This window comes from Protopterus annectens, chromosome 2.part1 (assembly GCF_019279795.1).
Source record: "Protopterus annectens isolate FY-2018-M chromosome 2.part1, PAN1.0, whole genome shotgun sequence".
Lineage (NCBI taxonomy): Eukaryota > Metazoa > Chordata > Ceratodontiformes > Protopteridae > Protopterus > Protopterus annectens.
Genome location: NC_056729.1, coordinates 1126994978 through 1127139156, shown reverse-complemented (window position 1 = coordinate 1127139156; position 144179 = coordinate 1126994978).

The following is a 144179-nucleotide window of genomic DNA, read 5'->3' as shown; positions in this document are numbered from 1 at the left end:
AAATACAGCACACAATTAGATTAACTGCAGTTTTCTAATGGCATTACATAAGAAAATCATGTTATAACCGACAGATGCATTTAACCAAAAAATGTCATGTACTATTTATTGAATAAAACCGCAATATGGTTTGCCTAATATTGCATGACTACCACCTTTAATGCCAATGCAACAATATGGATACAAAGTATAAACTTACCTAGTTTACCATGTATATACAGGTATATAGGTATCTGACCTAATATGGGAACAAAGACCTCTGCATTAAGTATGGCTATGGCACACATACAAAACTTTGAGCTACATGTGATCCTGTCTTCCCACTATTATATAGAAGTGACCCCAGTGACATCTAGCTTTTTACCCCCCCCCCTCCTAGCTTTGGGTCCTGTGAGATTTAAATCTAGGAGTCCTGCCTACATTATGCTGAGGTTAGATGCATAAGGGAGACCATACAGAGTGGAGGGGGCAGAGAGCTTTGTGTCTGCAAGGTACGTATACATTTACAAGAACACCACTAATCTGTATTATGAATTACTGAAGACATACAGGCTGCAGACTTGAGTCTTGCTGATATATTCTTCATGTTGTGTCTAAAGACAGAGTTATTGGCTTCTTATCATACCGCTGTACTCTATAAAGGTAATCTACAATATCTTCCATGGGTGCAGTTTTGAGACCCACCACCATGGCTTTCTTGGTATGCTCAGAGGTTTAGTTTTTAATTTATCTACTGCTAAGACCTTTATAGATTATCTATGATTCATCTTATAACCTTAACATTTAAAGAAAGGGGTACTAGGACGGTAGTACTGTTACACCAATATTCAATCCCCATCATTTAAGAACTGGCAAGCTGATAGCTTTATGACAAGTACATGCTGTTTGCAGTGGTTCTCCACAAAAGCTACATATTGAAATGAAACATCATTTTAATAAACAGTCAGTGCACAATGAAAAAAAAGACTGGAATTCAAGCTGTTGATGTCATTAGCAGCAATAAAGCTGCAGCTGCACAAATGATAAATAGCTTTCTTGCAGCATGCATTTTAAAAGACCCAGGTGTAGAAGGTCCTGAATTACATTAAGTTTAGAGTAGAGCAGATGAGATCCTCTGGCATACATCCCACTTCAGAAATTATATCATCCAGAAGGGGAGAAGAGTATGTTAAAGGTAGTCCCTCACAGTACTATGTGAGAAACTGTAAGGGATTCCTACTACTTGGGGGGGCAAATATGAGATATCAGGTGAGGACATTGTGCAGTATGATATTGTAATGAGAATCTGGGATATGCTATGGTAATGAATCTTATTATCCATTCCTTGTGTAGCAAGACCATGACTCAGCATTCATTAGAACTGCTGAGACTGATTTTAGTTATTTGATGTGACAGTTTCACCCATAGGGTAGCACATGTACTGTAGACAAAGAGTTTGTCTGTAGTAACATGAAGCTGTTCTACACAGCAGTACCATTTATATGGTGGACTGGAGAATGTGCACATGACAGGTAGCTAGTATGGCCATTAAGCATGTAGTCCCACAATACACAGTGTGGGATGGGAATTTGGGGCACTATCTCACATATATGGGATCCACAACATTAGCTGACTGTGGAGGCAGTCAACAACTGTTTTGTTGACAACTTTGGTCCACAAAGCAGATGGCTGACAGGTGCATGAAATCATTACAGTACCGGGGTTTGGAGATTTATGCCCTTTCCCCATTATTGTGTAATCTCAGATTTACAATATTTAATTAGCAGTGAGTGAGAAGGGTGCCAGAGGCTTGAATCCCTGCAAAAATATTAGTTTTCTTTTCCATGGTCTGAAGTTATTTCATTTTGGAACTTTAACCATCAATATTTGGCTTGTCAGTCCACCAATGTTTAGACTAAGTAGATTCATATATATATATATATATATATATATATATATATATATATATATTTATGGATCCCTTTATAAACATTGAGTGTTCACTTCAGCAAACGTTATGACTTTGAACTAGAAAAATCAAAAATCTGTAACATTGAAACCTTAACTAGAAACACAGGCAATCTCTCTGCATCCTCATCCTCCCTGCTAATTATATATACAAACTCCAATATTGCACTACAGTGGGAAAAGGAGCAAAATCCCAATCCCCACTGTACCATGATCCCACACAGTGAAGGTCTTTCTTTTTCAAGGTTCCTAGTTTTCGATGTTCCTGGTTTGATGTGTTTGTTCTCATATTCTCAAACTGATTTTATGAACTGTGCACAGACAAATGTATTTTTAACTGAGACCTGCTATATCATTAGGGAACATATCTGTGATGTTGTATAAACCATTTTAACAGTGAAGCATAATGCATTTTATTATTTCTCCCATTTAAGCACTTACTGCAGAAATACACTGAAAATATTGTTGACTGATAGGCCAATAATATGACTCTTGTCTGTTGCTTGACTTATTTTACTTGGTAATTATGCTAAATATTTAATGTGCCTGTACCTGCAGACTGTGAATATGTGCAGTTTTATGTATTATGTATATTAGCAATCCAAATGAAGAAATTAGATCTTATTTTACAAGAACTGAATTATCCAAAATCATAATGTTTTCTTTCTGCCTCTGTTATACATTAGAAGATTGTATATTATTTTTCAGAGCATTACTTTTTGTCAATTCAATGAAAATATATCATTAATTTAGCTTTTTAAATTATGCAGCCATATGCTTTTCTTGCTCAGTCAACACATAAAACAACAAACCTAATCCACCCCAGAAGAGCATCTCCTTTATTTGTAACAGACCACAAAAACAGCAAATTTACTATTGTGAGTGCTCTCTTTGCCTTTTTTTGGCCAACAGGTTTTCCCTTTTAAGCCTGGTTTGTCTTTTCTGTCTCCCATTTTTTCCTTGCTTACTTTTGCTAACTTCCTGGACTTCTGCAGTGTACCACTAGATTTCCTTATGTACCTTATTTTCACACCTGACTCAGGCACATTATCTGTTGTATAGTCTTCGCAAATGCTGTTTTGAGACAGTGTCATTATTTAACTCCACCTAGTTCATCTTTTTCCAAAAGTGCTAGAATCCTGAGTAATTGCCTGAATGCTTATATTTTCATTCCAGTCAACTTCCACATTTTCAGACTTGTATCTGTTGACTTCAAATACTTCTCTTTCTATTGCTTATCCACCAGTGGTTTATCCTTTGTCCTGTTGTTTCACTGGGGATTATTTTGCAATCTGTGGCTCTACCCCCATACCCTTTCTTTATTAGTAGGAAGTCTACCTGAGTTGCATGCTTGTCTTTCTTGTATCTGAACTTGTGACTGTCTGTCTTGCTGAAAAACATGCTGACTACCAACAAGCCATTTGCCAGACAGAATTCTAGAATGGCCTCTTCTTCTTTATTCTTTCTGCTTTACCCATGTGGCCCAGGTAGTCCTCATATCCTATTCTGTCTGTCCTGATGTGAGCATCAATGTCTCCTCCTCAGTTATCACCACCAACTCATGTTGTCCTGCTTTATCTAGTAGGTCCTGCAAATACTGAATGAAAGCACTTTACATCACCATCACAACCCTGCTATTGGGCATAAGCTTAGATTACGAATACTGCTATATCCTTATATTGGAGTCTGATTGCCATGAGTTTATCACTAATTCTAATGACATTCCTCAAAGTCTTCAGAAAACTCACTTTCACAACATTTCCCCCACTATTTGTAATATGGGAATGAACAAGGTGTCAGAGGCACTCTACAAGTTTCTGGAAACTGACTTAGGCAATGGATGCCATTCAAAAAGAACACCAGCAACTACCTGCTCACTAGTCAATAGTCTATCAAAGGCAAATGGAAAAAGTACTTCTATCATCTTCTGGAAGAAGTAAACTCCACAAAAGCTGTACTACTCCATACACAGCCTATGATGAGAGACAATCTTTAAAAAAGTAAGAGCAGCACTAAGGAAAATGAAGTCAGGGAAAGCAGCAGTATCAGATGAGGTCATGGCAGATATTATCAACATGTTAGGTGAATTATGGGAGAAATGTCTCATAAGGGTAGTCATATTATAAGTATGGAGAAAAAGGTGTATCTCAGATGACTGGAGAATAAGCATTCTAATGTCAATGTACAACAAAAAAGGGGACATTTACAAATGTGAGCAGTATAGGGGTATCAAACTCCAGTCACATTGTATGAAAGTGATTGAATGAATAACTGATAAATGAATATGTGGAGTAGTAGAAAGTAAAATGGGAGATGGGCAGTTTGAATTCAGACAAAGATGCTGCACAACTGACTGGGTGTTTGCAGTGAGACAGAATGTGGAAAAGAAGCTAAAGATGTGGAAAGAATCCAAGGGTGGGAGGATGGCATAATGGTTAAGAGATTTACCTTACAGACACAAGGTGCAGGGTTTGATTCTCACATGGGGTAATTGGCTAGGCTTGAAATGGCCCACAAGGGTAGTTAATCTAGTACTAATCTATGAACCCAAGAACTGGGCATTCCTATACTCATGGAAAGCCTAAGACGAGGTCTTAAGAAAGCTGATTTGGGCAGTCCTGCAACAGTTCAATGTCCAAGTAATATTGGTAGAATTAATGCAGGCTATGTACAACAACTCTATGACACAAGTTAGAACAGTGATCAGACTCACAAAAAGGTTCCCAGTGGGACTGTCTGTACTCCAGGGTTCAGCTCTAAGCCCACTACTGTTCTTACTGGTAATGGACTACATTAGCAAACAGTTTGGAAGGGACAGATCAACAAAGTTGCTGTATGCAGACAATGTGGCATTACAAGCAGATGTTAAACAGGAATGTCAGCAAAGAATAGGGTGACGGGATGCAAAACTGAAGACACTGCAGACAATGGCCACACTTGACCATTCTTCCAAATGATTTTAGAACTGATGAAGAGTATTTCGATATAGTCTGTACAAAGCCTATTATAGTATACAAAAAAAGATATGTATTTTAAGTCATGGCTTGAAAATCCCTTGAGGGGAATGGGTTTGGAAGAATGGTCAAGTGTAGCCATTGTCTGCAGTGTCCCTATATCCTTGAATGTTCGGATTTATTTATAGAATGGTTTGGGGTGATTAAACTACACTGCAACTTTTATTGTGATAGTAAAAGGGTGGTATACCTAGTTCAGTGTAGATGCTGCACCATGTTTTATATAGGCAAGACAAAGCTAAGCCTTCGAAAAAGAGTTTACCAACACAGCTACAACATTGCAAAAAAGAATGGTAGGAATGCATTATACAAACATTTGATGCAAAATCTGGAACATAGTTTTAGATTTAGTATTATCGATGAGGCTAACTTGGGTCAGAAAGGTGGTCCAGTGGAAAGTTTTTAGAATATTTAGACCTTAAATGTTAATTGAGAACAAATGCCAATAATTACCCTGGGTTGAATGAGGCAATGTCTTTATCCAGTGTATTAAGGCCTAAAGTGGGTATGTTTATTTGTTATGTTCTATAGGTTTTAAGTAATGTATGCATTTATTTATTTATTCATTCATTTATCATATAAGAAGGGGATTTGTTTTTTTATTATAAATGTTATTGTATAATGGTCTTAGCTGATTGCTATTTGAACTGTGATAACTGGTTAATTGGTGTAAAGGAATTGTATTTAAGGCTGTGGGGAGATGTGATTTTATTCTGAAGAAGTCGTATTTACTGTTGGATGAAAGCACTCAATAAATTTATTTTATTCGGCTCTGCATCTTTGACCTTCTTATTTGTGTTTTCCAAGACCAATAGTATCATAACCATCTGCTCAAGGGATCTCAGTCTCTTTTGCAAAATAAATAGAACATCTTGGAGAGATAGGTTTGTATCACAAAAAAATGCAACTTCTGTGGAACTGTCTTCTACTCCACATGAAGCAAAGTTCTTCATTTACTCTGCTTAAATGTAATTTGGAGGAATGGATGGTTAGCCACAATTTCACCCATGGTTTGGTACGCATGTTCCTTGGATAGTGGATACATGTAAATGCTCCAACATAATGTTTTCTGGCCAGTCTCTGTTTTTTTAAATTGTAAAATATGAGACTAAAACAACCATGGATAGCTGGGTAAGTACAGATCAACAGCATAATAAATACTTACGAAACACTCTGTCTATCTATATATATATATATATATATATTTAAAAAGATATATATAGATAGATAGATAGATAAATAGATAGATTTACAAATATATATATATATAATGTGTGTATGTGTATATGTGTAGGAACACTTTAAATCTCGAAATTCTGAAATACCGAATTTCAGAATCCCGAGATCATAAAGCCAAAAGTTCTAAATTAGAAAAAAAAAAAGGCTTCAGAAAGCAACCAGTAGTTTTAAAGTGCATAAAGTGCTTTTCGTTTAATAAAATCAAATTTCTTCATATGCAAACATTCAAGGTGCAAGTTTCAGTTAAATAAAATACCAGGAAGTGCTTGAGCCTGTCAGCTCACATGCTGTGATGACATCAGCAACAATAGTTAACCCTTCCTGCTCTGCATATTATGAAAAAATACTGTTTAAAACTAAAACAATGCTGACAACTAAACAAGGAAGACTGAAATTTGTACCTTGAATGTTTGCATCTGAAAAAGTTTGATTTTAGTAAACGAAAAGCGCTTTATGCACTTTAAAACTACTGGTTGCTTTCTGAAGCTGTTTTTTTTTTCTATTTTTGTAGTTTATTTTGTGTTTTTTCTGTGAAACTTCTAAATACCGAAAATCCAATTTCAAAATCCCAATGTTCGGAGATGTTGAAGTAGCACTTCTGGTGTTGTGGTGTTTGAATGGAAGTTCAGGTAAGTATGTATGTTTAAAGGTGTTGGTTAGGGGCTTTAGTGTGTGTCAGTGTGTGCTGTGACTATGATGTGTTTGTGCAAGGGGAATGTAGGTGCATGGTGGTGTTTTCATATGTTTGTCTGCGTAGTGCAACCCTGGAGTTAGTATATTTAAGTAGGGGTGTGTGGGGGGTGCAGCCTCCAACATGGGGGGTGCAGGGTAGCTTGCCCCCCTACTTGTATGTAGTGTAGGTTTGTGTGTTTGTGTGTGGGGGGAAGGTGTGTGTTTGTGTATGTGTGTGGTGTATGTCTAGTGCAGGATTCGCGATTTCAAAAGTCATGCTTTTACTGTACAAATCCTTGCCTAGTGTCCACATTTGTTGCCCATACAGTAGGCCTGTATCCCAGTTGTACCATGAAATCATGAGATGATGTCAGGAATGAAGCCGTGAAATAACGGCATACATATGAGTGTCAGACACCAACATCAAAATGTATATTAAAACAAATCCTGTTACTCTAGCAACTGTCCCAAGTTTATAAGAGCAATAATTAAAATATGTCCGTAGCTGGACCTCATGTTGTCAAGCTTTGTCCAGATAATGTGCATTAAGAGGTTGAGAGGTATGATGGGTTGGTAGGATGTCTGTCAAATATGCAGATGCATGCAGTAATCCCAGCAATAAGTGAAACCTGTTCCTTCCAAGAGAAAATAGCAGTAGAAAGCTTTTTTATCAAACAGATTAAATTTAACTGTAGGTGCGCGGGTTTGCCCATTGCTTAGCTATGCATACTGTAGCTTAAATGGCACAAGAAGATAAATAACAAGATGTATGCAAGTGAAGCAGTACTGCAGTAGTGTAGTGGTCAGGGCATTCACCTTGCGAGCAGTAAAACCTGGTTCAATTCTCACTGTAGTAAATTACATATTCCATGTCAAATAACTTTATGAACATTTTCTTTGCCATATAACCTACCATATTTGTGAACAGGAGTACTGCATTAAATGCAGATGTGAGGTGTCATTGAAATAATGTTGTAAATTCCACAGATAAATACAAGTGTCCCGTACAGTATATGTACACATGAATCAGGGATATGAATTGACGGTATAATGTGTAATGAATGATAAATCAATAGAGTGTCCAAATCCACCACTTTCCCAAGAGCCATGTTACATTTCTGTCTAAATTAGTGCGGGGGTAAGTGGGAGTAAGCACTTGTAAGCAGTAGTAAGCAGGTTTAACACCCTTTTGCATGGGGGTAAGCACTGTGCACACATGTTAAGTAATACTGAAGCTAACTCCCTGTAAATATATTTAACCGGAAGTTAGCATTGCTTACTGTCGTGCAAACCCGCTTACAACTGCTTAAAAGTGACTTAATCACTCTGTAGTCAACAGCCACTGTTCTGCCCAGCAACAAAATAACCCGCCCTTGCAGGTCTTGAACCCAGGATCCTGTACACTATAGTCACAATAGTTAATCAGTAAGCCATCACAGCAGTACATAAGAATGAGATATTCCCAAACAGATCCTCACTATAGCAAAAATCCAAATTTAAAGGCAGAATTCAGAGAATAGATACGCAGCAATATCTATATAGCACACTCAACTGTGATGTACACTGTTTTATTTTTAGCAGACACAGCCATGGTTCAAATCCTGGGAGTGGTAGTAGGCTGTATGCAGAATCATACTTCTCAACTGTACAGATCTGTCCAGAATGTCCAGATAATTGGCCCATATCTGCTGGCTGTTAGCCTGTCCCGCTGGCATATCAGAGTGATAATCTCTGACATTTAGGCAGCATTTAATGTCATATAACTGACTTTCAGGGCTGTAAATATTTGGAAATTTTTTATGAAAACAAACTTGACATTGTACAATTCACCAAAGGTTTATGAGGGCAATAGTCACAGTTTCACCTGTATGTTGTCAAGACATGCCCAGAGTGTGTGCAATAAGAGATGTAGAGGTATGTACATAACATCAACCTGGAATCTGGGAATATGTGTAGAAACACTTAACATATGAAACAGGAACACAAACATTGGAATGTTTGATGAAATTCTTTTAATTCTGGTACCTCGGCCTTCGCCTTCTCCTGGAATACATTTTACAAAGTCAAACACCACCCCTTTTATAATGCATCTAATTACACATTGACTACATTTCTAGATGTTGTTATATTTGTTGTTATGACATCTATCATTACAAAATTCAAAATACATACATCAAACACTGAATTCTTTCTAAAAAAAATATAACAACATCTAGAAATGTGGTCATTTATTAATAATAGTTCAGGTGGATAAAAAATGTTTATATAAAAATGTTCATATATATTTGATAGTATATTTAATGAAGTCAGAAATCATGAGAGTGAATGAAGTCAGCATTTTTTAGATTAAATTACATGGTTGGGTCAATTATTAAATCATTAAATAAAAGATGGTGCATCAATTATGTAATTAGATGCATTATAAAAGGGGTGGTGTTTGACTTTGTAAAATGTATTCCAGGAGAAGGCGAAGGCCGAGGTACCAGAATTAAAAGAATTTCATCAAACATTCCAGTGTTTGTGTTCCTGTTTCGTATGTTAAGTGATTTTGGAGTATTGGAGGATTGGAGGTGTTTGTTTTTTAATATGTGTAGAAACAGTCAGGTAGTGTTAACAAACAATACCTCCACAGGTATATCAGGTAAGAGGTGTATACTGCAGGTAAAACGCAGTTCATGTATATAGTTGTCTACATCCATACCACTGTCCAAACTAAGACCATAGGGCAGTGTAATAATATCTGTAAGGTACGGATCACAGCACTGACTAAGAAAGTAATGAGAATTACAGGGATATATAAGTTGTTAATTGACATCTTTCTCTCCCCCCCACCATATCTGCAACAATAAACTAAATACACAACTCAATCGGTATGTGTACAATTAAATCTACTGTTGGGACATATGTCCTATTGTTTCATAAATATTGAAATTTGTTTCTATGCATGTGCCATGTTGAAATACTCCCACATTGGTGGCATGCTGCCATCAATGTACCTACATGCTGTTGTAATGTCCACTGTGGTTCCGTATATGCATGTTTTCTGTTTGCTATGCAACTGTTCCATATCTGGAGTTTTGGGTTAATGGGAATATCTATGCATGCTGTTATACCTAATCCTGAAATGTGTTGATTAATACTAACCCACATATGTTTTAAAATTTAAACTCCATAGCATGTTTCAGAAGGCCGGTACCAGTGGACCCATCACTCCCACATCATCTGGCCATGCCACCGGGCACAAGCATGTCTGGGGCCCACGCTGGGACCTCCTTATTTTCTGGTCCTGCACCACCTCCAGGTGGAACCACCTCAGGGGATTAGGCTCACCCCCCTAGGAGCAGGCGTGAACAGGATACTGCCACTCGTCATCAGGTCCAGGGTCTGGTGTGAAGTGAGCTCTGCAGGGAGTGTGAAGATCTGCTACACCAGCTTGAGGGCCATGTGGTTCATCTAGAGGGTCAGACTGCCCCTCCTACCCAGCCCCAGCACAGCCACCTTTGGGACCATGAAGGTGCAGTGGTGACTGCCCATGGGTGGGGACATCAGTCCCACTGTTTCCACTAGGGGGCTCATGGGCTTCTGACTTCCAAACACCCCTCCCCATCCAAGGTGTTTACACCCCCACATGTTTCATATACTGCCCCTGTATGCTGCCTTGTTGTCTTGTTATCCTACCCAACCTACCTACCAAATATACCTACTATCCCTCCCTAACATCCAACTCTCACCTTAAAAAAAAAAACAAGGGCAATCTGTTCTCCCAAAAAAATGTCGCCCCATACATAGCTGTCCATTTTGCACATGAGTCCACTGGACACGTAATCTAGTCTAATTGGCCTCACAACATATTATTATTGTCCTAACCCCTCTCTCAGGGGTATGAGTGACCAAATCTACCTCCAGCTGTTGCTGTAGAAGAAATGGGCAGCTACAGACCTTCCCTTCACCTGTCCTGCACATCTCTAGCTATTTTCCATACTGTCATTCCCTCTTTGTGCCCCTTTCTCACCACTTTCCTATCAACTCTTTATCTTTTCTTCTAAAGAAATTAGCACGTGGGTAAGCGGGAGTAAGCACTTTTAAGCAGCAGTAAGTGAGTTTAAGCCTGTTTGCATGGGGGTAAGCAATGCCTACACAGGTTAAGCAATTTAGAAGCCGAGTATAAAAAAACTGTAACCAGAAGTTAGCAGTGCTTACCTTTGCACAAACCTGTGCAAACCCGCGCAAACCTGCTTAAAAGTGCCTTAATCACTCTGTATCCTATGGCCCTTGTTCTGTTCAGCAACAAAATAAACAGCCTTGGCAAGGCTCAAACCCAGCACCCTGCACAACATAACCAAAGTGCTTTACCACTAAGCCATGGTGGATATACATACCCCTCATGTTTTCACAAACATAACATCCAGCACAGTCATTCAACAGTACAGGAAATGTATTTATACATGTAGATGTCTTTGTGTGTGTGTGTTTGTGTGTGTGTGTGCATGTGTGTGTATATGTGTGTGTGTGTGTGTGTGTGTGTGTGTGTGTGTGTGTGTGTGTGTGTGTGTGTGTGTGTGTGTAGATGTAGTGTATAGATATATATGTCTACATATATATATATATATATATATATATATATATATCTACATATATATATATATATATATATATATATATATATATCTATATATATATATATATATATATATATATATATATATATATATATATATAATACATATACATATATAGCAATATATATATGTAAACATATATATATATATATATATATATATATATATATATATATATATATATATATATATATATATATATATATAGGTTCATAGGTTCATGCAAGGCTATCTGCCCTAGGGCATTTATAAGCCTAGCCAGAGTGTGTTTGGCTTTTGCCACCCATTTTAAATAAATTTTGCTATGCCGTTTTTCGAGGTTAGTATACTGTGCCTTTGTCTAACAGTGACAGAGAAGTGATACCCGGGGTAAACCTACGATCTCCCATCCACTCATCAAGATTCCACTTGAAGAGGAGTCTGTTGGGGGCATGGCCAAGGATGAACACAGGATATCAGCAGATTTCTTCAGCTCCACCAATTTCATTACACTGACAGGAATTAATTACTTAACAAATTAATTTTTGAAGTAATTTTCTTTCTAAATATGTTTGTTTTATATAGTTCTTGAACTATATCTAAAAAAGAAAGGAAATCTTAACAATATTCCTGTCAGAAATCACTTTGGAAATTTTCCTGTCAGTTTATCAGTCTGAAATGAGTTCCAGTAAGACAAATTCTCAAGACTCCAGCATCAAGAAAGAACTTCAGTCTCTGATAATTATAATCCAGCAACTTACTGCTAAGATGGATAAAATGGATACTAAAATAGACACCTTCATAGAAGAAACTACAAAACAAATAGACTTGTTACATATAGACCTGCAACAACAGAAGATCCAGATGACAGGCATAGAAGAAGCTGTGAATGACATGGAAAATAGAATACAAGAAGAAGAAATCAACATTGAGTTTCTGCTGAAACAAAATACACATTTACAAACAAAGCTGGATGACCTGGAAAATAGATCTAGGTGCAATAACATTAGGATTTTTGGACTGCCAGAAAATATTGAAGGTAACAATATTACTTCTTTTTTAACAACATGGCTCCCTAAAACTTTAAACTTACCAGAAGCATTCTCTTTTGGTATCGAAAGAGCACATAGATCTATAGCTAATACTAACTCTAACAAAAAATATCCTAGATCAGTTATAGTTAGATTTTTATCATCTTTTGATAAAGAGATGGTTCTTAAATCTGCTTGGGCTAAAGCTCCTGTTAAGATTAATGAGACAACTGTGTGTTTTGACAATAACTATTCTTCCATGGTAATAGCTAAAAGAAAAGTTTTTCTGCCACTAATAAGGGAGCTTAAAAAAGCACAGTTTAAAACATACCTTCTGTTTCCTGCCAAGCTTAAAATCTTCCTTCCTGATGGTCCTAAAATTTTCGATGACTTAGACTCTGCTTTACTGTTTATCAAAAAAATAAGATTTTGGATAAAATAGAAGAAATGGAATGGGCTAGTCCTTCATTAAAGAGACTGGCAACTGAAACTTCGTGGAAGACTTCAGAGAAGAAGAAGAGACTAAAAAACAAATGATTTGTTCTAGGTTTTTTTTTCTCTCATCATTTTATTTCATTATTAATCTTTTTAAATATAGTTCCTGCATTTCCAAGAAGCAACAAATATTTTGAAAAAGATTTAATCAAAGTTATTCTCTGTGTGCAAAGAAATGTTTTGTTTCATAACTAGTCAAAATATCTGGAGATTTAATGGCAAGTTGTGATTCAACTTGTTTCTCTTTCTGAAAAGGAGAAGTAAGGTTAGTAATTTGATACATTTTTTTTCTTTATCTTTTTATTTTTTCTTCTCCTTTTCTTCTTTTCTTTGTTTAAACAATGACATTCTATTTAGATTATGTAGTGGGTGAAGGGTGGGGGAAGGCAGGGAGAGAGTAATGAAAATATGATTAATAGAATAATAACATATTTATTCCTTGTAAAAAGTTTATATGTTCTTCAAATTTTATTCCTAATTATACTTTCTTGATTACACTGCTTATGCTTGTTTGTAAATAATCTGTCATGCTTTAACTAATAATAATTAGAACTAAATAATAGTAAATAATATGTTTTATTTTTAACTCTATTAATATAAACAGTAAGTAATATTTCATTGTATATACTTCTTATAGCTTTCTCTTACATTTTTTTATTTCTGCCTTACACCCTTTTACTTTCTACTCTCTTTTTCTTTTCTTTATTAATATATAGAAATGCTTTTGATCATATAGACACAGTAAATAATAAGATTTGCATAAAAATTGAGTTGGGACAAAAATATTGAGTTTTATTACTTATTAATAATTTTGGGCTTAATTTCACTTACATAGAGGCTGTAATAACCTGTAAAATACATTGTGAAAAAATATTTTGATTTACTTGCTTGGTGTGATGGATCTGCAGTGTTCTTATGACACTCAGTCTTGCTGGCTGGATTTTTGCTAAAATTCAAAGTCTAGTTATATTTGCATTCACAGTCTGTTGCATACAGAAACTTGCAGAATATACACTGATGAGAGAATATACTTTGCAGCACTTGTCTTTAAGAGCAGTAACCAATAACTTTTATAATAAATAAAACTGGACAAACGTTGCAGCTTAAAGTACTGTTCCAACTTTACTTCTCATATAGTACAGATGATGTGAGAGATATAACATTTACCTTGGGACTTGTGTCCCTACCAAACCTCTCTAACAACTGGATTTATACAGCTCTTTATATACAGTTTTTGAACATATTTTGGAGAATTGCTTATCCTGTAGAAACAATACTAAGCTTCCTTGTTTAACAATGTCTTGTAAGAGACCATCTTTTCTGACAGTGTGAATATCCTGTAACAGTGTCCTGATGTCCATGTAGAAAAACATATTTTGAGGAAACACATTGTCCTGTATTCTATTTGAATCTGTGTATAGAAACATGTGTTCTTATGTCAATGCTGATAAGCATATCCTGTTTTTTATGAAGAAAAATATATTTTTGAGAAAACACATTGTCAGAGATCAACTTTTCTGACAGTGTGAACATCCTGTATTTTATTTGGATCTTTGTATCTGTTCTTATGTCATATCCTGTTTTTCCATGCAGAAAAACATGTCATTGTTCTTTAAAAGCAGATTTTGCATTTTTTTCTTGCATAACATCCTGTTTTGAGTCTGTAAGGAATAATGTCCATTCAGCAGATTCCTTTTCCAAGCCATGGTCATTTAGTATGACTGCTGATCACATTTTACTTAAACTTTGTTTCTGCATTTAAGCAAGCCTTTTCTTTCAGCATATTTACAACATAATTAATTTCAGATTTATATTCATAAAATCTAACAATTCCCTCTGTTTTTAAACATACTCAAAACATTTTATATAGAAAACACAAGAAACAAACCTTTAGTTTGATACAACAAATCAAAATGCAATTTTACATAGTTAATACAATGATATTAAAGTATTACTACCAAAACTGAATGTATTTAACAACTTTTTCTTTTGCAGACCATTCTGTGAAAATATTTTATCAGTTATGAGCTGTGTCTGCTTTAATGTTACTTGATTAATTTATTATTTTGCAATCACAGAATTTAATTTATGACTTAGAACGGTTTCATTAACTCTTTGCAACTGTTGAATTAACTAAAGAGACAGTAACCATGTGCTACTGCAAGCATTTATACACTGCTGAAAACACACAATTTCAATGTCATTTTAACCATAACATTGTGGTCATGTCTTTGAACTGCCCATTAACATCTTGATAAAGTACTGAACTGGGCTTAGATAATAAATATTTGAAAGCAGTTATTTTACTGTGGTAAAACCAATGATATTACAACTTGACAAATTACTTTTGAACTTATTACGATGTATCCTGTACAGTATGTATTTACACAGACTGTTTGCTATTTATGCATTTCAATCTAGTAGGTACCCTGGACCCATTTTTTTATTAAATATGGTTTTCACACATATTTATTACTAGACATTAATCTCATTTGTACTGAATTCTTCTGCATTTGTACATACAATGACTATAAAGTACATTTAGTCTAATCTTACAAATTTAATAACATTAATATTAAGCAAAATCTTGGAAAATGTTTGTCTCTTTAGAAATATCTAGTGGAATTGATACCAAATTCATATGTCCTGTTATTTTAAACTACATACTCAACAATTATTAAACATTGATGTTTTTTTATACCAACATTGCTTTGCCAAAAACATATTAAAAATAGTGACCATTCTTGCTATTAGAAACATTTATGCATTTTGCATATCTTTATTCTCTCTTGTATAGCTTTAATAAAGCAATTTTAAATCATCTCTTGTTTTTTCTAAACAATAAAATAATAACCATTATGATAGCTATTAACAACTTGTAAAATATCTTATCCTGTCAGGTTTAATCCAGTTTACCAGTATTTCTAATACACTAATACCTGTTTTTCCCTCTACCTAAAAGAGTATTGTCAAGAATGAATGAGATATATATATATTTTTCCTGTAGCTTTATTTTAGACCCTTATTATTTATTTTTATGTAGCTTTATTTCAGACCCTTGTCACAGTCTGTTTATACAGTCAGTGTAAAACTGAAAAAGTGCCCCTCCCTCTTATACAGTCAGTGTAAAACTGAGAAAGTACCCCTCCCCCTGTAGTACTTCAGCACTGTTTACCTGCCCTATGCTGTGAAAATAGAATGTATGTCAGCCTAACACTATGGGTATACATTTATTTTATTAAATTATGGACTTTTGTCTGATTTGATAATTTTTTTCTAAAGCTTTTGCTGTTTACTACCTCTACCTCTAGTAGGTATTTACACCCTCCTGCACAATTGATTTGAACTATATGTATACTATAGCCCATTTGCTGGCTGTACTTGATGCAACTGAGTTTTTTCTTCTCTTTTAACATTTACTTGCAAACAGATTATCAGTGACATCTATGCACAATTGTGGCATTTTATTACAATTACCAAATAGTGTTGCCTGTAAACATTTTAACAATTATGTTTTAATAACAATGATGCTTTAGAAAAACTCAAGCTACTTGCCTGGCAATCAGTCTTGTTGTTTATCTTATCTTTCCAGCATTTCCTGTAACTATTCATTCAGTCTAGGAAGGTCTGAGCTCACATTTCATACTCTGTAAACTATAGTTAATTCTTTTAGCATTTTTCCTTTAATGTGATTGTGTTTTGCATAACTATGCATTTATACAACATAAATAGACATCATTTTACAATTACCTTACATGGATTTCAGTATTTTTTTTTATTTAACTATTTAACTGTCCTGCCATTAATTTTACAAAAACTGTTTGACTAATGCCATCTGTGATTTTATTTATTTTTAAAATTCAGAACTTTAACTGTTTGGTGTTACTATATAATTATAAACAAATTGTAAAAAACAAAATAGATATTAGTTTAACCAACACATTTATATTTATATTATTTATATTTGCTGTTGTCTGCCTTATTGTAACAGATGTACTCTAGATGAAAAGAACACACATGCATGTCTGTCTTGTATCTGTATATCTTTATACAAGCATGTCAGTCTTGTGACTTTAAATTTTACTCATCTATTTTATTTAATTTTATATTATAATACACTAGAACAGTTTTGTTTACCTTTTGACTATGCTAATGAATGGCATTCATATGCTTTACTTTACTGTAGTACTGATAGATGTCTTGCTTTAACTGAATGAAAGTAAAACATTTAAGAATGATTTGTCCCTATCATCCTACCATGTATGTTTAACCATTTTCAAAACATAAGCATATTATAAAATATATTTCTTTTGCACAGATTAGCTGTGTATGCAGGAAGTTCCCAGTCTCTGTCAGTTCAGCTAATTTATTTTCTTTATCCTGGAACTTCTGTTGAATTTCCTGTGATGTTGCATGGTCTTTCTGACATTCTTTAGTAAGTTGTTCTGCTGAATTTGAAACTCCTATGCACTTTTGAAAAGATGTATGTATAACTTCTCTAAGCTTCCTGAACTCATTGTGTCTGTCTTTTAGAAGTTTACTACATTCCTTTGTAACAAAATGTACTAAGGGATCTATCAGTAACTGATTTGACTCACATGTGGTGACAGGACATAACTGTTCAACATCAGAATGTAATGGAAACACTTTACCCTTACTTAATTCTTCAGATCTGTCTTTACAGTCTATTTTTATATTTGCAATATGATGCAATATTTTTTTATGACATAATACACAAAATGCAGTTTTTGTTGAAGCACACAATAAACATTTGTCATATTTCACATGGTTTTCTTTGAGATACCAGCCAAATATTGTAATACATTTGCATAATGCCTTACTATCAACCTGCCCTAATAAGGTTTTACATTTACTAATGTGCTGTGTATACCAACATAGTAATTTACTAAAGTTTGGTTTACTCCTGCCTGGCTCGCCATTGAAAAAATATTTTGATTTACTTGCTTGGTGTGATGGATCTGCAGTGTTCTTATGACACTCAGTCTTGCTGGCTGGATTTTTGCTAAAATTCAAAGTCTAGTTATATTTGCATTCACAGTCTGTTGCATACAGAAACTTGCAGAATATACACTGATGAGAGAATATACTTTGCAGCACTTGTCTTTAAGAGCAGTAACCAATAACTTTTATAATAAATAAAACTGGACAAACGTTGCAGCTTAAAAGTACTGTTCCAACTTTACTTCTCATATAGTACAGATGATGTGAGAGATATAACATTTACCTTGGGACTTGTGTCCCTACCAAACCTCTCTAACAACTGGATTTATACAGCTCTTTATACACAGTTTTTGAACGTATTTTGGAGAATTGCTTATCCTGTAGAAACAATACTAAACTTCCTTGTTTAACAATGTCTTGTAAGAGACCAGCTTTTCTGACAGTGTGAATATCCTGTAACAGTGTCCTGATGTCCATGTAGAAAAACATATTTTGAGGAAACACATTGTCCTGTATTCTATTTGAATCTGTGTATAGAAACATGTGTTCTTATGTCAATGCTGATAAGCATATCCTGTTTTATGAAGAAAACATATTTTGAGAAAACACATTGTCAGAGATCAACTTTTCTGACAGTGTGAACATCCTGTATTTTATTTGGATCTTTGTATCTGTTCTTATGTCATATCCTGTTTTTCCATGCAGAAAAACATGTCATTGTTCTTTAAAAGCAGATTTTGCATTTTTGTTCTTGCATAACATCCTGTTTTGAGTCTGTAAGGGAATAATGTCCATTCAGCAGATTCCTTTTCCAAGCCATGGTCATTTAGTATGACTGCTGATCACATTTTACTTAAACTTTGTTTCTGCATTTAAGCAAGCCTTTTCTTTCAGCATATTTACAACATAATTAATTTCAGATTTATATTCATAAAATCTAACACATTGTGAAGGTTTTGTCATGTTTAGATGCATTTACACTGCTAAATGAATGTTTGTCACTAGTTTTTAATAAGTTTCCTGCCAAAATGTTAAGAGAGACAATCTGGGATGTGGGCTGTCTCATGCACAGTGTCCATGAGCTACTTCAAAAGCTTCAACTCTCAGAATTCTCACAGAGAAGCTGAAAGCAGCTAGTCTCACCTTTGACCTAGATATCACACTGACACATCACAGATTCAGCAATGACACTCTACCAGGAAATAGAAATGATACAAATGCGACTATGTGAAGGAAAATGAACTCTTTAACATCTAAATGTGAGTTATTTTATATAATTACTTAAATATCTATGTTATAATTCATAAAATATGTCAGTTATAATGAGTTTAAATGATACAGTTTCTTGTAGTAAGTAAATGTCTTATTTTAGAAGGCATAGAAAATGAAACATTTATTCAAGTGTTTTTGAAAATCTACTTAACAGCAGCTTAATAATCTGTGTTAAAAACTTATGTTCCAAACATATACATTACTATAACTCATTTAATTCATCTGATTGACAAGCATAAATAATTTTATAACTCTATACTGGAAGAAATTGGCATGTGATATATTTTAAAGCAGTAGTATAGCATGGTTGTAAAATCTGGTTACTAAAATGTGTTTTGCTGTGCATTATTTTGTATAAAGCAGACAGATTTATTGTAGGGACAGCAAGTAAGATAGTGCTCAGTAAGGACATAACTCAGTGAGATCAGATATATATATATATATGTGTGTGTGTGTGTGTGTGTGTGTGTGTGTGTGTGTGTGTGTGTGTGTGTGTGTGTGTGTGTGTGTGTGTGTGTGTGTGTGTGTGTGTGTGTGTGTGTGTATACATATGTATATACATATATGTATATGTGTGTGTATGTGTGTGTATGTATGTATATATATATATATATATATATGTGTGTGTGTGTGTGTGTGTGTATGTGTGTATATATATATATATATATATATATATATATATGTGTGTGTGTGTGTGTGTGTGTGTGTGTGTGTGTGTGTGTGTGTGTGTGTGTGTGTGTATGTATATATATATATATATATATATATATATATATGTGTGTGTGTGTGTGTGTGTGTGTGTGTGTGTGTGTGTGTGTGTGTGTATATATATATATAAGTGTTTCTGAGAATCTGCATAACTATGCAGTATGATTTATAACAATTTCTATGAATATAATACTTTATTCTATTGACAATAATGAGTTTGAGTAAATGCTCATATACAAGCAATTCAAGGTTTTTTTTGGAAGCTGTTAATTGCATTTACATGACAGAAAATAGATGCATCTTAATAAATGTTATGTCTGAATCATATTAGCCAAAGTTTTTGATTTAAATGAATGTTAGAACCTATTTTTCTCTCCTCTTGATTTCTAACATCAAGATTATTTGAATGCTATTTGAATACAAGTGTTTTATATTGCATAGATGTATATAGTAGTATGAACAGTTTAAAAAAAAAAAAAAAAAAGGTTTATTTTAGTTTATATGATGCTGTTTTACCAAATGTGTAGTCTTGTCTTGCTAGATAATTGAACTGAAAACTGTTAACCTCAGTTAAATATAAATAGTATTAAATTGATAAGATGGTAGCTGAGGTACTGCTGCTTAGGGTAGGGGGTTAACTTGAGTGGTAAATACTACTCTAAGTTGGAGTTTATAACTCCAGGCTGGATGCAAGGTTTAATCCTTTCATTATTTTCACTTGTTCATTGTTATTTGTATATAGTTTTGACATCCACAATATATTTTGTACATTCATTGTCACTACAAACAAAATTGAATCCTATACGAAATCCCATAAGAGATTCAATAAATACAACTATATTTAAAGGTACACCTAAAGGAGGAGATGTAACATTACTTATCTTGTTATTTGTTATTTTGATCATAAGATTCTTAAGTTTTAAAAATGCCAAATGACATCTTTAAAAGGAATTTCTCTAAACATTAATGGATTGAATAATCCATGTAAAAGGGCAAGCCTAATAAGATACATTAATTTACATAAGGCCAACTTAGTCTTCCTGCAAGAAACCCATCTCTTGAAAAAAGATATTGATAAACTAGCCACAAACAAATATACAGTATTGGTTAGTTCAGAGCACACTCAGAAAAAAAGAGGAGTGGCTATTTTATGGAATAAAAGTATGCCCATTCCTAAAACCATTAAGTCTTATCAGGATGACAAAGGAATGTTTTGTATGGTTACATTTCAAATTAATGGGAAGACTTACACTTTAATTAATGTATATTGGATACCTGGAATTGGTATTAATACAGTGAAACATCATCTTGATAAGATCATATCATTCTCTATAGGAGATATTATTTTAGCTGGTGACTTTAATTGTATACTACATGAAAGTGATACTACCACTATAGGGAAAAGAAGAATTACATCTAATGCAAAACATTTAAATGATTTTGCTAATTCTTATCATTTGAATGATATTAATAATCAGATAGATTCAAAGTCATTACCATACACCTTTTTTCTAACAGATACAAAACTTATTCAAAAATAGATAGGGTCTTTATTTCTAACCAGATGGTAACAGATTTAATTAATTCCAAAATCATTTCATGTCCTATATCTGATCATAATTCAATTGTTTTTGAATTCATGATAAAAAATACTCATAATGTTTAGATCAAAAGGATACCAGCATACTTAACTCAACTAAAAGACTATAAAGAATATATACTTTCAGAAGTAAAACATTTTTTAGACATAAATAATACTCCTGAAGTCTCCATTGTTTATGTTTGGGATGCCTTAAAATCATATCTATATGGACAAAGTATCAGATGGTATAATAATAAAAGGAAATCTTGGGATAAGGAATTGTTAGATATTCAAAGTAAATTAGACTCTTATAAACATAAAGAAAATATTATGGACAAGAAAGTTATTGAAGAAATAAACAAACTAAATGAGAAATACAAAGAAATTTTAACTCATAAAGTTAAAATAACTTTAGAGAAATACAAATTTTTGTCTTATTCAATAAGCTCCAAATACTTACATAGACTTAAAAATAAAACAAAAAGGTTGAATAAACAAAACCATATCAAAGAAATCTTTTCTCTAAGGAAAAAGAAGAATGTTTCTAGTATACCAGAAATACTAGATGAATTTAGAAATCACTTTCACAAAATTAACCATAATAACATTAACATGGAACCTAAAGATAAAATAAAGGAGTTTATAACCACAAACATGAATAAAAAGCTTAATAAACAACAGATTACACTATTGGACAAGAGTATTTCATATACAGAAGTTATTACACAAATAAATAAGCTTAAATCAAACAAAGCACCGGGTAATGATGGTATTATACCAGAGATATATAAAATCCTTTCTAAAAGTACATATTCATTAATACATAAGGTTTTTATTTTGGCCCAATCTGAGTTAATAACCCCCCCCATCTTGGCAATATACATTTATTTCGCCAATTTTGAAACCTAATAAAGATCCAACTAGATGTTCTTCATATCGGCCCATCTCATTACTTAATGTTGATTATAAAATGTTTATGAGTATCTTTGCTGATAGATTGAAGACAATCATTCCGGCATTATAGATATAGATCAGACAGGCTTCATTGTAAATAGAAATACTTTTGATAATATAAGAAGAACTTTAACATTAATAGATTTTGCAAATAGGAAAAAGAAAGATTTAACACTTATTAGTCTTGATATAAGTTCAGCATTTGATTCAGTAAGTTGGGACTATCTGTTTACCTTAATGAAGTGCACAAACTTCTCAGATGCATTTGTAAATCTAATTGAGCATTTATACAAAGGAATGTTGGCTTATATTAAGGTAGGAACATATGTTTCACAAAAATACCCATTCTTAAAGGTACAAAACAAGGATGTCCACTTTCTCCACTATTATTCACTTTAGTAATGGAGCCTTGGGCTAATTTGATCAGAAACAGTACTGACATAGAGGGTTTTGAAATAGATGAAAATACAACATCCAAAATTCAACATTTTGCAGATTATGTTCTAATTACATCAGCATGATCTAATTATTCTATGCAGTCTCTATTTGATAAAATGATGAATTTTAAAAGTATTTCTGGTTTAATATTCAATGAAGAAAAACTAAAATACTACCTATATATACGAAAAATATTCTTATTAGTGATTTTACTAAATATGTACCCAATTCAGGTCAGATAACTTATTTAGGTATAATACTATCTAAAGATATTAAATCTATTATATATAATAATTATAATACCTGTTTTCTTAATATACAAAATCTTTTTAATACCTGGAATAATATGTGTTTTACTATGGAGGAGAGACTTACAATTATTAAAATGATAATATTCCCCAAGACTTTATACTTAATACAATCAATAATACTTCCACCTACAAAAATAATTATCAAGAAACTGAATACACTAATGTTAAATTTCCTATGGGCACCTAATAGACCTAGGATTGCATTAAAGAAACATACTAATAGCTGGTCTCAAGGGGGTAGTTCTTTTCCAGACTTTAATTTATATACTATCTCTTCTATTGTAAAAGTTATTACTTTATTAATAGATCAGTCATATGTCACAAAATAGAAAGATTATTGGGAGATAATTAGTATGCACTTCATGAAAATCTCCTTAACACATAAAAATATGATTGTAAATAACTCCATGTTATGGTTACTAAAGGAATTTTGTACTTCACCTATTACACCTAAACATATGGTTTGTTACCCATTAAATATTATTATTAGTTATCGTAACTTTATATTCATGCACCCTAAGTATAGGGAATGGAATTTTATTGTATTCCCTATAATGTATACTCAGAGTATGCTTTTGTCATCTACTTCTGAAGGAACTCATTTAACTATAGATAATGATCTAAAGTACTGGTATCAGTTGATATCTGATAATAAAGTTAAAAATCTAGATTTCTTAAAACAAGAATTTGATCTAAGAGAAACTTGCTGGTTAGAGGTTCAGACCTTTAGACAACATCTCATTAATAAAATAGATCTAATGTCTATAACAGTTAAAGAATCTATTCCAACACTGATTGATTACTTGATATTAAATTTACAACATAAAGTTTCTGATAAAGGTAAACTTTCATACATACATAAAATTATCAGGCAAGAAACTTTTTACAGTGTAGATTCATACTGGAATTATTTCACTTCTATTAATGGGGACCCACCAAATCAACAAGATAAACAATATATATTGGAATCTGCTTATAGAACTACGTCTTCCATTGTCTGGAGACTTTATACATGGAATTTTTTACATAGATCTTTTTATACACCTTTGATGATGAATAAAATAAATAATAAAGATAATTTATGTAAGAGATGTAATGTAGAAATTAATGCTGACTGGGCTCATATGTTTTATGACTGTATAAAATTGAAAGAATACTGGAAGTCAATTAATGAAATTGTGCAGGCTCTTTTTACAGATAATTTCATTATTTCTAAATCTCTTATATTATTCAACACACCTGTACCTAAAAGTGTTAAAAAGGTTAAGCTTCCCTTGTTATGGTCTATTCTAGCAGTGGCTAGGAAAATAATAACTAGAAATTGGATTTCAGATACACCTCCTTCGTTCAATGAATTTAAAAATGTTATGAATATAGTGTGCCATATGGAAATAAACACAATTAGGACAAGAACAAATAGAAAAACATCTTATTATATTGTATGGGATAATTTACAAAATTTGTTAAAAAAAAATTTAATTTCAATAGCATGGTATTTTAGTTTAATTAATTGACCTGATTGTAGTGGATGTCTTTGTAAATACTTTAGTTGTTTTGTTGAATATTGTAATAATACCTATTTTTAATTACTTGTATAAAATTGTTATGATATTTCTCTTATATGTTAAAACAATAAACCTGTTTTGAAAAAAAAAAGATTCCTCTTGAAGAGAGTTAATGAGGGACTCTGCCTAACCTGGACTGGGATTTTATTCCAGAGTGAAGGGAGCCTCTGGGTTATGAATCTGTCCCTCCAGCATGTCCTATTTATTTCAGTGCTGAGGTTCAAGTCTCTCGAGCGCATAGCTCGTTGAGATTTGGATTTTCTGAGGTGCAACGTGTCCATTAATTCTGGGTTGGACATGGCTTTATACGTCAGGCACAGATCGCCTCTGAGTAGGCGGTATGCCACTGAGTAGAGCTGGAGTTTCTTTAACCGGGCAGCATATGGCATCTGTTTGAGCCCTTTGATCCTCTTGGTGAGGTACTTTTGGGGTCTTTCCAGTTGCTGCAGGTGTCTGGTAAGGTACATCCCAAAGGGGCATTGTACTTAATTATGGGCCTGATGAGGGATGAGTAAAGAGGCATGATGACCTCCCCTGATCTAGATGTGAATCCCTTCATGATTAGGTGGGCTATATAAAATGTTTTTCTAACCACTTTGGCCACGTGGTTGTCAAATGAGAGATTGCTATCAACTTGGGTCCCCAGGTCCCTAATTACTTCTTCTGTACTTAATGGATTACCACCTATGTGGTAATTTGTGGGCACTTTGTTTTTGCCAAAGGGGATGACTATACACTTTTTGGCGTTTAGCTTGAGGCCATGGCTCTGTCACCCGTTGTCTGTTTCTATGAGGCCCTTTTGGAGGATGCTTGTGTTGGCTGGAGAGTCGATTATGGCACCCAGTTTACAGTCATCTGTGAACGTGGTCAGCCACAGTCCTTCCTTGTTGGCCTGTACCTCCGAGAAATATATACCGAACAAGAGAGGTCCCAGGACTGAGCCTTTTGGGACGCCACTTGTAACTGGTTTGGAGTCTGACATGGCTCCAGCAATTCTAACCATGTGGGTTTTGTCCTTGAGCCAGTTTGCAACCCATCTAGTGACATAGGGGTTTATATTTAAGCTGGTGAGCTTATCTATAATGCCCGAGTGGGGTATTGTATCGAAGGCTTTTGGGAGGTCCAGGTAGGCTGTGTGGACCACCTTCCCCTCGTCAATGGCCTTAGTGACTGTTTCAAAGAAATCAACCAGGTTTAAGAGGCAGGATCTGCCCTTAACAAAGCTAAACTGGGTAGGATCCAGTGTCTGTAGGTCCCCAATATCTTTATTTATGAGGTCCATGATGATCCTTTCCATAGCTTTGCAGACCAAACTAGTCAGGCTTATGGGGCAATAGTTTCCAGGATCCGTTGAAGCACCACCATTGTGGAAAGGGACCACTGTTGCTGTACGCTACTCTTTGGGTACATATCCTGTAGTAAGGCTGAGGATGAACAGTAGTTTTATGTTTGGGTTTAGCTCTTCTTGGAGTTCATGTAGGATGCAGCCCGGGACACCGTCTGGTCCCATTTATGCTGTGTTTTTTTGCTTTGGAGAGGGCAGCTCTTACCTGAGCATCTGAGATGTCAGGGGGGCAGCACTCTGCTGGGATAGATATTTGCCCTTTTGGTGGGGAGGGGGGGGAGAAGTTTGCGCTGAACCTGTCATCTAGGATGTTGGCAATGTCTGTGGGTTCAGTGTATTTTTTGTCATTTTGGACTAATTCTGAGCATATCTGGGAATTCCCACCCAGGTTCCTAACATAACTAAAGAAAGCCTTGTGATTATCCTTAGTGTCCTGTGCAATTTTTCTTTCAAAGCTGGCCTTAGATGATTTTATTAGTGCCCGTAGTTTTTTGTTAATACTGATCAGAGATGCCTTCCCTTTTTTGGATTTTGCTCTATCATGTAGTAGCTTCCTCCTTCTATTGTATAGTTTGTTTATGGCTGGGGTCCACCAGACAGGACGTCTGTCTTTGGAGGATTGGGTCTTGGTTTTATTTGGGATTGCATGATCCATGCATTCCTGAAGGTGTTCATAGAATGCATTTATAAAGGATTCTGCGGTCTGGGCCATATTTTCCACAGGCCTGGGGGCTTTGAAGGATTACACCTCGGTTTTGAGGAGTGTGAAATTTGCTTTAGAGAAGTTTTTCACTGTGGTTTTCAGGGCAGGGGTGGAGTCGGGATGTGAATATCCAGTGAGATTAGTTTATGGTCTGATCTTACCAGTGAGGGATACACTTCTGGTCTGGAGCATAGAGTCCCCATGTTGGTGATGATCAGGTCCAGTATGTTTTTCCCTCTTGTGGGAGTGGTAACAAGTTGTTCCATAGCATTTGAGTTTATAAATTCTAGGAACCTTTGGGCTATGGTGTTGGAGCTAGAGTAATGCTCCCAGTCTATGTTTGGGTAGTTGAAGTCACCCAATATAATGGTGTTTGGAGAGACCTTCATATTTTCCAGTGTTCTCAGGAAGGCTGAGTGGGGTTCCTGGGTTTGGGATGGTGGTCTGTAGTAGGCTATAAACTGGAAGGCAGTTTTAACCACTGCTAGTTGCACATGGATAGTCTCTGAATCTTTGTGCTATGCCACCAACCTGGAGGTGTGGGTATCTCTGACGAATATTGATACTCCCCCTCCTTTTGTGGTTTGGTCCAAGTTTTCGGGCTGAAAAGCATGGTATGAGGTAGTGCTGGGGTGCTCTCGGGAGCCTTGAACCAGGTTTCTGTTACTGCACAGATATCAATGTTCTCCATGTTAAGGAGAGTTTCGAGTGTGTGCATCTTGAGGTTTAGACTTCTGGCGTTGAGTAGCATTACTCTTAGTTTCTTATCCCTTGTGATACCTATGGAGGTGGGTTTGTCTTTTGAGCCTTGCCTAAAAAAGGCAATATGGGGGTAGCAGGATCCTTTGCCAATATCCGAAGCCCAGGGGTGACAGGTGCAAGCTGTCCCTAGCGAAGCATCGTGGCTTGTCCAGCATGTCATCCCAGGCTGACAGGCATTGGATCCCCTTTGAATGACACCAATACTTAAGCCAATTGTTGAAATTGATCATCTTGTCTTCATATTGTGGCATCATTCTTGGTGAGGGTAAGATGCTACTCAAGGTCAGGGTCATACCGGCCTGGGCTACATGCTCAGAGTGCTTCTCTATGTCTCTTTTCATGTAGTCCCGGGAGGTACGTCTCAGGTCATTCACACCAGCATGAACAATGACTGAGTCATATTTGTACCTGCCTTGGAGTGACCTGAGTACTTGTGTTATGTGGCGGGTCCTAGCACCTGATAGGCAGCTCACTGTGACCTTCTCCTTGTTCAGCCTGGTGAGCGGGACGTCAGTGTGCCTGATGATAGAGTCACCTAATACAAGTGTATCAGGTGTGTTGTTTAGCCTTAAGGGCTGTGACTGTTCGGCACACTGGATTTGTGAGCTATGTGTTGCACGTGTTTTGTTTTGGGGTAGCAGTTGCTTGGGTGTCTGCTTTGCAGGTCTCTGTTGCTTAGGCAGATTTTTATTTAGAGCCTCCGAGTATGTTTCTGTGTGTTTATGTGTTTGGTTTGCTTTCATGGTAGGTCTATGTGAGACTGGAATTGTAGTGAGTGTGGTTTCCTTCTCCTCCTGACTGGTTTCGCCAGTAATGAGTTGAGAGAGCTTAGCCTCCAGTATGGCTATATGGTTGCATCCCTCACATGTGTTGGAATTTGTTGCTAGGAGGAGACGGTTGTCTGTGTACATGAGGCAGTTGTAACATTGCCTCAAGATTCCCAGATTCACCAGCTGGACCGGAGCGGAGATTGACAACTGACCTTTGGACATGCTAGAATAGTATTGGGAATTCCTTTATAATTGAAAAAAAAGGGCCAATGGGGGATGAGGTACTCAAGGGGAGTTTGTGAGGGTGTAGTGCTTTTAATATTTTAGTGCTGACTTATATAATTGCTTTAGTGAGCAAGTGCCAGGTAACTTAAATGCAATGTGTTACAGGTAACTTAAATGCAAAAACGACAAACAGTAACTTTCTTTCAAGTGAAACAAGGAAATAAGTACAGTAAGCAATGCAGATATCACTAGGGATCCACAGAAGCACGGAAAAGCCACGTTTTACGTGGAATTAGTGTTTCTGGGAAATAACAAGCAAACAAACAACAAGCATGCAAACAAAGCTAGATTCAGCAGGCCTGGATCTAGTCTATGCTACAGCAAACAAGGTGTACCAATTTCAGTAAGAAACAGTTCAAATATGCAGGCACTATAAGCTTTTAACCAGAGATTCCCAGCTCAGAAGGGCAGAGTCCAGCCTCTCCTCCCACAAGAGTGCAAACCACGAAACTTCTTAATGTAAAATAACTGGCCTGAAGCTCAAGTGCTTAAACCAGAACTAATACACTTTTAGAATAACAGACACTGAGCCCTCAATCAGCAGTTCCCAACTTAGACGGATGTAAGCTACCTGTTCTGCCACTACAGTGCAGACCACAAACCTTCTTAATGTAAAACAACTGGCCTGAAGCCCAAGTGCTTAAACCAGATATATGTATAGCAGTACGTGTGTGTAAAATGGATGGTTATGTCAAGTGTGAACCCCATGTAGGGAACACATTGCCCTTGTTTGTGAAGGTGGGATTGGTAATTTGGGGAAGGATAGCAGGTATATTTGTGAAGGTAGTTTGGGTTGGAAGATAGAGAAGACAGCCTACAGGGGCAGTATATGAAACATGTGGTGGGTAAACACCCTGGATGGGGAGTGTCATCCGCAATGTGGAAGCCCATGAGCCTGCATATGGAAACAATGGGATCAAGGTCCCCAACCATGGGCTGTCACAACATCAGCTTCACGGCCCTGAAGGTGCCTGGGCTGGCAGCTGAGCAGGAGGAGCATGCAGACCCTGTGAGTGTGTACTGAGGGCCTCAAGGTGCTGTAGCACATCTCCCAAGTGTCTGTGGAGCTCCCTATGCACCAGACCCTGGACCTGACATTGGGTGCCAGGATCCTGTCTGTGTGTGCTCCCGGGGGGGGTGAACACCATCCCCTGAGGTGGTTCCACCTGAAGGTAGTGCAGGACCAGTAGATGAAGAGGCCCCAGGGTGGGACCCACATGTGATGGGTCCTGGTAACATGGCCAGATGAGGTGGGAGAGGTGGTTCTGCTGGCATCTGTTCCCCAAACATGCTATTGTGTCACTGTAATAGAACATATCTGGGTAGTAATAGTCCACACATTCCCAGATCATGTCCAACAGCATGCATAGATATTCCCAATAACACAAAACAACAGATGTGCAGTAATCAAATAGCAAACAGAACACATGCATATATGGAACCATAGTGGCCCTTACAATCGCATGCAGGTGACATTGTCCATAACAGGCCACCAGTGATAGTGTCCCTACAGGGAACATGACTACAAACACAAAGAAAGTGTAGTACAGTATGATATATGTCCCGATGGTAGGTATTCTGTAGACATACCTGTTGAGTTGTTTGATCAGATTGTTGCTGCAGATATGGTTGGGGGGGGGCAGAGATGTGTATTAACAACTATGATAAACTTGCAGTATGAGGTCCTCAGACCTGTTTCCATCTTTATGTCTTTCAGGCAATATGTCCAGGGAGAGGTTGCCCATTTATACAGTGGAGGAGAATGATGTTATAATCTCAAGCCTGGTGCAAAACTACCACATGCTGTTCAGCTGAACAGCCCATGATCTGCAGGAGCAGACTGCGCTGTGGAACGAACTTGTCCACAGCATAAATTATGTCAGCCTGCATAACTGCAGTTATGAGCAGGTCTGGCATCGATGCACAGATCTACTTCGCCATGCCAGTCAGCATGCTACTGCAGTCAGGGGGGCCAGCTTACAATGGAGGGGCATGCCATCCAGCCCCGCTGACACATGTTAAGGAGGTCCTTGCCAGCCTCAGGACACCAGCCCGCCCACACACACAACACCTGGTGGAGAGCATAGTGGAGGTGGATGCTACCCACACAATGGTAGAGGAACATGCAGGTAAAGCAACAGGGAACATCAGTAGACCACTGTTGTGTATCTATCCACATCTGTACAGTTATATCATGCATATGTGAGATGAAATATATATATAATCTGTTGCTGCGTAGTAGTAATAAACAGATGTGCATAATCTGTTGTATTGTGGACTTGTACTGTTGATGTACTGTAATGCTGCACCCACCCTGTACCAATTCCACAGCTGTGGCTACTGACATCACATCTCTCACACACTTATGTAGGTCCCTCTGGCATACCTCCAGGGTAGCAACCTGTAGCTGGTGAGTATGGTGTTTGTTCAGGTTTGCCAATACACCGGTCATGTTATGGCCATGGTATATTCCATGCACACATTTAACACACCTACCCATAATGCATGCTGTACATGTTCACGTATTGTTGTTGTTAACTGCACTGCATCACAGTGGTCACCATGATGGTGTATCTGAATGGTATGTCAGACTACTGCAATATAACTAACATCCTGTCATTGCAAAATGTGTGCTCAGAGATGAACATAATGGTGTGACAAATGGCCTACAGTAGGGACATGTGTAAAACATCACTCTTATATAGTGCTACAACTGTGTATATACCAGTATTACAATGGCAACTGTTACAGATCTACACTACAGCATATCACAATACTGCAGTCCACAACCCTTACAACCTGCAATGTGGTCCTAACATGAGCAATGAGTGTGTAATATGGAATTGTAAGTTAGGACAGCAAATAAGGGGAATGCATATCTTCACAAACACTGGAAGCATATGTGTGCACACACTCCAGATAAAATATAGTGGAAGCAGCTGTTGAGGTACTGACAGCATGCATTCTTCATGTAAAATGCACCTTCCAGCAAGTACACGTCCCCAATGTCACACCAAGAAATAATCTGCTGTCCAAGACGTTTGGCCATCAAATGTGCCCACTTACCTGCAACAGAGGCAGCTGTGGCTTGCACACATCTTACATGCCATGGCATGGACCCCATACCCAACAGGTAGCACCAAGGAGTTGGACATGTAGCCATACCTCACCATTGCATATACCATGGCAAACAGTGCAGACAGTCATGTATGTGGCGAGGATGTATGGGACAGGATTAATATAGAAAATAAACAGATGGCCATCCAAGACAGATTATGTCACATGTAGCAAAGTGGTCATGCAGGCTGCCTAGTAACATGCCACAACACTGAGGGAGTTGCAGGAATATCTAGCAAGTACTAGCTCTGCAGTACCCATGTCAGCAATTTCCTGGACTCTGCATACATGTGCCCCATGGGTTAGGGTAATCAGGTGGGACAGTTGTACCACAGGAAACATCAGGCAGGCCTCTCTACAGGTAGAGTATGCATAACAGCAAAGGTCCCTAAAAGGCATACATTGCAATGTGTACTGGTGTACCAATACCACATTGGAAACCTACAGACAGTATCAAGTAAGATACATGTGCTGCACAACCAACACTTCACCCCACCTCAGACCCACCATCCCCATGTGTACCTTGCTGGTGCCAGTGTACACCTGTATGTTTGCCATTCATTAGCTGGGACTAGGCTGGTACACATGGTGTTCAATGTTTGGGACACGGCAAAATGACACATGTGTAGGCCATAGTTGTCAAGCATCTGCAAAAAGGCGAGGGTGGGGAGGGGGTGTCATCATGACACAACAATACATGCAGCAGGGATCCAAAGGATGCTATGAATGGCTATATCTGCACACAGTCGGGGTTAGGAACTGTAGCAGACATAACCCTGACTCCACAGCAGTAATGACGGCAGTGTGTAAACTCCAAGGGATGTGCACATGAGTTGACCTTGCAATTATGCAGAGTTGGGGGACATGTGTAGGGCAGACTGACCAAATTCTGGCAAATGCAGATGGCCCATGCTAGTATACCCCTGCCAGGAATAGTGACTGCTGACAGTAGGTGCGACAAATCATCATGATAAGGGTGTGCACACATATGCACCCACAGAATGTATGCATCTCAATCAGCATCAGCACAACTAACACATTTGTTTGACACTGCATTTGATTGTACAGGTCATTTTTCACATATTCATGTAATGTTAACATATGCAGTAATGTGGTCCCATGGCATATTAAGGAAGAGGGCGTCATATCAATAAGGATGTATACACTCCCCATAGCCACAGTAAAGTTTGAAGGTTGTTAGTGTAATTGTATCCTATTGGTCATACATGCACCGCTAATGATGAGATCTGTAAATCAGACTTCAGGCATTCACAAATGACATCTGTCCACATATCATCCCAGGTATGTGTCGGACAAACACATAGGGGCTGTGAGCAGCAGAGCAGACATAACTGACACAGTAATTACACATTCAGCAATTGTGTGTACACCTGTGAGGTATGGTGCACAGTACATGCCAGGGTGCTGAACAGGTGAACAGCAACACTATAAATGGGTGAGGTGTGTTCCAGGGAAAGGGGCATCACCTACTAACACAGCCCATGCATCACACACATGTATAATGTTGCTAGCATGGATTGACTATAGCTGCACTGCATGCTGTTGAGAACCATATGTCATGCATGTTGACAGATGGGTAATGGCAGGTCTGTGTGTAATATCTTCGTGCAACCTCCAATGTAATTGTGTGTGTGTGTGTGTGTGTGTGTGTGTGTGTGTGTGTGTGTGTGTGTGTGTGTGTGTGTCTGTGTGTGTGTGTGTATGTGTGTGTTTGTGTGTGTGTCCATGTATGCACATGTGTGATTGTGGGGTTGTTCATACCTCTCGACTTCCCTTTAAACTCATGCAGTAAATGGACATGGACAAACACATGAGACATCAGGAATATTTGTCTGACATGAAATCTCAGGGCAACTGATATTATAATAAGGTCTGTAGCATGGAACATGCATTGGGAGGGAAACTAGACACCAGGTATACTGCTATAATTGCAATCAGCAGAAAGGTGAAAGAATACCCACGTATGCAGCACTACAGATGCATTGTGTAATTACTAGACAACACCAGTGAGTGTTTCCAATTATTACTGTAGTCCACATAAGTTAATAGAGCAATAGATCTTGCATCTATTGAGAAATAGTTGCATATGACATTCCAGTGCGTGACATTATTGAGTGACTGTAGAAGCCTCTAACATATGGGAGCCATGCTCACGATGTCTGAACAAACCCAGGGTGAACACTGGATGACAGCAGTGAGTCTTTGTAAAACCAACTCCAATCAGGTCAAAGAGGTAATGGAGTAACAGGTCATGTTTTGTGATCACTTGTTTAGGCAAGGCAGTTAGAAGAATGATATGTTAATGATTGGTATTAATGAGTGTAAGTTTCCAAGTCTGATGCAAGATGGAGAACTTAAGAGAATAAACTTGGAACAGTCTGTAAACTTAGGGACAGGTAAATATCATGGTGGAATGTCAGTGTGTGTGTGTGTGTGTGTGTGTGTGTGTGTGTGTGTGTGTGTGTGTGTGTACTGTTAAGCAATGACGTACAGGTCTGAAAGTGTGTTTCTTGTTTTCCCCTCACAGGTGGCAAGGGGGTCAGAGTCCAATCTGATGTTGGTGTTCATACAAACACTGAAAATGATGATAGGTGTGTTGAGGCACAGACAGGGTTGTCAGAGGCCTTAACTCTGCCATCGTTTGACATCCCCCTGTTATCTACCCCATCCCCCCACACACACACTCACAATGCCTATATATACCCCATCACCAATGGCCATAGCAGAGGGACTGTAGGTGGTTGGTGGCAGTGCACAGGACAGTGTGGTATCTATGGCACATGTGTCTGGACACAGCAGCCATAGCTGGATGTCTAGCAGGGTACCACACAGGCAGATGTACAGGGGTGCTCATTGGAGGGCTGCTGGTCATCGTGCCCTTGGCAGAAGTGCCACATCTGGTACCACTAGACACATGCTTCAGGCTGTCATGGAGGCACAGGCACATAAGGAACGGTACAACAGACAGGGTCTGAGGCTGCAGAGGGCTACTCTTTCAGCTTTAACTAACATCTGTGATCTTGCAGGTGCCCTCTGTTGTTATACAGAGGTCGTGGATAGACAGTGGGGTGAGATGGTGTGACCCATCGACCGTGGATTGTCTGTGGTAGAGCATGTGGAGGGAATGGTGTGACAGCCATGTGAATGTAGGCCAGCAACACCATCAGCTGGAGGTCAACGTGGACATGCAAGGACACCAAGCCGCTCCTGTAGTGGCAGTACCAGCCCCAGCACTGCAGGGGGGTGCTGTCCACACCACACCACAGCTGGCCACATTCACATGGCCCTGGCCAGTCCCAGGAGGGACCTGGTTCCAGCTGACATATGTCATCATCAGGGGAGCGTACCATATTGTGGCTTGTACCTGGACATGCCCGTGGAACAGCTGACAGGCACAGTTCTCGTGTCCAAGGCCAGAGGCGGTGAACTACACACCCTGCCAGTTATGGTCTGCAGCTGTCCAACAAACACCTGTATATGGCAGCCACATGGCAGAACTGTGTGCATGCATACTCACACACAATACAAACACAGCTAGGGCAACCCCATACCTACACACACCACATCACCATGGCCATATCAATAATTAAAACCCCTCACTCACACAATTGATGTCAAACATATGGCTCAGCCTAGGTCTCTGGCAAACCAACAACACAACCTGTGCATATGGTGATACCTGTGCCACACCCCTGTCAGCCATAACATCGATGCAGGGACAGGCTAATATTGTTCTTATGCACATGGTGACTGTACTACAGTGTACCAATGTACTGCTGTGTAACATGTTGTCAGCAGTAAAGTTTAATGCTTACATGTCAGGAAGTATAGCTGTCCAGCCATGATGCATTATAGCTGTTATTAACACTAATTGATTGTGGTCTCCATAATGTTATCCATTTGTGTTGTAGGTAACCAAATGTCAGCAGGAGGATGGTCTGTTGTCATATCTCACAAGGGGTATGGCACTGTGGTGACAACTTGGGTGTGCCATATCCTAGGTACAGGTGAACACATGTCACAGGTCTGTATAACAGTTACTGCCTGTGCCACATGGCTGATGGGTCTGGGGGTGGTGTATATAGGTGAGTGAATGGTGGCTGTTGTTAGCAGCCCTTTTACAGTGGACGATGGTAGTTGTACTGGGTGGTACATGCCACATGTTTGTGTATAACACACACAGAAGCTTTGGTGTTGATGCACTACACAGAGAATACTGTACACATGGATGTATGTACCTGTGCAAAAAACCCATTTTAGCCTATGTAATTCCACCAAGCCAGACTATGCACAACACATTGTGGAATACGCAATCCGCTAGTTTAATGTCATTGATGATGGTACCAGCAGGGTATATGTCCCCTTCCCCAATGTAGTGCAATCCTCAACTCGGTAAACATATGTGTGCTGGTATGGGTGGCACACCCCTACTCTTTGGAGGGTGAGAGGTGCTGTAGAATCACAGATAGTGTGATAGACAACTACCTAACCTGTTAACATGAACTGTAGAGTATTAAGGCCAGCTACATGGGGGAATACACTCAACAGTAACTGCAATGATGTTGGCTGTGTCCACAACAGCCACACCCAGCTATTTATACCAACCCCAGTATCACTGCACACCTATACAGTGGGAAAGAGGCCATTTACACATTTAACACTAGTTGTGATGGAATTTATGTCTACAGGATGATACCTGTGAAATGTTAGCATATGCCAGGCAGTTCTTGGAGAGATGACCCCCCTGGGACATGTATATTCTGCAAACTGAAGAAGATCCCTCCACATACATATGGATGTATATATACATATGTAGATATATGTGTACATGTACATACACATATATATTCATATATATGTATTTATATACATCTGTGTATTGCATCATATATATGGCCATATATAGATCCCTCTCTCTCTCTCTCTCTCTCTCTCTCTCTATATATATATATATATATATATATATATATAGTATGCATATATATGTATGTACATCATAGATATATATATATATATATATATATATATGTATATGTATATATATATATATATATATATATATATATATATATATATATATATATATATATATATATATATATTTATATATATATATATATATATATATATATATATATATATATATATATATCTATGGGTCCTATATATTTTATCGACAGTATGGTTCATCGAACCATACTTTGTCGAAATTACTTTAGCGAAAGTGCATTTTGTTGAACATGCACTTTCACTAAACTAAACAAATAAAAAGGAAAACATGCAGTTTGCATGTTGCCTTAGTTGTACATCAATGAATACTGTTGATGTACAATTAAGGACAGTTTTGTTGAGATCGTAGTATAGTGGGGGTAAGGGAATATTCCCTTTTCCCCACTGTAGTACGATCTCAGAGTGAGAATATTAAAGTAGGGAGGTGTGGAGGTGCAACCCCCCACATGGGGGGTTCAGGGGGGCTTGCCCCCCTGCATAACACTGTTTAGTGTGTTATTTTACTTTTTTAGTTAATTTTTATTTTTTTATTCCACAAAAGTGCATTTTCGATGTAGTGCACTTTCGTGGAAGTGAGTTAGAGGAAGTACAGTGCGATGAACCGTACTTTCAATTTAAAAACATATATATATATATATATATATATATATATATATACATATATGTATGCACATATATATCCATATATGTATGTAGATATATGGATATATATATATATATATATTTAGGTTCATAGGTTGGTACTAGGCTATCAGCCCTAAGGCCTATACAAGCCTAGCTATAACAATTCCCTGGATATTTCTTCCCACAATATTTACTTCCCTGGACCCCTGTCTAGCAGGGCGACTGAATGATCCCCGGGGTGAATTGCCTATCTCCCATCCAATCGTCAAGGTTCCTTTTGAAGAATGCCAAGAAGGCACTCTGCTTGACATGTATGGGCAGTCTATTCCAGAATATGGGGAGTCTCTGGGTCATATACATATATGCTTAACATATGTCCAGGACATGGAGTGGAGTCATACCTCAGCACAATAGTCTCAACCTCTTAGTGCAAGGGGATGTCATGTACATATTGCAGGTATATATGTAGACTGTTGCTACTGTAACGGGGGTTGTCTTAACAGAAAAGTTGTGTGTGGGAGGTCACATCTGCTATTGATATACGCCATCAGTTAAGGTCATCATAGTACAGTACCACTGATATCACAGTAATGGTCCCATGGAATACAGCAGAGATATTATCAACAAATGTGGACAGTCTGACACACTCTGGTCAGTCCAGAGGTATGCACAGAACCCTTTAGTGCAAGACATGTGGACCAAGCCTGACAATGAGGATGTTAACAGCCATGTAAATGGGTATATCTATATCATGTAAGTACTTGAATACATATGCCCACACAGCTTATGCATTCACACACTCCTGTCTGTCCTGACACATAATAACTGGTAGTGCAGAGGTCACATGGCCACGTACTACCCACTAGTTAGTGACATACATCTGTACAGCATCCCACTGCTTTGTCAGAAATACATGATAGTTATTGTGGCCTGGCAGCAGTACATCTGACAAATATCTGGACATAACATCACACTGGGTAAGTACACTAAGCTGCTAGGCATATAACAAAGCACTGTGCAAACCACAGGCAGACTGCCACAACACTGGCCTACATTTCTTATGGGGGAATACACATGTACCGGCAAATATAGCAGGCTCTACAGGCATGTCACAGTACAGAGTAACAGACACCTGTTTGAAAGTGCATATCCACAACCAGTGTGAACACAGCCACAGCCACATATGGTAAGCAAGCTTAATATGACAGTATATGGACTGTCTGATCAACACCATCCTCATATATGCCACTTACTCACTAACCCTACATATACTGGGACACTACACAATGTGATCTGATGCCTGTCTGTGGTATGGGACATGTGTGTGTTTGGCCCTACAAACATGTAAGCCGATAGGGTACCATACACTTGACCAGCATGTAACATCAGATAGAACAGGACCAAGAACAATGACATCTACCGCAGTCTGTACAGAGGCCAAGGTACATATTCGCAATACACACACTGTCGACAATCACCATATGTACACAGACCTCACTACTGTACACACTACCACAGAATGCTCAGGTTATGTCCTCAAATATAACCCCTACTGTACATAACATGTCTAGCAGTCTGATATCTCACTGGCTTGTTATCAGGTATGATGTCAATAACTAATGATGTACTGAACATATGCACCTCTTACTGCATTGCATATGTACAAAGGTTGACAGAGTTGTGGCTGGAGGCACAAACACAGGGCCAATATTGATATGTTGCTGTGATAACCTTATACATTTTCTGTTGTAACGGTTTATTGTGACATTTGTCCTTTGAGGGATATGAAGTCAGTAACTCTCATGGCTGTCACCATGTACTGACTGAAATCCTCAGACTATGCTTCTGCAGTTCTAAGATAGGTAATCTGTGAGTAACACAAGACACGTAAAACTCCAAACACTGGCCAGTCTGCAGATAACCCTACAGGTGGGAGTTTCCTCAAACACATAACACTGCCATGACAGGTATTAAATCATGTAGGCCAGCCATATCCACACAAACCCTGTTAAACTAACAGTACTCCAAATGCAGAAGAGCAAATTTTACATTCTGTAGTCATGTCTGGAACATCCCCTTCCTGTTTGTTGGCCTGTCTCCACAGTGTATGTTGTTAGAGGTATATCCCACTATCATCTGTGATGCTGTTTGCCAAACACTGACATGACTTCCTGCTCACAGTGAATGAAAAGGGCCAACACCCACATGATGTTCCTAGTTATAGGAGTGTGCTTCCATGCAATTGCCTATGGGAATGTTACCACAGCTCTTCCACGTGCAATCAGCTGATCATGAGCATCACTTACAAAATACAAGCTTCTGCCTAAGCAAAGCAGGTGTACTTCTCCATATCCACTAGAGAGAGAGAGAGTGAGAGAGACAGACAGAGACAAAGTAAGACAAGGAGGGGGTAGGAGAGTAAAAGCTAAGCATGTGTGTGTCACACATTTACCAGTGCAGGGTTTCAAACACCTGACTGACTGTGTATTGCTATTACATGTCTATACAGTTATTGCATGCGCCACAGACATTACATGATGGGGACTTATCCAAAGGTTTATTTGACAGTGAATGACATCAGCAACAGTAATAAAGAAGGGATAAGGTAGGTGTTGTACATGTGCCTGTCCACAAGAACAGGTGTCAAGGATGACACAGCCACACTCTCTCAGGGAATCACACACATTATCACAGTTGGTAGGGTCAAGATTAGTCTTGCTAACTAACCAGTTTGCCACACTACAGTAATATGCAGGTATCACATGCATCACAGAGATTATCAGGCTGATATATGGGCAAAGGGTATGTCAAGGTGTATGACATCAGAAGGCATGCTTCAGTAGGCCAATGGGAGGTGTAGTGAGTGTGAATGGTGTCCAAATCATTATACTCAACACACACACACACACACACACACACACACACACACACACACACACACACACACACATTTGCCAGTACTGACATGCATGGGTGCATTGCTTCTCAGGTGTGTAGTGATTGACTGTGCCAGAAGGCTGTACAATGCTAGGTAAATGGCATACCTTGGCATCAGGCCACATGACAATGGTCTGCAGTGTGGCTCAGGGGTGTAGTGTCTGGATTGGCCCATACAGGTCGTTATTGTATTCATCATCCACTCATCTGGGTTACTGTTGTTGGTGGCCAGTGCTGTGTAATGCTTGCCATGTATATGTTCTATATTCCATAACATGGATGGTGTCTGGGATGTGCACACATGCCATATTCATGTTCTGTGACATGTGGAAGTGGACCTGGGGTGTCTGGGGCATGTTGTGTAGACAGATTGTTATCATCAGATGTGCCATTCCTGACCTTATGTGCTGAGAACCTGCAATGGAAACCAGGTTGACCCTGCACCTACATTGACAGCATGATACAGGTATTCACTGGTGTCTGCATCTGTCCATACAGGGCATGTGTATAAGGCATTGTATGTTCTTTGTATGTTACATTTGATGACTCCACAGTTGTTGCAGGTGTCCAGTGAAGAACATAGCGAAGGAGCACTGTATGCAATGATTTTCCTATTGTAGGGAAGGAATAGGGTGCCATGTCCTCTGTAATCCACTGCAGTCACACCATGGCTACTATCTGTGGACAATATGCAAAGAACTACCAACGTAGTGGTTGTTGCCTAGCCAAGTGTATTTGTATATGAGACATGGGTGGAGAGTGTTCTCTGGGTAATACAAGGGTTACCTTTCTTGTTCCCCAAGCCATGATGTCTCATGTAGGGGTATGGATTGTCTACCCCAGCCTCTCTGCTGTTTGAAATCTGTTATCCTTGCAAGGTGAACATTGTGACATATACCAGGCCCACCATATAAGAAATTACAAAACCCGCTCCACAATGAGTCCTGTTATTACACACTCACAGCTACCTCCACACAGAATATTAATAGGTTACGAGGTAGGCTCACTAGTAGGCTATCATAGCCACCCCGCTTACAAGCCCCTTATACTCCATTATTTTGCTGTCCTGTTGTTTGCCAGTATGGTGAGCCAGTGACATGGGGTATATCCCTGAGGTCCATCTGCGGGGTCCCATCCAATCTATATTCAGGCCAGCGTTATCATTGGTCGCCTCCTCTATACCGGGCCAGCCTCATTTATATTCACATTTTTGGTGATGTATGGGTGATGAATCCTGTTCCCCATATTAACCAGCCTCAGCGTGTCGAGGTTTAAGTCTCCGCCCTCTGATGGATCTAGATTTTTGATTTGAAGGTGGATCATCAAATCTGGGTTTGATATTCCTCATATGTTTGTATGAGCATGGTCTTGAGCATGCAAGAAAAACTGAATAGAGCTGGAGTTCCTTTCCAGTCAGCTGGAGTTCTTTCAGTCGGGCAGCAGACCTCCTTTTTTCCCTTGATTTATCCTTTTGGAGAGGAACTTTGCTGCCCAGCTGCTGCAAGTGTCGGGTCGTCAGATACATTGTGGGGGCATTGTGTCAATCATTGTGGTGATGAGTGAGATGACTATAGGGAGATGATGACCTCTTCATGATGAGAATCCCCTTCTGAATGGGTGTAAATGGTCTTGAGTCTTCCTAACTACTTTAGCTACATGGGTGTCGAATGACAGACTCAACTATGAACCTGGGTCCTCCCTCCTTCTTCTATTTTCTGTTGGATTGCCACCTATTTGGTAACCAAAACTAACCTTGTTTTTGTTTTTCCGTAATGGTATGACTTTTTATTTTTTAACTTTAGGCCATGGGCATGGCAGGTCCCCAGTTACTGTGAGACCCTTCTGAAGGATATCTGTCAGATGTGTGTTTTCTATGTGGCGCCCAGTTTGCAGTCATCTGCAAACTTTGTCAACCATAACCCTAAACCTCCTTGTGTTGCTGAACTGAAAAGTAGATGCCAAACAAGAGTGGGCTCCAGACTGAGCCCTGTGTACCACCACTGTGCCAGTTTTTGAGTCTGACATGGCGCAGCAACTCTGACCCCTGTGGGTTCTGTCACTCCAGCCAGTTGCAACCCCATCTTGTGATGTATGGGTTAACATTTAAGCTGATGAGTTTTTCAATGATACCCGAGTGGGGTAAAAAATGACAAACACACACACACTGAGTCTTACAGTTGCCATGTCTGGGATTACACCTCCTACCTACCTAGTACATCACACTACAGCATTACGCAGTTATAGCATGTGCCTCAGAGCTTACTGGCCTACTCCTTCCCCAAAGGTGTATTTCAAAGTGAATGACATCAGCAGGCTTGCCAAAGTAGAGCAATGGAAGTTGTAGTGACTGTGATTGGCCTCAAAAGCATTGATCCCTACACAGATAAACACACAAAGTTTTACAGTTGCCATGTCTGGGAATAGAACCCCTACCTAACTAGTACATCACATTATAGCATCACCACATTTTAGCATTAAGCAGTTACAGGATGTGCCACAGAGCTTACAGGGCTACTCTTTCCCCAAAGGTGTATTTCAAAGTGAATGACATCAGCAGCCCTGCCAAAGTAGAACAATAAAAATTGTAGTGAGTGTGTATGGCCTCAAAAGCATTGATCCCTACACAGACAAACACACACAGAAAGTTCTACAATTGCAATTTCTTGGAATAGAACTCCTACCTAACTAATACATCACACTACAGCATTATAGCACACACCGTAGAGCTTATAGGGCTACTCCTTCCCTAAAGGTGTATTTCAAGGTGAATGACATCAGCAGGCTTGCCAAAGTAGGGCAATGGGGAGTCTAGTGACTGTGAATGGCCACAAAAGCATTGATCCCTACACACACAGTTGCTATGTCTGGGAATAGAACTTCAACCTAATTAATACATCACACTACAGCATTACACATGTTTAGCACACACCACAGAGCTTATAGGGCTACTTCTTCACCAAAGGTGTATTTCAAGGTGAAAGACATCAGCAGGCTTGCCATAGTAGGGCAATGGGGAGTGCAGTGTGTGTGCATGGGCCATAAATCATTCATCTGGAAGCAGGCATACAACACTCAGGCACACACAGGTTTATATTTCAAAGGTACATGTATACAACTGCTAGATGAATACTGACTTGTACAATTATGTTACACAGTTATCACAAACACCACAGACACTATAGTGCTGAGGGATACCAGAGACAAATGTCTACAGTGATTGACATTTGTACATCATGTGGTTTTAGCCAATTTGATGTGTACTGGGTGGGACAGACCTCATGATGGGAGGCTATTTGTCACTGTCTGTCACTCTCTTCCACACATCTATGTATGTGTAATTTTGGCCTATTATAGTGTGTTGCCCTTGGATATATGTGTGTATTCCTCTCCAATGTGTGTGCAAAGTATGACTGGTGTGCAATGGAGTGTGTGCACAAACATCTGTGACTGTCAGATATGTATAGTCCACTGTTATTTCCAGATGGGCTTCATTTTGTGGTAGCATTCCCAGTATGACCTTTCAGTATTTTGTTGTCAGACATGGGCTTCATTTCTCTAAGTGTGGGAGCATGCCCAGTATGACCTTCTGTACTGAATGTGTGAATCCATTCCAGGTAGGTTGTACTCCAGTGCAGGCTTTTGTGTTCTACACCTACAGCTAGCAATCTGTTTCTGCAAGATATCTGTAGATCGGTTGACAATATAGGGTCAAAATGGGCAAAGGACAGTGGGTTACTGTAGGTAATTGTGTCTGTGCTGCTTCTGCTACATGGTTTTGGTGTCAGCAGAGATATTCAGACATATGTACTGTTTTACACTGTGATGTTTTAGGTCATCAACTACTGTCAGGTATACATACTTGCTTGCAGTAATTTATTGGGGAACATAGGGTGAATGCAACTGTTTCCAGTATTGCGGTCTGCAGCCTATATATTCTTGCACAATTATGCCATTCTGGAGGGGAAGCTGCAGACATTTGCTGATGAGTCTGTGTAAATGGTTCAGCACCTTGGTACAGTGGTGGCTGAGGATACCATGCTCGTACATCCATTGCCATGATAGTATGGCCATATGCTGCTGTGGCCATACCTCACAGATGTACAGATTCACACAGGTTGCCCAGAGGCAGGGGTCATATTTCTGGATATTATCCCTTCACATTGTGGTTTACAAGCAGGTTTGTAGCCACCCATTCCTGTGTTTGCAGGCAGGGATAGTATGTGCACAAGGCTGAGTTTCAGACTTCACATACTCCATGGTGTTCATGCTCCTACCCCCCATTATTCTATCCTCTTCCAAACATTATGCAAACATTATCTGATAAGTTCCCTATAGTTATCATTTCATCCCAGCAATAATTTGGTGTTGGTCCACAGTTCATGCAGTAGGGCATAGTGGATATTTTACTGGGATTTGTCGACATGGCCTTGCATTTGGGTTCTGTGGACTGTGTTATGTTGTTATTTGGGAATCCATGATGTAACATACATTGGCAGTATGGGTGAGACACAGGCCTTTGGCAGAGGACTGTAGGTCATTTGGTAGTAATTCAGGCCAGTTGAAGCAGGCCATTGCATTGTGTCACTCCTACTTTCCCAGACTGCAAGCCACTATATTCCCCTGGGATGACAAGGTAGGTGTGCAAGATGTTAATTTCAATAGTTTCTTTCATTATTGATCCAGTGGTGTGGATGCTGGCAGGGTGCTGCTTAGAGCTATGGACACACCTGCATGGGACACCTCTTCAGCATGCTGCATTCTGTGGCTATTTCCATACAGATGTAGGGGTCATATTGTACTCATTCCCAACAGCAGGGATAAGACCTGTGAGGTACCTGTGGGTGATGGTGGGGTGAGCTGGGTGCATGTGTACTATGGACGCTACTTGCAGCTGACTCAAATATATGTGAGGCATTCCACTTATGCTGGCTTGTGCAGGGACATCAGCAGTTTCTCAATACTTCATACCTGTGACCTTTGTGGTCTGCCAGTGTTTGGCCAGATGACATCGGTATTCCATACTACAAACCAAAGTAATGTGCTGCTAACCTGTATGTACAAGTCCAAAGGTGTGTCTATTTGACAGTAACATATTATACACTGTCTGTCTGGGGTACTTCCACCTGTATACTCTTTGTATGTCTGGGCCCACATTCATGCCATGTCCGTCTTTCAGATGGTGACAGATATTACATCCAAACAATTACTATGGCTTACTGCTGGAATGTGTTTTGCTGGGATGCATTGTGTTTGGCACTGCAGTTATGAGAACTTGGCCCTGTCATTGGCAGTACTGGCCACTGGCCACCAGGACAAACCTCACCATGCCTACATGCTGACCACTCTCACACAATATGCAACACACACCAACCTAACACACACACAGTCCTGCATATTGTACACATGCTACAATCTATCCTGCTACTTTGGCTGGCTCAGATAATCTGTGCTCCACTGTTAATATACCTACACATACATGTTACTACATTTCTACTTAGGATTGTGGGGGGGGTCACACCTAACAACTGTACACATTTGCCATGACAGTACTGGTATTTCAGGTACTCCATTTCATGCTGTATTCTGACCTATTATGCAGATTAGAGCCATATCAGTGTACTACAGTTTTTAGGTTTTATTGACCTACATTTCAGTTTCAGACTTCTTACCCTTCAGAACTAATATCCCACTGCCTGACCTGTTGTAGTCTGTCTGTGTAGGTCTGGAGGAGGGCTGTTCTCCATAGCCATCAGTCAGAGGCCTTAGCACAGCCTTTCTTTGTGTTTGTCTACGTCTGTCCTGCTGGCTGAGACTGTTGTTGGGTATGTGAGCCTCCCTGACTGGCATGTGTGTGTCCTATGGACACACATTTGGCCCACCACATTTCCTGCAGTGGGTTTTGTCACATTGTCTAGTACTGGCTACTATGGTGACACCAGTATTTGTTACAGATTTCATACTGCCACTATAGGTGTCTACTATCTGTTGGCATCACATTCAGCCACCAGATTCCCTTGCATACTCACATCCATACCATAAATACAAGTAACAAAACATACTACTCCATTCAGCGATTGATAGGGAGAGTGACTTACCTTGTGGCTGTGCCAGTATTGAGGATAGTGCTGGAGGACTGACTATGTTGGATGCATATAGTACACTCCTTATACATGGTTAAGTACAGGTAGTGTCATGTTTGGCATCTCTTTTACTATATGTGTGAGTCAAAGAGAGGTGTCATTCCCTGGGTTCCTATAATGTCAGTGTATGTGTTATGCATTGTCTCTTTGCCAAGGCCTGGGCATACTGGGCACACCTCCTTCTGCCTACTGGGGCAGGCTCAGGTTGTTCCTCCTCTGAGTCACTCTGTGCCTCTGCAGGCTTTGGCAATGGTGGGGGGCTGTGTGGTCCTGCCCCATGCTGTTCCTGATGCAGGTGTTTCCGCAGGATCATATTGTGTAGCATAGCACATACAATGACAATTTGGGTACATGTTGCTGGTGAGTACTGCAAGGCTCCACTGGGGCGGCGCAGTGGTGCAGCGGTTAATGCTGTTGCCTCACAGCAGATTCTCTCTCTGGTTTTCTCTCGACTGGGGGTGCCTTGGAGTTTTGCATGTTCTCCTCTCCCTTCCGTGGGTTCCTCCCGGCTCATTCTAAAGACATGCTGGAGCATTTCTTCTCGGGCCTCCCTCCCACTGAAAACAGGATCTCCTACCTAGTCGGACTTTCCCAGTCAACAAATGTTAAAATAAAAAAATGTTAAATAAAATATGTCCAGGCACTGGAACCATGACTTGAACATCCCAAACACATGTTTTATTATGATTCTGGTCTGTGTGTGTGCCTCATTATGGAGTTCTTGTTCAACTGTGTGTGCATTTCTGATGGGTGTCATCAGCCATGGCTCTAGTGCGTAACCAGCATCCCCCACTAGGTGGCCAAAAGGGATGTCCCCATTGGCAAATCTCTGGTACAGCTACATCATATGCCAGATGTTGGAGTCATGATAGCTTCCAGGGCAGCCAGCACACACATTCATTATAATGCCCTGGGCATAGCACACTAACTGGCAGTTGATGGAGGGGAAGCCCTTGCGTGTTGATGTAGACCCTACCCCGCTCGCCGGGTGGTGCTTTGATGTATATGTGCATGCAGTCTATAGCACCGACTACCTCAGGGTATTCTGCTATTTTGTGGAAGAGACGCATATTGCTGGCCATATCCTCACGGCTATTGTGGAAATATACGTGCTCACTGGCATGTGCTGACATGACATCCAGGAACTGGTGGAGTACCCTGGATGCTGATGCCCATGAGATCCCCATGATATCCCCAGTTGGCCTTTGGAAGGTACCTGTGGATAGTATTCTTAGGCCTACACATACCTTGGTATCCACTGGGATGGGTTCCCCTCTGTTGGTTCTGTGTGTGAGGCATGGCCAGCACAGCTCAACAATTTGCTGTAGAATGTCCCTGTCCATCCTATAGTGCTCCACTGTCTCCAGCTCATGTAGCCCCTGGTAGGTTACCCTAGGTTTGTTCACTCTTCTCCTTCTCCTCACTGTGGGTTGGTCATCAGCATTCTCATCCTCATCACCCTCAGCCTCTTCCACATGTTAATTTATGAGAGCTAATGCAGCCCCTATCATTTTGTTGCTTTTGTTTGGTAAAATATCCCCACTTTTGTACACCAGTGGTATAGAGTTTGTGGGGAAAAAACAGAGGGAAAGGTGTTTGCATAGTTTATAGTAGTGTGCTGGGCTGGGCTGCTGCCAATGAATTGGCTGATTCTGATACATTTTACCTGACAGCTATGCTAGTTCTCCTTGATTACCTTCCTACTGCTGTTTTCCCTTCCCATTGCCTTCCTGTTTAAGCCCAGGGGCATGCCACACAAGCATAGTGCTCAGATGTGCACGGAGCTGCTATTTCCTGGTTTACTTTTTTTTCCATTTAAAACACGGTGCGCGGTGGGCACACCGACTTAAGCAATGTAAAGAGTGCTTGGCAGCTTCAGACATACCCCCTTGCTTAGCTCTGCTAAGCTAAGTGCAAATCTGAGCCACAGGGCTCCAATAAGCTTACAGTATGTGTGACACACCTCTCTATGTTGTTAGCTAGCTCTTAGGCTTGCACCATGGTCTTCCTGCACCTACACGGTTGGGTGCAGGCTAGCCATGAGGGGAAATCTGGGATTCAGTATCATTCCCCTCATTTGCATAGGATTGCCTGCTAATGCCTAGTTACAAGTCTAACACTGAGCCTTCCCCCTTAGCAACCACTATTCTCTGGCCTTGTTGTCTTCTGCCTGCCATTGACTTTAATGGCAAAATTGTGATTTTGCAGGGGAAGCTTTTTTCAGGGTTTTTCTGTTATTTTCCAGCTGATCCCGTTTGCGTGCCGCTGCCCTACGCTTAAACGTCCAAAATCAGCCAAAAAAATTAAAGTTTTTTTTTATTTTTGCAACTGTTTTCCATGCCAGTGGCTATATATCTGGCCATTGGCATGCTTTACACATTATATACACCCTTTATTTGGAACTGTCATGGCTCTGTTTTGTAGTTTGCAGAAATGTACTCTGCTACTAACCGAGTGCATTGATGCAGATTACACTAGTCCTGCACGGACAGCTGCCAGCTTACTGGATCGCTAATTCACATCATGTGCATGGTTTTCACCTACAAATGGGGTAATTTACATAAAAGAGTTGTGTCTGTGCAGGAATAGTGCAGGAGTGCTCATGCACATCCCGGGAGCTTGTTCCTGGATCTCTCGGCGGCCATATTGCCTCCAGCAGCTCCTGCACTATTCCTACACACCGTGCAGAACTTGCTGAATCCCGGGGAGAGAGTTTAACCTTTCTCTATAGTCAGAGAAAGAAATTAAATAAAAAATCAGGGAAAGAAATTAAATAAAAAATGATGCTTCTTCAGAGGCTCCACAGTCCCAGTATTTTCATGATCATGCATAATTGCATAGTTTCTAATAATTTCACCTAATTATTAAAGGCTACCATTATGGGCTTCTTTTCCTGGATTTGTTTTATTAATTTGTTTATTTATTTTTACTTGAACTGCAAGCACACCTACCATACTTAATAAGTTTTTTTTTTTTTTGTGGGGCAACCTGAAATACTTTCACATGTATGCATATCCCATTGTATTCATAAACATACCCTGGGATTTACTAGCAATCATGTCAGGGTGGGATGCTGACATAATGGTTAAGGTGTTTACCTTACAAACACAAAGTGGAGGGTTTGATTCTCACATGGGGTAACTGGCTAGGCTGAAAATGGCCCACAAGGGCAGTTAGCCTAGTATTAATCTATGTAGGTGCCACTCTAAGTCTAGACATTGTAAGCATGTTAGCATGGTGAATAGCAGTGCTAATTGAATGTGCTTGTTGCTTATTTCATCTATAAGTTTGCAAGCAACATTTTGTGACCAGGAATAGCATTTGAGTCCATGGAAAGGTGCTTGCAAGCATGAGCAGAGAGAATGTAAACAAAACTTTCTGCATATAGGCAAAGTTCAGATACGGACATAAGTTGCAGCCCAGGCATATTAAAGAGAATATAGAAGGAGGGGAACTGCTAATTGTACACAAACAGTAACTATGCTATACTGTATGATTAATTAATGTGTAAGGGGAAATGTGTGCAGTGTAAGCAAATGTGATGAAGTGTCTAAGAAGAATTTCTGACATAAATCCTGCAGTACTGGTGTAATGATAATCAATATCAATGGCAATGCCACAGTTATGCATATAAATAAAAACAAAAGTTAACTAAGGATGTGATAGGGATATAAAACTAGTGTAACAAAGGGGAGTGAAAATGTAATATAAATCTTAATTAAATGCTGAGCTGAGATAACAGTTAGCAAGGACAGAAGATAAATTATGGCATGAACGCATAGACTGCAGCCATTTGCATATGATACGTATGTATGTTGAATTGATGAATGCAAGCCAACACCACTGCTGTTTTCACCACCTCAGCATATATACACAAGGACAAATGTATCTTACAGCTGTAATGTCAGGTACATCAGAAATGAATATGTTTTTGCAAAGAAATGACAGTGACACCCACAGGAAGGGGGTTTATCACCTACAAACATGTAATAGACAAACAAATGTTGTATAGCCATATAAATGCTAAATGGTAATCTAATAACACACAACATACATAAATGACAAGTGACACCACAGATCGGATGACATGTCATGAGTTCAGATTTCCATTGCTTATTAGCAAACATCTCAGACATCTTTATACTGAGCCCAAAGGTAAATTTAGTCCACCACTGGCCAGATGCATTTTCTTTGAATGAGGGTTTCAATGCAGTTTCAATGAGTGTAAGATTTAAGGGCAGAGAACTTTACTGTTTATGCTAAGTCTGTTTTCATTATAAGACTGTATTATGTTGTTTTGCAAATGGCTATCAGTGTTTGTGCTATACAATTTGAAATAAAAGTTTTAAATTAAATCCAAGTATCTATAATCATTGTAGCAGTACAGAAGAAAATAGTATACATACTACCAAGTTTGAACAGTGTTTATGGTAACTAGGAAGGAATGGTCAAGTAATGAGACAATGGAATGGCTGCTGCAGTGCTGGGGAAGTGATCCATTACCCTCCCTAAGACCCCTTTTGACCCCATGTGACCCTGATCCAGTTCTGGCAAGCACCACAGGAGAAGTCTGACTCTTGACAGTAGAGAGCGCATATCTGTCAGGATAACATCGTGTTTAATAGAGGATGTTTCTGTGAAAATTGGGAGAAGAGAGCTGCATGAACAGTTAAAGGGAATACAGCACCAAGTGCTACATACAGTCTTATACACAGATAAGGGAACTGTGTGAACAGTTAAATGTATTCTTCTCAGGAGAAGTGCATACGGCACCAAGTGTTACACACACTTGCTCTCACTCGCGCACCCACACACACACACACACACACACACACACACACGCACACACACGCACACACACGCACACACACACACACACACACACACACACACACACACACACACACATTTTCCATGTTTGGCATTTAACCTCCTACCTGTCAGTCGAGAGAATACTGTATTATTTGCAAATGCCACTAGAAAAAACTGATATTAGCAATGTGAAATAGGACATTTGAACTTTTTTTAAAATCCACTGTTTGGAGCAGATGGTACTGTGTATCATAGGTTGTACAACAAATGCATATGTATGCAAAGGGAAATATAACATCACTATGACTGTCACAACTAATGACATACTTCTGAACTAAAATTTATATAATGTCCTACATGTATTTTATTTATTTTATTTTACATTTGTTTCTCAGGAAAGTCCAACTGGACAAAATGTCATTTTTCAGCAGAGGCCTGGGGAGAATAGCTCCAAGTTTATAAATAACAATATGATACATATACAATGTACAGATTCAAATGTTGATTCAGTCTCAGATACAAGGACAAAATGAAACATACATGTTGTACATTTCACTGATACAATCTTATAATCTAGGTAGGAGTACATAGAATAGCAGTACTGTGATTGAATGTAAAAAACAAGTTGTTTAGTAGGGTATGCTATTCAAATATAAAAATAACTGGTTGTGTTCTTTTAGCTTCCTTAAGACATCTATTTTCTAACCAGGGTTTGTGCAAGAGCAGGTCCAGGTACCTTGAATTACTGTGAGAGACATTAACATGTTTCATTTTATGAGATGACATTGACATTTGTTGTTGTACACCAATGGATTATCAATCACAATTTCCTGCATCTTCACGTCAGGATGATTGCACCTTTGTATTGTCTCATAATTGCACTACATGGTTTGCTAAGACAAACATGGAAGTCATACATAGAACTGTTCACTGCAGAATAACAGTGAGGGATTATGTGAGAATAGGTTAACCCAATTTGTAACACAGTTGCAAATGAAAACACTGTAGAGTAGACATACATAAAATAACTGCATTAATCAAATTAACATCACTCAGAAAACAAGATCACCTGCTGACAAATGTAACAGAAACAATGATGTTGTGCAACCTAAAACAATAATTGTTTTATTTTTTTACACTCTTTGAGCACAACACTGCCAAGCTAAACTGCATGGCTGATGGTAAAGTGTTAGTACATGTGTAATAATAACTTGAAGTTTTGAACTGAGAAAAGGAATTAGCAGCAGTCTGTGTTGCTCTGTGTTAATTTTCACACAATAATTTTTACAAGACAGGCTTCACAATAGATAGCAGGCACATTAATATAGTAGCAGGAAGATGATGGGTTAAGTAAAGGTGTAGCCAACATTTACATCCACAGGAGTCAGACAAAAAATGTATCTGCATTTGAACCTTTAAAGCATTCCAAGAAAAAGATTATACCTGAATATTATCTAAGCACACTATGTAGGAAGTCATACAGTCTGACAGTTAACATTTGACATCACATTTCAGCAAAAGTGAATTTCTGGGCAACCAAGTCTTAAGCTTGTTGAAAAGTACATTAAACTGAAAAAACATAGCTTAGCACAGCTGTGTGAAGCATGATGGCACAATGTGGACAAAGGCAATAAAGTCACAAGATAGTGCCATAAGCTGTGTACTTTTGTTTAGCCTTATTTGAATTTGTTGCCTGACTCCAAACATTGTGCAAATGCAGAGGTAGAAGATAATGATACAGAAGGGAGAAGGTACATTGACAGGGAGAGATGGAGGCAGGGACCAAGTAGATTATGACAGACGAAGGAGAATGGTGGCTTATAACTATATGCAGCTAACTCTTACACATTAAATAGCCTACCAAAAACAGCCAGTAACACTTAGCTAATAGCTGGAATAGAACCCTTGAAATTATTCAGAAGTCCTTCTGTATGTATAACCATTAGATCATAAAGCCACAAAGAAATCCCTACTTTGCGATATTAAAATGACAAAATTGAAACACAGTGACAACTTACTGAAGCAGAAGGTGTGAAGAGACAGAGAAAGAGAGATGCAAAGATGAAAAGCAACAATATGTTTTGTGGGACATGTATGGTGTGTTAGTCTTACTTATTAAATCATCATTAATCTGACACACTTTGTACAATAAATTGTTTGCTTTAGGTGCAAATAAGTAAGAGAGTGCAATAAGCATGAATACATAAGCAGGGCAAGGTTGGTTTAATAAGCCTCCCTGCTAGGGCTGTAATGTTTTTGCAAATTATGTTTTGCTGCACTATTCAAATGGCATGTTAATGAAATGTTTTATATGGAGAGAAATACAGACATTTGCAGTTAAATATAAGATACAAACATGAAATGCCACAATTTAGTCTACAGTTGTAATCAAACCCATGACATGAAGCCTACAAGTAGGGCAATTATCTCAGCAAGCCACATAGGATCTCTTATTGCATTCCATCCAGCAGCATGTGAACTGTCAGTACTGCCTTTAGCCTGCCTTAATTCTGCATTCCCAAAGCAAACATGACCACTATGGAATTTCAGATAACTGCTGAGGCCATACAGTAAAAGTTTTCCATTGGCCATTTGTAGTCATGTTTGTTGTGTGTGAATCTATTTTTTGACCAGAGTAAATGTGTGAAAAGGGGTAGCTAGAACAGTAGTGAAAATTGGGTTGGCAAGCAGAGTTTTGGACACATGGCTCAAGATGCTAATGCTTGATAGAATGAAAATAAAGTTCCAGCTTGTATTTGTCCCTGAGTCATACTTACCCTATACCTTGCTGGGGTGAGTTAATCTCTCCTGGTGTGCCTCATAGTTTGCAGCTATTACCTCTGCAGCTGTATAGTACAAAAAGAAAAAAAAAGAAAATAAATATATATGAAAGCATAATGCGTACCTACATCTGCTGGATAGATCATCAATGCCATATCATAGACAGGTTATGAATCAGTATACTTACATAACCGAGTAGTGTACTCAGTCTTAAATTCAGATTTCCATCAGTTTAGGAGGTCCTTTTTGTGCTTCTTAATGTTGCAGTAGTGGCAATGACATTGTTCTCCAGTGTGCAGAATGCCTGTTGCATTTGAGACACCCTTGTCTAAAGTATTCCAAGCCTCAGCCTTATACTGAGACCCAGTATAATCCCCCTGTAGCAGCTTTCATCTGTAGAGCTTCAAAAGGAGGACCACAAAAATCTTGGGCTCCTCAACACCCAACCCTTGTGCACTAAGTTTAGCACATTGTCTCCCTCACCAGTCATATCTAAATATACATCCAGTCAGATCCTGTGGGTAACTGTTTGTGTTCAAAGACACGCATCCTTCCCAACTGCATTTGCACAACTGAAAGTAGATGAACTCGATGGTAGACACATTGATAGTACTTACATCACATAGCAGTAAAGGTGTAAAACATGGCATTGTGCTTTGCCATGTGGAACATGGTTCCAAAGTTTAACAACGGAATGCTTAATGGCATGACTTTTATTTCTTAACGTTTGTAAGGAGAAAGAAGAGTAACTTTGACATATTGTGATGATGTTGCTTAGACAATGTTAAAATATTGTTGTACCAGCTGGGAATTGAACCCATAGGATAAAGCATGTAAAAATTTGAAAGCTTATTAAATGACATTGCCACAGGAGAACTACTTTTTAAGCAAGGCAGTTATGATTATACTAATTTGGGAATGAGAGACCTATATGTGTGTGTGATGCCAATTGGTCCTGGGAATGCATTTCTTATGTAAAAGTAATTATTTTTGTTTATAAATATATTTCAGATGGATGCAGTTGAATGAGCTGAGTAATAAAGGTTTGGTGTATGTTACATATATACTTCCCAAGACATAACTGTTCTACAAAAACATAGTTTGGATATGTGATGAGTCATGATGAATATAACAAAATTATTGTGTCCATCATATATATATATATATATATATATATATATATATATATACATGCAAGTGAGTTTTATACAAAATGTCAGAATTTAAGAAATTGAACACATATTAGATTAAGGTTTTTATATGAATCATTAATGATATATGCTAAACAGAAAAGTTTACTTATGCAAACATTACTGATACATTGATTGCAAGAAACATATTTAGTACTATAATTTTTCTTTACTTTTACAATCCTAATAAAGATGTTGTAACAAATGGGATACTTACAACCAACTTTTAGCTGGATTCAAACCTCTAATTGTCTGTGTTCTTTATCTAAACTCACTACACTCACACCGAGTGCCACAGAGTTAAGTATGGGACAGATGGAATTTCTTCACTTAGTACTGTTCAGAGTGCTGAGAAAGGACAACATTGCCAGGCATGATTGTGCTACATAAGACAGCATAAACTAAATTTTTTACTTTTTCCTTAGTGAACTCTGTTTGTATGCTGCATAGTGAAGAACAAATGCAAATTAAAATGACTAAAACAAAATTATTACATACTTTAAATAATTACAATGTGATCTTTAAACAGGACTTGATCAATGCTTCATGAGCCTTCTTTCTCTCAATTTAGTTCAGTTACACCTTGTGCCACAGAATTAGACATCTACCAGGTGCATTCTCTGCAATAAGCACTATCTATATTGTGGAGGGTCATACAGCATTGCCAGTCATATTTGCACTACCTAAGGCATCTTAAAGTAAATACTACACTTTTTCCTTAGTTATTTGTGTTTGCAGACTGCCAACTAGAGATCAAATACAAATTAAAATAAAATAAAAAAATAAAATTACATATTTGAAATAATTTCAAAGTGATCTGTAAACAGGATTCAGTTAATGCCTTCTGTGCCTTCTTTCTCTCAGTTCACTTCTTCTATGCCTTGTGCCATGTATATTTGATATCTGTCAGGTGTATTCTCTGCAACAATTACTATCCATTTTGCGATGGGCCGCACAATGACGCCAGGCATACTTGCTCTTCATAAGGTAGCCTAAACTAAAGTTTCCTGTTTTTTTAACTGTTTTTGTGTGCTGCTGAGTGGAAATCAAATGAAAAGGCATAAGAAAGAATATATAATAAAGAATAAAGCTGACAGTAATTAAATGCAATAAATGGGTACGAAGCAATGACCAGAGCAAGAAGTGCATTCAAGTGACTCATTCATCCTTCTCATTTGTCATTGCAACATTATACATGTGAAAGTAGACAAATAAAAGTTCACATTATTTAGCAAAAGTGACAACAGTTGCATTTTAAACAATACAATAGTATCACAAAATGTGATTAAATATTTATTCAGACAATCCACAGTGAAATTATCACTGAAGAGGGGTTTGAACACAGCATCAGCTGTCCTTTTTTCTCTAAGCTCACTGCAGGTAGACCTTGTGCCACAGAAAAGTTTACCTGGCAGTTATATTTTCTTCCCCAAGTACTATCCAGATTGCAGACAGCTGCACAATGCTGCCAGGCTGATTTGTACTACATAAGGTAGCCTAAATTTTTCACATTTTTTTTCCTCAGAAGCATTCGAACAACTTTTTTGTGAATAACAACTTGAAGACACATAAATTGAATCACTGTGTATATGTAAAAATGGGCAAAGCTAGTACTGAATTACACTGATACATTCAGCCTTATAACTTCTCATTGCCACATCAGTAAGATCATGCATGTGTCACAATATCAGCAATTTAACTAATACCTTGTGGATAGAGAAGGGCACAGGGAACAGCAGAAATGTGCTCATTCTTCACATAGCATACACAATTAATACTGACATAATTTCAAATGACTTTGTTCATCAGTTTTAGTCAATGCTGACCATACTTGAGTTTCCCACATCAACACATTCATACACCAAAATTAGTGCCAAGAGTTATTATAAATTCTCTCAGTAAAATGATCTGAGAACAGGTTTCTAACCCTGCATCACCTGTACTGTTCCTCTAAGTTCAGTACCGTTAGACATTATGCCAGAGATAGGATTGTAACAACTTGAATGTCTTCACTCAGTATTGTTCAGACTGCTGAGGAAAGTGTGACAATGCCAGAGTCTTCAAGGTGTTATTGATGGCAGACCAAATAAAATGTGTCAATTTTCACCTTGTGCAGTGAAATGCCATTCAATCCTTTTGACTGCTGCCAGTCACTAGAGCCCAATGCAAAACACTGTGCAAATGATACAAGGGGAAAATGCTGATCAAATACTTTAAATGTATAGTTCACATGTTTAAAACGTCTGGTATCTTGTAACAGGAACCTGTATGGATTTGAACACTCAACCAGTGGTTGTGATTACAATCATTTAAGAATGTTTTCCAAAGTTGCCACAGACAAAGGCATATATTAACAAGGAGAAAAAGTGTTTGGCTGTAATGATAAAGCAACATTGTATCAAATTATGTATGTTGTCCTTTCTCATTTGACAGTAAATATCTGGTTTAATGAGATATTGAAAAACAGTTAGGATACCCATGTACTCACACAATATTAAACATAGACTGATAACACATCAGGTATATTCCTTTCTTTCTGTATGGTGCCTCATTTCCTTATCTATGCTTTCTTTATAGCAATTCTCCCAGTTTTATTGCACATTCTGTCTTTATCAGTGCTTAAAGTACTCACTTCAATATGAAGAACATTTCTTACTAAGGGTCAGTAACTGTGGTCATTAATGCCAGCATTGAGTATTAGGAATGCTGCTCTCCTAAATTACTCAATATACTTTCTGACTTGTTGGTAAGTCTCTTCTCCCTGACATATCCTCAGCAGGTGTACATCAAAGAGGGGAGATTGTGAAAGCTGATTGTTCCTGCAGTCAGAGTAATCATAGCCACCTACAAGCCATTAGTAGGGAACACTTCTCAGTGACTGTCCTTCTATTGCTGGGGTGCTCATGTTCCTGTCCTGTATAATGTCCCCAGCAGCTGCCTTACTCCCTACCCCTTCTCCCTTTCCCTTTTATCCTAACTCAAATATCTACCTCCCCATTTTCCTCTCTGTCTCTGCTTCCCCTGACTCATCTCTCCCTTACCTCATGTAACCTACATACCCCCCCACTGATCATATTTCCCGTGTGGGAACATACATAATATAAATAGCTCTTTAGTTTTAATTGATTTGTAAATACCTACTTATTATTGTAATAGACTTAACATCTATGTTAGCAATGATAGGGACTATATATTTGTAAACTTTTACTAATTGCTATATAATTTCTGTTTTTATCTTCTAGATTGTATCATCATATACTTTTGTTTTCATGTACTCTTCTTGTACTATAACAACCTGCTATTTTATATATTGTATCCGTGGAGCTTTTCTCCTCATGACTCCATTGAAAATGGGCTCCTTTTGCCCAATGGACCATCCTGGCAAACAATCTTCAAATAAATAAACAAATATAAATAATAAATGTAAGTGTGTAGGTCCATTCACCATGTTTATATTCCCTATAGTTACTACAGATTGTGGTATTCAGGAATGCTAATGATTTAGCACCTCTTTTACATACCGACACTGATAACAAGGTTGACACTGCGCTATATAAAAATAATCATGTAAAACTGAACTTGTGTCATACTGGGGATAATGTTTTGATCCAGAGAGCTTGATACTGCTAAAAAACTGTATTGTCAAGGTATGTTGCTATTTCTTACACATTGCTTTTAGTTTAACATTAAATGATGAATTCCACTAACCACTGAAAAGCACAATTTTCTCTTAATTGTTTTTCTTTATCTCTTTCTTTTGACATAGCCATGTCTGCATTACAAAAAGTAGACTACAGAATGCTACATGACTTATTTCTAAGTTTGTATTTAATTTGATGTTTACACAATTATTGCAGATGAGTGTATTCTAACTTTATAGGAAGATCTGGCACTTTACACCTATGTTAGTAAAAAAATAAAAATGTGTTTTGTTTGTGTATTTTTGCATGAGTGCCCTCTGCAACAGTGCAGATGATAGTTTTGTCTCACATTTCTAATGCTACATTAATGCTGCATTGTATTAAACAGTTAAATTTGTGTTATCTGTTAAAGATCGTTGTTGCTATTTGATTTAGAAAAATATATTATATATGTACTTATGTGCTTCTGTTTTCTGTTTCATCTCATACATACAGAGATATGGCACCCAAGAAGAAATCTGTATCCTGCAAACCATAATACACTGATGCAGAAAATGAGGTCATTGTCCAGGCTTAACATCACCTTGTAGCTTTTCTGTTAGGAAGAAGTGGAGGTGACCAATCTGCCCATGGCAGGATATGGCAGCAGGTGGTCAATGACATTAATGCTGCTGGAGGGCATGGGAGAACTTACTTCCATATACAACACCAGGCAAGTGACAGGATAACCTTTGCCCACAATAGGGTGACTGCAATTGCCCAGGAACAGGTGGCTATGAGGGTGGTGGTCTTGTAACTGAATCATCACTAACGGACATAGAGGAGTTTCTATTCACTGCCAGAGATTCAGGTATTTCAGAAGAAGGTTTCCAGAGAATCTTTGATGTCAGTGCAGATGGTGGACAACAGACCTAGAGTATCACAAGCAGACCTTCCAGGTATGGAAAATGCAAGTGTCCTTGTTATATCTTTATATCCATATAGCTTGGATGTCTGATGTGTGTGTATATATATATATATATATATTATATATATATATATATATATATATATATATATATATATATATATATATATATATATATACAGATAGAGAGATACTGTGATATTTGTGAGCCAGACTACAGTCATAGAGAAATATTACAGAGTGTTTTGGGGAAGATCCAAATGTTCCCTTCAGTTTTGTATGCAGACATTTTTAATCTGCATTTCTGAAGGGGTTGCTCTCTTTTTCTTGTTTTATTTTCACTGTGATACTTAGCAGACTGCTTTCCTTTCCCTTTCTCACATACAGGCACTCCTGGACTGCAGGCTGCCAACACACCTGCACATGGCAAGCACATATTTGGTTATTGTTATTACTGTATATAAAGAGATTCAGGACTATATGAGAGTAAGGTTTGTGTTACTTTAGCATCTGTTAAACTTTAACATGCCTTTCATATAAGGAAAATATTTGATCAGTTTTATTCTTTCCTTTTCTGTTTGTTGTGTTTATTGCTTGTTATCATAGGTGATCCTGAGAATGGCACTGTGGAACTCCTAGAAGCTGATATCAGAGCATTGGTAGTCTCTGATGATGATGGTGGTGAAAAAGAGGCACAGTCTAGGGATGCATATGGTTAGTCTGACACTGAAGGTGTGGGTCCCACATCCCCTGTCCATATTTCGGACACAGACAGTATGCCTATGCATAGCCATGACACAGAGACCTCTGATAGAGGGCAGGCCGAGGGTGGCACAATTGATCAGGGCAGTGTGGTTACTCTGGTTGCAGAGCCAGTTGCCATTGTGAGGGCATGGTGCCACACAGGAGGGTTGGTAGGGGTGCTTGGAAGAGGCCTGCTATCCACTCTTCTTCTGATGCCGGTGTGTCATTAGATGCTTCTTGATGTAAGTGCAGGGGCATAGTGGAGGCACAGGCACATTCCACATGGGCCTTGGAATAGGTAGTGAGACTCATTACCACAATCAACAGAACATGCTGGAGGGACAGGTTCATAACCCAGAGACTGCCCATGCTCTGGAATAGAATTCCCATACATGTCATGCAGAGCAGCTCACTGGGTCTCTTCAAGAGAAATCTTGATAAGTGGATCGGAAATAGAAAGTTCATCCCAGGGAACACTCCAGTGGCTCTACTTGATAGAGACACTGGGAACTAACGTTGAGCGGGATGATGTCAGGGCACTTCTATAGGCTAGGCTTGTAAAGGCTCAAGGGCCATTGGCCTAGTACACACCTATGAACCTATGAACTTACTAAATGTGGAGCATTGTGACATGAGAGACTCCCTGAACCATGTGGGCAGCTCCTTAGACAGGATGAATGACACACTGGGCAGTGTCTGTTGGGGGAGGGTAGGCATCCTCATGGCTGGAGAGTCCCTACATCTTCTGGTGTCAGCAAATGTGGCCATGCAAGATCTCACTCCCCTAGTGAAACTACATCCACTGCTATGTCAGAGATCAAGGTGTCCATACACAGACATGGTAAGCTATGGGGTCATGATCCTGGATGTAGTCATGAAGACATCCAGTAGACATCACATTCAGGTAGCACCCTGACTTCTAGCCATGCTTGTGGAAGTAGCATCACAACTCCTGCCAGAGCTGGTTCTTGTGGGATGCTGCTGAAATGGCCACTCTACCATGCATGGCTCATACCTGTCTGAGATGCCAAGACATATTGCTACCATACTGCTTGATTGCTTTCATGCTGACACAAGCACAGAAAAACAATTTGCACTTACCCATATCACTTCACAAACATTCAAACTATCTAAGCAGTACTGTTGAAAGCTATACATCTGTTTTTACTGGTCTTTAACACTGTATATTCTGATATATGCATGTGTTTCTTACTTACACACTCACTTCTTTGGTGTCATCCTTACCCTTTAACCCCAGCCTGTGCAAATGATGACGACTGTGCCCTGCCCTTTGCATATGTCTTTGTGACTAAGGGTTGAATATATGTCTGATGCATACAGTGGGTAGCTAATGCTTGCTTATTCACAAGCTTTCCTTTATCAATATGCATTGCAGAAGAAACGTTATTGATTCATACTCATTTGTGAATGATTGATTCTATAATTGTTAAACATTCTTGTATTTCAGTTAGTATTGCTATTACAACATTTTTAAAGCACAAGGTACTTCAGTCTTAATTCTTGGTATAGCTATGCAAATGAGGGTATAATTGACCTGTTCTATGTTTTATAAATTGTGGTCACTTGAAATGCTTGATGCACAGTATTGTTTGTAATATGTAAGTGAATATAGTAAAAATCTAATAGAAGAGGTAACTGTACACCTCAGACAAAATGCTCCATTTAGGGGAATATATGTATTTCCATATGAAAGTAATCATTTCTATAACTCATTTTTTTCTTTACAGGTTCCACACTTACCTTGTTATTAGAGCAGGTACAGACTGTGTCCTCAGGGGTTGCCCCTGTCTGATGCTATCAGAACATAGCCATTACATAGTTAAGTAAAGGTTGTGCTGCTTGCAAGGCATATATTTTTCTATCTGTATGTGGGTGTGATCTTAGGCTTTGAGTTAGGTAGTGAATGAGTGTGCTATCCTTTGCCTCTTAGCCAGAGCCAGGGCTTACTGTGCACACCTCCATCTGCCAGCACCATCTGCAGCTGGTGGTACTGCCTCAGAATCCTCATCTTTACCTGTTGCTGCTGCTGGCCCTGCCTGTGACCTTTAAAACTGTGGTCCAACCCCTTGCTGTCCTTGTTGCAGCTGTTGCCTTGGTTCTATATTATGTAACATGGCACAGACTGTAAGTATTTCAGCAGAGGTGCTTAGATTATATTGCAGTGAACCTCCTGATGTGTCTAGACAACTGAAGCTAAATTTCGGCAATCCAACCATATGTTCTATGATATTCCTAGTTTGAGCATGGGCACCATTGTATCCTTGTTCAGCGGGGTTGTGTGGGTATTTTATGAGTGGCATGTGCCAGGGTTCCACTGCATAACTTGTGTCCCCCACTAGATGCTGTTCAGGAATGTCATTTCTAGCAAACCTGGTATGCAGCTCACAAGTGTGCCACATGTGTGAGTTGTGGAAACTGACTGAGTTACCTGCACAGTCATTGTAAATGATGCCTTGGGCATTGCAACAATCTGACAGTTTATAGAGTGGAAACCTTTTGTGTTGATATACCTCCTTCCCTGTTCTCCAGGTGGAGCTTTTATGTGTGTGTGTGTGTGTGTGTGTGTGTGTGTGTGTGTGTGTGTGTGTGTGTGTGTGTGTGTGTATATGTGTGTGTGTGTGCAATCTATGGCCCCCAACACTTCAGGGCAGTGTGCTACCAAATAGAACTTCTGCATGGTTGTTGCTGTTTCCTGTGGGGTTTGTGGAGAACAGATATGGTACATTGCATGTAGTAGCATTGCATTTAAAAATTGATGTAGTATTCTAGAGGATGATGCCCATGACACCCCTAATATATCCCCTGTGTGTCTCTGAAATGTGCCAATAGCTAGTATGCGTAATGCTAAACATGCCTTTGTTTCAACTGGGCTAGGTTCTCTATGATTTCCCTGGGGCCTGAGCTGGGGGCAGCAGAGATTGCAGATTTCCTCCAGTGTTTCCCTTTCCACCCTGTATCTCTCCAAAATGTTTGTGTCATGCAGTCCATGATAAGTCAAATGAGGTCAAAGCACCCGTATTCTTGTTACCTGAGGTCTGAAAGCATCAGCAGCAGCACCCTGATTTAAAGTATATTGCACATATAGCATAATAACAGCAGCAGCAGCCTCTAACCTGCTTTTTTATAAGTGCAATCATGTTGTACTCCAAAAAGTTTTATTGTACAAGGTAAAAACCTGCACTAAGTGTACACAATTGTTTAATAGCTTCTTGAATAGCTTCACCAAGTTAGATTGGTTAATTAGCATGCATTTCTGCCCTTTATGCTTTTATTAGAATATTCTGCCTTTTCTTTTTTTTTTGGTGGCTCTATGCACCATGTAGGGCCACTTAATGTATATCACATAGTGCGCTATCATGTAGCTGTTAATGGATCCAGCTCATAGTACACCACTGCGGAAGTTGAAATTTTAAAATGTATTCGTCATGTTTAGAAGCATCTTTCTTTTACAATTAACTTCATTTCCTGTTGCACACGTCACAATAAAGTTGCAAAAAATAAAGATAGTAGTGTTCTATTTTATTTTTTCATTGTAGGGTTTACTCAGTTTCCTGTAAAGCCACAGCAACAAAATGATATCACAGTAGGGTATTAGACAATGATTTACATTCACTTGCAAAGCATTATGGGTGATCAAAATAACTTACCTCTGTAGATGAGCTGCTTCTTACTTACATTGCTGTTTCCTTGCTACATTATCAAGTGTGAGGGGTTCCCCATCTGCAAGAACTAGTTGACAACTTCTCTTTATAAGAAGTAAGAAAACACTTGTGATGCATTTAACACACAAATACAGTAGTTTACCAATTGTTAGATACTGATGCATTATGGGTTTAGTCAGTTTTGTCTTTCATGGTGTCATGGCAGGGATTTTCAGCTCTGAGAAAAATATTTAGAGGGCCAACCTTACCAACAAAATAAAATACAAAAACAACACAACTCATGACTAATACACTTTGAGTTTGTTTACTGAGGTAGGGCGCTGATCAAAACTGACCAGTTTTATGCCCAGCCAAGGTTGCACAGAAACTACTGGTTTTCAGGATACATAACATGAGATAGAAATACACATAGCATATATAACAATTTGGTGTAGATGAAAAACAATGTATAAATACTGGCAAACTTTAGTTGTACACTGATATCATACAATATAAAGTTAAGTGAATAAGAAAATCAGAGTACAAACAATAAATACATGCACATGCCTATTAAACATAATAAATATAAGTCCATTAATATAGCTTAAGTAAATGCTACATATCTTAGACTCAAAAATCCTACTTTACATGATAAGAATAGTAAGAAAAAAAACATTTCACATCTGAAATTTAAGATGCTAACATTTTTGCTAATGTCACAGTTGACATATATCCCATATTTCACTTTTTTCCTGGCTTTTTCTCACAACATTTAATCTACATTCACTTCCTGCACTTCTTCTTATACTCATTCTACCCCTTGACTTCCTATTTATTCCACACTGGAGAATTGGAGTATAAGAGTAGGATTCGATAACCACACCCATTTTGCAATCATCAGTACATTTGGTTAGCCATAGTCCCTTGATATTAGATTTCATGCCAGACAAGTATATACTAAAGAGAAGTTGGCCCATGACTGAATCCTGTGAAACATCTCTGGTTTTATATATATATATATATATATATATATATATATATATATATATATATATATATGTATGTGTGTATATATATATATATATATATATATATATATATATATATATACATACATACATAAAAATATATATATATTTTTTTTCTGTCTACAGTAAATACCCTTAACTTTAGCAGTATGGGTTTTGTCAGACTGCCAATTACTTCCCAGTGAACTGCATATGGGTGAATGTGAAGTTTGGAGAGATTATTAATAAACCCAGGATGGGAGATAGTGGCAAAAACCTTAGCAATGTCCAGGTAGGCAGCATGGATCATAAGCACCTAATCCATGGTCTCAGTAAACCTTTTGAAGAATACAATCAGGCTGAAGCATTTTACAAAGCTAAACTGGTGTGTACTCAGCAATATAAGACTATCTATATTGTTATGTATTAGTTCAGTCATAATACATTCCATGGTCCCTTATGTGCTAAAACTCTGTGCCCTTCTTTTTCATTGCATGGGTTTCCTTCAGGTACTCATGTTTCCTCCTACAACCCTAAGACCTGAGGTAGGTGGCTTGGCCACTCTAAATTGTCCATATGTGTGTGTGTGTGTGTGTGTGTGTGTGTGTGTGTGTGTGTGTGTGTGTGTGTGTGTGTGTGTGTGTGTGTGTGGTATATAGTTAAGGCTTGATAATCAATCTCCTAGTAAATGCTGTAGTAGATTGTGGAATCTTTTGATGGACTTGCTGTATGAGGTGGATGTGACATGACAATACTGTATGGATGGATAATACATACCATAACCTTACAAGTAACAGTAGTAGTAAAACCAGTAGGCTTGAAATTCCAGGGTTAAGTACTGAGATAATGTTCATGTATGGGTACTACAACAGCTGTACTCCACTCCTTGGAGATGTAACTAGTGACAGAACTCCACTTGAAGAGTTAATAGAGGTGTTTTGCTAGGTGGACATAGCACTTCTCAGCTGACATTGAGGTATATCATCATGACCCATGGAACTGGTATTTTTGGTTTTGAAAAGTGCTGAAAAGAACAGATCCAAAGTGCCTTTAAGAGACTAGGTGTGAAGGGAATGTAAAGTACAAAGTCTATCATGAGTATGGTAAAGAAGGAAGAGAATTTGTCATTAAGAATATCAGAAATGCCTTTGGGGTCAGCAATACAGCATTGCTGGTCTCTTCAAAGCTTCATAGAACAGTTGAGGATGGCCTTATGATTATGTTTTGAATTAGTTCTTAGTCAATCTTGCATTTCCTAAAGGAGATTTTGAATGATTTATTTATCATTTTTAATTCATTTCTGTAATGATGAAATAGAAATGGCCTGGAGCTTTTTCTTTTTACTATACTGTTTGTTGATGTGGTATTTCTGCCATATGAGTTTAGTTTTAATCTTGCCAATTAAGCTTATGTTTTACTCATGCAGATGCATCAATTTATCTGTCTAAGAAGAAGTAAAACTCAGACGAGTAGGCAGCAGCATCACATACAAAGTCTGCTGATGAGCCATCATGATTATCAGTAAGACTGATAAATGGTAAGTAATTGGTTTTGAAGTAACTCCTAATGGAACAGGGCTCATTAAAGTCAACAAAGTAGGTTTTCACAGAAAAGGATCACAGTAATATGGTCTGATATGACTAGGAAGTGGTGACAACTAAGGTAGTATAAATGGGAAATGCAGTTCAGAGGGTAAGATCAAGATGATTAACACTTCTGATGGTCAGGAGGGCACTCCGGTCTAGAATATTGTTCATAGGTTCATAGGTTCATAGGTAGGTACTAGGCTGTTGTCCCTAGGGCCTATACAAGCCTAACCAAAAAGGAACCCTAGCTTTCGCTACCCAAGAAAACTACTTTCCTGTGCCCCTGTCAAGCAGAACCACAGAAGTGATCCCCGGGGTGAATTTCTTATTACCCATCCAATCATCAAGATTTTTCTTGAAGAGTGCTAATGAGGAGCTCTGTTTGATATAGATAGGTAGTCTGTTCCAGAGTATGGGAAGTCTCTGGGACAGGAATCTATCCCTTCAGCATGTTCTGTTTATTGTGGTGACAAGGTTTAGGTCTCTAGAGCATGTAGCTCAGAGGGATTGGGATTTCTTTATGTGGAGCATGTCCAACAGCTCTGGGTTTGACATTGCTTTGTATGTTAGGCAGAGATCGCCTCTGAGTAGGCGATATGCGATGGAGTAAACTGGAGTTTTTTTAGTCAGTCTGCGTAGGACATCTGTTTGAGGCCAGTAATCCTCTTTGTGAGGTATTTCTGCGGCCTTTTCAGTTGTAGATGTCTTGTGAGGTACATACCAAAAGGGGCATTGTACTCTATAATGGGTCTAATGAATGATGAGTAGAGGGGAAGAATGACCTCTTTTTGTCTGGATGAGAAACCTTTTGTGATGAGGTGTGCCATGTAGAATGATTTCCTGACCACTGTGGCGATGTGATTATCAAAGGAGAGACTACTGTCCACCTGTGTCCCAAGGTCTCTTATCACACTTTCAGTGTTAAGTAGACTACCACCTATGTGGTAGTTCATGGGTACAGAGTTTTTACCAAAGGGGATGACAATGCACTTTTTGGCATTGAGCTTGAGACTATGGCTTTGACACCAAGCATCTGTCTCAGTGAGGCCCTTTTGTAGGATGTCCACATAGTTAGGAGTTTCAATTATGGCTCCTAGTTTGCAGTCATCTGCAAATTTAGTTAGCCAAAGACCTTCTGTGTTAGCCTGTACTTCAGAGAAGTAGATACCAAACAGGAGAGGACCCAGGACTGAACCCTGTAGTACTCCACTTGTCACTGGTCTGAAGTCTGATTTGGAGTCTGCTACTTTCACAGTGTGGGTTCTGTCAGTAAGCCATTTGGCAACCCATCTTGTGACATAGGGATTTATACCAAGTTTAGTGAGTTTATGTATAATTCCAGAGTGGAGGATGGTGTTGAATGCCTTGGCAAGATCTAGATAGGCTGTGTGAACTACCTTACCCTCATCTATGGCTTTGGTGACTGCTTCAAAGAAGTCTATCAGGTTTAGGAGATATGATCTGCCTTTTACAAACCCGAACTGTGTGGGGTACAGAGTTGGAGATTTCCAATGTCTTTGTTTATGAGTTCCATGATGATATGTTCCATGACCTTGCAGATCAGGCTCGTCAGGCTAATGGGGCGGTAGTTCCCGGGGTCTGTTGTGGCCCCCCCTTTCTGGAGTGGGATAACCGTCATGGTGCGCCATTCAATGGGCACAAAGCATGAGGTGAAACTGTGATTGAACATGGTACTTAGGTGGGGTGCCAGTTCATTCTGCAGTTCATGTAGAAGGCAGCCTGTGATGTTGTCAGGTCCCATGGATGCTGTGTTCTTGGCTTTGGAGAGTGAGGTTTTTACCTGTGCAGCCATGATTACAGGAACTTTGCATTCTTCCGGTATAAAGATGGGCCCTGTAGGGGGTGAGAGAGAGGTAAAGTTAGCACTGAACCTATCTGCCAGGATGTTGGCAATATCAGTTGGTTCTCTATATTTAGTGTCATTGTGCTGTAACTCAGAGCAGATCTGAGTGTTGCTATTGACATTTTTGAAATAGCTGTAGAATGCTTTGTGGTTGTCTTTAGAATCAGTGGCAATTTTGTTTTCATAACTAGTTTTGGAGAATTTTATGAGGGATCTCAGCTTCCTACTGAGGCTGACCAGGGAGTTCCTCCAATCGTGGGATTTTACTCTTTTTTCAACAGTTTCTTTCTTCTGTTGTAGAGTTTGTTTATGGCAGAAGACCACCAGATTGGCTTCCTTGTTTTGGAGGATAGCATCTTGGTTCTGTTAGGGATAGCACGATCCATGAACTCTTGTAAGTGCTTATAAAGTGCATTTGTGTAGGATTCAGCAGTTGTACCTCCATTGTCCATCTGCATGGGTGTCGTGAAGTTTGCCACTTCTGTCTTAAGAAGCGTGAAGTTGGCTTTGGAGAAATTTTTTGTGGTTGTTTTCCTAATGGGGGGTGGGAGCGGGATGTCGATGTCTAGGGTGATTAGCTTGTGGTCAGATCTGATCAATGAGGAGCTGACCTCTGGTGTGGAACACCAGTTGCCCATGTTGGTGATGACCAGGTCTAGGATATCGCTGCCCCTGGTGGGGGTGTGGATAAAGCATTGGAATTGAATAATTCCAGAAAACGTTGAGCAAAAGAGTTGGTACACGAGTAGTTTTCCCAGTTAACGGTGGAGTAGTTGAAATCACCCATTATTAGGGTGTTAGGTTGTACCTTAGTAGTTTCCAGTGTGTCACTTCCAGGAATCTCTTGCCATAACTGCCTTTCGTAGTATAGGTCAGCCAGTTTATTTGCTGGATAGCTGAAGTCCCCTATAAAAAGGTATTTAGTTAGATAGCACTCTTTTCTAACTGGTTAAGTTATTTTGCCAGTCAGTAGGGGTCATAGATGGAGTTCTATAGTTGGCTATAATGTGTTAGTAAATTTTACTGATGGCTGTCTAGGAGTTTAACCAGTTTCAAATTTGTAAGATGAGGAAGCTTGTGAGATCATAGGCATATGAATGAATACAGATGCACCCTGATGTAAGAATGCATGATAGGCATTTTACCCTGGAATAAAGAGAGAGTTCTATCACTGCAATCGAATCAGAATTCTGTGACTATACAAATGCTAAAGTATTTGAGACTAAGGAAGGCCTCCAGTTCAGAAATTTTGGATAAGACCTCCTTACCATATACAATACCAAGTTATACAGTATTTGGTGTAAAAACTGGTAGTGTTTTCGCAATTTATTTTGTCAGTAAGGACGGCCCCTAAATATTTTTTCTCAGAGATGAAAATCCATATCATGACATAATGAAAGACTGAACCCATAATGTCGCAATGCTTAACTTAATTTATAGATTACTGTATTTCACTGTTAAAGGCATCACAAGTAATTTCCTACTTCCTAGTAGGACAAGTTGTCAACTAGTTCTTGCAGATGGGGAACCACCTCACACTACAAATTAACACATGATGATGTAGTAGGGAAACCACAATGTAGGTAAGAAGCAGCTCATCTATAGAGGTAAGACATCTTGATTACCCATAATTCTTTGCAGTTGTATGTAAACCATAGTCCAGTACCTACCATAACAGAATGTTGTGGGTGTGGTTATAGAGAAAAAAATAAGTGAAACTTAAAAAAATCAAACAGCACGCTATCATTTTTAGTTTTTTGCTTTCAAAATCACTTGCAACTTTATCATGAGAAACACGAGAGGGAAATTAAATTAATTGCAAAGATCAGGCACCTGCAAACATGACCAATGCCCTTTGACAGTAAGTCCTTGCTGTACAGGTGGCCCCTAGTAATAGTAGATGTGCTGATAGTGTTTTGGCTATGTGGGTGAGGTAGAAGAAGCTTAGGCAAGGATTTCTTTACTACCTCAGCATATGTAGGAGTGCTGTAGTGTTGTTTACTGACTATGGGTAGGATGGAGAACCACCCTACTGATTTACATAAATAAATGCATTTTTCAGAGGTGGAATAAATACGTATTTGAAGAAGTAGGTTGCCAGTAAAAATGCGACACCTGCTCAACAACCTCAGAAAATCAAGTGCAAATGCATTGGCTAAGAATGAGGCTAAAATAGACTGATACCTTTTTTTCTGGTCAGTTAATAGCCCAGATAACAGCTAACAGAATGTAAACACAGTACAACTCTAAAATCAGTACAAAACAGTGATGACTGAATGCACAAAACATGTTATCAGGTTAGTTAAAATAGTAAGGGAGATCAATTTTGACTAATACTTTGAAGAGAATAGGCTACAGTATTCTGGGTGCATGGGACACAATGACAGTATAAATGAATGGGTATACCTCGACACACCGAAATTACATTAATTTCTTGACTCAGTTTTTCCAAAAGTGCATTTATCTGAAAATGCACTTTCATGAAAAAATGATTCAATGAAAAGCAAAGAAAAAAAAAAACATAACAACAGTAACCGCATTCATGCAGGGTGCAAGTCCCCCTGCACCCCCTATGTGGGGGGCTGCACTCCCCCCACATTCCCGCTACTTATATATTCTAACTCCACTAGTTCCCTTATCCCCATTGTGCTGCAATCTACAACAACAGCCTTGCTTGCTGTTCATTGAATTGTTTTTTTCGCGAAAGTGCATTTTCGGATAAATGCACTTTTGGAAAAATGAAGTCCACAAAATTACATTTCAGAGAAATGTAATTTCAGTGGGTCGAGGTAGACCCAAATGATTTTAGTTAGTTTAAGGGGATTGCTTTCATGAAATTATATTTTTATGCTTAATAACAAGAACCAAAGAAAGAGAAGTGGGAAATAATTTTGTGGTCAAATTTACCTAAGGGACACAGAATTTGAGAACCACTGCATTTAGGAAAACTACATAGGGGTTAGGGATTTTTCCCACATAATAATGTGCTGTAAGACAGAGGCCATTTGATTAAGATTTCTCAGAAAATTTGTAATGTTTCATTTACCCTTTTATATAATAGTGCTAGCTTCTAGTTCATAGTTTGGCTTACAGTAATTAACTTGCACAACTTCTAATATGTCACAACTTTTTTTCCCAGTTAAAGGTTTTACTAAGTAAATTACAAGGGCTATATGACACTGCAGTAAAAGTACACACTACAGGCATGGTAGTATTAAACTATCTCTGTAAAAATAGTGCATGTTAAACATATTTAATATTAGCTACGTGTACTGTTGTTGTGAATACTCTGTATCACATGTATCGTTGTGTAATCTAATAACCTTCCCTACAAGTAAGCAACGAGTGCTCAGCTCATGGGTAATATGCTAATTACAATTGTGAATATTGTTTTCTCAGGCCTCTAGACCAGGATCTGTGTTTTTCCAGCATGAAACTGTACCAATAATTTGGTGAGGGTAGGGTAACTACTTTGCAAGTTGAGTAGCATAGTGCATCTAGTTTGTACATTGAAGAGCACTGCTCCTTGAATTTAGTATTATATAATCTGGTCTAGTCTCTAACCCAAAAGCACCTTAGTAAATCTACTGCTATCTCCTCACACACTGCATTCTTGTATCTCACGCAACAAGGAACTGACATCATGGGTATGCACTTTCCCATTTCCTCTCTATCCAGTTTGGTGGATATGGGCATATTTTTAGGCAATGTCAGCTTGATAAACATTCCACCATAGCAAAAGGAAATCTAAAGGTATTATTGCTCAATGCCAGGAGTCTAAACAAGAAGTTCCATTCCCACCAAGGTCTACTTACCCTTGAGAATGTGAACATCTGCGTAGTTACTAAGACATAGTTTAAAGCGTCAGAGAGTACCCAGGCAGTGCAAGGCTTCAGTGCCCTCCACATATTTAGACCAGCAACTGCAAAGGCAGGAACTAAAGATGGATGTGTCTCAATCTAAATCAATAACAACCAGATAACAGAATGATACACTGGTGCTCCTCCACATCCAGATTACCATAGTCAATGTCCCATATCATAACCTAGCAAGCTATAGGTCACCCTCTATGTCCTATGAAACCCATGGCTCATCTTTAGACCTATAGGAGACACTCACCATACAACTAAATACGATACTCATGGGGGACTTTAATTATCCCTATATAAACTGGAAATCATACAAAACCCCAGATTTGGAGGCTCAGTTATTCCAAGACCTTGTTAACACAAACACACTGGACTAGTTAGTATATATGCCTACTAAAGGTACAAACATATTGGACATGGTAGTCACCAATATGGGAGAATGGTGCACCTCCCCTCAGTGTTGTATCCTCTCTGGTAAGGTTCCTTCAGAATAAGAATCGATTGTGCAACTCCAGAAAACACTGCAACAGTTAGAAACTACTCCAAGGCAAACTACTTTTTATTATGTGATAATCTGTCAAACTTTCAACCCCTCCAAACCAAGATAACACAGCAAACTATGTGGAATTATTCACAGAAGCTGTGTACAACCAGTTAACTGACTGCATAGAGGCTGCTGTGCTTATCAGAAGTAAACACAAAACTAACACAGAAAACAAATCAACCTGGTATAATCCAGAACTAAACAGGTTGTACAAAAAAAAGCATAGCAAAAATTAGGGAGTGTAACACCAAAAAAAGATAGAAATTCTCTCATCAAACTGAGTAGACAACTAAGAGGACTAATTACGTTCAACAAAGCAAATTATTAGCTGAAGATAGCACTCTAGGCCAATGACAAACATAAGGCCTTCATTAGCTATGTCCAAAACCTCAAAGGCAGCACCACAACAGTGTACCATACTATTGGTAAATAGAACCATGTTCATGGAACCAAGAAATATAGCAAATCTTCTGATTGACAAACTCAACTCAAACTTTACCCTTCTCTCACCCCCAGCTGCCACCCCAGGAAATAATATTTAACAACCCCTCCCACTATCAGTAGGGAGCAGGTTTTACATGAACTCTTTAAGGCCGCGAATACAGCTTTGATGGGAATTAATAATATTCCAGGATGCATCCTAAGTAGCATGAAATATGACCTATCAGGGCCACTGGTGTCAATATTCAACCATATCCTCAGCACAGGCCCCATGTCATACGAATAGAAGACTGCAACAGTCATCCCTCTGTACAAGGTCTGATCTTCAATGGATCCTGAGAACTACTGACCAATTATCATGACAATGATTAATAATGACATAGGAAATCTTGAAACTCTGGACACAACCCAGTCTGGTTTCATTAAAGATAGGTCATGCCTACTGAACTTGTTGGACTTTTTTGAGAATGTCACCAAGGCAATGGATGAGGACGAAATGGTTCATATTGCCTACCTTGGCTTTAGCTAAGGCATTTCATACACTATCCCTCTCAGGCATTGTAAGTAAATATATACATACATACAAATATTTCAAACATGGGCAATAATGCCCTTCTAGCTTGTCAATGTACCAAAACAGTTGCCCTCATAATAGGTGTCCAGGCTGTACTTAAAAGTATCTAAACTAGTGCTTGCATTAATGTAATTTGATAGTCTGCTCCATGCATCAGGTGCTCCCTCAGAGAACCAATTAACACACTTCTCACACCTATAGAATATTCCACATAGGTTGCCTGATTAGTCTCTACTGTTTTTTGATAACCCCAAACATTCCCAGTGGTAATGGTCTCTAAACACCCTATATACCCGAATAAGCTCACCTCTTAAATATCTATATAAGACACTGTGCAAGTTCAGATATTTAGTCTTTCAAAATAACTTAGATTTTTGCATCAATGGATGGCCTTGGTATATTTCAGTGTTACTCTTTGCAGCTTACTCATGCCTGTTTTCTTATAAGATTTCCATATTGTTACACCATACTCAAGTTTGGGTCTAGTACAACTAACAAACAATGACTCCATTGTTTCTGGTTTCCTAGACTTTATAAATCTTTTTATACAACCTATAGTTCTATAACTATCATTAACCAATTGGTTGATATGATTAGCAGACTCATGGAATTAAGCTTAAACCCCTGTGTAACTTGCTGGATAGCCAGCTGGCTCACAGATAGTGTCCAGTAAGTTAGGATTGGAGACACCACCTCCACAAAGAGGCCAGTCACCAATAGAGTCCCCCAGGGCTTTGTACTGGGTCTCCTCCTCTTTGGAATCTATTTTGCAGAAGTCAAGGCTAATGTCAAGGGCCATTGGCTTATTGCTTACCAAGTTTTTAGATGTTTGCAAGCTAGGAGCAATCATAGAACCCCCCCCCCCCAAGATACTAATATTTTAGAGGTAAAGTCTGACACCAGACAAATGACTGGTGCCAAAGCCACAACTTAAAACTTAATGCCAAGAAAAGCATAGCAGTACCTATTAGGAAGTCATCCACCCATTGAAACTACCCTATTGATAAAAACACCACTAAAATTAGACACAGTAGTCAGGGATTTGGGAACTCATGCAGATAGTAACTTGGGTTTTGACCTGCATGTGTCTAAGGTAGGAATAAAATCATTCTATGTCACTCGATTTATAAGTACGGGCATGGCATCTAGGTCCAGGGAAGTTACTGTGCCACTGTAATCAGCCCTCATCAGACTCATTATTGAGCATAGCACCCCCTTCAGTATGTATCTGAACAGGTGCATGCAATAACTAGAATGCTCCACATAAAAAAGAATACAGGGCATAAATCCAAGGTCCTATATAGAGCCCTTTCTCTATATTCTGTTTCCTACAGACTGCTAAAAGTAAATGTATGCCTGGCATGCAAAGCATCCTGGTATCCTGCTCTGATGGACCTTTTACACATCCACAAAATAAACAGCACCAGAACTACTAGATCTAAGAATTTAAACTTTGCTTAGAACTTAAATAGGACATATTAGAGGGGCAGGTATGTATCTCAGAGAATCCCCATTCTCTGGAATAGAGTTCCCATCCATGTGAATCAGAAAAAAAAACTGTAAACCTGTTTCCTACCTTTCCTGTAACTAGTGTTCCAGATACAGATTTGCTGTATCCAGGACTGTTTGTAAGCTTCTGAGCCCCCCAAGCCTTTCTGTGTTGGAGGGAAGCCTTCTAGCTTATCAGTGGGAGTGGTAAGCATTAGGTAACCTGTCTACCACACAAGGAGTGGTTTTGGCCCAGAATTTGTAGTTATTGGCCATGTGGGCAATCTTCCATCTCTCTCAACTTTCTGATTTGAAAGCCTGCATTTGCACTTGTTTCTGTCATGTAACTCGTCTAGTGCAGATACAGATTCTTAGTTTTAACACTTAAATTTGCTTATTCATGCTCAGCACTTGTTCAGAACTTGTAAGCACTAAATAAGCTACTAATTACTATAGCACTCAATCTTCCTCATTACCTAGAGGAAAACAGTTTTTGTACTTACTTTTCTCACTGGCGTTGAGAAAAACATCTCTTGTACTCACTTTCCTCACTTATCTAGAGGAAAATAGTTTTTATTCAGGCATGTCCAAGGGTCAGCTCCCAGTGTTCTCCCCTGTCTATCTGATGAATCTGGGCATCTTGAGGCAATGTAGAAATTGCCTCATGTACACAGACAGCATTCTCTTCCTACCACCCAACACTACAACCTGTGAGAGATGCACTTATCTAGCCAAACTGGAGGTAAAGCTCTCTCCAACCAAGACTGAACCTGACAGTCATGAGGAGAAGGTAAACATTTGCACCACACCACACCACACTCATCACATAGTCTCACTACGTCTACACCACCAAAATCCACACATAGAAACTCAAAAAAATTCGCGTAGGCTCTCAATAATAATCTGCCTAAGCAACAGAGACCTCCAAAGCAGAAACACAAGCAACCTTATATCCCACAACACAACCCAAATGACACATAGCCCACAGACTCAGTGTGCCACTCAAACACAGCCAATAAGGCAAAACAACATACCCAACACACTAGTCATAGGTGACTCTATAGTCAGGCACACTGATGTCCCACTCACCAGGCTAAACAAGGAGAAGGTTACTGTCAGCTGCCTGTCGGGTGCCAGGATCCGCCACATAACCCACGCACTCAGGTCACTCCACAACAAGTACAAATATGACTCTGTCATTGTCCATGTTGGTGTGAATGACCAGAGACATACCTTCCTGGACTACATGAAAAGAGACATGGAAGAGCTCTCTGATCTTGTAGCCCAGGCAGGTATGACCCTAGCCCTGAGTAGCATTTTGCCATTACCCAGAATGATACCACAGTACAAGGACAAAATGATTGACTTCAACAATTGGCTAAGCTTCTGGTGTCATTCTAAGGGGATCCAGTATCTGTCTGCTTGGGATGACATGGTCAACAGACCACGATGCTTTGCCACAGATGGCCTGTACCTGTCGCCCCTGGGATTCTGGATGCTGGCTAAGGCTCTTGCTGCCCCTATAGTGCCTTTTTTAGGCAGGGTTCAAGTAACAAATTCACCACCATAACAGGAACAAGCAAGCAAAACGTGAGGGTAATGCTACTCAATGCTAGAAGTCTAAATTTTAAAATGCACTCACTCGAGGCACTCCTTAAAATGGAGAACATTGATATCTGTGCAGTGACTGAGACCTGGTTCAAGGGTCCAGAGAGCACCCCTGCACTACCAGGCTATAACTCATACCACACTTTTCGGCCATATAACCTGGACCGAAACACCAATGGTGGGGGGGGTGTCCATATTCATTAAGGATATCCACACCTCCAGGCTAGTTGCTCAACATAATGCATCCGAGGTTATCCAAGTGCAACTAACTCTTGGCAAAACTGCAATCCAAATTGTAGCTTGCTACAGATCCCCCACCATGCCCCAGGATTCCCACTCCTCTTTTCTTGATGTACTGGAAAATATTAGGGTTCAACCAAACACTCTAACAATGGGCGACTTCAACTACCCCACCATTAACTGGGAAAACTACTCATGTACCAACTCCTTAGCACAACTCTTTCTGGAATTCATAAACTCCAATGCCCTAGATCAACTTATCCACACCCCCACCAGGGGCAACAATATCCTAGACCTAGTCATTACCAACATGAGTGACCGGTGTTCCACACCTGAAGTCAACTCCTCGTTGGTCAGATCCGACCATAAGCTAATCACCCTTGATATCCACATCCCACCCCCACCCCCCATTAAGGAAACCACAGTAAAAATTTCTCCAAAGCCAACTTCATGCTTCTTAAGACAGAAGTAGTGAACTTCATGACACCCATGCAGATGGACAATACAGTTACAACTGCTGAATCCTACACAAATGCACTCTATAAGCACTTACATGAGTGCATGGATCGTGCTATCCCAAACAGAACCGAAACGCTATCCTCCAAAAAAAGGAAGCCAATCTGGTGGTCCCCTGCCATAAACAAACTGTACAACAGAAGGAAGAAACTGTTGCAAAAGAGAGTAAAATCCCATGAGTGGAGGAGCTCCCTGGTTAGCCTCAGTAGGAAGCTGAGATCCCTTATAAGATCCTCCAAAGCTAGCTATGAAAATAAAATTGCCACTAATTCCAAGGACAACCACAAAGAATTCTATAGCTATGTCAAGAATCTCAATGGCAACACCTAGATCTGCTCTGAGTTACAGCACAAAGGCACAAAAATTACAGAACCAACTGATATTGCCAACATCCTGGCAGATAGGTTCAGTGCTAACTTTACCCCCCCCCTCACCCCCTAAAGGGCCCATATCTATACAGGAAGAATGCAGAGTCCCTGTAATCACAACTACACAGATGAAAGCTGCACTCTCTAAAGCCATAAACACAGCATCCATGGGACTGGACAACATCCCAGGCTGAGTTTTACATGAACTTCAGAATAAACTGGCTCCTCACTTAAGCACCATGTTCAATAATAGCCTCACATCAGGCTTTGTGTCTACTGAATGGTGCACAGCAACAGTTATCCCACTCCACAAAGGGGGAGCCACCACTGATCCCGGGAACTATAGACCTATTAGCCTGATGAGCCTGGTCTGCAAGGCCATGGAACGTATCATCATGGAACTCATAAACAAAGACATTGGTAACCTCCAAACTCTGGATCCCACCCAGTTTGGGTTTGTGAAAGGCAGATCATGCCTCCTGAACCTGATTGACTTCTTTGAGGCAGTCACCAAAGTCATAGATGAGGGTAAGGTGGTTCACACAGCCTATCTTGACCTCGCCAAGGCTTTTGACACCATCCCCCATTCTGGAATTATAGCTAAACTCAATGAATTAGGCATAAATCCCTACGTCACAAGATGGGTTGCCAACTGGCTCACTGACAGAACCCACACTGTAAAAGTTGCAGACTCCAAATCTGACCTCAAACCAGTGACAAGTGGAGTACCACAGGGTTCCGTCCTGGGACCGCTCCTGTTTGGTATCTACTTCTCTGAAGTACAGGCTAACACAGGAGGCCTCTGGCTAATGAAGTTCGCAGATGACTGCAAACTAGGAGCCATAGTGAAGTCCCCAAATGATGTGCACATCCTATGGAAGGGCTTCTCTGAGACAGATGCCTGGTGTCAGAGCCATGGCCTCAAGCTCAGTGCCAAAAAGTGCAGTGTCATCCCCTTTGGTAAAAGCTCCCACATAGGCAGCAATCTACCTGACACTGAATGCATGATAAGAGACCTTGGGACCCAGGTGGACAGTTGTCTCTACTTTGATAGTCACATCGCCACAGTAGTCATGAAGTCCTTCTACGTGGCACACCTCATCATAAAAGGGTTCTCATCCAGGAAAAAAGAGGTCATCATTCCCCTCTACTCGACACTCATTAGACCCATTATAGAGTACAACGCCCCTTTTGGAATGTACCTCACAAGACATCTGCAGCAGCTGGAAAGGCCACAGAAGTACCCAACAAAGAGGATTACTGGACTCAAACAAATGACCTACACTGACCATCTCAAAAAACTCCAGCTTTATTCCATAGCATATCACCTACTCTGAGGTGATCTCTGCCTAACATATAAAGCTGTGTCAAACCCAGAGCTGTTGGACATGCTACACCTAAAGAAATCCCAATCCCTCTGAGCTACATGCTCTAGGGACCTAAACCGTGTCACCACAATAAACAGGACATGCTGGAGGGATAGATTCCTATCCCAGAAACTTCTCATACTCTGGAACAGGCTACCCATCTATGTCAAGCAAAGTTTTTCATTAGCACTCTTCAAGAAAAATCTTGATGAGTGGATGGGAAATAGGAAATACACCCCAGGGATCACTTCTGTGTCTCTGCTCGACATTGGCACAGGAAAATAACTTTCTTGGGTGGCGTAAGCCAGGGAACCTTGTTGGCTAGGCTTACGTAGGCCCTTGGGCCAATAGCCTAGTACCTACCTATGAACCTATAAACCTTTGAACCTATGAACCCTTCCCCAACCCTACTCAAATGCAACTTGGGCCAGTGGATAGGAAATCGGAAGTTTACCCCTAGTCTGACAACTATGTCTCTGATAGTACGATGCAGCCATTACATCATGCCCTAAGTAATATGCATCCCTTAAAATTACCTCTAAGGCACAATAACTTGTGGGATACATTTAGGTTGCACAGCTAGTCTTATAGTGTTCATTAGCCTAGCATATACCAATGAACTTATGAAACTTAATATATATCATAAACCTAACAGTATATGCTAGTATAGCAAAGTGCAATATTTTAGAAGGGTATATGCCCATAGAATTAAAGTTGGAGTGTGTCTGTTTGTAAACCACAATCGACTTGTGGTTGCACTTTGCTTTACATTGTATTCTGTGTGATATTATACACAGCTATTTAGGTTGCTATTTGTCAGTCATCCAGTGTTGTACAGAAGGAATGACTATAGTCTATTTTTTTTTAAATTACAAACAGAACTGTGCTATATAAGTGCATCACCAAATCATGTCACCTTTTGTGTGGAAATACTAATTATATCTCTCATGCATGAAGCATTATGACTGCCATAAAGGTGGCATTGGGGTTTCATGCCTGTGTGTATTGTCTAGGGCAAGAACATGCTCAGGATAATTTGAAATTGGCAATGCATAAGTAACTTATTCACAATTGCTGTTTATTACACAGTCCTAATGACATACCACCTTATACTTGGATTATTTTCTTCTCCCCCTTTCCTTACCCTCTCCCAACCCCTCCATCTTAACTATTCCTTCTCCCCTGCCTTTCCTTTCATCATATCCTCTTTGATTTAATTTCCTCTTCTCTGTTCTGTCTTCCTGAGATCAATAATGTATAAATTGCAAATAACAATAATACTCTTAAGATCTTTGCCCTGCATTACATTGTAGTAATCTGCTTTAAACACTTTGTGTTATTAATCTACTCATTCTAAATGAGTCATTTAACTATATTTAAATTCATAAAGTTTTAACTTTGTAATCCTGACCTAAATCTAAAAATGTTGCAGTGGGACTCAGTGTTCTACCCTGAAAAATAAACAAAAATAAATTCAATTCAATTAAAACAAAATAATGGCATTCAGTAACATAACATGTTTCTGAATGTTGTATACTATGCACTGCTTAGCATTCTTTTGACATCTAGGAAAACATGGCATAGAAACCATATTCTTGTAAGAGAACTACGTCTGTGCTATGATGTCATACTGGAGGTCTGTCATACTGGGGTTAGCCCTGGATTTAAGTTTCTGAGTAACATGCCTGGATGATGGAGATTCCCTGTTATACTACCCAAATTATTTTGGACTTCAGAGGCAAATCTGGTTATTCTGTTTGAAAACTGAAGTTAGACTTTGTTTTTAGGTTTAACCCCATGAACTGTAAAAAAACCTCCCATCCATGAAAAGTACCATATCATGAAATTGATTAAAGATATATAGTATTAGCTTAGCAGTTAAAATAAATGCATAATCACATGGAATTATTTTTAACATTTAATGGGCACTTCAAGTAAAATTTGAGCATACTAGTTTTTTCCATTGTCATTCCATTGAATATATTCAAAATCAAAGCATCTGTCTCACTGACACCATAATCAAATTGGCTAATAAGGGCTGACTGTCTTTTGTGACTTTTTGCAGTTACCATGGCAGATTCAGTCTATGAGCTGTTAGTAGGTTATTCCCTGTAGTTCAGTGCATGATTTGTTTCTTGAGTGACTCTAAGAAAGTCACTTGAGCAAACAGTATTTGGTGAAATTAGGCTAGCAGAACTAAAAGTAAGTTATCTGACAGACTGTGCTGTGCCCCAAACTAGCATTCTCTTCAAATCAAAGTTGAAGGGAAAAAAAATCCAGACTGTTATCTATGAATGTAACAAACATCTTGAATCAGCTTTCTACAGTTTTAGCACACAGTTGTACTTCAGATTATTTAATGCAAATGCAGTATCAGTATTCATTTATAAAGCCACGATATCTTCACAACTTCATAAATCACTCTTGGTATTGCACTCTCACACCTTTGACACGTGCTGACCGAGCCCCTTTCAGCTTACTCCCAGGGCAACTACCCCTTTCAGCACATCTTAGTTATGGCTTTAATGCTAGGCAATTCTCTCCTGAACCACATGCTCAATAACTACCTATGAACGAGCTTTGTGAAAATTATACCAATGATTCATTTTATAGTATTTCACTAAACCGGGGATTCAATAACAAGATCATACCTCTTAACCTCTTAGAGCAAGAAATCTGTTCAAAGCCATAAATAAAAGTAGGACACAGGCCCAGAAATAGGGACACTTTTTAAATATTGCTCTTACAAACTTAGAAAGTTGATACAATAACAGGTTTTGATTTTGAATGAAGTTTCTGAAGGATATGAATTATATGAAAAACTGACCAAAAATATGAGGTCAAAATCTGGACATTCTGCAAAAATCTGTACAGCTGAGAAGTATATAACAATGTGTACACATTATGTTAAGCCTACAGGATTCATTCTTGTTGGCACAATGAGCAGCAGAGCTCATTGAATATGCAGACTGCAATGCAACTCTACAGATTAAGCAGCAGCTGTTCACAGCTAGACTACCTGTTAGCGGCCACACTGAGGTGCAGATAGCCTTGAGTATGCAATATAAAGAAAAGGCTGTAAATAAGTTCAACCTCAGTATGAGAGTGCAAGTAGATGGCAGAGTACAAGGCAAGGGCAACTTGAAGTTCATAATTAAGAGGCAGGGAGATTAATAAGGATTGTGTAGCTGTATATTAATACATTAATGTACAAACTGCATTAGTTATGATTATTGATAACTATAAAAGTAATCCTGTCCACTCAGAGACACGTCTACATAATAAAAAGAAGTATTGACAAAAAGAGGTGAGTGGGACACAGCTACAGTGTTACAAATGGGGTAAATGTGATACATGTAAAATTATATCAAAGTGGAGAGGTGAGATAACAGCTGGCTGGATTGAGGATGCATTAGGGAATATTGTAGATACTGTAGGTAGTGCACATTGGTTGTACAGCCAGAAATTTATATTGCGTACCAAGCCTTAGGTAATTGCCACCACCATGAGCCTAGCATTTAAAAATGTACTCATGTCTCAAACTAATTCATTATGCACTTCAGAAATGGACTTTTATTGTCAGTTGTTGCCACTTTTACTCATAAAAAAGCTATTTTGTAGGCAAATTTGTCATAAGAATGTATATGTAACATAGGAATCTAGTATACAATAGTTTAGACAGTTGTAAAAAAAATTGCAATGTTTCTATTATACATGTTCTCAGACATGCTCAGAAAAAAAAAAACTACTCACTACAGAACATTGACCATGCCTAGTTACACCTGTGGTACAAATATATGGAAGTACACCGCCATTGTGACATATACTGTATAGTCAAAGGAAATAATTTACATGCACTCTTTTATGTTAGAACATACAATACAGGTTGAAGAATTGCAACCCTTTCCTTGCCTTGTATGCATGAAGGAAACAGTAATAAAGTTGCTATGGCAATGTACACACCTGCAAAAATGGGGAAATACTGAAATCATGCACATCTGTAAAATCATTCCAATATAATAGAATTAATACAAGAAGCAAGCATTTGTGGCAGAAATTGCTTGTTGCAAATGGTATAAAGTGTAACTGTTCATACATGCTGTGTACATATGTATGTATATACTGCAATACAAAAGGACATAACACATATACAGAACTGTATTCTGCTATCCATACGTATAGTTGTCTAACTATAGTAGATGTGAGATGTGCGCATTTGCAGAATGAGGGTTATGGTAATGTGACATATACTAACGTATATTAACATGCACATAAATCAAGGCAAAACTCATGTGTAGTCAGTCTCTTGACAACTGGGTTAGGTGTGTAGGAATATCAGTATATCTCTATACATCCATCTTATGCATATAGATATATCAGTATATCTCTATGCATAAGATGGATGCATGTATGTGTGACAGAAATACTACAGATGGATAGGTAGCCCATACAAGAATGGTTATAGCTCCCTAATATGCAGTCTAACACCTAAGAAAATGTAGCCCTGATATTGTGTGATATCACCATTGTTAGGCTAAGCCACTTCTGTCTGTCGCAATTGTCTTACAGACATATCTTACCTGATTCAACCCCCTGCATATCATGCTCCGCACAGCTGTGTATTAACTGAGTCTGCCACAGAAGATAGTAATGGACAGGCATAAAAAGGGTTTAGCAATATTACTGTTCACACAAGTGTGATTTTGCCATATCTTGTTTGTTTGGTAGGCCACTCCTGTCTGTTAATATTGTCTTGTACATACACATTGTCAGATTTGAACCAATGCTTATCAGACCCCACATGCTACAAAAATCAGTGTTAACTGCATGCACCACAGAAGCATTCTCATTTTCAAGGATCACAGAACACATATTTGAATGGCATGAAATACTCACTTTGTTGAATTGCCTTTGTTATACCTTAAAGGGATAGAAAGAATTTTATGCAATGTTGTAAATGTCACTATTTCATTTCACTATTCTCGTATTATATTGTCCTTTGTTGGATTCGAATGGCTTCCTACATAAGTCAGCAATCTATAGAACTTTGCATTAATTGCAATCACCAGAGGTGAAATCTGACCACAACCGTGAGACAGAACATGTTTGAAAGCATGAAGTTATCACTGTGATGCAAAGCAGTAGTTTGGGCTAAAAAGGCCTGAAATTAATAGATTTTTATGGGTCATCTTTGTACATATGTGTTGTGTGGGATTCTATTTTTTTGACCAGGATAAATATGTGAAAATGAGGTTGATAGAATTGTAATTTAAATAGGTAGCAAACAGAAGGTAAGAAACAAGAGGAAGAATAAAATAATGTGTAGGAAAGTGGTGAGAGACCACCATAGCCATCCACTTCTTTAGAAGATACATGCATACTTGTAACAAGAATTTTATAACTTTGGATAGTCATTACATCTTGGCTGGGTGACAGCAACTGAATAATGTTATATAGCCAGTCTGACCAATCAAGTGTGTCAAACAGATAAATAGGCAAAGTGAAGAGGTATGTATGGGATGTAATTTTTTGTGGGACAGATGCCCATTTCTTTCTGTAAAGAGAGATAGCAGAAAAAAGCATACAGAACATATAAGACAGACAGGCATGGTGATTGACATGAAAGGTTTTGGGGATATTATGATTAGGGTTGGATAGGGGACATTGATGGCACATTCATGTCCAGCATCATCACAGTGAGAATCTAGTCCTCACACTTGGAACAGACACATCACTTGACCATCCAGGTCCTGGAGCCATATTCCTGGACCTGGCACCCCTTAACAAAACTGATAAGCAAAAAAAATAAAGTATGTGATCTAATGGCTGATTGGTATTCCATAAATGTTGCAGCCAACCAACCTACAAAATCCTACTTTTATGTCTGACTCCCACCCCTCCACAGGATAAGACCAATTAAAAAAAAGCCAGCAATCTGATATCTGGTGCAGTACCAGTTAGGTCTCATTTTTGTACCCCACCCCTGCCTCTCTTTACACAACGAAGAAACCAAAAAAAAAAAAAAAAAAGACAAAAGGAAAAAGCTCTTCTCTTTCCTTAACTGTAGCAAACTGCTTGATACATTTGTATTAAGCAGTTATTACATTTTATGCAGAAGGAACATAAAGCACATAAGCACTTACATTATATAAAAACAAAAAAAGGAAAAAAAAACTTTGATTGAAACTATTGCAAACTGCTTACCCCGTTTGTAGCAAGCAGATACCACAGTTCATATAACCCACGGAGCAACACAGTGATCAGAACTGTATTAGAAAAAGAAACAAAGTGATTTTTTTTAATTTAAGCTGTAGCAAACAGCTTGCTATATTTTTAGCAAGCAGATTTTACAGTTTATGCACTGGGGACCTGAAGCCCTCAAGTGTTTAAGTTACATAAAACTAAACACATGAATAAATAAATAAATAGCTTACCTTAAAATAAAATAAACATGTTTTTCTTTTTTAAACTGCAGATTTGCTACAATCAGACCACACCTGGAGTGATACAGTGCTCAGATTTTGTAGCAAATGCTATTAATAGTGCTGCTGCATATCAGCTTTTAAATTCAATACTGGCATTTAAAAGCTGATATGCAGCAGCATTATTAATAAATAGTGATCAGAATTGCCAGATCACATACTCCAAACGTTTGCACCCAGGGCAGCTGCCCCCTTTGACCCAACCTAGCTACTGCCTCAGAACTGTCATCACTGTCTCCTAACTCAGATCGTGGTTCAGTTCTGGATTGAGCATCACCTTTGTTATACAATGCTGGACTTTATCAGCTCTGCCAATATGGGCAATGAGGCCCCTCTCCATAATGTCTTCCACCAGCCTTGTCATTTCCTGACAGGTGACAAAATCAACAGCTCCCCTAGTACTATTACTGGAGGGTACCACTGCACCAACCCACAGGGCCAAGCTTCCTGACACAGCTGGAGCAATTACTGCAAGAGTTGTGGAGGCAATGCTGACAGGTTGGGACCCAGATGTGCTAGGTGTCTATGCTACCTGTGGTGGTGCCTCCACAGCCACCTGTAGAGGTATGGCGGTTTGACCCTCAGTAGTCTGTCTAGCTCCCTGTGTTTGGTAATTTGTCTTGCAGCAGCAATGTTTCCACACAGAAAACATGGGAGCTATATGGCTGAGAAGAAAATTATATATAATAGCATAAATTCCACATCATTTTAACATTTCAAATTTTAACCAAATTGACACATACATATGGTAAACTTTGGCACATCCATATATGATAAGAAGTCTTAAATGTTTCATAAATATATACCAATCTTAGTACTGTTGTACACATTAGGCAAACAGTTATGTGACTGTGGCATATATGCTATATGCATTCCAAGTAAAGATATCCATTTACAAAGATGGAAAGTGTAATGTTTTTTAATGACTGAAGAGTATAGATTTTATATAGTATTCTGTAATAAAAGCTAATTATCACTGTTTGGATTTGAACCCGCAAAATCTTGGTTGATTTACACATTGCCTAATACAATGATCAAGGGATATTGGATCAGGTATATATCCTTGATATATAGGCAGGGTATGCCTCCTCATTTGTGTATGTTTCAAGCTCACATGGAATCATGTCCTTAAATTTGCAAAAATTAAATACATTTCACATCTTGCTTGCATTCATACCTGAACCATACTTAATAGGTTCCTCTCTGAGGTTTTCCAATCATTCCTAATGAACCTCTCTATGTCTAGTTATGTCTTAAGCATCTGTACAGAGCAGAAAACAGAAAAAAAGAACCATAATGAAAAAGTCTATTGTCTGTCCCATCCATAGTATTACATTGGCTATTATAGCTCACTATACTTGCACAAGTTAGGGGTGTCAGCAATTCAACATTCTGTCATCCGTCAGCTCAGGAAGTCCTGCTTGCACCTCTCCATGCCACTGTAGTGGTGATGACATTGTCCACCAATGCATGGAATTTCAGTTGCACTGGTGACAGCGCTGGCCAAGCAATTCCAAGTCTCAGCCATAAACTGAGACCTGGTATAATTCTCCTGCAGAAGCCTACATCTGTAGCACTTTACAAGTAATGCCTGGACTCCTCTTCATGCCACTAATTGGAAAACCACCCTCGTTTTTACCTGATACGTCTTCTCAAAGATATCGATAAATATGGCAGTGAACTGGTGTCCAGTTCAGATCTCACATTTACCAGCCTATGTGCAATGATAGATATCTTTTGCTAAATGCATTTGTGAGAAAGAAAGCACAAAAGCAATCAGGCAGAGAAATTAGGTATGATTGCTTCAAACTTCACTGCATGTGTGACATATGGCAGTGAAATTGGTCATGTATGATGTTCAGTGTTTATACACATTCCAATATGAAATTCTCAAATGCTTTTAATGATGATATCTGAATTACCTTTAAAGGGTATGTTGTCACCTCTGGCCACGCTGTCTGTTATGGTGGATGGTAATCATACATTCACTCTTGTGACACACTGATATGACATTACATATTCTATAATATTGTTAATAATCAGTGTTTGTAAAGGATAAAACTGATATAAAATGGGGAATAATGGTTTGGTGAGACATACAGTTTACAGACTTTGACTGATAGCACCTGAGAATTGAGTCCATGATTAAAAATAAGGGTAAAATGATAACTTATGTTTATTAATTGTTAATGTAACAGAAGAACTATTATTTTGAGTTTGTAAATTGTGATGTAGCAAATTCAACATGAATAAACATCTCATTATGACAACCCTGTATGTGTTTAACTTTCACTTATTATGTTACTGGAGTTATATATAGAAGCTAGCATTTATTGCTGTAAATCAATTACCTATGCAATGATTTCAGTGACATAAGTAAAACATATTGAGGAACATGCCATACACACTTTACATGACATACTGTTCTACAAACTTAATAATGATATTTGTGGTTAATCATACCCTTGGATTCATTAAACTCCATGCAGGAATAGTGCTATTCCTGCACAGAGCGGATTGTGCCCGTGTAGAACAGCAGCGCACCTTGCATATTAATGAAGGCATGCTGCTGTATTCTCTACATGGACACAATCTGTGTATGAGCACAGGGGGCATGTCCGAGCAGTGCACGGACACTAAACATGCACCCTGTGCTCAGAAAATGCCATATGGCACTTTCTAAGCCATACTGGGATAATATTAGAGCTTTTCTCTAATATTATGTCAGTATTTCAGTGTCCACAGACACTGAAATGTAAAATTGATCATTTCAGTGTCCACGGACAATGAAAATTAAAACGGCAAGAGCAAAGCAATACAGGAGGGGTGTCACAGCATCTGTGACACACCTCCTGTATTGCTAAAGTGCCATACGGCACTTCTGCATCCTGAAAAAGCAGCAAATGTGTGCAAATGCACACATAACAGGATAAATGCCCCAACAGTTAAAAAGCACAAACACAGCTCCACAAACACACAAAGTTGATAGAGAACATGTCATGCATCAGCATGAAACATATATAGAAGTTGAAAAGTCCAATCAATGTCAGTATTTCATGAATACAGCCCACAGTAGTTGTCACAGCAATACAATATACACCCATATACCCTAAAAATATAATAATAATATATGCTTATTTATAATACCCTAAGGAATATTTAAGTGTAGCTAAGTGGGTATGTACATTATGGCCATCCCCTTAGCATAGCTTAAACATCCCATAGGAGCTAAATGAAAACAGAGAGGTGAAATTACCAAGCCAACATAGTGTAGTGATTAGAATTGCAGCTTTATATGCAGGCATTTACTGTTTGAGTCCCAAGACAGGCGACTTATTTTCCCACGTGAAAGTAGTGTAAAAATTATTTTAGTAAACTTAAATTATGTAGCAACTATTTTTTTGTCAACCAGGGTAGTGTAGCAGTTCCAAAAGAGAGATTTCAGTGTAGAAAATATGTGAAACAACCATATAAACACAAGTGTCCCATACAGCATAGTCACACAAGAATATAATGTAATGAAAGCACATAGGGGAATGCTATGGAAGGGAAACATACATATCATAAGATGTCATTAATAAGGAATCAACTGCACAATCCTGATAGTACATACAATGAATGCTGAATAATGCTAAATTGTGCTCAGCTATGCTTAGCCAGAGTAGGCATTGCTTAAATTTGTATGCTTAGCAATAATTAGCATAGCTAAGCAGATTTGCGCACTGGTAAGCAGTGCTTTCCATGTCTAAACAACACTTATCTTAGCTAAGTGAGATTTCCCGACAAGTAGCTTAGCTCAGCATATTCAAAACCATCCAATCATGGCAAAGCGTGGGAAATCAGCCCTACTTAAACCTTGCAGGTGGGAATACAGCCCATAACCAGTTGTAGCTCATCACTGCAGGCACTATGGCTGGTGTTGGTGAAGTTGTGCACGTTTGGGTGCAGCACTGGGGCATTCAGGAGTCCAGGGTTACAGTTGGACTCCTAGTAAAAGACCATGAAGGGAGACTGCTGCAGGACCAGTACTAGGGCTCCCAATACAAAGCAGATGCCTGAGACCATCTCGCACATGATCTTGCCAGTGCCACTGGCATCCCTTGAACTGTTGTGCAGGTCCGGCTCCACTTTGCTGACTTGAAGTGTAGTAAGAGAGAGCTATTTGATCAGTGGGTCCAAGAAGCATGGACGACGAATGTCCCAGCTTTGTGTAAGTATCAGTATCAATAAGTGTTTTCCAAAGTCCAGCCTATGTATGTCATGGATAGGTATGCATAAATGTTTCTCTATCTCCTGTACAGCTGCAGATGACAGGGATGTGAACATGGACGCCCATGCCAGCAGCCTGTTAAGGTGCATCACAAGGCCAGTGAGTACAAATCTAGCTTGTAGTATTCAGGGCAAATAAATAGAAAGGAGTAGAATGTCACCTGTCAGTATTTAAATTGGGTATGGTTTGTGCTGAATAAATGAGAAATTAGCAAAGTAATAGTGATGTACAGGGTATATATCAATAAAAGTTTCAGTACCTGTCAATAAAAGTCAAAACCCTGGACTGGTTGTGTTGACTTTGGTATGTGGTGGTATGAATCGAAATTTTTAGAGTTTCTGCACAGCAACTATAGCTCTGAAAGCATTAAATAATCAAGGCTCATCTGACAAAGATTGTGGAGTTGTAAAACAGGAGATTAACTATATGAAATGTTCCATGCACCAAGATCTGATACCTGAATAGAAATGTTGTGTTAACCAGTGTTTTCCAGACTGTGCTATGTCAAATTATGAATACACAGTATAAGAACTATCTGCCATGCATGACTGTAAGAATTACAAGGTCAGATTATACAACCAAGAGAGTATTAGGCAGAAAACAGTCACACAACAAACAGCAGTTTCTCAATATTTCATTCTAATGAAACACAAACTTTGTTCTACTTTTTGCACAAACAGGCACAGTTTGAATCCCGAAAGTGGTAGTAAATTGTATGCATAATTTCACCCAGGAATATGTGAATATGTGTAGAAGCAGTCAGGCAGTGTTAACAGAAACTTCCTCCACAGGTCTTCCAGATAAGAAAAGGTATATCTTAGCTGTAAGAAGCCTGTACTTATATACTGTGTACAACATCCCTGTCCAACCCCAAGGCTGCAAATGATAGCAAGATAAGTACATACACCAAGTAGCCTCCTCCAAGAAATGTCCCTCAAGTGTCATGCTGTCACAGCTAGTGGTCACTGCCATCTGCCGACACACCCAGGGTGACTGATAGAAATCAAGGCAGAGTATGGCAGTAGCACATACACACACAGTATGAGTGCACATATGTAATTCTGACTATGTGAATATGGGTAGAAATAATCAGGTAGTGTTAACAGAAATTTCCTCCACAGGTCTGCCAGGTAAGAAAAGATATATCTTAGCTATAGAAGGCTATACTTACACACTGTGTAAAAACATACCACTGCCCAACCCAAACCCATAGGTCGATATAAAGTGAGGTAATACCTGGAGAGTAATGATTAGAGCAATGATCATTAAAGTTGTGAGAACTGAAGCCTATACAGTTGTTAAATGATATTTATCTCTCTTCCCCACTTTATCTGAACCAATAATCTAAACACATAAATCAATGGGTATGTTTTTCACCAAATCTACTGTTGGGACGTGTCCTATAGTTCTACAAATATTTAAATATTTGACTATTAATGTTCCCTGTTCAAATACTATCATTGGCGGCCTGTTGCTATCAATGTAACCTGCATGCTGTTATAAGGCCCACTGTGGTTCCATATATGCATGTGTTTTGTTTGTTGTGCACCTGTTCCGAATCTGTTGTTTTGGGTTAATGGGAATACCTAGGCATGCTGTTATAACTAATCCTGGGATGTGTTTTTCATGACTAACCAACATATGTTATAAAAATGCAACACCATAGCATGTCTGGGAAGGCCGATCCCAGTCAATCCACCTGTCCCACCTCAACTGGCTGTGGAACTGGGCCCCAGCATGTCTGGGACCCAACCCAAGACCTCCTCATCTGCTGGTCTTGCACGAACATCAGGTGGAACCAACTCAGGGATGGGGTCCATCCTCCCCCGGGAGTGGGGATGGAGAGGACACTGTCACGCATCATCAGGTCTGGGGAATGGTGCAGAGCGAGCTTAGAAAACAGTTCAGAGATTTGCTATGCCAGCTTGAGGGCTGTGTGGCACATCTTGAGGGTCAGCCTGCCCCTCCTGCTCAGCCGCCAGCACAGCCACCTTTAAGGCCGTGAAGGTGCAGTGGTGACTGCCCATGCATGGGACCTTGGTCCCTCTGTATTCATTTGGGGGCTCATAGACATCCGATTCCCAACCACTCTCCCTGTCCAAGGTGTTTACCCCCCACATGTGTCATATACCGCCCCAGTCTGCTGTCTTGTCTGTGTTGTCTGTCTTCCTACCCAGCCTTACTCCCCAAATATACCTACTATCCTTCCCCAACATCCCACTCTCTCCTTATAAAAAAAATGGCAATCTATTCCCATAAAAAAACATCACCCTATACATAGCTGTCCATTTTGCACACATGTCCACTGGACACATGTAATCTGGTCTAATTGGCTTAACAACGCATTACTGCTCTCCTCACCCCTCTCTCCAGGGATTGAGTGTCCGATTTCACCTCCAAATTTTGTACAAATACACAGCTCTTGCTGTATCAGAAATGGACAGTTATGTACCTTCCCTACACCCACCATGCACATCCCTAGCTATCTGTCAAATTATTTTCCACTCTGCATGCTCCCTTTTTCACCACTTTCTTATCACTCCTTTTTTCTTTTCTTTTAAAGAAATTAGAATGGGGGTAAGTGGGTGTATGCTGCAGTAAGTGGCAGTAAGCGAGTTTGAGCGATGCTAAAGTGATGCCTACACAGATTAGGCAGTTTCCCATTTAAAAGTGTGTTGGCATAGCTTACCATCATGCAAACCTGCGCAAACCCACTCACAACTGCTTAAAACTGCCTTAATCACTATATCTCCATCTGCCACTGTTCTTCCCAACAACAAAATAATCAGCACTGCCAAGGTTTGAACTCAGGACCCCATACACCATAACAACAGCAATTTACAAAAATACCGGATGCAAGATACAAAAATAAAGGATGCTTTTTCAAACTTATCATTCAGTAGAGTCATTCAACAATATGGAAAAGATTCTGTAGAATCAGTCAGGTTTTGTGTGTGTGTGTGTGTGTGTGTGTGTGTGTGTGTGTGTGTGTGTGTGTGTGTGTGTGTGTGTGTGTGTATATATATATATATATATATATATATATATATATATATATATGTATGGAGATGCATATATATGGAAAAATAATTACATAATATATGTAGCGATATACATGTAAAAAAAAAAAAAGAATATATACATATATATATATATATATATATATATATATATATATATATATATATATATATATATATATATATATATATATATATATATATACACACACACACACACACACACACACACACACACACACACACACACACACACACACACACACGCACACACATATTATATATATATATATATATATATATATATATATATATATATATATATATAGGGTCTATATAACCAAATCGAAAAAACCTTTGCGCGAATGCCTAAACGTTGACACCTATACATGAACCGCGAAAATCCCGAATGCACTAAACAGCGAAAAATAAAATAATGAGCTGTCCTAATCGGCCAACCCCTCCATGCGCTATATACTACCTACCCAAACAAAATAAATAAACCACATGCATACACTAACTTAACCCTACTTCTAACCTATCATAAAGCACCAAAACCCTACTTCTAACCCTACACTAAACCCCACATACACAACTAAATATGCACTATCCTTAACCCCACCCTAACTCTAAGGTCCGTAACTACCACCCTCTTCCCCTACAGACATGCACCCCCAAAAATAAATAATACACATACATACATTTAACAAAACCCTACTTCCTACACTACACTAAACCCCACATACACAATTATCTATGCACTATCCTTAACCCCTCCCTAACCCTAAGGTCTGTAACTACAACACACTTCCCCTACAGACATACACCCAAAAAAAATAAATAATACACATACATACATACAGTTAAATAAACCCTACTTCTAACACTACACTAAATCTTACATACACTACCTATCTATTCACTTACCTTAACCCACATTATCACCCTAAAGTCCTATCTATAGCACAATTAGCTTATGGAGCTATACCACAGACAGACCAACCATTACACTTCGACATTTCAATTTTTGCTATTTTGGACTTTCGCCATTTCCGTCTTTCGCGCAATCCATGTCACTCTTTTCGTATTCGTGATTACGGTCTTGCAATCTGGTAATAGGAACCCTATAGATATATATATATATATATATATATATATATATATATATATATATATATATATATACACACACACACACACACACACACACACACACACACACACACACACACACACACACACACACACGCACACATATATGTACTCATAACATGTAGTGGAGATGTACCTCATAACCATACCTCCAACCTCTTACTGTAACAAATCTGTCCAAAGGTCAATGGGCCCAAACTAAGGACCTATTTTAAATATTTCCCTTATCCCACTGTCTCCAGCAGCCAATGCTCTGCTTTGCAGCACAATGATCAGTCCTGCCAAGTCTGTACAACACAGTCAGAGTAATGTACCACTACAACATGTGAGCTGTAGAGAATGCTAATGCTTTTTCAAACATATCAGTCAGTAGGGTCATTCAACAGTAGGGAAAAGATTCTGTAGATCAGTCAGGTTTTCTCTATATGCATGTATATATCTATGGAGATGCATAATGGAAAAATCTATACATATAAATATAGAGAGATATAGATCTAAAATATATACATACACACACACACACACACACACACACACACACACACACACACACACATATATATATAAAAGTAAATAAATACATATATATATATATATATATATATAAATATATATATATATATTATATATATGTGTGTGTGTGTGTATGTGTAGACATAAATGTAAATACATATATAGCAGCTACAAGCAAATGCAATCTGAGGGTCATACTGCTCAATGCTATATGTCTAAATCTCAAATGCACTCACTCAAAGCATTCCTTAAAATGGAGAACATTGACATTTGTGCTGTAACAAAGACCTGGTTAACGGCAACAGAAAGCACCCCTGCACTACCAGGCTATATCTCATTCCAGACCTTTTGGCCCCAGAACTTGGACTGATGCTCCAAAGGTGGTGGTGTTTCCATATTCATAAAGGATGCACACACTTCCAGACTGGTAGCCCAACATAATGCATCAGAGATACTGCAGGTACAGCTAACATTGGGTAAGACAGCAATTCAGGTCGTAGCATGCTCTAGGTCCACAACCATGTCCCAAGACTCACAATCCATGTTCCTAATCACCCTGCAGAATATTAGGGTGCAACCTAACACTGTCATACTGGTTGACTTCAACTACTGCTCCATTAACTGTAAAATTTACTCACGTACCAATGCACTTGCCCAACATTTCCTGGAATACATTAATGCCAATGGCTTGGACCAGCTCTTTCTTACCCCCACTACAGGTCGCAACATCCTTGACTTTGTCATTACTAACATGGATGACTGTTGCTGTACACCAATAATCAACTCCTCCCTGGTTAGATCTGACCATAAACCATTCACCTTGGAAACCCACATCCCTCTGATCCCCTCCCTGTAAACGTAACCACCATGAAAAGCCTTTCTAAACATAACTTTGTGCTCCTACAAACAGATCTGGCTAACTTCACAGCACCCATTCAAATGGAGAACAGTTGCATGACCGCTGAATCATACACCATTGCAATGTATGAACACGTACACAAATGCATGGATTCCGGCATACCTAATAGAACCCAGTTGCTCTCCTCCAAAAAAGGAAGCCAATCTGCTATAAACAAACTCTACAACATAAGGAGGAAACTGATGTGGAATAAGGTGAAGTCCCAAGACTAGAAAAACTCACTTACCTGCCTCAACAAAAAGTTGAGATCCCTCATCAAATCTTCCAAAGCTAGCTATGAAAACAATTCCAGCAGATAGTAACGAAAACCACACGGCCTTCTATAGTTATGCAAAGAATCTCCATGGCAATACCCAGATTTGCTCTGAGCTACTGCACAATAGTACCTCTTATACCGAGCCAACAGATATTGGCAATATACTGGCCGATAGATTCAGTGCCAACTTTACCCCCCCCCGAAGGACCGATTACAATACCAGTAGATTGCCAGGCACCCAGTATTACTGCTGCACAGGTTAAAATAGCACTGTCCAAGGCCACAAATAGAGCATCTATGGGACCTCAAAATATCCCTGGCTGTGTTCTACATGAACTACAGAGTGAACTGACACTTCATCTGTGTGCCCTGTTCAGTAATAGCCTCATGTCCCTACTGAATGGCACACTGCTACAGTCATCCCTCCCTACAAAGGAGAAGTGACTACAGACCCTGATGAGTCTGTTATGCAAAGCTATGGAACTCATAATCATGGACATAATAAAAAGGGATATAGGAAATCTCCAGACTCTGGATCCCACACAGTTTGGTTTTGTGAAGGGTAGGCCATGCCTGCTCAACCTGGGTAACTTCTTTGAGTCAGTCAACAAAGAGGTGGATGAAGGCAAAGTGTTTCATACAGCCTACCTGGATCTGACCATGGCTTTTGATACCATTGCCCACTCAGGAATCATGGAAAAACTCACTAAGCTAGGCATCAACCCCTATATCACTAGGTGGATTGCAAACTGGCTCACAGATGGAACCCACAGTGTGAAAGTACCTGACTCCAAGTCAGACTACTAATCAGTCATAAGTGGAGTCCCACAGGATTTGGTCCTAGGTTGTCTCCTGTTTGGTATCTACTTCTCTGAAGTCCAGGGCAACACAAAGGAACTCTGGCTGACAAAGTTTGCAGATGAATGCAAGTTGGGAGATATTATTAACTCCACAAGTGATGTTGATATCACACAGAGTTCCATCTTTGTATGCAGGGGTGCATGGTTTGAGTACCAAATTTTACATGAAAAAGCAGTGTTAAAAGTACTAATTGAATAATGCAATAGGTGTTAAATTAGCTTTGTCAACCAGTGTACTGTAGCTGGTGTAACATGCAAGTGTGAGTGCATAAAGCATGTGATACTACCCATGTATACACAAGTGTCCTATACAGTATAGTCACACCTCTTGGTACTGAATAGATAGCACATAGAAGCATGTTATGTAAAGGAAATCAAATACACTTACCAAATTATGTCATTATTCTGCCATTTTATAAGACTGGAATGTGAGCAATGTTTACCAGGGCTGAGCTATGCTTAGCAGGTTTAAGCATTACCACTTACAACTACTTAAAAGTGCCTGTATCCAAAAGCCCTTGTTCTGGCCAGCAACAAAATAATCAACCCTTGCAGGTTTTGACCCCAGGACCCTGTACACCACAGCAACAGCAATTTACCACTAAGCCATCTGAGCTACAGAAATGAGTGATGCTTTTTCAAACATACCATGCATTACAGCCACTTTGCAATAGGGAAGAGACACTGTGCAATCAGGAGTGATTGGTATCTACAATTACATGTATGAAAAGAAACATATACATATATAGAGAGAGAGATAGATAGATATGTATGGAGATACATATATATGTATAACAATATGTAGACATATTACCAATAAATACTGAGGTGTATCTCTGTATGTATATAAATATATATATATATATATATATATATATATATACACACACACACACACACACACACACACACACACACACACACACATATACATATACATATATATATATATATATATATATATATATATATATATATATATATATATATACATACATGTCTCAAAATGTCCATACTAACATATGCTGCTTTTAGACCACCCGTAACTGGGGCAGCATGCATAGTTGGATACAAAAGGACCCATGCTACTGACATTTGCCATTTTCCCTCCCCCCACAGTCCAAATAATAAGTAAACAGTATGCTGCTACAAAAACATGATAGGCCATACACAATGGCCTGACATACAATGACCTCTTAGCAAATAAACTAACATGACTGAATATAGTAAAGAGAAAAACTACCAGCCATTAATTCACACAAGTTTATTATACTCTGATGTCTTGGCCAAAGCCTTCAAGGAGTAACACATTACAAGAAATACTAGCCTTAAATGCAAGAAGCAAGTAACACTTATAATTACATATTTAAATACACAGCCTCCAATTACATTCCTCATTTAACCCCCTAGGGGATAAAGTATCACATTTAAAAATATAAATTGAATCTGTACATAACAATTGTTCTTTTATGACTGTTTAATCAAACTGAGAAACAGACATTTTAAAACACAGTACCTTGTAACCCACTACTGTCCCCATGGCGAGATTTATAAAAATGCACAGCTATATAACTGTCTTCTTTCTTATCAGTAATATCTCTCACATGTTCTAACAGCTTAGTTTTAAAACACTTCTTACTCTCCCCCACATAAAATATGTTACAAGGGCATCTAAGAGCATTCTCTATATACCAACCTCTTGCATGTACAGAGTTCCACATGTTGTCCAGCCTGTGCCCACAGCAGGAATGATAGTGCTAAATAATGATAGACCATACCTATCAACCTCTTACTGCATGACATCTGGACAAAGCCTAACATAATTGGGGGACATAGGCCCAAAAACATGGCCATACTTGAAATATTGCTGTTATATACTAAGAAAGCTGCTGGTGTTACAGGGTTTCTTGTAACATATATTTTCTGAGGGATATGAAGGCAAAAACACAAATGGATGTTAGCATTTACTGATTGAAATCACCAGAGTATGCTACTAATTTGCCAAGGACAACACCTGTCTGGGGAACAGACCAAACATAACAGGAAAACCTCTGGCCATTATGTGGATAGCTCTACAGTTGAGAGCTATGCAGACGCAGAACTTTGTCAGACTGAAACCCATGCAGAAGTAGTATGTTTAGACAAACCCTGTGAAACTAGCGGTATTCAAACCATATAACAGCAATTCTCACATTCTGCCCCTAAGTCTTGAACCTTCTTCACCATTTAGTTGGCTTGTCTCCACAAGTCTTATGGTAAGAGGTATTAGCTCACACACCTCCAGGATGTCTTCCTCACAGGAAAGGTAAAGGTCTAACACCCACATGAAGTACTCAATTATAGGAATGTGTTGCCCTGACATTGGCTACTTGAATAACTACACATCTGCTCTGCATGCAATTAGCAACTGGGGAACACTAGGTAGAGCACAGGCCATCACATGGTCATGAACATTACCGACAAAAGTCAAGCTGCCACCTATTCAAACCAGCTCTGCCATAGACAGGAGTACAACCTAACAAAACTGAATGACTGCAAGTCACAGAAAGAGTATATCACCAAGTCTACTTTCCAAAAAAAGGTATGTGAAACAAGTAAGCATATAATTGAATGCAGTAGGTGGTCTGTAATAATGGAAAATAGGAGTTTGAAAAAATATGTTTCAACACTTGCTGTACTGATGTCCTGCTGAACAGCACCAATGGCCATAGCATGTGGCTCTGTCTGCAGTGACCTAGATCATAGCTCAGGCCTCTGCCTCACCTCAAGAAAGGACAGCTGACATTTGAAATCTACTGGAGTGTCTGTCAAACACCACTGAGTGTGCCACTGCTAGGCCAGCTACTGGAATGTTATACATATTCATATGTTACCTGTGACTATAACTATGATACAAGTTTGTCTTGTAAATCTAAGAGACCCATATAGAGCATGTGCATAGTAAAGTACTGTTGCAGAAGTGTGCGTTGAAATGAATGTGATGTAGTGAGTTCATAACATTCAACTTTACTGTGATATAAGCACGTGTGCATACCTCTTATCCTGGAAAAATCAAACATCTGGACAAAGGCCCATGAAAAAAATAGGTACAAATCTGTACGCTGATTAACATGCAATTTGTATACATAATTATATAACCCCGTCCACTCCAATGAAATTGTGGGATATCAACTTTCAAATGCAAACTGAAGAACAGACAAACAAAATATGGCCCCAGACACCCAGACCCTGTAGTAAATGGTAACCATTTTCTTTTAAATGTGTAGCAATGATGTTCACTGGGAAGGGAGAAGATGATGAACCTTAGGATTTTTTTTTTTTGGAGACTCGTAGTATGTGGGTTTTATGGCAAAAGTAGGGCATTTAATGGTAGGCAATATTCTAATCTTAGCAAAAGAATATTATAGTTTGCTAGGACCTCCAAAAGTCATTCTTCATGGCATAATGATCAGTGGCGTAGCTGCAGTTTGTGCCACCTGGCGCTGTCTGAGTTTGCTCCCCCCCTCACAAAATGATGGTTGCATGGGGCCTCTCCCCTGCAGCCATTCCAATGTCCCTTTACTTGGCTATTTTGCCCCATTTACCATAAACACTGCAATGTGCATACTGCTTTATTTTACAATGATTTGAATTTCATTTAAAGTTTTTATTTTACATTTTACAGCACAAACACTAATAGACATCTGCTAAACAAAGCAATGCAGTTTCACAATGAAAATAGACTTAGCATTAAAACGTATCTGTCCTTGAAACTCACATTAATTGAAACAGCATTGAAACCCACATTCAAAGAAAATACATCTAGCCAGTGGCAGATAAAGATTACCTCCGGGATGTTTTCAAATCATGGGCCCCCTTGCACACAAAACATATATGTGTTTTTTGATACACCTTCCTGATTGTATTACAGTGTATTCCTTGTATAATAGAGTAGAGTTGTTAGAGGGCATTTTAACTTTATTGTTTTGAACATTTTTCCAGTAAACAATGAAACAAAATGCACGCACCAATAATGACAAAACTGTCCAATTCAAAACATTTCCATCATAATATGTCTACTCAATATCTACAATCTGCCAGTATCAGTAAATATGCATAATCTCTGCAAAAGTAAGAGTCATCTAAACAATTCCACATTAAAGAGATCTGTAACTAATGAAGAGGTTGCTGCTAGCAAACAACTTTATATTTCATTGTTTCATCTACAAATAAAGTACCAGTTGCCCTTGAGGAATAAATTGCTATGTTACATTAAAAAATTGATAAGCTAGCAATATTGCACTAGAGAATGGATGGCAAACTGATAACAGATTCATAATTGCTACTTATAGCTGATAAAGAGGGCATACTCAGGACTGCAGCATCCACCCCCTTTAAAAGTACAACACAGTACAGTATCAGCAATGCATCTAGATACTGTGGGAGTAGAACTTGCAACCTTCTGCATCAAAAGCAAGTATTTAACCTGTTATGCCATAGACTTAGCATAAGCAACACTAAAGTTTTCTTCCCCTGAAGATCTCAGCTCCTTGTAAAATCCACTCAACACTCAACTGTATCTCTCAACTTTGCAGCACAAGAAATCTGGAAAAAGCCAAAATGTATTGTGGGGTGGGGGACAAAAGCCCAAAAACCAAGGACATGTTATAAACATTGCTTGTATAATTGCTTGTATAATCTTGGAAAGTTGCTAGAATAAAATGTTGTGTTGCCACCATGCATTTCACTGCCAAGTCATGAAGCCAGGACCCTGTGCACTACAGTCAGAGTAACATACCACTATGCCAAATCAGCAGTTGCATGAAAGACAGGAAGAGTGAAACTTAAATGGCTATCATTTAGTGAATTCAATTCTCACCATAGTGCTCAACATCTTAGCACAAAACACCTGGACAAAGCCAATAATGGGGGAATACAGCCCCCTAAAATACTCAGTGAATTCAGTGTTTACCATAGCTCTCAACCTCTTAGCACAAAAAGCCTGAACAAAGCCAATAATGGGGAATACAGCCCTAAAAATGTGGACAAATTTCAAATATTGATCTTATAAACTTAGAAAATTACTAGAATAAAAGGTTTTGTGTTACCATATATTTTCTGAAGAGTATGAAGTCTGGAATTCAAGTGCATGTCATTATTTAGTGAATTCAATCATTTACTGATTTGCCACAAAAATCCAGAAAACCACAGATTTTATGAGGAACAGAAAAAAATATGAGGCAAAAGAAATCTGGAAAGTTTTCAGAAGTGGTGGTGGGTAGGGAATTTAGGCTCGTTGTTCCCTGTACCCAGAGCTCAGGGTTTGAGCCTCAGTAACTCTAGCCACCCAGTATATTCAATTGGAGCATTACACACGCACACACACACACACACACACACACACACACACACACACACACACACACACACACACACACACACACACACACACACACACACACACACACACACACACACACCAAATAAATTAAATGAATGGCAGCACCAGATAAATTAACTGAACACAGCACCAGATAAATTAACTAAATGGCAGCACCAGATAAATTAACTGAACGCAGCACCAGAGAAATTAACTGAACAGCAGCAACTTCAGCAGATAAAATAAACACACACACACACACACACACACACACACACACACACACACACACACACACACACACACACACACACACACACACACACACACACACACACATACCAGATAAATTAACTGAATGGCTTCAGCAGATAAAATAAATGGCAGCTTTGATAGTCTCAGCAGCATAAGCATAACAATACCTCAGCAGTGTAGCCATTCCTGCTTCAGTACCAGATAAATTAAATGAACAACCGCAGCAGATAAATTAACTGAATGCAGCATCAGATAAATTAACTGAATGCAGCACCAGATAAATTAACAGAAGAGCAGCAGCTTCTGCTGATAAAATAAACACACACCAGATAAATTAACTGAATACAGCACCAGATAAATTAACTGAATGCAGCACCAGATAAATTAACTGAAGAGCAGCAGCTTCTGCAGATAAAATAAACACACACCAGATAAATTAACTGAATACAGGACCAGATAAATTAACTGAACGGCAGCAGCTTCAGCAGATAAATTAAACAACAACTTCAGCTTTGATATTCTCAGCAGCATAAGCATAGCAATACCTCAATGATGTAACCATTCCTGCTTGTAGCAGCGTTGTTCCATTCCAGCTGGAAATATTGCATGGACATTACGTTGAGCCCTTGAGCTCAATTTTGACAGGCTGGCAGGCTGTTCATGGAGCAGATGTTATCACGCACATGATGAACTCAGCTCAAAAAAGCGAAAAACAAAATTTTTAAAAAAGCTGGGAAATTCAGAAATTAAGGGGTGCCACTCGGGAATCATGGCACCCCATTATTTGGACTTCAAAATTGGTAAAAACCAAGACATTTGGTATGGTTGAGAGGTATGCATGTGTGCCTGATATCTGTAGTCACTTACACATAGAGTTGTGTTATGTTAGGCAAACCATTGTCAAGTCTGTTAACAATGACATCATAACATAATAGCAAAGTTATGAATGTGGGACATCCTCCAGGTTAGCACTGTGATAGCAAAACCTGTTGTGCCATCAACTTACTTATCTATGTATGTAAATAAGTTATGCATGTTGTACTTGTGTGTAATATCAGTTTCAGTGCATGCAACAGACATAAATGTGTACAGGTACTGGTTGTTGCATTGCCATGGCAATGATATCGGTAGTAGAATAGGCATGATTATTATTATGCAGTGACATAAATCATAGCTTAGACGCCTGAGTCACCCCAGGAAAGGATGACTCAGATATGAGAGGTATGGATCTTCCCTAACCCGTCCTGCTCATCCGTAGCTAACTGTCACATTGTTTTTTCCTCTGCGTGCCCCCTTTTTCACCACCTCCCTATCACCCCTTTTTTCTTTTTTCTTTTATTTTAAAGAAATTATCATGGGGGTAAGTGGGAATTAGCTGCAGTAAGTGGCAGGAAGCAGGAGTAAGCAAGTTTGTGCAATGCTAAGTGATGCCTACACAGATTAAGCAGTTTCCAAGTTAACCATGTGTTGGCACCATTTACCATTGCACAAACCCATGCAATCCTGCTCACAACTGCTTAAAACTGCATTAATCACCCAGTCTCCATCAGCCACTGTTCTGCACAGCAACAAAATCATCAGCACTGCCAAGTCTTGAACCCAGGACCATGTACATCATCCTTGTAGCAATTTACCCCTACACCATCTAAGATGCAGTAATGAATGCTGTTTTTTTCAAACATATCATTCAGTACGGGTATAGAATAGTAGGGAACAAGCACTGTGGAATCAATCATGTTTAATATATATATAAATATAGGTTTACCTTCATAATGCCAATCATGTAATGTCGACCCTGCTTCCACAAACAGCAGACTGTGACTTCACAAAACTTCAAACACCGAATTTCCGAACTGCAAAATATCGCCCGCTTTTTGACCCATGTTACCACTGGTTTGTAGGTGTGGCGCAGTCAGAAATGTTCAAATTCGAAGTCTTTTCAACATTCAAAAGTTTTTGCGGTTCTGGTCTCGCTGAAATGGTTTGGTGATGTGGCCGTTTGGTAATATGTGATCAACATTATGAAGGTAAACCATAAATATACACATATAGATGTGTACGGTAATAGATAAATATCAAAAAGTATATACATCAGATATATGGAGCTATACATATAAAACAAATATGTATAGAATATATACACACACATATATATATATATATATATATATATATATATATAAACATATGTATAGAGATAAAAAAAGGAATATATATATATATATATATATATATATATATATATATATATATATATATATATATATATATATATGCCCATAAACCTGGGAATATTGAGGCAATGTTACAATTGCCTCATGTACACAGACAACCCTCTCCTCCTCCCACAAAACACAAATACATGCGAGAGATGCAACTATACGGCCAAACTGGAGGCTGAGCTCTCTCAACATAGGACTGGCAAGACCAGTCAGGAGGAGAAGGTTACCACACACACTATAGACCCAGTCTCACATAGTACCATCACAACCTCAAATCATACACATAAACACACAAAGACATACTCGGCGGCTCTGATCAAAATCTACCAAAACAGCAGAGGCCACCAAAGCAGACACCCAAACAACCACCACCTCAGAACACAACACCTGCAACACATAGACCTCACAGTCAGAGTGTCAAACAGTCACAGCCCTTAAGGCCAAACACAATGCCAGACACACTAGTCATTGGTGACTCCATAGTCAGACACACTGACGTCCCGCTCACCAGACTAAGTAAGGAGAAGGTCACAGTAAGCTGCCTGTCGGGCGCTAGAATCCGCCACATAACGCAAGCACTCAGGTCTCTCAACAGCAGGTACAAATACGACTCAGTCATTGTCCACGCTGGTGTAAACGACCTGAGACGTACCTCCTTGGACTACATGAAAAGAGACATTGAGGAGCTCTCTGATTATGTAGCCCAGGCAGGTATGACCCTGACCTTGAGCAGTATTCTACCTTCACCAAGAATGATGCCACAATACAGAGATAAGATGATCAGCTTTAACAATTGGCTTAAACTCTGGTGTCATTCAAAGGGGATCCAATGTCTGTCTGCCTGGGATGACATGCTGGACAAGCCACGCTGCTTCACAAGGGACAGCTTGCACCTGTCACCCCTGGGATTCTGGATATTGGCAAAGGCTCTTGCCACCCCCATAGTGCCTTTTTTAGGCAAGGCTCAAATTCTAAACCTACCACCCTAGAACACAAAAGAAAAAACTAAGGGTAATGCTGCTCAATGCCAGAAGTCTAAATCTCAAAATGCACGCACTCGAGGCCCTTCTCAGTATGGAGAACATCGATGTCTGTGCAGTGACAGAAACCTGGTTCAAGGCTTCTGAGAGCACCCCAGCACTATCAGGTTTTACCTCTTATCATGCGTTCCGGCCCCAAAATCCGGGCAATACCAAGAAAGGAGGGGGGGTATCCATATTCATCAAGGACACCCACACCTCAAGACTGGTGGCAACGCACGATGCATCGGAGACCATCCAGGTGCAATTAACCATAGGCAAGACTGCTCTGCAAATTGTAGCATGTTACAGGCCACCCTCACAAACTCAGGAACCTCACATGGCCTTCCTGAAAACACTAGAGGGGATAAATGTATCACCAAACACCATCATACTAGGTGACTTCAATTACCCTAATATAGACTGGGAACACTACTCAAGCCCAAACACCCTAGCCCAAAAGTTCCTGGAATTCATAAACTCAAATGCCATGGAACAACTAGTCACCATCCCCACAAGAGGAGAAAACATACTTGATCTCATCATCACGAACATGGGAGCACAATGTTCAACACCGGAAGTATACCCCTCACTGGTGAGATCAGATCACAAACTAATCTCGCTGGAGGTCCTCATCCCACCCCCACCTGAAATAAAAAAGACCACAGTAAAGAACTTCTCGAAAGCCGACTTCACACTTCTAAAGACTAGTGTGGTCTGCTTTAAGGCCCCCGAGCCGGCGGAAAACAGTACTCAAGCCGCTGAATCACTTACAAATGCCTTCTACCAGCACCTGCAGGACTGCATGGATAAGGCAATCCCAAGCAAAACAAAGACTCTTTGTACCAAAGGCAAGCATCCAGTCTGGTAGACCACAGCCATAAACAAACTCTACAACAAAAAGAGGAAGCTACTACAAGATAGAGCAAAATCCTTAAAAGGTAAGACACCCTTGATCACTATAAGTAAAAAACTAAGAGCTCTCATAAAATCATCCAAAGCAAATTTTGAGAGAAAAATAGCTAAAGACTCAAAAGACAATCATAAGGCCTTCTTTAGCTATGTTAGAAACCTGGGAGGAAACTCCCAGATATGCTCAGAACTAGTTCAAAATGATGTGAAGATTACTGATCCTACAGACATTGCCAACATACTGGCTGACAGGTTCAGTGCAAACTTCTCCCCTCCCCAAAGGAGAGATATCTATACCAAGCAATTGCAGCCCCCAAACATCTCCAACGCCCAAGTGAGAACTGCTCTCCAAAGCAAAAACACAGCATCCATGGGACCTGATGGTGTCCCCGGCTGTGTGCTCCACGAACTCAACGAGGAATTAAACCCACAGCTAGGACAGCTGTTTAATCATAGTCTTACCTCTGGATACGTACCCAGGAGTGGCGCACTGCAACTGTGGTCCCACTTCACAAAGGCGGTGCCTCCACCGACCCTGGAAATTACCGCCCATTAGCTTGACAAGCCTTATCTGCAAAGCCATGGAGAGGATCATAATGGACCTCATAAATAAAGACATAGGGAATTTGCAGACTTTGGATCCATCCCAGTTTGGCTTTGTCAAAGGCAGATCATGCCTTCTAAACTTGGTTGACTTTTTGAAACAGTCACCAAAGCCATTGATGAGGGAAAGGCAGTCCATACAGCCTACCTTGATCTGGCGAAGGCCTTTGATACAATACCCCACTCGGGTATCATTGAAAAACTCATCAGCTTAAATGTTAACCCATACATCACAAGATGGGTTGCAAACTGGCTGAGTGACAGAACCCACAGGGTCAGAGTTGCTGGCGCCATGTCAGACTCAAAGCCTGTCACAAGTGGTGTACCACAGGGCTCAGTCCTGGGCCCACTCTTGTTTGGCATCTACTTTTCCGAAGTACAAGCAAACACAGGAGGGTTATGGCTGACAAAGTTTGCAGATGACTGCAAACTGGGCCATAGTAGAAAACACATCTGACACAGATATCCTTCAGAAGGGTCTCACAGAAACGGATAACTGGTGCCAGAGCCATGGCCTAAAGTTAAATGCCAAAAAATGCATAGTCATACCCTTCGGGAAAAACAAGGTTACCTCTAGCTACCAAATAGGTGGCAATCCACTGAGCACAGAAGAAGTTATCAGGGACCTGGGGACCCAGGTTGATAGTAGTCTGTCATTCGACACCCATGTAGCTAAAGTAGTTAGGAAGACCTTCTACATTGCCCACCTTATCATGAAGGGATTCTCATCTAGATCAAGGGAGGTCATAGTCTCCCTATACTCATCACTCATCAGACCAATGATTGAGTACAATGACCCATTCGGAATGTATCTGACCCGACACTTGCAGCAGCTGGAGAGGCCACAAAAGTTCCTCACCAAAAGGATAAAGGGTCTCAAACATCTGTCCTATGCTGCCCGACTGAAAGAACTCCAGCTCTATTCAGTCGCCACCGCTTGCTCAGAGGTGACCTTTGCCTAACATACAAGGCCATGTCAAACCCAGATTTAATGAATATGCTGCACCTCAAAAAATCCAGATCCGTCAGAGCCACAAGGCGGAGACTTAAACCTCGACACGGCTATTAATAGGACGTGCTGGAGGGATAGATTCATCACCCAAAGACTCCCTATGCTGTGGAATAAAATCCCGGTATATGTGAGGCAGAGCACCTCGCTGGCCTTGTTCAAGAGAAATCTTGACCAATGGATGGGAGATCGCAGATATACCCCAGGGATTACCTCAGTGTCACTGCTCGACAGAGGCACAGCAAAATAATGGGTATAGTTCCCCATACTAAAGGGGTGGTGTAAGCCACAAAACTATGGGCTAGGCTTGTAAATGCCCTCAGGCAGATAGCCTAGTATGAACCTATGAACCTATGAACCTATGAACATGTAGTGGAGTCATACCCAGCACCATACCTCTACACCTCTTGCGCAATAATTCTGGACAAAGGCTGTCAAAATGGGGGGACAATGGTCCAAGAACAGGGACATAATGTATATATTGCAGTTATAAATGTAGAATGTTCCTACAGTAACAGGGTTCATGTCAGCATACATGTCCTGAAGGATGTGAGTTCTGAAACTGAAATGTATGTCAGCATTTACAGACAGAAATCCACACATCATCACAGTGATCTAGCACAGTAATGAAAAAAACTGAACATACATATGAGCGCTAATCCTGGACAGTCTGAAACAATCTGGCCAGTCGAGAGGTATGCTCAGAACCCCTTTGTACAACAAATCTGGACCAAGCTTGACCAGGGAGGGGAGTAAAGCCATGAAACTGGGAACATATCCCAAATACTGGAGTAGATAAGGTGACACAGTTGATGCATTATCACCCTCATGTCTGTCGTATCATATATTGATTGGATTAGCCCAAGTCCAAAACCAAATTACTTCCTACTACTCAATGACATACATCTTCACATCATCCTACTGATGTGTCAGACATACACAACATGTGTGGGGGCCAGGCAACAGTACATCTGATAAATATTGAGACATAACATCACAGTAGGGAAACTAAACTTAGCTGATAGGCATGTCACCAAGTACTGTCTAAACTACAGGCAGACTGACAGAACAGAAACCCAGTTTTGCTATGGGGGAATACACATGTAATTGCAAATATATCAGGCACTACAGGGATGTAACAGCATTGACCAACAGACACCAATGTAAAAGTGCATACCCAGAGCTAATCTTACCATATTCAAAATGACATACTGATAAGTCACAGGAACAGGGGAATATATGGACTGTGAAAACAAAATCATCGGCATGTTTGCCACTCACACACTACCCCTATATATACTGGCCCAATTCACAGTGTAGTCTGACGCCTGACTGTGGTATGGGACGTATCTCAGTCTGCACCTACAAACATATACAGCTGATAGAACACCAGAAGCTGGAGCAGCAAGCAAAGTCAGATAGAAAAGGACACTCAACATTTACATCTACCGCCCCCTACACAGGCCAAATAACACATTCACAATACAATGCTAGACAATCCTAACAGTCTGTCAACAATTTCCAGAAATACGCAGTCCTCTCAACTTTATAAAGTCCCGCAGAACGTCCAGGCTTCATCCTCATATACAAGGCCTTCTACACGTAACATGTCTGGTAGTTTGATACATCACTGGGATGATATCTGGAATGAAGTCACTATATAATGATATACTACACAATACACCTCTTACAGCATGACATCTGGACAAAGCCAGACATATTTGGGGGCAGAGACCCAAACACAGATTCATTATTGACATATCGTTGTCATAAACTGAGAAAGTTGCTGGTATAACAGGGTTGTTGTAACATATCTGTTCTGAGGGATATGAAGTCAAAAACAAACATGGATGTTACAATTTACCGACTGCAATCCTCAGAGTATGCTATTGAATTTCCAAGGCCAAAAAATGTGTGAGTAACACACCAAATATAAGAGTCCAAACTCGGACCAGTCTGCAGGTAGTTCTCCATTTAGAAGTTATGTCAACCACATAACATCATCAGACTTAAAGTCATACAGAGCAGCCATATCCACACAAACCCTGTCAAACTAGCAATAGTTCAACTATATAACAGCAATACTTACATTCTGTCCCTATGTCTGGAACATTTTCCTCAAGTTTGTTGGGCTGTCTCCACAGTGTTTGTCGTAAGAGGTATTCCCAGCTATACTCATTGTTGCTGTTTGTCACACACATCTCCATGAAGTACTCCTCCCAGGCAAGGAAAAGTTGCAATGCCCACATGAAGTACTCAGTTATAGGAGTGTGTTTCTAGGCTATTGGGCATGGAAATGATACCACAGCTGTTCCACATGCAGTTAGCAAGTGGGGGACTCCAAGTGGTGCACAGGCCATCAGCTGCTCATGAGCATTACCTACTAAAGGCAGATGGTGCCTCTACAAAACAGATGTATATCTTACATCTGTCTGAGAGAGAGAGACACACACACACACACAAACAAACAGACAGAAATAAACACATACAGAGAATGATGGAGTATACCAACTGAACTGAAGACAAATAAACACAGCTATGTCAAACAATCAAGCCTGTAATGAAATGCAGTAGTGAGCATGTAAATGTGGAAAATAGGAAATTCCAACAATATTATGTCTCAACAACACACGCTGTACTGATATATTGATGACCAGAACCTATGGCCATAGAAACTGTGTCTGGTGCTGGTGATACCCTCGGCAGGCCCAGTTCCTCTGTCCATGGCCAGAGATGGTGAACTGCACACCCTGCCATGTATGACCCACAGCTGTCCAAAATATACCCATGTAGGGTGCCCACATGGCATGACTGTGACTGTGTGCATACAAACTCACACACATCACCATCAGAAAAGTCACCTACACACACACACACACACACACACACACACACACACACACACACACAGGCATACACACATGCACACACACCACCCCTGCACTGCGCATTTAATGAACGCCATCCAAACACGCACACACATGATGTCAACTGCGTGGCCCATCATAAGCTTCTGGCAAACCCACACAACACCCTGTGCATTTGATGATACCTGTGCTACATCCATGACATCTATAACATCAATACAGGGACATGCTTATATGGGTCTGATGCACAAGGTGACTTTAGTAGAGTGTAGTTATTTAATGCTGAGTAAGGTGCTGTGATTTGGTGTTTGTAATAGGTACACATCAGAGACAGTGTGTGTGTGTGTGTGTGTGTGTGTGTGTGTGTGTGTGTGTGTGTGTGTGTGTGTGTGTGTGTGTGTGTGTGTGTGTGTGTGTGTGTGTGTGTGTGTGTGTGTGTGTGTGTGTGTGTGTGTGTGTGTGTGTGTGTGTGTGTGTGTGTGTGTGTGTGTGTGTGTGTGTGTGTGTGTGTACCTTTTCAGCCATGATACATTATTGGTATTAGTAACACTAAGTGAATGTGTTCTTACATGCTCTATTCTGTTTGTGTTCCAAGTGTCTGTGTGTCAGTAGGATGTGGCCTTGCAGACAACACCAACAAGGGGTATGGCAGTGTAGTAACACATTGACCACATCATTGTCAGGGTACAGCTATATCTGCACACATTTCCCAGGTCTGTGTAACAGTTCTTGCATGTGCCTCACAGATTATAGGGATGAGGGGTTGTATCTCAGTCTATGATATTTGACATCAGCTCTAGTATAGTAAACAATGGTAAGTGTGGTGGGTGGAACACACCTCAGATTGCTAACAGCCTCAACCCAAGAGGATATTGTGTCGACCAAGCCCACAGTGAATACTGTACACACACACACACACACACACACACACACACACACACACACACACACACACACACACACACACACACACACACACACACACACACAAACACACACACACAGGATGACAGTTGCCAGCATTGTGTTTGGAAGCCCTACCCATCAAGTTGTAGTACCACACTATTATGTGGTTATTGCAGGTGGCACAGGACTACCGGTATGATGAGTGCTACAAGGTACTTGTAAGGTGAATAACATCACATGGCCTTGTGGTGTATGGCAATGGTGGCTGTACTGGGTGTGTGAGTACTCGCAATAGTGTTGCATACAAGTCTACACAATCACAACCATTGCTATACACACCAATGCACACACACACACACATGCACACACACACACACACACACACACACACACACACACACACACACACGCACACACACTTGCCAGTACTGACATTAGCAGACCAACCTGTCTTGTTATTCGTACCATACTATTCCATACTGTTGCACAGGGCTTATAGGGCTGAAGAGTGTCTACAGATACCACTACGGTTGATGCAAACAGCAAACATCATACAGTAGACTTAGGAATGTGTACTGTGTGTACCATGGCATAAAATATGCCATGGATGTCATTTGCACACACACAAGATACTCTTCTCTCACACACATTTGCTAGGACAGGGAGTAGAAACCCTACTGATCTATTTATTTTTACTACATTGTTACGCATTTATCACATGTACCACAGAGGTTATTGTGTGCCACTTGTCCAAAGCTACTTCTAAGGCAGGGGACATCACCAGGCCTTGCAAGTTATGACAATGGGAGATGTACTGGGTGACAGAGGCCACAAAATGCTGTATCCTATACATATACACTCTTACACACAATAATATACACACACATTTGCCAGGACCCATATTTGAACCCCTAGTTATGTGATTATTGGTATTATAGTGTTATGCAGTTAACGCACACACTACAGAGCTTATAAGTTGTGGAGTATCCCAAGGTACCTATATAGTGAATAATATCTACAGCACTTGTAAGGTATGACAATGGTAGTTGTACTGGACGAGATGGGCCACTCACATGTTTACACACTCACAAACACTTTCAGACACACTAATGCACACACACATACACAATTGACAGTGCTAAGATCCATAGGTTCAAAGAGTCATAGGTGTGTATGTGGCAAATAGGCATGGAGACTTTACAAGGCTAGCCCATGGAAATACATTGGCATCATGCCACCTGACTCCCCAGTATGTCTACTGAGTATAGTCACTGGAGGGATACCAAGGTGGGTATTCTATTCCCCATCCTCTCCTCCTGATTTCTCTCTTGAAGAGAGCCAGTGATGTGCTTGGCTTGACATGTATGTGGTGTCTATTCCATGGTGTGGCCAGTCTCCGGGTTGTGAACCTGTCCCTCCAGAATGTCCCATTGATTGTGAGGATGAGGTTGAGGTTTCTGGGGCATGTTGCATGGAAAGATTGGTGTCCTTGGATGTAGCATTCCTGACAGGGTTGGGTCAGACATGGCTGTGTATGTTAGGCAGAGATCGCACCTAAGTAGCCAATATGAGACAGAGATTCATTGCAGTTGTTGGTGTCTGTTCATATGGGGCAAGTGTGTAGTGCCTAAGATCTTCTTTGTGAGGTACATTTGCAGCCTCTCCTGTTGTTGCTGGTGTCCAGTGGGGTACATGGCAAATGGGCAATAGTACACATTGATTGGCCTACTGAGAAGTGTGTACAGGGAAACACTGTCCTTTTACTTCCCAGATTCAACACCCTGAGTCAGAAGTGACACATGGAAGGAATTTCGGAAGACAGTGGCACTGTGGTGGTCACCATACAGCTCACTGTCAACCTGTGTTCCCAGTTCCATTATACCAACATCAGTGTTCAGTGGACTACCATCAATGTATTACTTTATGGGAAGCATTGAGCTTATGTCCAGGGTTCTGACAACAGTCATAGTCTCAGAGAGGCCTTTGTGAAGGATGTCATCCTCACATGGGGGGTAATAATAGCACCTACCTTGTAGTTATCTGTAAACATCATTAGCCAGGACACATTTGTATTGGGCTGTTCCTCAGAGGTGTAGATCCCAAACATGAGATAACCCAGGTCCACATCCTGTGGGACTCCACTCATGACTTTTCAGCAGTCTGACATGGAGTCCGCTGCTTTTACACTGTGAGTTCTATCTGTGAGCTGGTTTTCAGGCCACCTACTGATGTAGGTGTAGCTGCCTACCTGACTGTGTTTGTGTATGATTCCTGCGTGGGGAGTGATATCCAAGGATTAGATGGACAGCCTATCTTGTTATCTATTCCATACTGTCACATAGTTATTGCACATGGCACAATGCTTATAGGGCTGCAGAGTGTCTACAAGTCCCTCTAGAGTGGATGGCCACTGTGGGCCTTGTAATGTGGACACTGGTACTTGTACTGGGTGGGCAACAGCAAAAAGTAGCAAAACCCACCCTCCAATGTTATGGATGTCATGCAAACACCACACCCCACCAACAAGATACTGTTCAAACACACACTAGCCTGGACTAAGATTAGAACCCCTACCTATCTATTTATTGCTACTATAGTGTTACGCATTTATCACATGAGCCATGGAGCTTACAGGGTGAAGGCTGTTCAAAGGTACTTCTAAGGTGAGGATCATCACCAGCCCTTGCAAAGTATGAAAATGGGTGATGTACTGGGTGAGAGAGACCACATCTACACACACAAACACACACGCGCGCACACACACACACACACACACACACACACACACACACACACACACACACACACACACACACACACACACACACACACACACTTGCCAGAACTGGGATTAGATCTCCTAGGGTCTATATTAGAACATCAAGGTTTCAAACCTTTGAATGTTCTAATATCGAACCCTACGCAGCAAAAGCTTAAAATATTGAAGCAACAGAAACCCCAATTTTTTCCTAGGGAAAGAATTTGGTTGCCCGTTTCTGTTGCTTCGGTATTTTCAGTGCTGTGGTGGAAAGTTACGGGTTGGGGTCAGGTAAGTGTGCGATTGTGTGGATGTGAGGGTTAGGGCGGGTTAGGTGAGTTAGGGTTAGAGTGCGGGTTAGGTTTGTGTGCGATTGTGTGGAAGTGAGGGTTAGGGCAGGTTAGGTAAGTTAGGGTTAGGGAGCGGGTGAGGTGAGTGTGCGATAGTGATGGACGTTAAGGTTAGGGTTTGGGTTAAAGTAAGTGGATAGTTAGTGGTGTGTGTATAGTTTAGTGTAGGGTTAGGTGTAAGATTTTAGGTGTATGTGTGTGGATTGCTGTTTGTTTGGTGTGCTTGTGTTGTGTATATGTGTTTTGGAACAGCAATTTTTTTTCCCTAGGAAAAAAAATTGCTGTTCTGACAGTTCGAGATTGTAAGCTTTCACTTACATAAGGTCGATTAATCACCGTTTGCTTTTTTAAGTGGCCAGTGATCTAATATAGACCCAAACTCCTACATAGTTATTTGCACTATAGTATTACACACTTATCACATGTGCCACAGAGCTTATGGTGCTGAGATTTGACAAAAGGCACTTCTAAGGCAACTAATATCTGCAGGACTGCTAAAGACTGCTAAAATAGGGAAATGGAAAGTATACGGTTTGAATGGACCCAGAAGCTTTTACCTGGAAGCACACACTTGAACATTTGCCAGGACTGAGATTAGAACTTCTACCTAACTAGTTATTTGTAATATAATGTTACACAGTTATCGCATGCACCACAGAGCTTATGAGGCTGGGGCTGAAACCTGATGAAAGGCACTTATAAGGTGACTGATATCTGCATGACTGCTAAAGTAGGGAAAGAGGAAGTGTACTGGGTTTTCTTGAACCCAAAAGCTTTTACTTGTAAACACACACACACACACACACACACACACACACACACACACACACACACACACACACACACACACACATACACACACACTTTTATAGCTGCCAGTACTGAGAGCAGTACTCCTATGAAGGTAGTTATTTGTACTATAGTATTACTCAGTTATCACATGCACCACAGAGCTTATGGAGTGGAGGCTTGACGAAAGGCACTTCTAAGATGACTGATATCTGCAGGACTATTAAAGTAGGGAAAGGGGAAGTGTACTGGGTTGGAATGGACCCAAAAGCTTTTACTTGTAAACACACACACACACACACACACACACACACACACACACACACACACACACACACACACACACACACACACACACACACACACACTTTTACATTTGCCAGGACTGAGATTAGAACTCCTACCTAACCATAGTGTTACACCATTATCACACGTTCCACAGAGCTTATAGGGCTGAGGCCTGACGAAAGTGAGTTCTATGGTGACAGACATCTTCAGGACTGCTAAGGCGGGGCAATGGGAGGTGCACTGGGTGGGGAAGGCCTGTTCATTCCTAGATCCTACTGACATTTCTTTAAGTGTATGAGCATGCCCAGTGTGACCTTCTATAGTACATGTGGGTCTCCATTCCAGGGATTGTTGTACTCCAGTTTGGTTTGGTTTGTGCTACAGCCATACCTCTCAACCTGCTGGTGCAGGATATCTGGAGATAGCGTATGAAAATGGGGGACAGTGGGCCATACGGTGATTGTGACTATTTCTCTCAGTGATGTGTGGGTTGCTAGGTTTATAGGGCTTGTTTTAGCAGACATCTGACATATATGCAAATTGACATTGGGATGTATTGTTTCAGTACCTCATGACATACCTCCTCAGATCACCACAGTGATTTACCAGAGGAATACAGGATGGATGATGCACACACTAGGATTATGGGCCAAATGCTATGTATTCTTGCACAATCCAGCCTGTTGAGAGGTGTGCCTACAAGCACTTAACTGCTGGTGCTGTGGAAATGGTCCAACACCTTGGTGATATATTACAATGGTGGCATCTCACCACTCCACTTAAGTGCAGCAATTTTCATTTTTAAAGTACTACATTGTGACCTTCACATCTGAGAATGTTCTCCATGTATAGTACAAGTGTTTTGAACTTTACTCAAAACACAAAAACTGTGTGTGTATGTGTGTGTGTGTGTGTGTGTGTGTGTGTGTGTGTGTGTGTGTGTGTGTGTGTGTGTGTGTGTGTGTGTGTGTGTGTGTGTGTGTGTGTGTGTGTGTGTGTGTGTGTGTACTGCACTATATGATCTTTATCCCATCATGACTGTCTAAATTTAACGTTTATGCTCATTAAGGGAGGGTTCCAAAAGGTATTGGGCTTTCGGTAACACGCAATATCAAGCAGTTTCCAAGTCTGATTTCATAAACAATGTTTTCAGCAGAACTAAGTGTATTTAATGATCTTTATATGTGGTGCAGCAGTTAGTGTTGTTATCTCACAGCAGGAGTTTTAAAGACATGCAGGTAGGTGCATGTATGTATGTGTGTGCCTTTTGTGAAGGTTGGGCATGGGGCTGCCAACTCAACATCATAAAAACACCACTGCCAATCAATATGCAGACCAGTGATCCACTGTGGAGACCCCCAACTGTGAAAAGCCAAAAGACATTGCTACTGACTTTTTTCAAATGGCAACATAGACCTTCAGCTTTCATCTAGTGACCAACATTGTACATTTAATGCAGAAGACACTTAGCATACAACATCCTTCTAAATAGCTAGATGCATAGATAGAATAAATAAACAAACTTTCCTTCAAACCAAGTCCCCTTGCCACCTGATGTACAGGTGGAGCTGTGGTACTAAGCAATAGCTGGACTAAACAGTTCAGCCAAAGTCTTCATAGAGCTAGAACAATGCAATGAATGGGTAATTACACTCATTGCCATAGAATGCTTCAGAATCTTATTATCTACTCTGGGCACAGCAACATTTTATTACAGTTATGATTTTGGCATTGTGAGCTACTGTAGTTATACTCAGAGCTGGGGTTGCAATTTAGATTCAGGGTAGCAATGTTGGATAATAGACTCTTTATGTTATGCTCTTTCATCCTTCTGGAATCTGTCTTTCAGATACACACTTCCTAAGTGCAAAAATGTTCAAAACATTCATCATAATTCAAAGAAAAAATTACAGGTTGATACATTGTGGAAGAGTAACATGATTATATTTTATGAATCACACCACTACAATTACTGTGTTCAACAATGCAGTCTGGAAATAACAAGTCTGTGACTATCATCTATACTTTGGAACCCCATTTTTATAATAACTGAGCATCAGGAGAAGCCTAGATATGCAGCTGTATTCTCATTGCTCCATTGCATTCTGTATTTATTAACCAAAGGGGGCTTTTTTTAATGGATTGAACCATGCACCAAGCCTGCACAGCTGTGTGAATCTGAGCTCTCAGAGGTCCTTATTTTGGAGGAATATTCCTATTTTCAGGCCTGATTTACCCTAGCACAGGGTATCCTATTTTAGGAGGTATGTCCCTATTTTCATTCTTGGCTTACTCATTCACACAATTTTCTGAATCTTCCCATCATCACACAAGATTTCTTTTGAGATGTCTAGTACACAGAAGACCGTACACATGACTGATATACTATTGGCACTAATAATTTAAAGAAACAGACACACACCTTACAAGTTACTTTTTCAGAAGCAAATGTAAATAATCTTGTGTTGTAGAATTTTGCAATATAGCTCATTAAAGTCTACATATTTTGCACTGCCGCTTTGATAATGTGGTTATATTCTTCCATAATTTTTCTATCTGTGCTTTAAACATGTTTCTGAGTAATATCTATGGAAAAGGAAGAGTTATGTTCTATTTATTATTCAAACTTTATGCTGTTTATATGTCCATATTTTCTGGCTAGAGATGCAAAATTTTCAAAGGTCTGTGTTACTATTTTCAAAGTCTGCAGATTGAGGGATATAGTGTGCACTTCAAGGAACAAACATACATATATGACTGAGTGTCTAAATATTACTTTATAGTTGGCACTACATTTAAAAAACAATTTTACATATGTGGCTTCAAGTGACAGTGCTTCTCTGAGATCTATAGTTAAGTACACACAGGCTTGAGAAACCACATTTCCCTATGCGGTATTGCAAACCAGCATGCAAATGCAACACATGGTACATTATGTGTGACTGAAAAACCTAAAGGAAGACTGTGATATTGATACTAGAAAATTGAAGGGCACTCAAGAAAATGTTATAGCCATAAGGTGTAGGTAACAGATGTAAGTGCAATGGCTTATCCTACAGAATAATATCCCAACTTCCCAAGGGAGCACATGAGGTGGGCTAGTTTAATATACTAGACTCATCCTTAAAAATGTCTCTGTGTCAGATTAGTTGCTCATGATAGCCAGGTCATACACCCTTAATGTATGGGATAATATCTCATTCTATTTCTTGCAAAGATAAATCTACCATACTTTTGACTGCTGCATCCTACTGCCTCCAGTGTACCTAGCTAATGTAATGATGCCACATAAGCTTGAAAAAAATCTGCTTGCTTATATGTTGTAAAACTACAAACTGTGAAATGCTGTCCAACTTGTGCTCATATGATTGCATGTTTAGCAAAGCAACTCAAGACACGCCATGACACCAACCTAACTCCTTGCTATGTTAGTTGCTCTGCTGACCAAACCTGACAGCAAGCACCTGTTTGGCTCTCTGTTAAGGTATTGTATATTATACATAATACACGAGGTTTATCACCACAAACTATCACCACATCACAGTATGAGGGCTGCCAAAGAGTGATGGCAGCAAAGTAACTTTAGTTACAGCACAAATGCACTGATTGTCTCAAGGAATCAGCAATTTTTAAAAGCATAAGCATCATGTTGCAAATTTATTGACTACTTTCTACAATATAGTCTTACAAGATGGTGAAGTTTCAGTAGGTTTCTCACATTTCAGACCAGCTGTTTTATAAAGACTTTTTGTATTATTTCTGTATATAAACAATTGTTTGCCATAAGAGTTTTATCTCCATGAAAAGGAACAGGTGTCATACTCCTGTATGCAGAAAACAGGAGACATTATTGGTGTTTTCTTTTTACCTTAAAGTTATACAGTTCATTAGCCTCTTTACAACATGCAGAGCTGAGGAGGAGGACTGAAACACATAGGAGTAGAGACCACGTAGGAGATGTCAGACTAAGAAAACAAAGCTATGAGAGGAGAAGGATAAGACACACTAATGGTCTGCTTCAGTATTTAATAAATGTGCAATAATCACATCATATACATTGCTTTCTATGTATACTATACAGTATAGCCACAGAATGTTACATATCTTTAACAATCAGTCGAGAATTGTAATTTGCAAGTGCTTTGCTACAGCAAAACTCTATTGGCATATTAGATGATTTTTTGCATATAAAATCGTAGGTATAGGGGACAGGTCCTGTCAGCTAATTAGCATATCAAACATACACAGAGCACTTGCACTGGTATTGTCATATTTATATAACTAATATAGTAAAATTGTCCCTCGTTATGTAAATATACCATTGTTTATTATTTTTTTATTTACTCTTTCTTGACCAGGTTAGTCTCACTAGGATAGTGTCATCTTTTTCAGGATAAACCAGGGGTAGTATTCATAACGATTGGAGGGAATTTGGTCAGGGCACTGGGAGCTTCCTCTACTCATCTTTTGATAGGTGCGATGGAATCCTTTACATCCACTTGAGCTACCACCAGCTCAGGCAGATGGGGCCTAGATTTAACATTTCAAACACATGCTAAGGTAATCTTCTGTAGTATTCCAGTGGTAGTGAGGAAAGACCAGCATCCGTTTATGTTGGAAAAGGAAAAGGAAATTGCTGGCCAATGAGTAGATTAAGTTGTATCACTGGTAATTTTAAGAATTTACATATTTTGTTGCCTTCATTAGTGGTAGGATGCAACATAATTCAAGGATCTTCTACTACTCTGCTTCCAGTCAACATTGGTAACTCCAGATGGGCCAGATCCACTAGGCCAGAGAGGGTGTATGGCAGACTGCCTCTCCTTCTTTGATACTTGCTAGGCTAGACACTCGGCTGAATGTTCACACTGGGATGTCACTGAGGTTTCAGTATCACTTAACATTCATGTACAGGCTCAAATTGCTGAAGTGACCATTACTTAGACACTGCCAACCACTTAGGGATTCTATGGCTTAATCATCACAAGGTGGATCAATGGGGATGACATGCAAAGTTCCAGTTTGACAACTGACGCCACAACTGGAATAGATAATCGCTATGTAGAACACCCTCATTGAAGATCATTTATCATCATTTCACTGTGTTCCTCATGATCTATTCCTTTGCTCGCTTGTCCACACAATGAAAAAAGTATACCACCTTTCACCCTCTGTCTATATCTGTCCCTCCAATATATTGCCTTTCTCACATGAGTGCCCACCATCTGTTTGTCAGCAGTGCTTTTGTTATTTATATATATATATATATATATATATATATATATATATATATATATATGTGTGTGTGTGTGTGTGTGTGTGTGTGTGTGTGTACAGATATATATATATATATATATATATATATATATGTTATATGTGCCACTGTCAACTTTTTCTGGCACCCAGGCTGTACCTGAGTCTCTGCTGCCTTTCTTCTAAACATTCTACTGTTTTTGAATGCCTTCACCAAAATGAGGTCTCACAAAAAAAAAAAAAAAACATTAGTGGTGGGAGTGGCCAGTATGGGGAGCAGTTAACAGCACTGTTTTTAGCTTCACTTTATTTTAACATCTCTGTCAGGATTTTTATTAAAGAACTCAAATAGAACATTTCAAAACTTGATGGATTTGCAGTTGAACATCTGCTGAAAGATCTACTACAGAAACAACAAGTTTGAAACTCTTTTAATTGCCTTTTCCTGTTAAGAAAACTAGGAAGAACGAATTATCTCTAAGTCCAGTGTGCAGTACAGTAAAATAAAAAAGAGATACAGGCAATACTAAGTAACATCAGTGAGTTATCTCTAAAGACAGATACATTATAAAGCAAAATGGGCAATTTTAAAGAGGAATGTAAAAAAATAAGTTGAAGTGCTGAATGAAAGCTCTTAAACAGCAATCATCACAAATCTCAAGTATAGAGCAGGCAGTGTCTGATTTTAATGGAAGATTACTTGAAAATGAGAATAACACTGAATTTCTTCTCAAACAAAACAACTTATTCTAGGAAAAAAAAAATAGAAGACTTAGAGAACAGCTCTAGAAGGAGTAACATCAAGATTTACTGGATACCTGAAAAACTTTGTACCTGCCTGAAGCTTTTTCCTTTCACATTGAAAGGGCACATAGAGCACTTTCCAACTCATCTTTTAAAAAACCCACCTTCGCCAAGGTTATTGATTGTAAGATTTGTCTCAAGTCAAGATAAGGATTTAGTCTTAAAAGCTGGTTCCTATTATATAATCGAAGATGCAATTCTTCAAATGCATCTTGATCAAACTTGAAAGCATAAAACAGCAAAATAGCAAAATGGCATATAAGTGATTTCTTTCCCTGGGAAAGAAATCACTTGGCTGCCTCTGTTACTTTGCCATTTTCGTCACTGTAGTGCAATCTTGGAGTTGGTATATTTAAGTAGGGGGGGGTGTGGGTGGCAATGCCCACCACTTTATGTAATGTTTTGTAGTTTGTATTTTTTTTTTTTTTTTTTTGTGGAACAATGATTTTTTTCCCCTGGGGAAAAAATCATTGTTTCGAGTGTTCAGGATTGTAAACTTTCACTTACATGCGGTCAATAAATCAGTGTTTGCTTTTGTAAGCATTCACTGATTTAATATAGACCCTTAAAAGCTGCATGGACTAACTATCCAGTTAAAATTAAAGAACGACTATTCACCATTAGTGATATCAAAGAGAAAAGCTTAAAGAAACACATTATTAAAACACCAATTTGTATCTAGCAAAATAAGGATTCACCTTCCAGAAGGAAAGAAGATTTTTAACACTTTGGAATGTGCAATGGACTTTATACAGAAAAATAAAATCCGAGAAAAAAAAACACAACAAAAGAACAAATGGACTGGACTCTATCAACTTCTTTGAAGAGGAATGCACCAAGAGATGGTTGGTTAACAAAAGACAAAAACAGTAAAAAACTGAAAGGCAAATGAAAATCAGTGCATTTCATGGTAATGAATTCTTATTAATTTAATGAACTGCTTGAATACTTATGAACCGGTGCTGAATATTGCTTTTTACAAAGTAAATTGTTTATTTCTTTCTTTCTCTAATTCAAATGGTTACTAGTTCCCTTTTAAAAATGTTAGCGTTTGATTCATTTAGCTATATATCAAATTAAAGACACTTACTTTCATTTAGAGTTTAAAAGGTGAAACTATTCATTTTAATAAAAGTTAATCATTATTATGATGAAACTTATGTTAGGTGGCACACTTTCTGATATCTTGGCATAGTTGAGTAATGTACTATTAAATATAATACAAGATGTAACAAATGACACTAAAGAGGCATGTTAGGTTACATTCTGGGTTTTTAAAATGGTCCAGTAGTGTGCTACTGATAGCATATTGACAAACAATAGTGCCCAGAAAAGGTATGCTATGTTATAAACAAAGTATAAAAAAATAACTTTTTACATATATAAAAGTTATTATTGGAATAATATCAAATAATTAGAGTAACATTCACACTTTTATAAGTTAAACCAGGCTCACATATAACTGTCATTCTTTTAACACAAGTTTATATGCTATGTCTCCTTAAAAAATGACAGTCTGCTTTATATTAAGCACCTCATACAAATAGTTTTTACCAAATCATTAAATGTTATTTCTTTAAATAAAATAGCTTTTTAGTGGTTAAAATACTTTTAAATTGTTTTGTTGTTTTTTGTTGGTTTGGAGAGGTTTGAGGGATTGATGTGTAGGTGGATTGGATTCACTTGCAAGCATTTTTATGTGAATTGTAATGGATGGGCTCTTCATTTTCAAGCCCTTAGCAAGAAAATTAGTTTGAAACAATTTAGATTCATGAGTACGTTTGTGATGCTGTGGGAGTTCTAAAAATTCTAAGAATTGTCCAGGTTAATTCTTCCTGTCTAAAAGTAAATAATCACAATATTTTGAATCATGTGCTAAATTTCAAAGAATTCAAGTTAGACAATAAGCAAAAGACATTGAACTGCATTCTAAACCTCTGTCAGTTATTACATAGTTCTAAATGCTTGCTAGGTATAGTATATTTGACGTGCAATAGCACCCAGGAAAGTTATGCTATGCTGTAAACAAAATATAAAAAAATATTGTTTCCTACATATATAAAAGTTGTTATTGTAATGTTACCAAATAATTAGAGTAACATTCACACTTTTACAAGTTAAACCTGGATCATACATAACTGTCATTCTTTAACGTAAGTTTATCTGCTATGTCTCCTTTAAAAAATGGCAGTCAGCTTTATATTAAACATCTCATACAAATAGTGCTTACTGAATCATTAAATGTTATTTCTTAAAAATACAATAGTGTTTAGTGGTTGATATACTTTGAAATGTGTTTTGTTGTTTTTTTAGTTGTTTGGAATGGTTCGAGGGATTGATGTATAATGTAGAGGTGGCTTGGATTCACTCATGAAAGTTTTTGTGTGAATTATGGCTGATAAACTGTTCATGTGGAAGGCCTTGTTATGAGGATCAGCTTGAAGCAGCTTAATTAAAGTCATGAGCACTTTTGTGATGAGCACTTCTGTGATGTTGTGTGAGTACTGAAAATTCTAAGTTCTGAAAATTTTAAGAAATGTCCAGGTTATTTCTTCCTGTATAAGAGTGAATAATCATAATATTTTGAATCATATGCTAAGTTGTCAATGAATACAAGTTAGATAAGCAAAAGGCAGTGAATTGCAATCTAAATCACACCCAGTTATTAAATAGTTCTTTATGCTTGCAGCATACCAAAAGGATACTTTATACACTAGCCTATCGAAAGACACTTCTGATAAAAAAAAAATAGGATTGTGTTTCTCTACTATTGTCTCTTTTTAATTATAACAAAACATAATATCTCAGAACAATTTATTATGGAAAGTTTGACTCTTAAAATGGAATATTTTTCAGATGTTTGTTCAGATACTATTAGACACAGCATTAAAAAAGTAATACTGGATTAAAGAGTATCAAATATATAAGGGTAAATGTAAATGTTCTATTATATGACATTCTATACTAGGATTATAGCTAAAATATAAGATCTAGGAATAAATTAATAGAAGACATAATATATGAAAAGAAATAAAAAGAGATCAGAATAAGTAAATATGTATATAGTTAAGGAATATAAATATGTCTACAAGGATGGGGGGTTGGCATAATGATTAAGGTGTTCACCTTATAGGTATAAGGTGCGGCATTTGATTCTCACATAGGGTAATTGGCTGGGCTTGGAATGGCCCACAGGGTCAGTTAGCCTGACATTAATTTATGAACTCATGATCCTATGAACAACTTTATGCATAGTAAATGAAATAGAAAAATATAAATCATCTGACCTATAAATTAATAAATATGAAAATAACAACTGAGTTCCTCCCTAAAGTAGACCAGGGAGATAATGTGAGATACAGCCAAAGATGACTATAGAGATATTCAGTTTTGTCCACTTATAATAAAGATTCTGAACACCTGCTTAACTTTTCTTATTCATAATAACTTACTGATGGACTTTTTAAGATGATGCATACTAAAAATATGAGACACATTAGTATGAATCAGAAGCATGAGCTAAGCATTGTTAGTCTAATGGAGAATTTGAGAGATAGTTTGTCTTTTTCCACAAACTGGGAATAAGTTTTTCCATTGTAGAATGTTTTAGGGTTATATCATTAGGTCATTTTTATTTGCTTTAAAAGTTTTGCCATAGTTGAAGATGTCATATTGTTATATATAAAGTATATAATAAGTTCTGTACATAAATGTGATTTCATTATACCTGTGATTTTTTTTTCTCTCTTATATAAATGTCTGATTTTAAATGTGTATCTATTAATATTACTGTATTGAATAATCCAGTAAAGAGAGGGAGTCTGTTCAAATACTTGCAATTAAATATAGCTCAAATACTATTTCTACAGGAAGTGCATTTACTTAATAAAGATGCAAATAAAATTTCATTAAAGAAGTATTTGTTTTTTAGCAAGTTCTGGCTTTTGAGCTAAAAGAAGAGGCACCCTTATTTTATGGAAGAACTCATCAATAATGCCTAAAGTAAAAGATACCTATGTTGATAAAAATGGTAAGTTATGCATTGTTATAATTGTATGGAACAGAAAACTGCATGCATTAGTGAACTCTTACTGGACTCCAGGGAATGGAGCTAAATATGTGAAAGATTACTTAGACAATATAGTCTATTACATGAAAGGTAAAGTCATAATGGCTGGTGATTTTAATTGTATTTTATCAGACAAAGATTCCACTGCAGATAGAAAGATGATAATCACATCTTCAGCCAAACACTTAACACATTGTGTAAATCTAATGAATTTAAAGGATATATATGAGCTAAGGAAAAACAAAGTAACTTCAGTGTACCCATTATTCATATAGGTATGGAACACAAACAAATACTGATAAAATATTTTGTCTCAAACATTCTGTTATCAGATATCAGAGAAGTTTTAATAGTTTCATGTCCATTATTGAGCCATAATGCTATAATCTTTAATATTATTTTAAAAACTGACAATTTAATACATCTCAGGAGATTATCAGTGTACATCATTGAAATAAAAGGATTCAAGGACTGGTATGTTCAACAGATCAAAACTTTCCTAGAAATAAACACAGACGGTGTTGGATCTTAAATTGTCTGGTGTGATTCACTAAAGGCTTACTTAAATGGAAGAGCAACAAGTTGCTATACTAGTAAAATGCGAGAATGGGACAAAGAATTGAATATACTACAGTCCAAAATACACACACTAAAGCTCAATCTAAAACCAAATGACATTATCAGTCTGCATGAACTTAAAAACTTAAATATGAGATATGTTGAAATTCTAAGTTATAAAGTTTCAATAAACCTGGAAAAACTTAAACTTCAGTCATATTCAGTAAACCCTTTAAGCTTGCATAAAATTGCTCTTAGATCAAAGAAAATGAATAAATTAAATCATATCAAAGAAATTATAACACATATAAATAATAAAAAAGAAAGAAGAACAGATATTAAAAGTATCCTTGAGGGCTTTAAAATATTTTATGAAAATTTAAATAATAATACAAATAACCTAGATAATGATGATATAGTTAAAGTTTTTCTAAGAGAAAATATAAATAATAAAATAAAATGTGAACAAATAAAATAAATGAATAGACCATTCATGTTAAAAGAAGTAAAAGAGCAAATAAAAAAGTTAAGAAATAATAAGGCACTGGGCTTAGATGGCCTTATACCAGAACTGTATAAAATCCTACCAGATGACACAGTTAAAATATTAGATAAGGTCAGAGAGAATTAAAAACAACTGCTGAAGTTCCCCATCATGGAAATATTCCCTAATATCACCCATTTTAAAACAAGATAAGGATCCTACAAAGGGCTCATCATACAGACCCATTCCACTTTTAAATGTGGACAATAAGATGTTCCTGTCCATTTTAGCTAAAAGAATTAATCTACTTATACCTTATCTAAGTAAAATTATCAAACTGGGTTTATTTTAATGGATAACTAAACCACACAGATGGATGAAACCAGCTCCTTGTAAAACAAAATGAAATATATCAAAGACCAGGAGGTGGTACACAGAGTAAGGTATAGGTGAAATATAATTTATTCAGTATGAGCACTTTTGCGTTGTATCCATAATGCTGCTTCAGATACACAACTTTTTTTAAAAACATTACAGCTATTAAATCTATTACTATGCCCAACCAGCTCAAGATATGTCAGAAGTCACATATTACTTAATCCAATATAGTGCATCTAACATAATATTCTCTAAAAAGAAAACCTATTAACAGTTGTTATAGTAAAAACAATTATTAAACAATCATCCTGCAGTTAAAATACATATTTATACACTATAAATTCTAAATGTACAAAAACAGCGAGCCAATCGCTCATAAATTTTAAGGAGTAATTATTGCAAGATAACATACATACCTGAAACCTTTTCAATGCTGATAACTAAAAACATTCATTTCACCTAACTACAATCATGTCAATGGGAAACAAAACATTCCACCCTCATACTCTCAAATAAGTGAAACATAATACTATTAAAGGTAAACATGCAGCACAAAAACTTCTGCAAGGTTCCACATAAATTGCAGAGCTCAGCATAATTGTTGATATTAAGTAAAAATAATATTTGAGACTTACATATGATCAAGGTGAAATCCAAGTTAGTTCTCTGCATTAATGTATATGATATGTCAATAACATCCAAAACATCCCTGGTGCTTCTTATCTGGATGCTAATACATAAAACTATGTAAAACAACATTGAGTACTTTCTTTAAAATAAAGATTGCCCTCTTGTGTCAACTATTTATATGAACAGAAAAAACAATTTGTATGTCAAAACTGCAGATCCCAGTATTGCCCTCTTGTGGTGAGAGCATTCATAAATCATTGATATATATATATATATATATATATATATATATATATATATATATAGATCACCTTCAGATGCCCGAAATCGCGTTTCGCCGACAAACAATTCACCGACACCAAAAGACCGACAACAAAAAATACCGACAACGCAAAACACCGAAAACCATTACACCAACACACTACACGTAAACAACACAGTACACTACATAACATATCCACTATCCCTAACCCAAACCCTAACCCTAAGGTCCGACACTACCGCACACTTACCCTACCTGCACCCTAACCCTAACTCACTTACCCACCCCTAACCCCAAGGTCCGACACTACCGCACACTCACCCTATCTGCATCCTAACTCACTTACCCACCCCTAACCCCAAGGTCCGACACTACCGCACACTCACCCTACCTGCACCCTAACCCTAACTCACTTAACCCACCCCTAAACCCACAGTCCCTCACTATCGCACACACACCCTACCTGCACCCTAACCCTAACTCACTTAACCCACCCCTAAACCCACAGTCCCTCACTATCGCACACTTACCTGTCCGCTCCCTAACACTAAATCCCTCACTCTATCGCACACTTACCGAGTCCGTCGGGTTCTCACCTTGTCGGTCATCTGCATTGTCGGTGTTTTCGTCCCGTCGGATTCTGTGTCGGCGAAACGCGTTGTCGGGCATCTGAAGGTGACCCATATATATATATATATATATATATATATATATATATATATATATATATATATATTTATATATATATATATATATGTGTGTGTGTATTTTAACTGCAGGATGACTGTTTAATAATTGTTTTTACTATAACAACTGTTAAAAGGTTTTCTTTTTAGAGAATATTATGTTAGATGCACTATATTGTATTAAGTAACATGTGACTTCTGACGTATCTTGATCTGGTTGGGCATAGTAATAGATTTAATGGCTGTAATGTTTTTAAAAAAAAGTTGTGTATCTGAAGAAACATTGTGGGTACAATGCAAAAGCGTTCATACTGAATAAATTATATTTCACCTATACCTCGCTGTGTGTACCACATCCTGGTCTTCAATATATTTAATCAGGTTTATTTTAAATAGACAAGTACAGGATAATATAAAAAGAATACACACATTGATAGGATATGCAAATAAAAATCAAAAATAATTTTCTGTCATTAGTCTCAATTTAGATAAGGCTTTTGATCCAGTTTATTGGTTGTACCTTTTTAAAACACTTAAAATGTATAATTTTTCACCTGAGCTAATTGCATTGATTTCTAAGTTATACATCAACTCTTGTGCTTATATAAAAATAGGCTATTTTATTTCTAATTCTTTTAAATTACAAAAAGGTACAAAGCAAAGCTGTTCCTTATCACCTTTACTTTTTGCATTAGCAATTGAACCCTTTGCTAATAGTATTAGATTCAATAAAAACATTAATGGTATTAAAATAAAAGCAGATTTCAAACTAAACATTTAACTCTTTGTGATGATATTTTACTAACAATAGTAAATATAGTGAATTCATTAGAACATACAATTAGTTCTATGAGTCAATTTGAAGAAATCTTGAACTTAAGATTTAGTCAAAATAAAACAAGTATATAATTAATAAGCTTTAATTGGAATAACAATCAAAGGAAATGCCTTGGCATAAACATTAGGGATTGATACTGATCCCCTAAGGAACTTTTCCCCGAAGCAAAAACAGCCAGGCATACTTTGGTGAAAGTGCTTTTTACCGAAAAAGAACTTTCAGGCAAGTATGCTTGCAGCTAGAGGGAATCGTGGGGGAATGACTGTTGCAGAGATCATACTACTATGCAGATAAGGGAATATTCCCTTTTCCTCACTGTAGTGAGATCTCAGAGTGAGAATATTAAAGTGGGGGGGTGTGCAGGGGGACAGACCCTGCATAAAAGTACAGAACCAACAAGTGAAATACGCTTATTGTCTCTGTGTCTTGAGACGCTGAAATCCCTTTAGCCAGCAGCTCAAATCAGAAAAAATCTCAGCAAAGGTCTGCTGACATAAAAATGATTTTATTGAACGAAATCAACAGTAAAATATCCAACGGTTGAATATTTTACTGTTGATTTTCATTTTTATGTCAGCGGACATTTGCTGAGATTTTTTCTGATTTGAGCTGCTGGCTAAAGGGACTTCAGCATCTCAAGACACAGAGGCAATAAGCGTTCTTCACTTGTTGTTGGTTCTGTAGTTTATAGAACGTTTATTTTGTATTGTGTTTGAAGTATTTCCTGCATAAAAGTAGATTTATTGTTTTTTTTTTTTTTTTTTTTTTTAACGCACTTTAACAAAAGAGCTTTTTTGGTGAAAGCGCTTTCATTAAAGTATGTTCGGTAATTGTGGATTCAGATTATTGAACTTTCATTCAATAGTCCTAGATCCAAACATTATGCCTAATAGAAAAGAAATGATACAAACTTTCAAATAGTTGTTGATAACATTTTAAATTTAGTCACAAATTGGAATAAATTATTTTTTACCATGGAAGAATGATTAATGCTTATTAAGATGGTAATTCTCCCTAAAATTATTTTTGTTTTACAATCTTTATTACTATCTCCACTAAAAAAATGATGAAGAAGATAAATAATGTTCTACTTAAATTTTTTGGCATCCTAATAAACCAAGATTTTATTTTGTTGGGCACAGAAAAGCTTGGGATAAAGCGGAATAAGATTACCTGATATTCAATTGTATGCTACGTCAACAATTGTAAAAGTTATAACGTTGTGGATAAATTCATCTTATGTTAAAATGGAAACAAATACATCAGGAAATATTATTAGTTAATAATAATATATCACAACCAGCCATAAACAAATATTCCCTAATTGTTTTATCTTCTTGTCAAATTCCCTATTTAAATAACATAATTTCCTGTTTCCAAAAGTTCACATACAGGGGTGCCGGAAGCTGTTAATGACTGGTGGGGGGGGGTGGAGGGTGACAGTGGCATTTAGTGAACTAAAAAGGGTAATTTTTTTGTAACTATTTGCTACCACAACATAGTTTCACTTGGAGGACATTTTAAACTTAGCCAATTCCCTTTTGGTGCTTGAATTAACATTTTCTGGTTGGTCTTAGCTATCCCCATGGCTGATAATTGTATATTAGCCCTAGTGAGAACAACTGTGATCATACCATAGATAATTTGAGGGGGTCATGTAACGGATGCAGCATTTAGGAACTGCCTCTATCCATTAGTGGCATGAGGGGAAATCCTGGAGTACATTTTCTATTACCCATCCTTAGATCCAAGTTGCACTTGAATATGGATGGATGAGGTTTGCTTTATTTTTATGGGTAGTCTGTTCCAGAACAGTGGTAGTCTCTGTGATATATATCCATCTCTCCATAATATTCAGTTTAGATACTTGGACTGAGCATTTCTGATGCCATTTGACTTGTTGATGTTCAATAGGTCCATCTGTATTATGTCAGAGGATGCTTTGTATGCCAGACATGTCACCTCTAAGCACTCTGTAGGATACTGAGTATAGTGATAAATCTTTGAGGTGGTCCATGCAAGACCTATTGTTTAGGACTTGTATCCTTTTAGTAAGGTATCTCTGAAGGTATTCCAATTGTTGCATGGGGCTGGACAGAGAAATGCCAAAGCGGGCATTATACAAAATGATTGACATAATGAGAGCTTTGTAAAGGGGGACAACAACTTTTCTAGATCTAGTCAAAATCAATTTGTTTCTAAGCTATGCGATATAGAAAAGCTTTCTTATGACTCTGGGCACATGTTGGTCAAATGTTAGGTCACTGTACACACAAGTTCCCAAATACCAAGCAATTGGATCAGTTCTCAGAGGGCATTGTCATGATTTTGACACTAGTTATTATTTGGGACAAACCTTCCTGCATAATGGTTAAGTCATTTGGGGATTCAATAACTTCTCCTAGCTTGCAGTCATCTCAAACTTAGCTGGCCAAAGCTCTTTGGTATTTCCTTTTACTTTTGAGATGTACATGCCAAACAGAAAAAGTTTCAGCATCGAACCCTGGAGGACTGCATTGGTGACTGGACTCTTCCCCTGTTTTGATCTCCTGAATTCTGTGAGCCAAGTTGGCAATGCATCTGGTGATCAATGTAAGTGTTTGCTCCTACATTATTCATCTTTTGTACTACACATGTGTAGGGGATTGTGTCAAAAGGCTTGGCTAGGTCAAGGTAATGTGGTGTGAACTGTTTTACCTTCATCCATTGCTTTGGTAACAAGAGTAAAGTTTAAAATTTGCCCATGATTTTGAGCCTTTCACACTTTCCTCTGGGCTGTTTTCAAACACATTTTTATGGTCATGCATACATGTATGCATTTCTTGATTCACCTTCCTGATTGTATTAAATTATATTCCTTGTATAATACAGCACACTTGTTAGACTTAAGTTAGCACATTTTAAATTTGTTTAAACATTTTTCCAGTAGGCAATGAAAAAAAATGCATTAACCAATAATGACAAAACTGCCCTCTTCAGAATATTTCCATCATAAAGGTCTACTTCCACACACAACTGCATTTTAAATTTATTGTTTGAACATTTTTCCAGTAGGCAATGAAACAAAATGCATGCACCAATAATGACAAAACTGCCCTATTCAGAACATTTCCATGATAACAGTCTACTTCCACACACAATTGCATTTTAAATTTATTGTTGAACATTTTTCCAGTAGGCAATGAAGCAAAATGCATGCACCAATAATGACAAAAGTGCCCTATTCAGAACATTTCCATGATAGCAGTCTACTTCTACACATAATATATAAATACAGAATCACAGTAGAGTGCAAGCCACAGGCATGTTGCACAGCTTCTTGAACTTATTTTCAGATGGGTGGGGCAAAAGGCCAAAAACCAGGGACACATTTTAAATATTGCGTGTATAATTTTGGAAAGTTGCTTGCATAAAATGTTATGTTACCATCATGCATTTCACTGCTAAGTCTTGAACCCAGAACCATGTGCATCACAGTCAGAGCAAGATACCACTAAGCTAAACCTGCAGTTTCTTAAAAGACAGGAAGGCCAACTTAAATGGCTATCATATCATTTAGTGAATTCAGTTCTCACTTCTCAATGTAGCTCTCATCCTCTTAGCACATAAATACAGAACAAAGCCAATAATGGGGGAATACAGCCCCAAAATACGGACACATTTCAAATACTGATTTTATAACCTTAGAAAATTGCTAGAATAAAAGGTTTTGTTTTACCAGAGGAACGAAACAAATATGTGAGGCATAAATTTGCAAGTAATGGTGGCTAGGGACTTTAGGCTCTTTTTACCTGTACCCAAAGTACAGGGTTTGAGCTTGAGTACCTCTAGTCACCAGATGTATCCTGCTGGGGGCATTTTCGCACACACACAAAACGCAGAAGCAGCAGCTCTGGAGACATTATCTGCAGCTTCATAGGAACACTTGAATACATGTTTAATTATATAAGAAGCAGATACATTAAAGGCATTCAAATAAATTTCAGAACAGTTTTAAGAACAATTAACTGTTTTCATGTTATCCAAAGACAGAAGTAAAAACTTCAATATGTGAGCCTAGTAGTTTAAAATAAACTTTTTTTCCCCAAAATAATAATAATGCAATGGAAAAATAAATCCTATTTGCCACAAATTTATAAAATTTCTAATGTAGATTTTACATATTTAAACAATTACTATTAGAACTGCTTCTCAAAAATTAATAATGAAGACTTTTCTAAACAATAGAAGAAAATAAAATTAAAATCTACAGATAAAACTACATCTTCCTTATATTGGACAATTTTCACTTGGAAATTCTTACACAGAGTTTTTGTCACTCCTAACAAAATTACAGTTATGTATAAATCAAATAGAATTAAAATCTGGAGATGTGATTGTGAAATAATAGCCGATTGGAAGCATTTGGTATATGAATGTGAAGTCATCTCCCCTTTTGGGAAAGAAATGAATAACATCATTCAAGCTCTATGGTCAGATAGACGCAAAATTTCTGAATCTTTAGTTTTACTTTAATGCTCAAATTCCCGATCTAATTTCAAAAACCCAAGTGCCTCTTCTTTGGTCTATTCTTGCTATAGCCAGAAAAGTAATTATTAAAAATTAGAAAAGTAAAGTTACCCTCTCTAGTGTTGAATTTATTAGTGTGGCAATATTATTTGCAATAGTGAACTGAGTATTATAAAGATGAGAACTTTTAATAATACACATTCATATAAATCTTGGTTTAAACTTAAAGACTTGCTTGAAAAAATATTAATTGTTGCTGATATGGTATAGCTTTGATGTATTGATCAGTTGTGGCCCTATGTAAACAATTATTTGTCTGTTTTATAATTGAGTTGTTTATCCAATGTTTTAAAACCAAATAAAAACATTAAAAATAAAAAAGAGTTAGTGTTTGGATGGGGTCCATATTAAAAACATGAACATTTACTTACCCGAACACCTAAACCCAGACACGTCTTCATTGAACTGCAAAAACATTGATCGTCCTGAAGTGCGAAATTCAAAATGTCGAATCGTCATGGTTTGTCCTTTCTCCAGTATAGCTCCGTAAGGTAAGTGTGTGATAGTTATGGACCTTAGGGTTAGGGTGCAGGTTAAGGTAAGTGCATAGATGGTAATGTATGTTAGGTTTAGTGTAGGGTTAGAAGTAGGGTTTTCTTAAGTGTATGTGTGTGGATTATTTAGTTTGTTTGGGTATAGCTTTTTAAGGTAAGTGTGCGATAGTTACGGACCTTAGGGTTAGGGTGTGGGTTATGTTAAGTGCATACATGGTGGTATATGCAAGATTTAGTGCAGAGTTAAAAGTAGGGTTTAGTTTAGGGTTAGAAGTAGGGCTTTGGTTAGTGTATGTATGTGGTTTATTTAGTTTGTTTGTGTAGGTAGTATATAGCGGGCGGTGGGATGGGACAACTATGACATTTCAAGTTTTTGAATTTTGAGGTTTAGGGCATTTGGTGTATTTGCGGTTCATGGAATATGTGCCGGCATTTAGGTGTTCAGGTAAGTAAACGTTCGTGTGTTTAATATAGACCCGTGTGGATAAGCTATAAGTCTGCACACTGTAAAGTCATGATATCTTTTGTTTTCTCCTCAACTTATTGCAGGCTTTTACTTCTGTCTTGCCCCTTTGGTCACTGCTACTTCCTCTTGTATTAGCATTCTAAGTCTCTTTAACAGCCAATGAGAAGCTAGCACCAAACTCTGCAACACTACTTCTATCCCACTTAAGTAACCTTCCGTGCCTGCTGTTATGTTTGTACATTACATGCTATAGCAGCATATCTGTTTCTTGTGTGCCAAGATTGCTCTTTTCCCTGCATTTGTTTGGCTTTACATAAATATATCTCTATATGTCTTTATCTCTGCATGTATTTGTATATGTATATAAGGTTTACTATCAAAATTTAGATCAGCACTTACACGAAGCTTGGAAGATTGAAAGGCTATTTTCAAGTTCATGTAATGTCAATCTGGAAAATATCTGACTTCACATTAGCAAATGGCAGTGTGCATTCCCTAATGTGGAACTGATTTTCAGATAACAGATCACACTACAGTGGAGATCGAGAAATGGACCCTTTTTTCACTGTAGTGTGATCTTGGAGTTGGAATATATAATATGCAGGGAGTGGGGGGGTACAGGGGGCTTGCCCCCTGCAAACACATTACTGGTAACAAGGACTTTCGACATTGGAACTTCCTTTGTTCAAATATCGATTCCTTGTTACCATTTCTGAAATTTTGGTAATTTGTTATTACCAATTTTGGCAAAGTGGTTTGATCAAAAGGTGGAAAATTATTTTTGATTTTCAACATTTTGATAGTAAACCTGTATATCTATATCAATATCTATATTAATATTCATTTATTTTATTTATTTACTGACATTTGATTACTGTGGAAGTCCAACCTGGTAGAAGCCTATTTTCAGTGGAGGCCTAGGGAAGAAAGCTTCAAATTAATACAAAATATTTTAAGAAAAATAATTACACATCCTCAAAAATAAAACAAAACATTTGCAGTTTAAATAATTACAACAAATTAGATATAATATAAAAACATTGGTCAACAATCAATACAAGGTATATAACAATCATTTAATATTTAGAGAAATTTTAGACAGTTTGTAGAGAAATTAAAGGCAAGTTAGTCTAATACAAACAGAAATGCAATATGAAGTGAGAGAAAGCAGGCTTATGGTATCTTTAGAGAGAATGTCAAAGAAGATAATTAGATAACAGTAAGGAAGTAAGTGAAAAATGGAAGCTAAGGAGATAAAATGAATGAAAAGGTACTTGTTCACTTTTAGGGACACCATTTTTACTGGTTTTTAACAAGAACAGAGCCAGAGTTTAATTAGGAAGTCTTTCAGAGTGGTTTTGAAAGAAGGGATGGAGGGTATAGACCTGATGTATACAGGTAAGGGGTTCCAGGCCTTAGCAACCTTGTATGAGTACAGGCAATGCCCAGCAGATGTGCTAGGTCTATATCTATCTATATATGCACGTGTATGTGGAATGCGTGGCAGGAGGGGTTTCTAGCAAGGTGTGTGTGTGTGTGTGTGTGTGTGTGTGTGTGTGTGTGTGTGTGTGTGTGTGTGTGTGAGTGTGTGTGTGCACATGTGGGTTTATGTCTGTGTGTATGCTGGTAACTGGCAGTGAGTGAAAAAGCATCTGGCTGTCAGGGGGTCTACATATTGTGCTAGTAGTTGGCAGTAAATGCTTATGTATGTGTGTGTGTGTGAGTGTGTGTTTATGTGTAGTTGTGAGTGTGTAAATAAGTATGGTGTATTAGTTGACCCTTTTGTGATGTTGTGATTGTGCTGAACATTGCATCCCATTCTGCTGCTAAACTATACCTCACCTGAAACAATATGCCATCTGTACTGCTACATTATGTATCAGTTTGCTGCACGTCTGTACCAAAATGGCCCTAGATTTCTGAGATGTCCAGATTATGTGTCTATGTTTATCTTCATATTCCATTTCACAAGGTTTTGCATATGCTATGGTGTTATTCTGAGTTTCAATTATAATTTGTTATTTTAGTCATGCCAGTGGTGTTTGCATTGCACACTGATATGTATACATTACAAATGAGTTTTAATAAATGTTTTTCTCATTAGCACTTCTTAATTTTTGGATATTTCCCCTTGTTTTCTGCTGCATGTCTAACTTGTATTATCCCAAAACAGTGTTTGCCTACTGTAAACATTCATGGATAGTCCATAGATTTGCTGTATTGTGCTATTTTGATCTGTTTAGCTGTTAGCTTCTGGGATTCATACTAGATGTATGCTTCTTCTCTCACCATATATGTGATGATATGAGGTAGTTCCAACTGTGCCAAGGGGAGTAGGGAAGTGCATGTGTAACATATGCCATCATAGCTAGCTGGAGTTTTGTAAAGAATTAGATGTCATTTGAATATCAAACTGATTTGCACTGGTGCTTGTGTTAAAATGTATTTTAAGGCTGCTTGTGTTAAAATGTATCAACAGTGGGTCCTGCCGAACAGAAAAGAAATATACATGTATGTTAGGCTGTATTGTTGTAACTGCTGAAATGTATATATTTTAACAGAGGATACTAGAGGAGGAAGGGGTTAAGCTCACCCCAGCTAACCTTAAGAAAAATAGCTTGAAATTAAATGACTTGTTTTAGGCCATAAAGATTCTATCTCACAGGTCTGAATGCAGCCATAGATGCAATGTCTGTGAAAAGCCTTTCTGCGGGAAGGGTAGAAGTGTTGAAATTGTTTTATAACTTTCAGATGCTGTATAAAGTCTTAGCAAAGTTCTACGTGTGTATTATGATATATCTATGCCAAATCCTGTCTGAGCTGATATTGAGAGGGTAGTGTGGATACCACAGATTCAGATGACTAGATGTGATGTCATTCCATAGCCAGCACTAAAATTGTATTTGGATACTAGTGGGAGATGTAATAGATTCACTCAGCACCTTGTTATTAGACCTGGCAAGAGACACTCATCCACTTTATCTTGCCTTGGTCTATCCAGTAAGTAGGGAACAGTAATTCTTCAGCCAGTTAGAAAATATAGTGAGAATAGTTAAATGATGTTTTTCTGTAGCTGTCCGAGTCTTTCCACCTGTGTTGTTTTTTATATTTCCTGTGGCTGAAACTCTTGTGTTTATTGTAACTAGATATTGAGTATTTTCTTGTTTTCTATTTTATTATTTATTATTAAATATATCTATACCTATCATTGTGGCTGGTCTTTTAGAAAATATTTAACCTTTGAGAGTAATTGCTTTTATTTAGTGGCACCATGTGTCCACATTCCTGAACGTCTTGCTGCTTGGCTTGGAAATGCTACCATTTGTATAAGTATTATTTTTGCTAAGAGTAATTGGGTACCCTGGTAAGAGCCTTAACATAGCTGGCTGATATCAGTAAATCTAACTTATAGTCAGGGTGGGGTTAGCACAGCAAGTAATCTGTGCCAGCTTTTCCTAGGTGTGTGTGTGTGTGTGTGTGTGTGTGTGTGTGTGTGTGTGTGTGTGTGTGTGTGTGTGTGTGTGTGTGTGTGTGTGTGTGTGTGTGTGTGTGTGTGTGTGTGTGTGTGAAAATCAAATCTCAAAGAGAGTGTGTGTCAGCTACTTTGAGCAGGTACACTGAGAGCACTGATTTCACTAGGGAGGCTTGTGGAGGACTTGACTTGGAACATCTGACTAAGAACTTAACTCTATAGCTGTGTCAGTGGAGAGTCTTATTTGGGATCTGGATTGAAAGCCAAGCCCCAAGACTGAAGTGTGTATTGCCTGTGTGCTCTTAAGGGAAATTATACTTGGTGCACAGAGTTGTGTCTGAAAATACTGTGTGCCTATTTTTTTCCTCAGTGAATGTTCCCCGGTGGTGTCAGTGGTGAGGATTGAAGCTCCTTGATCACTGGCCCGGAGGAGGGACAACAACATATTGGTGAGCAGTGCTGTGAATATTAACTGAACCTCTGTAGCCTGTAAGCAGATGTCACTAAAGGTATGTTTACTCTCAGCAACCACAATGTAATCATACAGAGGTTCATTTTTCACAAGAGGTTTATGGCAAGCTGAGAGTTAACCAGTTCTTTAAGGTGTGCAAATCCAAAGGACTGGTGCATGCCAACCTGAATAAAGAGGAAATTATTTCAGCTTTAGTCACAGCTGTAGCACAGACCAGTAAACAGGAAGACAACAAGCTTAATGATGGGGAAGTGCATCCCTCAGAAACAGGATCCTCAGAGGATTTAAAAACCCATTTGGAGTTAGAAACTTGAACTGGAGGCAAAAAAGCATTGAATTAGAATTAGCAAAGAGACTGTGTCATTTAGAGGATGAAGAAAATGAGAAACAGTGTCACCATGAGAGGGACATGCTGACTCTTGGATGGAAACATGCGGATAATGGGGAAGGGAATAACTGAACCCCATAAGCAACAAAAGTCAGTAAATTTCTTCCACAGTATAAAGAATGTGATAATTTGGATACTTTTATTCATATATCTGGAAGAATATTTAAGCAGTAAAATGCTGACCAAGGGCTCTGGGTACTGTTTCTGACCCCCTTAATCTATGGTAAAACTGTAACTGCTGTTTCTAAATTGTTTGATACTGATTGTTTAAATTATGACAAGGTTAAGCAATGTTTATTGGAATGTTTTAAGTTAAAAGCTGAAGCTTACAGAAAAAAGTTCCATGACCATAGACATAAAGCAAATGAGAGCATATGTGATTATATTGCTGAGCAAAACGCTTATTTTCATAGGTGGGTGAGTAGGTGCCAGGTCACCACTTTTGAAAGGCTGGAAGACCTTTTGGTGAGGGAACAAGAACTTAACAATTTACCTGAGGACATGAGAAGCTGGTTGGCATTCCGGGAGTGTAACTCTGTGGATGGGCTGGGGAGAAAAGTGGATCTATACTTAGCGAACATGGCACTATTGCACAATAAGGGAATATCCAGTGCTGCACATGGATATAAGGGAACCCTTGGTGGGCAGCCTAATCCAGCTCAAAAGAGTCCACCTGTAAGAGGGGAAGCAACTAGTTCAGGTTCACAACCAGTTTCAAGGTTTAGATGTTTTAAATGTAACCAGAGGGGACATATAGCATACAGATGTTCACTGAAACAAGGTGGGGAACTAAAGGTGAGGAGCCAGCAAGTGGGAATAACAGTATACCAGTGGTAAGTTGTCTGGAGACAACAGGGGTACCAAACTATCACCAGAGTTTGTATGCTATCTTGGTGGATGGATGCAAGCAACTGCCAAGAGTGGTACAGCCTCTTACATAACCACTGTAAAGCCTACAGTGGTTAATGATGAGCAGTACTTGCTTGGGCAGTCTACTACTCCAGTCAGAGATTTAGGAAGGACCCCATTCCAAATATCCTTGACCAGAGTTAACCTTGATTGTGAGGGTGGAAAAGGAAGCATGCAAGTAGGTGTGATTGAGGATATCCATGCATATGTCTTGATAGGGAATGATCTTGATAATGCAGTATTTTGTGTGCATGCAATTGCATGCAGTCAAGCTTGGAGACAGGCATGTGGGTCTGATGGCCTGGAGGAGGCCCAAACAGACCCCACACCTGAAGATGGGGCTGGTGATGTGGTTATTCAGGGTGGGAGTCACCCTGTAGCAGTGAGCCTAAAGGTGAGCCACAGCTGCTGATAAGTATGTTCTCTTGGACAGTGTGACTGCAAGGGCAGAGTCAGTGGTAGTACCCAAGCTGGCAGTGAGGTACAGCTGTCAGAAGATACTAGACTTCCTGTGGAAGGTGTTCTGGGAAGGGTCACAAAGGTAGTGTTGAGACAGCCTCAGATCTCAGACCCTACATTACGAGGTTTGAGGGAGGTAGCTAAGGAGGCACCTGATTTTCAAGGAAAAGGGGAGTCTGTATACTGGAGCAAAGGGTTACAGTATAAAGAGTGGACCCCTGAGGGAGAACTTGAGAATGAGGTAAAACAGCAGTTGGTAGTGCCCAGAACCTACCGTCTGTCACTTCTAGCCATAGCTCATGACATTCCTTTTGCAGGTCATGTGGGCATAAAGCATACCAAGAGACATATTATGCAGAACGTTTGAGCATAAAGCATACCAAGAGACATATTATGCAGAACTTTTATTGGCCTGGGATTGCAAGGTATGTAACAGGGTACTGCAGGACCTCTGAGCAGTGCCAAAACGTACACAAGGCAGAAGACAAGGTCAAAGCTCCTTTGATGCCTTTGCCTGTGACTAATGAACTATTTCAGAGGGTAGCTATGGATATTGTGGAGCCTCAGAGTACTCCAAGTTCCACAGGGAAGAAATATATCCTAGTGGTAGTAAATTGTGCTATTAGATACTCTGAGAGAGTGGCTCTGTCCTTCATCGAGGCAGAGATGGTGGCTAATGCTTTGTTTGATATTTTCAGCAAGTTAGTGGGTTTCTTGATAGAAATACTGACTGACAGAGGTCCAAATTTCATGTCAGACCTGCTGACTTGTCTGTGTGGTGAAGCACCTAAAGCCTACTCCCTACTACCCCCAGCCTAATGGTCTTGTGGAGAGGTTAAACTCTACACTAAAGACCATTCTAAAGGCATTTGCAGACCAGTTTAAGAGAGAAAGCAGGACAAATATTTACTCCATCTATTGTTTACATACAGAGAGGTACCCCAGGAATCTGCAGGTTTTTCATACTTTAAGTTGCTGTTTGGGGATAGGGTAAGGGCGCCCTTGGATTTAATTTGTGATGAGTGAGAGAGTGAGTGTGAATCCCACAAGGAATCTGTTGTGGCATATATCCTAAACCTTAGGACAAAGCTTAGGGAGCTCATGGGCTTGACCCAGGGCAACCTGGCAGGAACCCAACAGCAGAAAAATGTCTGGTATGACAGGAATGCTCTAGCCTGAGAGTGTGCTGTGAGACAGCAGGTTATGGTGCTCATCCCTGTCAGACACAATAAGATGCAGGTAGCTTGGGAAGGACCCTTTGAAGTGATATGGAAGGTCAATGATGTTAACTTCATAGTAAAACTGCTAGGCAAGAGGCAGGGGCACAAACTGTACCATGTTAACATGATAAAGCCTTATCATGATAGGGATGCCTTTGAGCTGAGTATTTGCAGTGGGTAACAGGAGGAGTCTGACTTATCTACTCAGTCAGGCTCAGATTGACACATCAGTGAAAGGGGTAGCAATGTCCCAACAGCTTTCCCCTACCGAGGTTCAAAAATTCCATGTAGTGTTATAGGAATCTGGGGACGTGTTTACTGGGAAACCTAGGTGCACCCACCTGGTGCAGCACAATGTGGATACAGGACCTGAAAGACCTATCAAGCAGGCTCCTTACGGGGTGCCTGAGCAAGTCAGACAGACTCTAAAGGAGGAGATATAGGAAATGTTGGTTCTGGGAGTAATCAAGGAGTCCAGCAGTCCTTGGGCCTTCCCCAGTGGTGCTGGTACTGAAAAAGGATGGCAGCACCAGGTTCTGTGTGGACTACAGAAAACTAAATAGTCCCATAGAGTCAGATGCTTACTTCATGCCTAAGACTGGAGAAGCCTTCGAGCAGCTTGGTGTAACTAAGTATCTGGCCACTGCTGATATGACCAAGGGCTACTGGCAGGTGCCCTTCACTCCCAAAGCTAGAGAGGGGTCAGCCTTTGTGACTCATTTCAGATCATATGAGTTCATGAAGATGCACTTTGGGATGAAAAATGCCCAAGCAACCTTCCAGAGGCTGGTAGATCATATTCTAGCAGGAGCAGGAGATTTTGCCCTTGCTTACCTGGATGATATTGTCATCTACAGTCATTCCTGGTAAGAGCACCTACAGCATGTATGGGAGGTTCTGGGCAGACTGAAAAGGGCAGGGTTGACCATCAAGCCTAGTAAGTGTCAGGTGGGTATGGCAAAGGTCTCCTACCTGAGACATAGAGTGGGGAGTGGTAAGATCAGGCCAGAACCTGCCAAAGTGGAATATATTCAGGCATGGCCTACCCCTGCTACCAAAAAGCAGTGGGGGATTCTTGGTGTCAGTGGGGTACTTGTCAGTGGCGTACATTGGTATGTACCGAAGCAGGCATATCCAACAATTGGAAAGTCCGCAGAGGTTCCTCACTGAAAGAATACAAGGCATATGTAATATGTCCTATGCAGACCACCTCAAGGCCCTATCCCTGTATTTTGTTTCCTACAGGCT